The sequence below is a fragment of the Biomphalaria glabrata genome, chromosome 5 (genome assembly GCF_947242115.1).
Source record: "Biomphalaria glabrata chromosome 5, xgBioGlab47.1, whole genome shotgun sequence".
NCBI lineage: Eukaryota > Metazoa > Mollusca > Gastropoda > Planorbidae > Biomphalaria > Biomphalaria glabrata.
The window spans coordinates 7,710,515-7,853,084 of NC_074715.1; the positions used below are offsets into that span (position 1 = coordinate 7,710,515).

General features: G+C 36.0%; 8 protein-coding genes across 14 annotated transcripts; 4 read left to right on the forward strand and 4 right to left on the reverse strand.

Annotated features, from left to right (window-relative positions):
• Positions 1-12,141: 12,141 nt before the first annotated feature.
• On the reverse strand, positions 12,142-18,642 carry LOC106075698 (cystatin-A-like). The gene is made up of 3 exons (XM_056030079.1): positions 18,354-18,642; positions 14,994-15,095; positions 12,142-12,415 (listed from the first exon to the last, which is right to left on the reverse strand). Exons 1-3 carry the CDS (start codon positions 18,423-18,425, stop codon positions 12,287-12,289), a joined length of 303 nt encoding a protein of 100 aa, XP_055886054.1. The 5' UTR covers positions 18,426-18,642; the 3' UTR covers positions 12,142-12,286.
• A 13,255-nt stretch (positions 18,643-31,897) lies between these two features.
• On the forward strand, positions 31,898-57,165 carry LOC106061216 (dnaJ homolog subfamily C member 21-like). Its single transcript, XM_056028713.1, has 15 exons — positions 31,898-32,058; positions 33,505-33,633; positions 34,224-34,318; positions 34,631-34,756; positions 36,257-36,430; positions 36,539-36,589; positions 36,965-37,044; positions 37,165-37,274; positions 38,635-38,740; positions 40,587-40,766; positions 51,216-51,264; positions 52,027-52,094; positions 53,216-53,270; positions 54,305-54,586; positions 56,155-57,165. The coding sequence occupies exons 1-15, from the start codon at positions 31,950-31,952 to the stop codon at positions 56,326-56,328; spliced, it is 1,788 nt and encodes a 595-aa protein (XP_055884688.1). The 5' UTR covers positions 31,898-31,949; the 3' UTR covers positions 56,329-57,165.
• LOC106075377 (uncharacterized) lies at positions 42,615-49,187 on the reverse strand. Its single transcript, XM_056029957.1, has 3 exons — positions 48,479-49,187; positions 46,740-47,564; positions 42,615-45,347 (listed from the first exon to the last, which is right to left on the reverse strand). Exons 1-3 carry the CDS (start codon positions 48,935-48,937, stop codon positions 43,194-43,196), a joined length of 3,438 nt encoding a protein of 1,145 aa, XP_055885932.1. The 5' UTR covers positions 48,938-49,187; the 3' UTR covers positions 42,615-43,193.
• Positions 57,166-57,489: 324 nt separating the features above from the next.
• Positions 57,490-74,770, reverse strand: LOC106061193 (cystinosin-like). Of its 4 annotated transcripts, none has more exons than XM_056029960.1 (8): positions 74,100-74,542; positions 73,344-74,016; positions 72,056-72,155; positions 67,607-67,726; positions 64,051-64,221; positions 62,182-62,299; positions 61,323-61,427; positions 57,490-57,626 (listed from the first exon to the last, which is right to left on the reverse strand). In XM_056029960.1, exons 2-8 carry the CDS (start codon positions 73,538-73,540, stop codon positions 57,562-57,564), a joined length of 876 nt encoding a protein of 291 aa, XP_055885935.1. In that variant the 5' UTR covers positions 73,541-74,016; positions 74,100-74,542; the 3' UTR covers positions 57,490-57,561. The 4 variants fall into 4 exon arrangements, with proteins under 4 accessions (XP_055885935.1, XP_055885936.1, XP_055885934.1 ...); XM_056029961.1 differs by lacking the exon at positions 57,490-57,626 and adding an exon at positions 58,342-59,188 and having other exon boundaries at positions 74,100-74,543; XM_056029959.1 differs by lacking the exons at positions 57,490-57,626; positions 74,100-74,542 and adding an exon at positions 74,681-74,770 and having other exon boundaries at positions 60,095-61,427; positions 73,344-73,466.
• Positions 74,771-91,719: 16,949 nt separating this feature from the next.
• LOC106061192 (cystinosin-like) lies at positions 91,720-103,417 on the reverse strand. Of its 2 annotated transcripts, none has more exons than XM_056029874.1 (9): positions 103,324-103,417; positions 100,787-100,868; positions 100,110-100,301; positions 99,757-99,897; positions 99,187-99,286; positions 98,368-98,487; positions 96,158-96,328; positions 94,922-95,039; positions 91,720-93,332 (listed from the first exon to the last, which is right to left on the reverse strand). In XM_056029874.1, exons 1-9 carry the CDS (start codon positions 103,397-103,399, stop codon positions 93,097-93,099), a joined length of 1,236 nt encoding a protein of 411 aa, XP_055885849.1. In that variant the 5' UTR covers positions 103,400-103,417; the 3' UTR covers positions 91,720-93,096. The 2 variants fall into 2 exon arrangements, with proteins under 2 accessions (XP_055885849.1, XP_055885850.1); XM_056029875.1 differs by lacking the exon at positions 91,720-93,332 and adding an exon at positions 93,546-94,164.
• Positions 103,418-103,778: 361 nt separating this feature from the next.
• On the forward strand, positions 103,779-110,043 carry LOC106061195 (39S ribosomal protein L55, mitochondrial-like). 2 transcript variants are annotated; one of them, XM_056029882.1, is made up of 3 exons: positions 103,779-103,921; positions 107,102-107,309; positions 109,840-110,043. In XM_056029882.1, the coding sequence occupies exons 1-3, from the start codon at positions 103,818-103,820 to the stop codon at positions 109,981-109,983; spliced, it is 456 nt and encodes a 151-aa protein (XP_055885857.1). In that variant the 5' UTR covers positions 103,779-103,817; the 3' UTR covers positions 109,984-110,043. The 2 variants fall into 2 exon arrangements, with proteins under 2 accessions (XP_055885857.1, XP_055885859.1); XM_056029884.1 differs by having other exon boundaries at positions 103,816-103,912.
• Positions 110,044-123,396: 13,353 nt separating this feature from the next.
• LOC106061198 (fibrinolytic enzyme, isozyme C-like) lies at positions 123,397-134,088 on the forward strand. 2 transcript variants are annotated; one of them, XM_056029879.1, is made up of 6 exons: positions 123,397-123,498; positions 126,140-126,288; positions 129,675-129,899; positions 131,112-131,322; positions 131,543-131,653; positions 133,980-134,088. In XM_056029879.1, exons 1-6 carry the CDS (start codon positions 123,438-123,440, stop codon positions 134,042-134,044), a joined length of 822 nt encoding a protein of 273 aa, XP_055885854.1. In that variant the 5' UTR covers positions 123,397-123,437; the 3' UTR covers positions 134,045-134,088. The 2 variants fall into 2 exon arrangements, with proteins under 2 accessions (XP_055885854.1, XP_055885855.1); XM_056029880.1 differs by lacking the exon at positions 123,397-123,498 and adding an exon at positions 123,884-124,078.
• A 3,683-nt stretch (positions 134,089-137,771) lies between these two features.
• LOC129926365 (antistasin-like) lies at positions 137,772-141,349 on the forward strand. The gene is made up of 2 exons (XM_056029881.1): positions 137,772-137,932; positions 140,838-141,349. Exons 1-2 carry the CDS (start codon positions 137,866-137,868, stop codon positions 141,227-141,229), a joined length of 459 nt encoding a protein of 152 aa, XP_055885856.1. The 5' UTR covers positions 137,772-137,865; the 3' UTR covers positions 141,230-141,349.
• Positions 141,350-142,570: the final 1,221 nt, after the last annotated feature.

Below are 142,570 nucleotides of genomic sequence, written 5' to 3' on the forward strand. Positions count from 1 at the left end.
AAATGTTTGAAAACAATCTAGACTTCCCGAACTCGACAATAATGACAAACTTTGATCTCTTCCATTTCTTCTGCCGTCATATCTTCCCTGTCTGTTAACTTGATATCTCCCTCTGTAGCTATTATACTGGCCTTGTCTACTATCTATTTGGCTCCTTCCTTGTCCTCTAAACCTATTCTGTCCTTCATATCTAAATCTTCTATTGTTGCTATAACTGTCTTGTATTTCTCTAGCTCTATTAAATGCTACTATTTCTTCAATATCGCTACCTCTGTTTAACTTTTTTTCAGGATGTGCCACTTTGTAAGCCCTTATTAATTTTACAATCTCATCTATAGATTTTGGCTTTCTCTCCAGCAGGAATATTTTTAGTTCGTCCTGACTCTCATAAATGACTTTATCCAGCATAAGAAATACCTTTAGTCCATCAAACGTCTTCTCTATTTTTGATGACTCTGTCCAATTGTCAAAGTAGCTATTCATCTTGTCTAAAAATGTTTGGGGATCCTCGTTGGTTTCAATGGTGCAATTAACATATTGTTGACGATAAAACGCCTCAGTTTTTCCAAATGTTCGTAGTAATTGCTCCTTTACTATTTGGTAATTATTCTGATTCATGCAGATCTTTGACGGTACCTCCGCTGTAAATGACTTCGATAACAAAAATGTCCATTTATCTTCAGGAAAAGCCAATTCTTTCATTTCAATTTCAAACTTCTTTAAGAAAATATCTATGTCTATTATATTCTCATCAAACATTGTACCTTTATATTTTGCCAATTTATTTCCAGACACGTCATTTTTCTTTCCAGTACCTTCATCTTTAGCTTTTCCTTTTTTTATTTCCAACTTTTCTTTCTCTATGGCTAACCTTTCTTTCTCCATAGCTAGCTTCTCTTTCTCAATTTCTTTATCCGTAACTAATTTCTCTTTACTGATAGCCAACTTCTCTTTCTCTATTTCCTTTTCCATGACTAACTTCTCTTTCTCTCTTTCTTTTTCCATGGCTAACTTCTCTTTCTCTATTTCCTTTTCCATGACTAACTTCTCTTTCTCTCTTTCTTTTTCCATGGCTAACTTCTCTTTCTCTATTTCCTTGTCCATGGCTAACTTCTCTTTCTCTATTTCCTTTTCCTTGACTAGTTTCTCTCTTTCTATTAATCTTTCTTGTACATATTTTCTCAGCTCTGCCCCTTCTAATTCCAATAGTCTCCCTTCTTCTTTCAAAGCAACTATTTCAGCTTTATCCGCCATTTGTAATTTTTCTTTATCGAGTTATCTGGCCATATCCATTAAATATATTTGATTCTCCTATACTTAATGCCTGGAAACAATGTTCATATCTAAATGTAATGTAATGAACCAAACGTTTAATGTTATTCCAATACAAATATGTATCTAGTTTCCGGAATACTCTTCTTCCTGCTGGTATAACTTCCAATGCTAGTGTATATTCTCCGCCGGTGATATGAATCTTTCGTTGTTTGTCTATATGCCGTGGTCAGTGTATATCCGTTGGTCCTAAATGGGCACTGTTCTCCACCGAAGCCAAAATTCACTAGTGTTGCCCACAGCAGTGCTAATAATCGTACAAATTTCCATTAATATTGAATGTTAAAGGTTATTGTTGAGAACTATGACCCGCCAGACCAATGAAGATGTACGTTTTCACATTGGTGAATGTAGAGAATGGGCCGTCATAATAATTATAATGATATAAATCTAGATTTAAATGTTAATCCAGTTGATTAATTCAGCAATAATGTTTTTAGTTAAGTTTCAACTAAAGGTTTATGTTTACCAGTGAGTCTAGTACATAGCTTTAGAGATTTAGATGATGCTAACTCTCTCAATCCTAATAGATCTAGAGATTTTGTTACACTTTGTAGTACTAGTAATGCCTCAGTAGACAGGAATTAGATACCGTTATAACGCAGGTCTTGCCTTTTCCGTTGGGCGCCACTTGTTACGACACAAGACTCTTCGAAATAATAATAGACTCTCAGGTTATTACTCTATAAATACTTTAATTTTATAACAAGTTATGTAAATACGAACATTTCATTTCTCTTCCTGTCAATTACTCCCGGCTTCCCCTTTTCAACATCCTTTCCATTCATTACACAAATTCGCACCATTATTCATGCACACCGTGCTGCGCTACGACCGTAACAGTGAACAATGAGGTTTCACTAGGAACTGTTTTTGTAATTTAACCTATGTTAATTTTGTTTCCCCGCTGTAGTCTTGAACTAAGCTTTAATCGGCGTCTTTCTGGCATTTAAGCATGGGTACGCTGACCTGATTTGAGATAGGTACAATTTCCTCATTTTTGTAAACAATGAGGTGTCACTGGGGACGTGACACAAATAACCTTTTGAAAATTGCTTCAGCCTTTCCTGTTCGGCATGCTACCTCTTGCTAACCCCATCACTTGAGATGATTTTACCTAGTTATTAGACTTATCTAGATGTTCCATTTCCAACTGGTCAAGTTGAGCGCGTGACCCCCATTGCCTTAAATCCTACTCGCATATTTTTTTTTATCCAAGTCTATATGTAGCCGGTTTTGAAAGCTTCTGTATCTATAGGTTGCAAAAGAAGAAATTTACTCCTCCAGTCGATTGACATAAACTGTATATGCGGCGTCCTGCGGGGACAGTGCCCATGCCAAGAAACCCAGCTACAAGACCTGAACTTGACAGAAATGTGTACTTCTGCCCACATCCGTGAAAGTGACTTGAACGGTTGTGAATTAATTCCAGCGAAACCTGATGTAGCGGTGGATGAACATTACAAGGATACTTCATGGGCATACCTTACAGATGAAGCTGAAAAAGAATATGTCCTTGAGACCATGGCTAGCTGTGGGCCTACAACTGTGTCATGACACGTCCATGGAAAAGGTCCGCTGACTCAGCGTCTTAGAACAACAACCCTGCAATCTACGTTGATTGCCACAACATGCAATTGTGTTACGTGGCTGGCAACCCTGACCTCCACTAACTCTCCATGTGTCAGCTGGCTGGCATCAGAGACTATCGTCATGAGGTCGAAGCAGCGACCACGATATCGCCCGAAGCGTAGACTGGCCAACTGGAAGAAGAGGAAGCGACGACCATGGGAAACTGTGCAGATGGCTTTGTGGGCAACAGACACCTTAACGTTTGTGGTTCCCACCGATCGACCTTCACCTGAACTGTCAAAGCTCCAATGCATTGTTTCTTTTCGGGACGAAAAGCTCTAAGAAGGGGGCAATGTTATAACTCCGCCATGCGCACCGACATCTAAGCTAGAAGGTGCGCACTGTGATAAACTAGACTAAAAAGGATGCCAACATTAGGAAGAGAGGAGAACGATTTCCGCCCAAGTTGAGAGCCGAAGTGAAAAGACTGTGCCTAAGAAAGATGATGTTTTATGAACTTGTGATGTCGTGTAAATAAAGATCTATGTGCCTCGTTGAGTTTGCCTCACTTAAGTTATTACAATATATAAAATATAAATATCAAAAATATTGAGAATAAAAATAAGTGTGTTAGGGTGCTCTAAGAGAAAGAAGAAAGAAAGAGAAAGAAGAAAAAGAGAATAGAGAGAAACAGAAGAGACAAGAGATAAAGAGACTATCTGATGCCACTGGCGGATCCAGGGGGCGGGGCGGTAGGGGCGATCGCCCCCCCCCCCTTATTCGGCCGACTGGGGGGGGGCGACGAATTTTAGATTAGATTTCACACAATTTGTATACGAATTTATTACTTATGTTAATAATATACTAATTATACTTTTAAGATATTTTTAGATTATTTCGCCCCCCCCCCTCTAGTATGTTGGCCGATTTGGTGGGTTCGGGAGAGGGCGATGGCATCAATCCGCCCCCCCCCCCACTACACTTTTGAGTTGGGGGGCGGTCCAATTTATTTGTAGAAATCACAGCTTGCTAACAGAATCAATTAAATATCTTTATGATTAAAACTTGTAATTGATATTTTAACCGATCTTTATATTATGTCGTTCCCCTGTTGACCGATTGGGGGGGGGGAGCGAATACCTCTACTGCCCTTCCCACCTAAACCCTTTGAGTGTGGGGGGGGGGCGGTCCTACTTTTGTGGACAAATCATAGTTTGTGAACAAAATTAGTTGAATTAATATATACATTTTATATTATGTCGCTCCCCTTCTGGTATTTTGGCCGATTCGGTGGTGTAGGGGGGTATACGATTGCCTGTACTGCCCTCCCCACTCTAGATTGAGATGAGTTCTAAACCAAAATAATTGTTTCCTAGTCGCCTTTTCCCCAGCCTTTACTCAATCTGATATCGACTAGTTCCATACATTTGGGACTATAGCTCACAATTTACGCTTGAATTGTTATTGAATAATTTTTTTTTCGGCGGCGATTCTCAAAGCTTTATTCTAAATACGTGGGGTATCTAATCTTTACAAGGAGCAAATCGGTTTTATTTGCAATGTATTAAGGGCCTATAAATTCATATTAGAATAGTTTACAACACTATTCCAAAGGTCCTTTTTTAATAGGGAGCTTTAGGTCAGGAGAATGCGTTTCTTTATTAAAGAATGCAAGAAAACACTTATGTCGTCGGTGCTTCGCCCCGAACTCCACTGATGAGTAATGAGCTGTAGATGTCAGGGGAATGCGTTTCGGCAGTGATTAATGCAAGAAAACGCTTTTGGCGTCGGGGCTTCGCCCCAAGCTCCATTGATTGATAATGAGCTGTAGATGTCAGGAGAATATTTTTCTTCAGTGAAGAATGCAAGAAAACACTTCTGGCGTCGGGGCTTCGGCCCGAACTCCATTGATAAATAATGAGCTGTAGATGTCAAGAGAATGCGTTTATGCAGTGAAGAATGCAAGAAAACGCTTTTGGCGTCGGGGCTTCGCCCCGAACTCCATTGATTAATAATGAGCTGTAGATGTCAGGAGAATAATTTTCTTCAGTGAAGAATGCAAAAAAAAAAATACTTTTGGCGTCGGGGCTTCGCCCCGAACTCCATTGATTAATTACGTGCTACGATTTTGGCGGCGGGGCTTCGCCCCGTACCTCATTGCAAGAGAAAGGCCTCATATGACTTTTTTTTTTTCGCCGAAGGTTGAGAAACACTGCTTTTTAAAAATTCTTATATATATATATATATATATATATATATATATATATATATATATATATATATATATATATATATATATATATATATATATATATATGCTGTACGCGAGTTTATGCATAGGGTTAGGGTTTGGAAAAAAATCGCCCCCCTCACTCCAAAGTTCTGGATCCGCCAGTGTCTGATGCATAGTATTGTTTTCGTTTGTTTTTTTTAGTATTTGGTGTAATTGTCTTATTGTTTGATATGAGCCAACGGCGTTTAGATGTTTCGCTTGTTTTCTTCTAAATGTGTGTTTTTGTCATGTTGCCACGAGTGCCACGTAAAGCGCAGGCGACTAAGTACGCCAAGGAGCAGTCCGACAGAGACACCTCTTTCCAGATCTATTTTTTTTTACAAAGCTTTTATCTATTCGGTCTGTCTGTCTGTCTGTCTGGTGCAATTTTTGAACACTCGTACATCCATTCTTGGATCAAGTTGAAATTTTACACAATGGTTATACCTTTCAAAACATGAATCGATAAACTAAATTAACCAATTAGTTAATTAATAATTGTTAAATAATTAATTTTAGACAAAAGCCCATAGCTCAAGCCATCACTAAACGAAAATGGAGCTGGATAGGACACACGCTGCGAAAACCAGCTACCAATTTTACAAGACGGCACTTGACTGGAACCAGGGGCGTAACTAGGCATTTGGGGGCCCGGGGGGATTGACCTCTTTGGGGGCCCCTTGCATTTTGACATTCGACATATGACATGAGATAATGTACGCAAATATATATAAGCCCAAAATCAAATTGGTTCAGTATATCAGTAAACTTAAAAAAAAAATAATCATGAAGACTCTTTTAATGAATATTGCCGTTGTTTATTAGTTAAATAATGCACAAGTGACAACTCTCAATTGATATCGCTTCACGTAGTGCATTCTGTGCAGCAAAGAAATCTATAACAACATCTACATCGATACTTTCTAGTATTTGTGACTTCACTGACAATAAAGCCATGATAAGCCTTTCTTGCGTCATTGTGCTCCTGAGATAGTTTTTGATGAACTTGAGCTTTGAGAATGATCTCTCACATGACATAATGGAAGTGGCCTGAGTTAGCGGTATTCGGAGGAGGTTGCAAAGTTTCAGCACACGTTATTCCCATATGAAGCCTGTTTCCTCAATATGTCTATTGGTGATTGTATTACTGTTTGTTGATGAAAAGTGCTCGTGCATCAATGACATCATTGAAAAAGCGATTTTCCATTTATTTCATCATACAAACAGGAAAAGTAGCACAGTTTGTCATAAGCGTGTCTTTATCTAACAGGTGTCTTGGTTCAAGAAGAAACCCAAAGGTATCCATTTTCTTTCCAGCCTTTGGAAACTGCCCTTCATCTCCATATGAAATCTGTCCAGCACTTCTGTCGCAACACGTTTGAATTGCAGTTCTATTGACAGTCCTACATTAGAACTCAACTTCCCATCAAGTCTTTTCTTTCTTCTGGTTGTTTTTATTACAGGCAATCCATAGTATTCACTACCTTCTTTTGCTTTTTCGATGGATTGGGTTTTTGTCAATTTCACATCATTTTGCAGAAAGCATGAAAGGGTACTAATTTCTTTAGCAGCTTCCCGTATATGCAGTCCAGACTTTTGTAGTTTCTTCTGAACTATATTAATTGGGCACAGGAGCTTTGACCAGAATTCAAGATAGGCAAAAAATTCTTAATTTTCCACTGCATGAAGAAGATTCTGTGCTAATATTATATGGTATTACGTCATTGTTAGTTGTTGATGTTTTGTGCGAAAGCAAAAGGATTCAGAGCATACAAAAGTGGGAAAGATCCATATCTCGTTATGCTCGAGTATAGAAATACTCCGATAAGTGGACTGCCGTATTCACCATCACAACTGCTGACGAGTAGAAGACTCAGGGAATCATTCCAACTGATCCCAAACTATTGAAACCATCGGTAGCTGAAAATGCAGAGACATTACTCGACGAACGACAGATGAAAAGCAAAGTGAAATACGATGCAAAAGCTAGACTACCTAAAGATTATTCTGTCGGAGAGTTCGTCTAGGTCAAACATGGCAGAAAGCAGTTGTCATAAAAAAACATTCAGCACCCAGATCTTACATCATAAAGAGAAACGATGGAAAAACATACAGAAGAAATCAACACTTTTTGAATAAGAGTTTCGATGAAGACATTTCTGGGTACTATGATATTGATGAAGACAATGAACTGCAAACTGTTGGAACAAACGAAACAGACAGTTATAGACCAATGTCTAGAGAACTTGTTGTGCCAGTTAAGACAACCAGAAGTGGACGAATTGTTAAAGTTCCTAGTAGACAGGGCCGGCCTTAGGCCTCTGCAGCCTATGCGGTCGCAGTGGGACCCGCGCTTTCATAGGCCCCGCGCTAATTCTAAGTATTAAATTAAACCATTATAACGTAAATAAATTAACAGGGTTTTCGCGACCTCCTGATTTTCCAGGGCCTCCAGGAAATCTCATAAAAAGGCAAAATATGCGATAAAGTCCTGAACTTTTTTTGAATTTATTCAGATCTCCTGAAGAATAGATCAAATTGACATTTTGGGGTGCCAATAAATAAAAAGTGGCATTGCGAGCTTTCATTTGATAAAAATTTATTGCAAAGACGAAAGTAGGCCTATTTTCAAATAAAAAAAAAAAACTTTGACATTATGTTTATCCCTACCCAGACTAGGCCCCGCGCGATCCGTTTCGCATAGGGCCCCGCAAATGCTAGGGCCGGCCCTGCTAGTAGATATCACTCTTAAGAACTTTAAAAGGAAGGGTGTGCTAATATTATGTGATATTACGTCATTGTTTGTTGTTTATGTTTTGTGCGAAAGCAAAAGGATTAGATGGAAATAAAAAGGGAGTTTCCATTGAATAGAGGCAAGATAAATAGAGGGGTAATAACTCGAGTGTGAAGTTTAATTCTGAAATTATAGACGCCAAACCCGAATAATTGGACTATTTTAGCATTATTAATAATAACTTTTAGATCTGTTATACTCGATTCTGTAAATTTTGCTTCAAGGTTAATTTATGTAGCCACAAGATACTCGCCATTTAGATCTATTATTAGTAAAGGTAACAAGATACCTGGAATTCGCTGTATATCATGCAGTTTTATTCGTGGCAACAATGTTTAAAATGTAAAACTAACTTTAAAAAAACTTTGATCTCTGTGGGAAAAAATGTTTAAAATGTCAACAAAGTCAACGTACTGATAGACCTAGATCTAGGTTTAGTCTTTGTGATAAATTTAATCTATAAATGTTGAAAAAAAAGACACCTGTTGACACTATTTGTCAATCAAATATATTAATTTATGTATTTACAAATTTATTTCGGACAACCATTTGGGGGCCCCCCCTAGGTGGGGGCCCGGGGGGATTTTAAAATTCTCCCCCCCCCCATCCCCCCCCCCCCTTAGTTACGCCACTGACTGGAACCCACAAGGAAAGAGGAAAGTGGGCAGACCAAAGAAAACCTGGAAGAGGTCAGTCATTATTGAAGCTGAGGGTTACTGGAATGAAATGGGAGCAGGTGAAGAAAACTGCTTAGAAACGAGTTCGGTGGAGAGGTGTTGTTGCGGCCCTATGCTTCCCTGGGAGTGCTCAGGATTAAGTAAGTTATTATTTTATTTCATATAAAAAAGGGAAATATATGCTACTTTTTGAGAGATGTGGCTTATATGTGTAGTTATTTCTCTTATTCTTTTTGAAATCTTTTTTCTCTCACTTTCCTTTGTCGGATCGAGTTGAAATTTTGCAAAATTATGACCATACATGAATCAATAAAAAAGATAAACCAATGAGTTAATCCAGGGGTGGGCAAATTACGCCTTCGGGCCACATGCGGCCAGGTGGAGTGTTTTATGCGGCCCGCCGACACCTACAGAAATCAGGTGCGCCCACAGCATATACAGATTAAAAAGCAAATATATTAAAATAATATCTATATAAATTATTGCAACTGTCTCATTATAAAAAGTTTCAAGTAAACGAAGATTATGATTATTGGTTATACTTCAATACACTTAATTCAAGACAATCTCTTATCAGTATTTATTTAATGCTATGAAGAACTGTGTTGAATGTTGGGTATGCTTGAAACAAGATGGCGAGTGTAACAACTGATAGAGCTCTATCTTTGATAATGTAAAATACTTTGTTTTTATTTTTAATTAAAAAATATATACCAACCATAAACTCTAAACAGGAAAGTTTGCACAAAGCTGCATAAAATTTCAATATGTTATTGATGACGATGATATTGTAATGGACCTTATTAGGGTTAGAGGAGTTAACCACAGGTACTTATTTAGGAACATAATAATCCGATGTATCCGCCATCTAGCATGGGCAAGGCAAATGAGAAGAATATAAAATCTCAAGAAAGAAATTGTTATGTTACTTGAAGGACATTGACTGTGACTTTGTTACCAATATTTACAATAAAGAGTGGAAGACAAATTTCATGTGTTTCATAATTGCTATTGCGATGGGCTTTTTTGCATATGAAATATAATTACATGTTAAATCTTTTCATCAATGCTTTCTATTTCTACAAGCAAGCAAAGGAAAATAGATTTTGTCATTTTCCTTTACTGAAAGGTGAAACTATTTCTAGTGAAATGATTAAAAGTATAACACTTATTTAGATTTCTTAATTGTGCTATTTATAAAAGCAAATTTTAAGACGTCAAGAATCAGATTTCAATACCATCAGCTCACCATTTTAGCGCAGAAGCTGATTCAGCTCCAGAGGACATATCTCCAAGCAAAGAGAAGTTCCAGTCAGTACTACCACGGTGTCTTATGAATGCCAGAAGCTGTATTTCCACACTTAAAATAAAATTGCTGCTGTTCACACTATTTGTGTACACATACATCTGTTCTTCTTCGTTCTCATTTTACATGTTGGAGAGTTCAGATCAGTAATCGTATATCTGAATAGTTTTGGTTCTATAGGAGGGTTTTTGGGCCAAAGTCTTGTTCGGGTCTCTTGATTTAGAATGCACCATTGAAGGACATGGTCAGCATTCTCTGGTGATGGGCAAGCCTCTCTCGTACCGACACTCAACTTCCGGAACATATATTGTCTCATTCAGGGAACAACCCTTTTATTTGTGGAAACTAAACAAGCATTACTACTGGTCGATTTTGACTGACTGTAATTTGACAGCAGTCGCAAGGATAAAAACTAGTAAGCTAGTTCCACAGTTCCGAACATTATGCACGAGTGTAAATAGTAAAATACTGCACATTAAGTACACCTGCATATTTGTCAGGATATTTTAATTTAAAATGACAACAGCAATTTGAAAAAAAATCGTAAAATTGGTTTCAAAAATTGGTAACTCATGTTGTAATTCCTTAACGTGGAGTGTGGAAAAAAAAGAAACGTGAATATAATACAGTGTAATGATGAATTAAAAATTAAAAGACATTCTACACAGTTAGCTTAAAGTGTCTCTATAAGTTGTATATAAATATGCGGCCCGCCATTCCCATTTTTTTTTAAATGCGGCCCTCGATGCAAAAAGATTGCCCACCCCTTAATCGATTAGTGGTAATGAATTATTTTAGTGTTATATAGATAGGTGAGCTTATTCTTGCAGAAATGAGATATAAGGCAGTGATTTTGTGGCTCTTTTCCTGTGATAAGCTTTGTTTAAAAAATAAAAGTTTTTTAAAAGCATTGTAGTAGATCTTAGACAAGCTTTTAACGAAAGGAAAATAATAATAGAAGATGTGTTTATTAACAAAACACACAGTGATTTTGGCCATTAATACACAACTCTCGGTCCTTAATCCAGCTCTCTGGTTGCACGAAGGATGTCTCTTAGTTCCAGACAGCTCACACTTCTATCTCTTGTTGATTTCTATTTGTTTCTCGCTTTGAACGGTGCCCTTGTATACATCATAAGTGTCGGCACTTTTTTGCTTGTTTTAAGATCTAAGCTCTTTATAGCTGCTGAGATAGCTACACTCAGTTTCAAAAGAAATTAAGACTTAGATTAATTCGATCTTGAGTTGATTTAAATGCAATCAATCTATTTGAATCTAGGACGAGAACTCCGAATTTAGACCTAAATTAGCCATAATCTAATATACTTCATATATCAAGCTACCTTAAAAATTTGGGGAAAACAATGTTGGCTTTCATTATTGAATTAACTCTTTCTCTCCTAACTGACGATACCAGCGTTGACTCCACCCGAATGTGGTAAATAATTAGACAGAGAAAGAGTTAATAGCCATGAATGCCTTGAACTTCGACCAAGACCACGAATTAAGAAAAATGAAATTCAAGACTGAAACTTTTAAATCATGTCTAACTTTATTTTTTTTTTTACAAGTTCCGTCTGTTAGTCTGTCTGGTACAAGTTTTGTACACGTTTTTCTTCCAGTTCCTCTTCTCGGATTAAGTTGAAAATTTTGCACAATTATTCTTAGTCAATGCCAACAATAAAAATAATACTAAGGCCTGTCTTCAAGTCCGAAGATTAATGAGAAGTGCAGTATTTCCCGTGGCTAAGCAGCCTCAGCTGTGACCTACATATTTTGCCACAACAAGGGGCAATACATGAATCAATAAAGAATGATTAATTAATTGGTTAATTAATGAGTAGCAATTAGATAACGCCTATCGTTTTTAATGAAAAAAAAACTGTCATTCTACTGCGCGTGAGAGATTTAACGACAATTATCCAACAATGGCCTAGCTTGGGTATTTGATTCCCAGTGCGGTAGTTCCTCCTGATGCACTCTAAAAGGTAAACGAAATAAAATAGCGAACAGTAAATACGAAAATAAACTTCTATGCATAGTGATATTGTTAAAATTATAGCTCAATTCTTTTTTAGTTGGCAACAATATAGCTCCATTTAGTGTCCTTGACATTGTTTACTTTAAAGTGAAACTCTCCAAACGATGTACAACAAACATTCTAAACTTATCTTGAAAACCAAATAAATTATTTCAGAAATGTTTTTAATGGACGTTTCAATCCTGATGTAATTTGCAGTACATATACATTTTACACTCTTTTTTTTTTTGACCAAAAATACATAAATGAATAAACAAACATAGTTTTTAATTATCAACAAAGTTCCATTGTGCTAAAAAAAGACGATCTCATCGTCCTTGGACTTGTTGAGCTGGTACTTTACTAGTTTCGGTGCTGCATCTGCTTGAGACAAAGGGCAGAATAATCTAACATGAATGTAGATATCCACCTCAATTTTAATCTGAAAATAAAATTATTTTTTTAAATATTAAATCTAAGAAAACCAAAGAATGTCAATATTGACAATGTAAACTAATTAAACAATAGGTGTCTTTTTGGTCTCTGGGCTTGAGCACCCGCATGATTTTTTGCAGGGAGGGTGCAAGTTGAACCTACGGCTTTTTGTCGTACCTTCAACTTTCTTGTTACGAAAAATATTAAAGAAAAGAACTAGTGCCCCCTACTTCCGTCCCCCCCAACCATCCCTCTGTTATATCAAGTGCACTGTTAATGCTTGTTTCTTTAAAAACAAAACAAAAATATTGATACACTGTACGTTGTTGTCCGTACGGCCCGTGCCTCCCCACGGTCGATTAAACAAAATTGTCAAAACTGTCAAAAACTTTACTGATGAATTGCCTCTCGTCGTGATGGACAAGCTGGCGATGATTGCTTATCATGCAGAGTGCTATCTTGGTGGACAAGCTGGCGATGATCGCTTATCCTGCAGAGTGCTATCTTGGTGGACAAGCTGGCGATGATCGCTTATCCTGCAGAGTGCTATCTTGGTGGACAAGCTGGCGATGATCGCTTATCATGCAGAGTGCTATCTTGGTGGACAAGCTGGCGATGATCGCTTATCATGCAGAGTGCTATCTTGGTGGACAAGCTGGCGATGAACGCTTATCATGCAGAGTGCTATCTTGGTGGACAAGCTGGCGATGATCGCTTATCATGCAGAGTGCTGTCTTGGTGGACAAGCTGGTGATGAACGCTTATCATGCACAGTTCTGTCTTGATGGACAAGCTGGTGATGAACGCTTATCATGCACAGTTCTGTCTTGGTGGACAAGCTGGTGATGAACGCTTATCATGCACAGTTCTGTCTTGATGGACAAGCTGGCGATGAACGCTTATCATGCAGATTGCTGAGAGTCTTGATGGACAAGCTGGCGATGAACGCTTATCATGCACAGTGCTGAGAGTCGTGATGGACAAGCTGGCGATGAACGCTTCTCATGCACAGTGCTGAGAATCTTTCATCAGTCATTGCTGCCCACAACCAGGTTATAATTTATCGTACTGGGCAGAAAGATGGTTCAATGCTACAATTAGTGGCCGGGAAAGTTTGCCAGAAAGAAATCACAATGCTTCAAGAAGTAAACAATGTCCAACGTGGCGATGTCTGCAACCTGTGATTGTGAATGCCAGAAATAGAACAAGTTCATCGTCTCGTATTCAAAAAACGATCTTGTTTAACAACAGCTTCAAGACTTCTAAATTCTTCACGTTCCAGCACTTACATTGTTTTAGGATGCAGACAAAACAGAACAAAACATGATAATTGCCATGATAATTGCTCGAAAAGCGAGAGGTTAAGCTACATAGTTGGCAATACAGAAGTTTGCACTTATTTTTCGAAAAGAGGCTAAACATGGCTCAGCAGAGATGGATCATGGAAATAGCATACCGAGATCATGACATGAATAGAAAAATCTTCTATCGCAAAGGTCTTTCGCCCCTTCCCACTCTAAGGGCAATGGTGACTTAACCTTACCGTCGTAAAAGTTTTGATTTGGTGGAGGCTTTAGTGAGGCGTTATTATTTCTATTGAATAAGAGTCTGCTTACTTGAAATGATATTACTTGTAGTCGCGAGTTCTAAATATAAACGATCCACCAACAAGAGAACGAATTGAAATAGAATAAATTAATCCAGCCTTTTACAAATGCAATTTATCCTAACAATAAGGACAAAGTTCACGTCGTCAGCACAAGAAATCACGTTACTTCAAGAGGTCTGTCTGTCTCTAACCTATTTTCGTTCTAAGCTTTCAATCTTACGTCGCTTCACTAAAATTTACCCATTTAAACCCAACTTCTACGCGTCTTACTATTGAGTAAGAGACATATCCTCAGACAAGACAAACTATACATATAAAACAAGCATAACATCCATGTCGAAAGGATGAAATGGTGAATGTGTCGCAGGTTTTAAGAAGGCCTAAAATACATAGGCACTAGCTGGAAAGAAGCTGTGGATAGACTCTATTGCTTGTCACCTAGGCCACTGCAACCTATGCAGTAGGCCAAACACTTTCATAGACCCCGCGCTAATTCTAGGTGCAAAATGATTAAATTAAATCATTATAACTTATAACAGGTTTCCGTGGCCTCCTGATTTTCCAGGAGTTCATGGAAATTTCCCAAATTATAAAATATTCGAAAAAGTTCTGGAAATCTCATGAGATTATATAATCTCATGAAATTCCTAACAATATCCTTACAAATAAACAAAATTGTCATTTCTGGGTGTCATTCAATATGGTAAACGCGATAAAAATAAACGGCATTGTCAGATTTCATTAAATGAAAATATAACACAAAGTTGAATTTAATTTCTAATACGAAAACTTAATTTTCATTTATTACTTTTAGTCCTACCCAGATTTCGCATAGGGCCCAGGAAGTGTTATGACCGGCTCTGCTTGTAACTTAATCCTTGTGGAGTTTGACACCGTGTTTGCCAAACCGCGCGGGAGGATATAGATACTTGTGAGAAACAAAGAAAACCATTGTTATAACAGAACGTAACCTAACCTTGATTAAGTAATTCGCTCCAGACACTACTTGGGTCTTGAAACTGACAGCCTCGTAGATGGTAAATCTTTTTCCTACTTTTGATTCCAACTCGTCACGCACCTGAATAATTAAAATTCAAACCAATATTTCAATGAAATAAATTCGATCAATATATACTACATAAAAATATTCATCAAGGTGTGCACTGGCGGATCCAGAACTTTAGAGTGGGGGGGGGGGCGATTTTTTTCCAAACCCTAACCCTAACGCCCAGTAAACCCTAACCCTATGCATAAACGTGCGTGCAGCATGTATATATATATATATATATATATATATATATATATATTCGACATATGAGAATAAAATAAGACTGTTTCTCAATCTTCGGCGAAAAAAACAGAAAAAAAAAGTCTTTCTCTTGCAAGCTTGGGGGTCTGGAAGAGCGCTGTAAGCTTCTTAAGTGGGGTTTGACGCCCAAAAGCGTTTTCTTGCATTTTTTACGGCTGAAACGAGTTCTCCTGACATGTACAGCTCATTACTTATTAGTGATGATCGGGGCGAAGCCCCGACGCCAAAAGCGTTTTCTTGCATTTTTCACTACAGAAACGCATTCTTCTGACATCTACAGCTCATTACTTATTAGTGGGGTTCGGGGCGAAGCCCTGACGCCAAAAGCGTTTTCTTGCATTATTCACGGCTGAAACGCATTCTCCTGACATGTACAGCTCATTACTTATTAGTGGTGTTCGGGGCGAAGCCCCGACGCCAAAAGCGTTTTCTTGCATTTTTCACTGCAGAAACGCATTCTTCTGACATCTACAGCTCATTATTTATCAGTGGGGTTCGGGGCGAAGCTTCGACGCTAAAAGCGTTTTCTGGCATTCTTCACTGCAGTAACGAATTCTCCTGACCTACAGCTCATTATTCATTCTATTATAAAGTGCCCTTTGAATAATGAGAAAAATATTCTAATATGAATTTATAGTCCCTTAATACATTGCAAATACAACTGATTTGTTCTTTGAAAAGATTAGATACCCCAGATATTTATATTAAGGTTTTGAAGATCGCCGCCGAAAAAAATAAAAATTCGATTAATAATATTCAATAAAATCCTAGCATAAATTGTGAGTTATAGTCCTAAATTTATTTAACTAGAAAAATATGAGATAGAGTAAAGGTTGGAAAAAGTCGGCTAGGAAAAGATTATCTGGCTTTTGAACTATTCTCAACCGTGACTGTTATATTGAAAAATTTTGTTTGAATTATAACTTTTCCAAAGCAAAGTCTTTCTTAAAATAGTTATGATAAATTCATGTCAAATTACACAAACTCTGTCTGGAAAGGGGAAGGGCGGTAAAATGAAAACGATTAATTCTCGCTCCTTTTTATAATTTCTGCTATTGATTGCATTTTGCATTAAAGAATAGGGGTTGGGCGACTCGATATAAGAATTTACTTTATAGCATATATAAATTATATTAGTGACAGATTTTTGTAATTTTGTAATTTCTTACTATAATACAAAAAGAAAAAGTATTGATTTGTCCGATGGGGGGAAGGGGATTGCATGTATCGCACTTCCACCTGTTCATATTATATAGATATTCGACTAATTTTGTTCACATACTATGATTTCTCCATAAAAGTAGCACCGCCCCCCCCCCACTCAAAGGGTTTAAATGGGAAGGGCAGTAGAGGTATTCGCTCCTCCCCTTCCAATCGGCCAACAGGTGAATGAAATTATATAAAGACCGGTTAAAATACCAATAACAAGTTTTAATCATATAGATATTTAATTGATTCTGTTAGCAAGCTGTGATTTCTACAAATAAATTTGACCGCCCCCCCCCACTCGAAAGTTTATGGTGGGGGGGGGGGCGGATTGATGCCATCGCCCCCTCCCGACCCTACCAAATCGGCCAAAATACTAGAAAGGGGGGGGCGAAATAATCTAAAAATAGGTTGAAATATAAATAATTAGTATATATTATTAACATAAGTAATAAATTCGCATACAAATTGTGTGAATTCTATACTATAATTCGTCCGCCCCCCCTTCGGGGGGGGGGGGTCGGCCGAGTGGGGGGGGGGGGCGATCGCCCCTACCGCCCCCCCCCCTGGATCCGCCAGTGAAGGTGTGAGCTGTCGCCCGAGCAAAAGCCAGGTGCGTTACATTTCTTCAATTAGAGCTCTTTGTTAAACGAATGTTGAAAATTACCTTAATAGCCTGAATAATAAATTTGCTTGATGTAGCAAATTGCCTGGTTATAAGAGGACTAGATTTAAGAAATTACCCAGTTAACGAAATCGCTAAATACTGTGAATAAACTGGCTAATAAAAACGCTTCATGTAGCAAAGTACCTTTTTAGTCTAGCGCTAGATTAAGTAAATTACCTGGTGTCACCGGTGTGATATTTTAAGACACCTTAAATGTTACTGGGATGGTTTCAGATATAGGGGTGTTGCATTGGGTTCATATTATTGAATATTAATTTGGATTTTTGTGCGAGTGTTCTGAATCTTATAAATAACGACGGATATAGAAATTCACAGACTAACACCGTATCAGCAGACAAGACATTTATTAAGATGAAATAATATATGTATCTATAGGCAATCCAGCCGTATGGCTCAATGAATTAATAAACAATAACTTGCAAAACTATTTGTGAAATTCTGCATCAAATACATTTCATAATGAAATTCCTTAATACTTTACACCATAGAATTCTCCAAAACATAAGTCCTTCCTCTCTGAGGACACAAAAGTAACTAAATTTAAGGACTCTCTCTGACTGCTATCAAGTGAATCTATCAAGTGCCTGTCTCCAACTAACTGCTTGTATCTAACTAATCCAAGGTTCAAAGTGTTAACCGTGTTAAATCATGAGCTGTGAATCAAACTCACAACATCAAAACAGGATATTTAGTAAATATTTACACTATGGCACCAACTTTGAGGCGGTGACACCTGGTTAATCTGAGTGCTAGATATAGTAATTTACCTGGTTAATCTGAGCTATAGATATAGTAAATTACCTGGTTAATAATAGCTATAGAAATAGTAAATTACCTGGTTAATCTGAGCTATATAGTAAATAACCTGGTTAATCTGAGCTATAGATATAGTAAATTACCTGGTTAATCTGAGCTATATATATAGTAAATTACCTGGTTAATCTGAACTATATATATAGTAAATTACCTGGTTAATCTGAGCTATATAGTAAATAACCTGGTTAATCTGAGCTATAGATATAGTAAATTACCTGGTTAATCTGAGCTATTGATATAGTAAATTACCTGGTTAATCTGAGCTATTGATATAGTAAATTACCTGGTTAATCTGAGCTATTGATATAGTAAATTACCTGGTTAATGAGATTTTGAACCTCCTCGTCGGCAACTTTAAGTTCACTCAGGCCACCTGTTATTATAGACATAATTATGTTGCTTGTATTAAAGTAGAGAACTCAATGGTAAAGTAGAGAACTCAACGGTGAAGTAGTTGTGTGCCTACAGATCGTTTCTCGCTACAGTTATATAGACACGCAACCTGATACGGATCCGTGTACAGCAGCCACGCTTTACTCAATTAGATACTTCATACTAGGACAAAATAAAAACACTAACAACATAGTGTCATTTGAGTGTTGACTTCCCTGTCGCTAAGCAAAGCGGACATTTTTTATTGGATGTAACTTTTATATAGTGAATGTAAACTTTTCAGACACGAGTGTATTTTAAAATGATACAACAATTGGTTCCGGTTTTTTCCTCAGACATGATTTTAAATTGGCTTCGAAAAAGCTTGCAAACCTTTTTTTTTAAATGGTTCTTGCTATACGTTTTTGTGTAGTCTGTTCGTCCTTTCGTTTGTCACTATTAGATCTTGAAAACTTGATTTTTTCTAAAAAATTGATTTGATATTTTGCAGCTTGCTAATTTCTACTTTTTGCCTATTGATAGCAAACCGCTTTGTTTAAATATAAAGTAACTGGTGAGCCTCGTTCAATGGAATGATTTGTTTCCTGAGCTCCCAAATGTTCGTTTGGGCCTACTTATGAGAATCCAGTTAAAGTTATGAAAGAACAAAATATTGTTGTTGTTTTTTTTAGAAATTTAAAGCCAAAATTAATTCTACGATACTAAAAACATTTTAAAACCTATATAACAGTCGATATATATTTAACCCTAACTCGCGTTCAAATCCATGTGAAGACTGGCAATTTCAATTTCTGTAATTATAGGACGTCCCTGTATCCACCTTAGTCCACCCATCCCAAATGGGTAACAGACATTAGATGTAGAAACGTAAAGGCGGTTGATAGCCACGTGACACCCTCGTAACCGTTGACCACATAAACAGATGGCCTTTACGTAGATTGCAATACGTTACTTTACTTTACTGTACCTACTAATAAAAGAAAATAACAACCTATAATGCACACTTGCTGTATTTAGGCCAGCGACAAGTATTTTTTTCACAGGCCCTGTATTTGGTATTTATACCACTTGTAACCATGTTTTAAATGTACATTTTCTATGACGCTTGATAGTTTGTAATTCATAGTTCACCCAAACGTTTGCATATTTTTTAGAAAACCTTAGACTTCATTTAAAGATAAGAAAGAAGAAAAGCATTGAAATAATTTTTTGAAAACAACATCTTCCTTAATAAAAATTATATAGCGATTATTTTGCTTTTTTAAAACTAATGAATGTTAGATTAAAAAAAAAAAGATTTTTCCCCTCCACCCCACCCCCACCGCTCCGAGACAAAACATAATAGATAAGCAAATGTATAAATCTACTAGACTTTATAATATTCCTAGGAGTGGCCTTTAGATCTACATGTACAGTGAACAGTGCACAAAATGTTCATGACCATTAATTTAATAAACTCCCCAGTGAATAGTTCTCTAGCCAAATTTAAATTAACATATATTTTTATTCTTTAAAAAATTGTAATGGTAAAAAATGAGTTTTTTTTTTTCAGTGCGGCCAACGCGCTAGTAATTCTTTTTCAAAAACGACATACTGTCAAATTTCTAGAAAAACCTTTCCCCGAAGGTTACACTAAAGTTGAATAGAGGTATTGTCACAATTATGTTGAAGTAATTTAATACCCGAGCTGTAGATGAAATCGTAGTAGGTGTCAAACATTCCACTACAGCTTCCGGCATTCCACTAAAGGTAAAAACTCTAAAGTCTTGTAAGAAATATTCATCCTTGCGGGGGCTAACTCTTGCTGACTAATGAGTTTGACATAGACTACTTTAACAAACAAGGTTACAAAGACAGTTTGTGTTTGTGTGGAAACACAAATTCAAAATCGGCCCCCGAAGTGGTTCACCCAGGCAGGTAAAAAGGCCGGTATCAATATATTCAGAAAGAACATCAAAATTAAATTCTATCAAAGACAAATGACTAAGATGAATGGAGAAAGAAGGTTCACAGATCTTATGTGGTGTCCAGCAGACATAAGGATAGGTGAAAGTGAATATGAAATTAAATGCGATCCTGGCCTAACTGATGTCTTATAATGAATATCTAATTGATCTTGTAAAACGTCAATCTCTTATTCAAATCCTCAAAAAAACAACATTAGTTGGGTGTCCTTTCGCTACAATTACACATTGCAGTTCACGAGATAATATGAAATCATACTTATTAATTGTTGTTTTAAATTATGTCCAACTTATATGCATACTAAATACCTTTTTTTTTCCTCTTAAAAAAAGTAAACATTATTTTTGGTTAATCTTAGTAAACAGTATGACAGAACTTACATAAAGTAGCAATACAAATGTAAAAAAAAAAATATTTTTTTAAACAAAAAGGGTTAAACCATTTGCATAACTACTTACAAAATAGGGTAAATGATCTATTCCCCAACTAAAAAGCTACACCAATCCATTACTATTAATAGTGAATAATTGTAAAATTGGTGAATTTTTATGAAAAAACTGCTTGCATAAGTGATTTAAAAAATTAGATTTGTCGCTTTTAGGAGAGAAAAAAGTAGCCGTTGCATCAGAATGTTATTAGAATATTAGAATGTCAGATTTTCACTATCTTTTCTAGTTTACGAGATCTAAATGGGACGGACGGACAGACATTTCACAAAAAACTAATAGGGTCTTTTCCACTTTCGGGGGCCGCTAAAAACAATAAGTCAATTAATTATTAGTAATAAAGAAGAAAGAAGAACATGGCGATGCAGTGTACTTGAAGAAGCAGAGAAGACCGGGAAGAGCTGGGACACCATAAAAAAACTAGCAAGAGACCGTGGATAGTGGCGTGTTTTTGTCGAGGCCCTATATTCCATGAGGAACTCAAAGGAATGATGATGATAATGATGAATGAATTATTTTGCTTGATATTGAATAAGGGAAATAGCTTGTACATTTTATATAGTTAAAGGGTGGTGTTCTTCCCTTTCCAAAAAGCTTTTTGTTTAATCAAAATGATTTTTTTTTATTTTGCTTGTTGTACGCTCCTTCAGAAGTCCAGACCTCCTCCAGCATGTTAGATGTTTCCGGCTAGTGGGTGTCAACCGGTGCGGACCGCATCAACCACCCCCTTAAGCACGCCACTGGTTGCTGATAATATTTACTTCAAAGCGTCTGTATTGAAACTTGCCTTTTTTTAACTTTCATTGCTTACTAAACAGATAATCGATGTTTGAAATACAAACTCGCTTTATAGTCTTGTTTTCATTCACTTCTTGCTAAAGTGCAGCTAAAGTAACACTTATCTTATCTTATGTTATCTTATCTATTACAGATGTTACTTCAAAAAAAAAAAGATAATTGCGTCCTAAGCGTTTCATGTATCAATCTAGTCACGCATGTTAATCAATGACTTAAACTTTGCCAAATCGTTGTTTTTTTCTGGCTGATTCAGGCAACCCATTCCATTCTCTAATGACACTAGGGAAGAAGGAGCACTTGTACGAATTTGTTCTAGCAAATGGAATAAGAAATGTGCCTCTATCTTTCCTCCGCTAGGAGTATTTCATTAGGTTTTGTTTCCCTTATTGTAAATTGTGGTTTAGTGTTTTAAAACAATGATGTGAACGTATACATTCGCCATCATTTATCGCAGTCCTGATGTCTAGATCTGACTTTGGCACAGTTATTTGATACTATTTAAAACTCAAGAGAGACAACTACGGTGATTAGTGAGAACAATAGTAATAATTCCTGTTTCATTTGCCTTGAACGAATGGGTTAAAAAACCGCCTAGGTACTTGTATCATAGCCTGGTTACTTTGACTAAGTGGGGGAAAACGCTTACAGATGTAAAACAGATTATTCTAGATCCTGAAATATTTCTAGCGTCATGAGTGAAGTTAAATTTTATTTTCTAGCGAAAACGTTTGGGTTTCAGGAAAATAAATTAACAGTAAAATAAAAAAATAAACAAATGTAAACAGAGACGTCGTGAGAAAAACGTGCGCCCGGGGCAAGGTACATTATTGGCGCCCCCCCCCCCCCATTTCCCATTAACATCACATAGAAATATAGGCTTCGTGTGGCATCTTCCTGGGGAGGCGCCAGAGGCATTGTGCCCCCTTGACACCACCCCACTACGCCTCTTAATGTAAAAAAATCAGATAACAATAATCTTCATACATCACTTCAGTGTTTCCCAATCAATGGGGGGAGAGGGCGGCGGTCCTATTTTTATGGAGATATCATTGTTTTTGTAACAAACTTAGTTGAATATCTGTATAATATAAGCTACATATTGATGTTTTAACCCAGTGGTAAAATCATATTAGAATATTTTTCAAGTAAAACATTATTCAAAAGGTTCTATCTTAATAGGATGAATAATGAGTAGTGGATGTCAGGAGAAAGAGTTTCTGCAGTGAAGAACGCAAGAAAACGATTTTGGCGACGGGGCTTCGCCCCGATCCCCAGTGGGGGAGCTTACAGCTGTCTAGAGAAAGGCCTCAACAGAGGCTCAACATGGCTTTTTTTTTTTTTTTGCTTTTTTTTCTCCGACGGTCGAGAAACACTGATTTTTTTTTTTTACATTCTAATATATATATATATTTGCTATATGCGCGTTTATTCTTAGGGTTAGGGTTTACTGGGCGTTAGGGTTAGGGTTTGGAAAAAATCGCCCCCCCTTCCAAAGTACTGAATCTGCTAGTGAGTCCACCCAACTCTAAAATGTACCTGAGTTTAGTTGGGGAAAGTAAAGGCGGTTTGTCGTTGTGCTGGCCTTATGACACCATGCTTGTCAACCGTTGGCCAAAGAAACAGATGACCTTAACATTATCTGCCCTATAGATTGCAAGGTTTGAAATGGGAACTTTACTTTTTTATATACCCCTCGCCCCATTTAATGGATTTAGTTTAATTACTATTAAAATATTTTATGGTTCAATCATACAATAGAGTAATAATAAACGAACAATTAAATCGTTCATGATTAAATATAAGTAAAGGTTCTATAATAAATAACATTATCTCCAATTAATGAGAAGGATAACTTTGTTTGTGCTGAGATGACAGATATCATAACATGGGCGTAGTCGTGGGAAGGGGGTCAACCCACCCGCCCCCAAAATGAAATCCCCCCACCCCATTTAATGTGGGTGAATGAAATTTTGTTGTTGTTTTGCTTTTTTTAAAATTGGAACATAAATTTTAATGGTCCACCTTGCCACTGCGTTGCTAAGGAGCAGGAAGTGTTTGAGGTTAGGACCCCCTCTTCAATACAAAAAAATTAAAACCATTTAAGCAAACTACAGTCATCACATTTCATTAAGCCATAGAACTTTTGAGTTTAATATGGTGTGGGCATATCACATATTGCAAAGGCCTCTCTGTTTATGCACAATGTAGGCCTATCCATTAACACTATATACACCATTTCCTGATCTTTGTAGGATTTTTTTAAATTGTAAAATAACACTGGTTTTAAGTTGGTAGAAATATTACATGAAATAATTTTTAAAAAATGAGATTTTAAGATATCTAAAAGTATAAAATTAACGTAAGCAATGGGTATCTTTTTTTTAAACATCAGCAAAGTTCAAGATGTGCAACGCGTACCCCTTCAAACTCTACCCCAGGGGTTCTCGTTCCACAATTCAGATAGCCTTATTACTGAGTGTAGAAAAAATCAACACAGATCTTTAGTGTGGGTGAGCACTTTGAGGAATCTCGAAAAACACCAAGAAAAATATGACTATCATTTTCAAGTCTGAAGTTTCCGATGGCCAGTAGGCTACTATATCTGAGATGAACAGTGTAGTGGTTTCCAAATCAGGTATTCTCCATTGAGTTTAACTCTTCATATCTCCTACCTGGTCCGCATTTCCTCTAATGAGGTACCTATATATAAAATAGGTGAATTATCGTGTCAACAATAATAGCTTGGCTTGTCCAAATAACCTTTTGAAAGTTGCTTCAGCCTTTCCTGTTCGGCATGCTACCTCTTGCTAACCCCATCACTTGAGATGATTCTACCTAGTTATTAGACTTATCTAGATGTTCCAGTTTCAACTGGTCAAGTTGAGCGCGTGGCCCCCATTGCCTTAAATCCTACTCGCATATTTTTTTTTATCCAAGTCTATATGTAGCCGATTTTAAAAGCTTCTGTAGCTATAGGTTGTCTGTCATGATTTGTTTGCATTTAGGCTATACTTGTTGGACCCTCGGCGTCCAAGTCCAACAATCGATTCAATACACGGCGTCACAGCTTGGAATATCAAAGGCAGTCTTGTGCATGGTTTTCCTCACAATATAGCCGATGGCTAAGAGGTAGATAAAGGGAGACAACTTGCACTCACACCTGTTTGGATGTTAAAGAACTCCGTTGTGCCTTTTCAGTTTAATTTAGCAGTTGGTTTGGCTTTAACAATGTAAAATCTTTACGAATTTTCCAGGGATACCATCAAACCCTTAGCTCTATACAAATAAAAAAATATCCTCTACAAAGAGGTAAAGATCTATCTACCTATCTATCTATCCACCTTTCTTGGTAGTTTCTTCATTCAAAGTCTACTTTTCGTTTCCTGGAATTACATATTTCAATCTCACAATTATTAAACAGTCCGGCACCCTTCGCGTTGATACCAAATAAGATAAGATAATATAAGATAATTTTTATTGATCCAATCTAATGGAAATTCAGTTTGACTACAATTGACAAGCTCAGCGAAACTACTGTACAAAAACAATATTGATTAAAAATTCGAACAACATTCACACACGAAACACATAGGCCTACACAACCAGCGCTTTATGAATTTGACTTCTATATACTTCTCGATGACGACTGATCTTGTAACACTCTGACCGAAAGTGGGATAAAGGAGTTTTAAAATCTTTCAGTTTTAATCCTAATGGAAAGGAGACGATCACTTCTTTCAGATCTTATGTAACAGGGTTCCACGACAATTCGTTCACTGACATTTCGTTCACCGACAAATCGTTCACGACTTTTCGTTCACGCGACTATTCGTTCACCAGACATTTCGTTCACACGACTATTCGCTCACGCGACTATTCGTTCACGCGACATATCGCTCACGGACTATTCGCTCACAGACAACTTGTTCACCGACAACTTGTTCACCGACAGTTGGTTCACGACAAATCGTTCACGCGACAAATCGTTCACGCGACTATTCGTTCACGGCACGGACAAATTGTTCACAGACAAATCGTTCACTGGATAGTAACATATTGTTAATATTATATATTCTCGTCGCGTGTTTAATTTATTTACATTAAAACTTTACTATTATTTCCAAATGCAAAAACAATTCTATAGAGATCAGGTCAAATCCGAGTTAATTTAATTTCGTTGTTGTTGTTGTTGTTAATATTTTGTTAATGAGGACAGTATGTGATAAAAATTATACTTAAAATAAAAATAAATAAATAAATAAGAGATCTTACAAGCTAGCTGAAAAATTTAAACGGGCCCTCACTTTACTATAGGTAACATTTTTACTTTCACCTTTAATATACCTTGCATGGGCGTAGCCAAGATTTTTTTTCGGGGGGGGGTTTGGGGGGTGAATTTTTTTCTCCCCCCCCCCCGCGAAAAAAAAATTATAAGTATTTATGTGTGTGTGTGTGTGTACATAATCTTTATTACATTCTGACACTTCCTTCTTTCGGAAGACGTTTATTGTGCCCTAGAATAGGTTCTTCCATGAGTTAGTGAAAAAATTGTAGATTCCCCGACATTACTAGCAAAAGGGTCTGGGGAAGCGCTAGGAGCTCCCCCAGCGCGGGGCGAAGCCCCGCCGCCAAGCACTATTTCTGGTATTGAAAGCCAACAAAATGCATATTCTGAGGTAGTCCATTTTTAATGTTATTAAAAAGTTTTATTTTAAAAACCTAATGTGCTATTCTTACTGACTTAGACCCTCCCACGCCGTTCGGAGCATTTGACGTCAAGCAGTTTCCATAAAAATCTGTCACTGGTAATGTCTGAAGCCTCTTCCCACCTACCATGAGGACCTCCATGAATGAGTGGCGTCAAGTTGTACTAGGATATCATTGCAACTCTTCTTATGCGTAATTCATTTTGTCGGAGAACATGTCCCGCAAACCTCATGCGTCGCTCTCTCACAATCTTACTAAGGGGTCGACTCCCAGTTCGGCATAGGATTTCCTTGATTTAGATCCGATCTCTATAACTAACTCCTAAAATCTCTCTTAGCCAACTTTGTTGAGCCACATTTAGTGTTTTTCAATTTCGGCAGATGACTATTCACTGCAGTTTATTAATGGAGCCCTGCCACTGATAAAAATGTGTAACCTCTCTTGAATACGCTCTTGGAATTAATTGACTATAGTTTGCTTTAGATTTTATATCGAAAAGAGAAGTTTTATCGTCAAAATCTTCTGTTGGGGGTTTTCCACCTCAAAATGCTCTGTAGGGGGATCTTAGACTCAAAACCATCTGGAGGGGTTTTAAACTTTAAAAAAAAAGCCATCTGTAGAAGAAACTCAAAACCCCCTATTGGCTTGGATACGCTCAAATAATTTTAGTGTGTAATTTGCTTTTTTTTATATTGAAGATGTATTTTTAGCACCAAACCCCTTTGAATGGGGGTTTAAACTCAAAACCCCTTTCGGCAACGCTCATAGCATTTTGAGTTCGTAATTTGCTTTTTTTCTTACACTGAAGATGGCGGGGGGTTTAAACTCAAAACCCGTTTGACTACGCTCATAGATTTTAGAGTGAGTAATTTTCTTTTATTTATATTGAAGAGGTACTTTTTAGCTTCAAACTCCACTGGAGGGGAGTTTAAACTCAAAACCCCATAGACTACACTTATAACATTTTTAGTGTATAATTTGCTTTTTTTTTATTATTAAAGAGGTATTTTTTACCTTCAAACCCCACTGAAGTGGGGTTTAAACTCAAAACTGAGTCAAAATCCATTTAGCTACGCTCATAACATTTTGAGTGCGTAATTAGCTTTTTTTTATATTAAAGAGGGGGTTTATCGTAAATTTTAGACGGGGTTTTAAAACCAAAATCTTCCTTAACTGTGCTCTTGGAATTAGGGGATTTTCGTTTGCATTTTTTTGTATTGTTTTATAGAAGAGGGGGAGTTAACTGCAAAAACCCCAGGTAGGGGGTTTAAAACTCAAAACCCCTGGTAGGGGTTTTTAAACTCAAAACCCCTAGTAGGGGTTTTTAAACTCGAACCGCTCTGGTAGGGGTTTTAAACTCGAACCCCCATGTTAGGGTTTTTTTTAACTCGAACCCCCGGGTAGGGGTTTTTAAACTCAAAATCCCTTTGGTTGTGCTAGGGCAAGTGATGGTTTAGTATTAAAATCTCACCTAAAATAAACAAAATCAAAGCAAAAAATCAGTCACTAAATTCCGACTCCCCCCCCCCAGGGGGGGGGATTTCATTTCGGGGGGGGGTTTGAACCCCAAGAACCCCCCCCTGGCTACGCCCATGATACCTTGACACCCCCCTCTTTTTTTTCATCTACCGGGAATCTACCCATTCATCTGGATACTCTAGTTAACACCTAGTGGAGTGCTAGACAGACTGGCTCGTCTTGAAGTCATAAAACTTTATTGGACATTGCCTATACACATTTTCAATCTGTTAACATTGAAAATATCTACTAGACACTAGTATAGTACTTTCCATCAAGTTTAAAAGAAGTTTTATTTTATTTTTATTTTAGTTAACTTGTTTCTATATGTGACCACCCATTGGTAGACTAATTTGATTGCTTGGACTTCAATAACAAATTTATTGAAACAATTTTATTTTGTTCTATTAAATTGCGATAAATTTATAACTTTTTGATAGGGAACCAAAATATTTCCTAGTGTTGTAAATGTAATTAGTTTTTTTTTTCTTAGATGTCTTAATTGATAAGTATTAACCTTAGATCTGTATCTAGTATGTGACGTTCAGAGTTGAACAGTGAAACCATATATTGTACCAAATCTAGTACCATTGTTAAAAATCTAAATTATGTCTCGTATTGTGGAAAAAATACTAGTGTGTCTGAGCTAGCCAAGAAAACCAGTAACCAGAAACCAGAAATTGAGTAATTGGTTAATATGCATGACTGAATGCATGACGCGTAGGACGTAATCATCTTCTTTTTTTTTGAAGAAACGTCTGTATTATATAAGATAAGATTTGTTTTTGTTAATAAAATATCAATAAAATGGGTATGTTAATTAAACATCTGGACCGCTATTAAGAAGATAAGCAAATATGGGTAGGTCGAACAAGACTACAAGAGTGTAAAAGAAGGCCTACATGTTGAAAGTAAAAATGTTACCTATAGTAAAGTGAGGTCCCATTTAAATGTTTCAGCTTGCTTGTAAGATCTCTTTTTTCTTTTAAGTATAATTTTTTATCACATACTGTCCTCATTAACAAAATATTAATAACAAACAAACAAAAAAATTAACAAAGAATTTCGGATCAGGCCCGATCTCTGGCAATTTTTTGTTTTTTGAAATATCCAGTGAACGATTTGTCTGTGAACAATTTGTCTGTGAACGAATTGTTAGTGAACAATTAGTCGCGTGAACGATTTGTCGTGAACCAACTGTCGGTGAACAAGTTGTCGGTGAACAAGTTGTCTGTGAGCGAATAGTCCGTGAGCGATATGTCGCGTGAACGAATAGTCGCGTGAGCGAATAGTCGCGTGAACGAATAGTCGCGTGAACGAAAAGTCGTGAACGATTTGTCGGTGAACGAAATGTCAGTGAACGAATTGTCGTGTCCCCTACGATGCTTTTGTAATTAGTCTATTTAATCTAAGACTTTGTGCCAGTGAAGTATTACCACACCAGCAGGTGATGGAACAGTTAATAAGACTGCTGATGGTTGCTGTGTAGAAAAGTTTGATTATTGTACTTGTTTTATGGTTTGGTTGTTTATCTGAATTTCTGCAATATGGTCTTTGTTTTTCCTAAAATCAATAATCATTTCTTTAGTTTTCTTTCGAAAGTTATTTTCTAAATGAAGAAAATTCAAAATGATGCAGGAGAAAGGCACACTCATGATGTCAATGACACACCTCAAGACAGCAGGAGAATTTTCCAAGAATTAAAAATGTCAAATCATCTCGTTGAAAAACTTTTTTTCGTTCGGTTCGTACGGGTTAAATTTGTTTCCCATCTCTAATATTGACTGTTTGGCATAACTTAAATAATTGTAGTTCAGTGATAGCAAAAAAGAGCTCCACTTACGCTTCTTCATATGGCAAACTTTCTTAGCTTTCAAAAACAAAAGAGTAAGACTAGTTTCACAATATGTACACAATCATCACAATGTGAGGTAAAGATTGTATAGATCTATCACTATCATTCTATGCGACAATGTCTAAAGTCTAAAGATTTGATTAGGTTTTAGATTAACTCCATGAATGTGAATATACTTATATCAAGATCTACCTTACAGACTATTGTTTCTAATTCTAGTCTGTAATTAGTGTAATATTATTTCACCGGTAAAACACTAGCCTCTAGCCTGACTAGGGCAGGGTGACTGACTCAGGCCCCCAGGGGGTAAATTACTCTAAATACTCTAATTCTAATTACTAATTTAAGTAATAAGTAATTTTACTCTAAATTTAAAAATTAGTCTAAATTGACTAAATAGAATAATTATTATAATACTACGTAGATCTACTAATTTAAAAATAAAAAACTAATACTAATATAATAAATAGATCTAATTAATATTAAATATATTATATAGAGATCTAGATCTAGGTACAAAAAACAAATTACAAAGAGTGAAAGACAAAGATTAGAAACTAAAAGAAACTTTCAAACTTCGACTTTAATGTCTTTATGATTTATCATTATCATATTAATTAAATGATATTTATATTTCATAAACTTAAGTTTAAGACTTAAAGTCTTAAACTTAATTAAATTTAAAACGTAGATCTATTACTAGTCTATTAGTATTATGTTCAAATTATTGTAGAGAATTAGAGATTCATAGAGATCTAGTATAGTAAAATAGTATTCTATAGTTACACTATAGTATAACTATAAAACTTAACTTATAATTCTATTATATTATTAAATATAAATTAATTTTTTTTTTTTTATTGTTTTATGGCTCTTCCACTGTGTCAAATACAAACAGGAGGTAACGATTGTAACCTTCAACCAAATCAGGAATACAGGCAAAATGCCAAACAATCAATATATATAAGTAGTCGACACTAGTATCAAACAATAATAAACATTTTAATACTTAAGAAGGGATCCGTTCAATGTCTTTCAGTAAAGCCAAAGCGTCTTCTTTGTAGCGTAACCTAGTGGCTAGGGCTAGAGCGTTCTTATTTTTTAAAAATCTGTCATGTCACTTGTCTCTAAGTAAAACTTTCCACTTATTCCTGAAACAAATACTAAATATTCTAATCATGTCATAACAATATTAATTAGGTCTAGTTAATAAAAGCTAGTAGAGTCTAGTTTCTTAGATCTATACTTTAAATCTATACATGTAATGGTATATATATATATATATATATGTTAATATTACTATATTATATTATTGTATTATATCTAGATGTCACTTTGATTCTAGATTGCTATGGTTAGTCTTTAGAAGGCCTAAGGCTAGTCTAGAATCTAGACTAGTAGTAGACCTAGAAGAGATTATTGAAAAAATTATTCTAAATTAATCTAGATATATAATATTATATATATATCTAAATCTAGAGTTGAGTCTAGTTCTAGAGTCTAGAAATCTAATTTTAAATCGTTGAAATTATTCGCTGAGCACAATCTAGTCTAGAGTTCTAGACTCTAGTTCTAGATCTAGTTGCAACCTGCCTACTGCCACTACCCAGCACTCACACCTGGCATCTGGACTGCCATCATCCTGGATTTATTCCATTTGCATTTCATATCTGTGTCAATCTAGTCATGCATGTTAATCAATAAATTAATTTGACTCTGCTTTAGAAGTCGTTGGTTTTCCTTAATGGCACTAGGGAAGAAGGAGCACTTGTTACCCTTGTACGAATTTGTTCTAAGTAGATCTAGATCCATCATCTAATTATTCTAAATAGTCTAATCTGTCTCTAGAGACTCTATAAATGGGGACTCTGCCTTTAGCTCCCTATGAACTTGGGTGTTTGTTTTGAGAACTTTCATACCCAGTCATCAGCTTGAATAGAAACTGGTCACAACTGGTCCAGACAAGTAATAGGATCATAGTGCATTGAGTAAGCTAAAAGCTTAGAAACAAAATCAAGTGGTAAAAATATTTCTAATCGCACAGATTTATTATGCCTAGGTCAATTCAGCATAATATAATTACATATAACTGATCCAAACTAATTGACACAATTCCATTAAATATAAGCTTTGTTTTAAAGAAAAGTACTTTTTAAATTTTTTTTCTTCTTTTATTTAGTGAATCTAGTCAAAAAGACACATAAGTTACAATAGTTGTTAACAAAAAAAGTATGGCGACCAAGATCAAGTGTCACTATGAAGTCCTTGGAGTTGAAAGAAATGCTGACTTGGATGAATTGAAAAAGACATACAGAAAGCTTGCTTTAAAATACCATCCAGGTAATAAGGCTAATTTATTTCACTATTCATTTTTGAAAAGCTTTTATGTCCTTCTTTATTAAAGAATTCAGTTTAACACATCTCGCTCAAAGCCTTTATTGTAATGCAGTCTCTAGCTGTTTTATTTCATTATAAAAAGTTAAGTGTTCTGTCACATACTCGTTTTGTGACATGAAGTGATTTAGTAGTCATTTGACTATCTCGTGCTTTTTTCACAAGAAAATTATTGGTCTGTAACTGACCTCGAGGTGAAAACCTCAGTTAACTCTGGGCTCCTGAGGAGGTGTATGTATTTTCTCCGCAGTAACAGTGTATAATATATATATACCGGGTATTGAAGGGGTAAAAAATATAATATATATAATATAATATATTATTATTAATATTATAATATTATATATATTATATGTATAATATATATATATTTTGATTCAGAGATTTGATACTAATGGTGAACTTGGAATATTTCATCTGCATGTATGTGAAACATAACTTGTATTTCTTCATGGCAAGTTTTGCCAATTTTATATGTATCTTATTTTATGTGCAATAAAAGAAACGTCTGCTACTCAGAGACTTTGTGATTGATATAATTATTTGTTGTGCTGTGTTGAACAAAGTAGTCAGTCGAGGTGAAAAGTAGTACACCAGTTCAAGTGAGACTAAACATCAGCACCTACATAGTTAAATGTAACATAAGAGTAGTGACATGTTCCTATTCGAGATGCTGACCATGCATTAATATTACACATATTGCTTCATGCTTTTTTGTCTCATGTACACCTTGCAAGTTTTGATAAAATATAGTGGTTGCATACTAATGATATATAGGGTAGCTGCTTATCTGGACTGAATCCTAAAGTAGTGACATTGTTGTTACTGAAAAGAGTAAAAATGGAATCTGAACAGTTCCTGTTATGATGAAAAAATTGGTGACGTCATGTACATATGTGTGTGCATGACAACATCATGATGTCATGTGAACACTGGTGCACAAATTGCTGAAGAAAAGAGAACAGTGCTGGCAGAAGAAAAGTGCCAGAGGAGAAAAGCAAAGCTCCAGCTGGAGTAACCTGCCCAGTGAGCAGCTGAACATTCCGGGCTTACATAGGTCTCACCAGCCACATGAGAAGGCAAAAAACCCCAGTGCAAACCTCTCAGCCCCCTGGATGACAAAAGTGGTCATCATCGAACCGCTATGGACGAACTTTATGTGTGTGTATGTTATTCCTTGCTTTGATAAACATTGAATGCACCAAGATGAATGACAGGTAGTGTTTAAGTCTCAGCAGGGAAGTTCTGTAGTGCCAGCCTTTGTGACAATTAAAGTGCAACAACATTGGCATCAAGCAATATTGACATTGATATAATTTCTTACTTTCCCAATATGAGCTCATAATTTCTTTTTCTTTATCTAATGAAATAACCCAAGCCATTATTTGACAGATAAAAACCCGGACAATGTGGAGGAGGCTACTGCTCAGTTCAGGCTGGTCCAACAAGCTTATGAAGTTTTAAGTGATCCCCAAGAGAGAGCTTGGTATGACAAACACAGAGAGGCCATTTTAAGAGGAGGTATGAACTCAGACTCAGCCATGCTGACCTATAATAACATTACTATAGATCTGCTATACTATTAAACATAGTACTGCAATTACTATTTGTTCTTTTATGGGCTCTTCTCTCTCTCTTTGACTGGGATAAGACACAATTCTTAGATTTTTTTATTATATAGATTTTTAAATAAATCCTAATAGAGCATCTGAAGATAAAAAGCTTCCCAGTATAAAACTTGTATAATTACAATACTGATAACTAATAGCAGTGGTATTAATTAAAATATGTTTTATGAATAATTTAAGCAGTTGATATTGTAAAATTATTTACTTTATTTAGTTCTTTGGTATTAGACTAAATTGAAGAGAGTATTTTCAACAAAAGAAAATTTAAAAAAAAGTGTAGATATGCAATAGTTTGTTCTAAAGGGATGGGTAATTCCCTTTTTATCACTTGGGTGGGAAGAAAGCTTCTCTCTGTCCAAAACAATGCTCTCTTGGCCCAGTTCTGAATAGTGTGCCACATAATTGCCAGTACAAGGGCATAGTTATAACAATATTTAAGAGTGCCTAATTGCTAGATAACTAAATAAACATTTTTGGTCTCAGGTTTAGGTGGTGGAGACAAATATGATGATGAGAGTCTAGACTTATTCCAGTATTTTAACTCTACTTGCTATTCAGGCTTTGGTGATGATGACAAAGTAAGTATTGTTCCTAATAATGCACTTTTTCTATTTGAGATGTTTCAACCATCAAAATGTATAACATCTTGTAGGAATTTTTTAGTAACATTTTAAAACTAGTCAATGCCTGAAGTATAATTTTATTTTTTTCAATGAAATACGATGTAAACTTTCTTTACTGTAAACATTCTCCTAATTTTCATTGTCCTTTAGAGTCAAGTGTGTTCAATCAAATATTATATCAATCACAGCCTTAGATAAAATCATGTCTTACAATTTATTCATATAATGATAATGTTTTTGTTTTTTTTCAATTTGTATACATTTTAGGGTTTCTATGCTGTTTATAGAAAAGTCTTTGAGACTTTAGCTGAAGAAGACTATGTTTATATGCCAGACAGGAAAAAAGATGAAGAGTTTCCCAAGTTTGGTGACCCAGAATCTGATTATGATGAGGTATAAACTTCTTGAGCTTAATTTTTTCTACCAGTGAAATAGTTATTCAAACGTTTTAAATCTCTACAATAATAGACTAGACTGTAAATGTAATGAGACATTTTATGTATGGATGCATTTTCAAATGTGATACAATCGTTCAAACTTTATTGATAACCTGACTGGTATACTGCACTAGCCATAATTTTATTTCATTTTTTTTAAATTGTTGTTGGATTTTTTATTTTATGCTACAGCATGCTTGATGCACTCAGGTCTAACCTCTTTGTTGATATGAATGGGTTACTTGGAAGAATGTTTCTGTCACCAGGTTATTTTAAATGGTCGTTGGGTGACCCTGGGTTCCTATTATAATATTATACATAGGCATTATCAGGATGCTTTCTTGTACGTTCAAACCTCTCTCGTAAATAAGGAAATAACTCTTGATTTAGCAGACACAAATAATATGCTTAATATATACCATAATAACACCATGCAGGAAATATGATACACAATCGAAGAATAATCAGTAATAATCCGTTATAGAAATAAAGTAAGAACTTGTTAACTGGTACTAATCTCAACTGCTTTATAATAAGTCAATAGTGACTTACAATAACTTTCTCAAGTGACTACCTTCAATGACTACCCTTTACTGACTGCGATCAAGTAACTGCTTAGCTCAAGGTTAAAAGTGTTCTCCTTCCTAAACACAAGTTATGAAAAACACTCATAATATCAAATAGTGTATCTACTTTGAGGTGGTGACAGTTTCTATAGTGATTTTACTTCCTAAACACAAGTTATGAAAAACACTCATAATATCAAATAGTGTATCTACTTTGAGGTGGTGACAGTTTCTATAGTGATTTTACTTCCTAAACACAAGTTATGAAAAACACTCATAATATCAAATAGTGTATCTACTTTGAGGTGGTGACAGTTTCTATAGTGATTTTACTTCCTAAACACAAGTTATGAAAAACACTCATAATATCAAATAGTGTATCTACTTTGAGGTGGTGACAGTTTCTATAGTGATTTTATGGTCAAATTTCTAATCACGGTGCTCCCGCTGCGGGGAAGAAGAGGAAACTGTGCCTCATATTCTATTTGACTGCCCCAGACTTGCTGATCTCCATCTCGACAGGTCTGGAGAACCAAAATTCTCGACCTGTATGGCAACATTTATGCACTACGCAAGACAGCAGGGTTTCTGTCCAGGGCTTTTGCAAGAGAGGATTTGAGCCTCTCAAACCCTCACTCAAATGGAGTTTGATGATGATGATGTTAATGATTTTTTTTGATGGTCAACAAAATCACCTCTGCTAGGGTCAAATCACACCTAAAAATATTTTGTACCTGTTTAGATTTGAGCTTCAGCCCCCCTTGTAAGGTAACCGAGTGCCTTATGCTACTGAACCACACATCCCACTAGGCTTCCAATTAACGTCATCTTTTGCAGTAATTTTGGTCGCGTTTTAAATTATTACTTTTTGTATTCGTTCTTACCCTCAGGTTGTTGGTCCATTCTATGCATTCTGGTCCAGTTTCTGCACCAACAAGTCCTATGTGTGGGAGGAGAAGTACGACACTCGTGAAGCTCCTGATCGAAGGTGTAGGCGTGCCATGGAGTCAGAAAACAAGAAACTCAGGGATGCAGCAAGAAAAGAAAGAAATGAAGAAATCAGGGTACTTAGTACAAAGTTGTTGAGCATTTATTACCTCTAGATGTTTTTGTACTTACTTTTTTCTCAACTATTTATACATTACTAACATCTACATTTTCTTTTCTTTTAGAATCTAGTGGCTTATGTGAAGAAGCGAGATAAAAGAGTTCAGGCCTATAAGGTATTCCTTTGGTTAAATTTAACATTAAATAATTTTCTGGTCAACATTAATTATTTTTTTCCTCCAAGATTCTGATGTAGATATGTAAAAAAAAAAGTGAGTTAAATTTATGAGCAGCATTTTTTTAAACTGCTTTTTGTATGAAACACTTTTTTTTTTTTATATAGTATTGCGGTATCCTATCTCTTGTTGAACTTTGGGGAGAGGGTTATCTTGAAGAAAGTTTCTTGTTTTCTTTAAGAAAACAAAACTCAGCTTGATTCAAAGTTGAGGAACCCCCCCCCCCCCCCCCTTTCCCATTAGGTATATGCCACACAGCCCAATAGCGTAAAAATATCTTGGCTTACATCATAGGCATTGAAATTCATGTTTCAGAAAAAGCTAGAAGAGAGACACGCAGAGATTGAGGCCAAGACCAAACAAAAACGAGAAGAAGAACTGAGAGAGAGAAAAAAGTCAGTCTCTTTTATTCTTTAAACACTACTCTTGTTATGTTCACTCTTGTGTAAAAAATTTTTAAAGTTTTTATTTGTTATTTAAGTTATTGATTAAATAGACATGTTTGAATGTTCTAGGCAGCTAGAGAATTACAAGGAAGCTGGCTGGTCAGCTATGTCTGGGCTAGAGAAGGACCTGCAGCAGCTGGAGGCTCATCTTGATGAACACTTTGGTGAAGTGAATGATGGTGAGCTGACTAATTATAGATCTTATCTCCATAGCTCGTTACCTTTACCTATCCCTTAGACTGTTTGACCGCTGGGGCACCAAGCAAGACTCGTCGACCCTCTTTCTCCATTCCTCTCTGTCTTTACATATATATGTTGCTAGGTTTTTATTCAGAGTAAGTTTTTTGATAAATCTATAACATAAATGCTTGTGAATCTTGGATGCTGTCTGCAAAACAAGAGGACTCTAGCAATGGAATTGAGATGCTACAGAAAGATCCTAGGTATCACAAAGACCACATCACAAGTGAAGAGATTAGAAACTGGATTAATACAGCTATTGGACCCCTCGTTGGCCTGCTTACTACTTTAAAAAAAACAAATTAAAAAAGGCCATACCACAAGATCCTCAGGGCTCGCAAAGACCTTCCTTTAGGGAACAGTACCAGGAGAAAAGAAAGCAATGGGAAGACATAAAAGAGTGTACGGGTCTGTCACTGAAAGAGATTCTATCCAAGGCAAAAGAAAGAAGAAAGAGCAATGGGGGAAGACAGCCAAAAGATCCTTTGTGGTGCCCCAATAGCCTAAGATACTAACGGATAGGTGAAAGTGATAACATAAATTATCTGTAATATCAAATTATTATTATTTTTTAAAAATTTGAACAATATATGACATCTTATTTTCAGGCCTATAAAACTACCTACTTACCCATGTCAGTATCCCATTAGGGTGGAGAAAAGAAATTTTTTTTCAAAATAACCAGTGCAATAATATTATAGCTGGGTTAGGGTTAGGGTTATTTGTTTTTATTTTATGCTTTAAAAAATAATCTAATTAAGGCAACTGAATTATAAATCTTAATCAATAAAAGTTAAACTGATTCAGACATTTAAATATTCTAAAATCGTAACATAATTGATCATAAAATATCACAATGTATTTCTATTGTAAAACTAAATAGAATAAAGTACTTTTCAAGGCACAAAAGGAAACCAATAACAAAATGACTGCATTTGAATTCGTTTGTGACTAGGTTGTAAAGAATAAGGGGACATTATTTTTTTTATGTTTGGATATTGTATCTATGACACAAGTCTATGAATTAATATTTGGCAGTTGTTAGAAAAATTAAATTAGTTCATTACAAAATCATCCATTTCTGTTGTGTGCATAGTCTATGATAAGTTTGTAAGCAGCAGTAGTTAACATGTTTTTAGTGTGATTTTAAAATATGTATACAAGTTACAGTTGTCTAAATGTAGCTTTGGGTGATTAACTTCCAGCCACATACATGATGAGTATCTTCTACCCTGTTTGAGTTTTGTTTTGTATTACTTTATGAGTCATCTTTTATATGGACTCATATTTTTTGTCCAGGTCCTTTAGATGAAAATGATGAGCTATGTGAGAATGGGGAGGAGGAACTTTATTTGGATGACCTTTATTGTGTGGCTTGTAACAAGTCTTTCAAGAGTGACAAAGCGTAAGTAAAAGCTTTTAGTGTTCTTTCATTAACTTATGTCACCTAAAGGTTAGACCATAGGCTTATATATTATACTAGACTGGACATGGAGATTTTTTAACACTACAAAAAATGTTGTGAAAATTTTTTTAGAAAGTTGGATCAAGGCGTTGTTTTGTGAAGTAAATAAAAGAAGTAAAGTTGTTTTTTTCAACCCTAACCTATGTAACATATAAATTAATTTTTAGACCTAGATCTAGTAATTGAACATAAAAAATAAGAGTACTCTCGTCTCATAATTATTATTTTGCCATTTTTAGATACATAATCTAGAAAGATCTAGGTAATCAATCTATTTAAATGTACATAAGATGATTTAAATCAACATGAATTATTTCGATCTAGGATTTTTGAAACATTATCTCAATGGAAACAAACAGGACATGGCTTTGTTTCATATATTTGCGTCAATATCCGAGAAATGATTTTGCATTATTTCTAAACTTTGAAAAACTTAAGATCATTAATTTTCTAAGACAGAAAAGATTGATTGGGGCGACTCTCCTTAGAGCCTGAAAAAAGAGTTTACGTACATAAAAATCTATTTATATATAGGTCTGTGAATCGATCAGTTGCAGATAAGAATATATTTCCGGTTTCCAGTTTAGTATAATATATAAGTCTATGGGTTAGACATTTAGTTCTAGTAATATGGAAGAATGCAGTATTTCATGTTTCTGTGAAGACAGCTGCAACTTACATATTTTGTTACATGAGCTGCAGGTGAAGCTGTTGTCGTTGTGGGTCAATTTTTTTTGCTCTTTTATTTGTGTGCTCCTCTTCTGGACCATTTATTATTTTTCGGGTCAGGTTTCAGTAACTCAAGTTATGGCAACTGGAGCTGCACTCTACCCTTAGCTCTCTACCCCAGGCCAAGGAAAACTTTGAATACAATCCCTCCATTGCTTTGCAGCTCAACTCAAACAGGGGAATGACTTTGACAGTCAACCCTGAGATAAAACTGGGAAATCGTTCAGCAGCTTGCCGCACACAGTGCTACACACTCGCAGACCCTGCAGTGCTGCTGACACCAACTTGTATTGGCCTTTGCCATTACTTTTGCCCTAACAGTTGCCTGGTGAGGGGGAAACTGCTGTATGGCCATCAAATTTCAAACATAGTGCCAATGCTCTTCTTGTCTTCCATGAGCTTTGTGCTATAGCATTCCTTACGACTGAAGGAGGCCTTCAATTTATTGAGATTTGAGCTAAGTAACTAGGCTCGCTTCTGGTGATTTGAAAAAAAGGCATAAAACATTTTTTTCTCTCAATTCCTAAAGTGTATATCTAGTGTACTCTGTACAAATACTCATCATCTTTCAACAGTAGGACTATGGCTCTCATGCCTAATTAAGTGTGCTGCATTGTTATTGTATTCTCTTTAAGTTTGAATTCGAGAGAAAAAAAAAATAGTGTCTTCCTTTAGTGATCTCTTTCTGGTTAAGATCATTAACTATTTTCATTTATGGTTTAAAGCATTGTTTTGCAAACTTTTAACCTTTGTGTATCCCTTTTATAATTTTTGTAATGCTGAGTACCCCCCCCCCCCCCGCCTCCCCCACACAACACCACACTTTAATTTATTAACAGAACATAATATATGGGTATTTAAAAAAATCAGCATAGTTAATGCAACCATACCCCCTTCAAAGTCTTCACGTGCCCCTGATGTTACGCATACCCCACCTTGGGGAAACACTGGTTTAAAGGATTAAACTAAAAATGAGATATATACATTTTTTGAATGATAGATGTCTTAAAGCAATGTCTTATTGAAAAATCAAAGCTTTTTATTCCTGTTTATTTAGATTTTCTAATCACGAGAAGTCACGCAAGCATAAAGAGATGGTGGCCATTATAGCGCAGGAGATGCAAGATGAAGACCAGGATGGAGAAGCTGATGAGGGTGGTGGTGAACCCTCCGCGGATGTAGGGGAGGGTAACTCTATTTCATCATCAGAGGAGGACACAGAAGGACAAAAGCAAAAGTGAGTTTCTAGACCTTTTTCCTTTCCTGTTTGAAAATCTTTAAGATGTTTGTCTTATATCTGTCTGAGAAACTTTTCTTACTTCTTTTACATATAGTCTAGTCCAGGCGCTGTGGCCGAGTGGTAAAGTGCTTGGCTTCCGAACCGGAGGGTCCCGGGTTTGAATCCTGGTGAAGACTGGGTTTTTAATTCAGGATCCTCAGGGCGCCTCAGAGTCCAACCAACTCTAATGGGTATTTGACATAAGTTGGGGGAAAGTAAAGGCAGTTGGTCATTGTACCGGCCACATGACACCCTTGTAAACTGTGGTCTATAGCATCAGATAACCTTTCATCATATGCCTCATAGATCGAAAGGTCTGAAAGGGAACTTTACTTTTACTAGTCCAATCTTACATCAAATTCAGTTTTTGATTTTAAATAATTTTAACTGTAACAAAAAAGTGAACAAATTTTTTTTTTTTTCACATGCATTTATTTGAATTTAAACACTTTTTACATGCTCAGCAAATTGTTGCTCCTTAGAAAAAAATATATATAAATATTAAAATATGAATAACCTAATATATACACAAAAAATTGCATGCTTAAAGCCCTGTATATTTGTGTATAAATAACACTACAATACATGTAATTATTGATAGATTCATGTTGTGAATTAATAAATGAAATGTGTTTTTGAACTCTTAACTGCAATCCAATTAAAACACATGAACTATATATCTTATTTTTATGCTGTAGTGGTTCTTGCCATAGCTATTTTCCCAACTGCAAACTGTAAAAAGTTTCTAAAATTTGAATAGTTTTAGTCACAGTTGTATTTCTTAACATCTATTGAAGCTCACATTTTTTTAAATTTTAAAGCAAAGATACACACTCTTTTGTGACTAAATATCAATTGCTAAGCAAGTCTTTAAGATGATACTAATATGAACATGGTCACTGGTTGTCATTGTGATTTTTCTTTTATTAAAAAGATGGACTAACATTTCCTTAAGATTTTTTAAACCATGGCTGCATAATCCAGCTTGGAATGTTTTATATATTAAATATATTTTAAATATATTCTTTTAGAGTAGTAATATTAACAAATCATTAATGGTATTTGAGAGTTTAGTCATAGAACTTTATTTTTAATGTGTAATTATGTTTCATGTTTGGGTTGCTAGTTCTATTTTAAAAGTAGTATAGACAATAGTATCATTTTATGACCCCTTTGTCGTACTAAACACTGACTGTACTAAACACTAGCCAGTACTAAACACTGACTGTACTAAACACTAGCCAGTACTATACACTGTATGATATTTATTAAACAGCCAGACACGTGAAGTCAAAGTAGGTAGATGTATGTCAGATGTACGTCAGATGTACTGATGTGTCTAATCTGACTGATTAGATGGTGATAGAAAAAGTCTGTATAAAAGATATTATATAAAAGCTATAATGAAACTAAGGTCTCTCTTTGAGACCTAACTATCTACTGGTAGTTTCCCTGTTTCAAGGGTTAGTCTAAAAGACTTCTGTGTAGCCAAAATATAGATCACTAGCATCCTGCAAAGAGTTGCCAGTAAATCTGAGTTGTATCAAATCTTGTAAAAAGATCCAGTCTTAATCAAGGGCTCAAGGCTGGAACTGGACTCCCCGAGTTTTACAACCAAGCAGCAGAAGTACTATGCTACCCTGTAACCTTAAGTCCCTTGCACACTACACGGCTTTCGACTTGCGGAATAAAAACAACAACAAAAAAATCAAAAACACACACACACACACAAACGAAAACACACAGGAAAAAAAACGTAAAACTGAAAGAGTCAACAAGGACATAATAGTTTTCACATCATGGCCTTATGGAGCTTCAAAACAACCTTGTCTTATCACTAAACTGTCGGTCGCTGTACGGCTGCCGTAGACTCCCAACATGACTCAAAAGACGATTTCACACTACACGATTTTCCCTCCTACAGCCATAGAAGTGATTTGTTCTTAACTCTTTCTCTCCGTAATTATTTACCACATTCTGGTGGAATCAACGTTGGTATCGTCAGTTAGGAAAGAGAGTTAAACAGCTCGCTTTACAAAAGCAACACACACAAAAATTATATAAATTATAATGTGGACTAAGAAAATGCTTCACTAGATAAACAAACTCAAGTCACAGGGAAAGTGAACTCTCTCATACTCTTTTTTACATCTTCAGCTGTATGCGATTTTTTTCCCCAGTACAGCAAAGGCAAAGCCGTGTAGCTTGCAAGGGGCCTTAGTGTATGATGTGATGTCATGCAATAGAAAACATACATTTGTTATATTAATGATATTTTCCTTATATGAATTATATGTTTCAAAATATTCTCGTTAGTGTAGGAAATTATGAATGCTTAGAAATAGTCTGAAAACATATGTACACGGATAATAGTTATTTGAATTATCACTTTACAAGCGTTGTGTTTCCTCTGATATTGACACTGGCTGGCTGGCCTCTTAGAGACAAGATGTCAGTGGTGGTAATGGTAGCTGGTGACTGTGGTGTAATGTGGGTGATGTTCTCTTCCAGTTGGATGTTGGCTAGGGGTGTTGTATTCTCTCCATCGTAGTCTGGCTCCTCTGTGGTGGTGGTTAGTGCTGATCTGGAGTAAACGTCAAACAGCCTCTGCCAGTACCGCTGGAACAAGGCAGCCACCGCGTCTTCCACGTCCATGGAGCCCTGCATATCTGTTGATGGCGGCTCGTCTGGTTCTAGGGCTCGATGAATCCAGTTCGGGTGGTTGATACCCAGGTGGTTCATGTAGTTTGAGTAGCCCCAGGGGTAATTGTAATGCCTCTGAAGACGTCCCCAGGGCTCATGGGTTGAAAGTCGTCTGAGATGGTTATGAAGGTTATTCTGGTGGAGCATAGTTTGAGGACCATTGCTGTGAGGCATGCTTGTGTTTCTGGCTTGATGCTGTTGAATCTGTTGTCCTGCAGAATGAGAACCATCTTGATTAAAAATGTGACGATTGTCCATCTGGTTATTATCACTTGGTGTCTGAGGGTTGGTAAACTGTTTGAGAAGCATCCCAGAAAGTCTTTTGTGCCTACTGCGTCTTTCTCGTTTGTTTCTGAAATACTCAGCAAATGCCAATGGCTCAATTTGCTTCTGAAGTACAAACATTGGATACTCTTCAGGTTCTTTACGTTGCTGCCCCCCATGCAGCAATGTATTCATGTAACTGTTGTGGTTTCCTCTGTCTTCTTCACGGCTTAACTCTTCTGAATCCCCTTCCTCATTTTCCAGAGTGTCTTGACCCCGGGAACCTTTTTCATGGTTACTGTGTGTTGACCTGAGATGAGATTGGTCGTTGTTCAGGCTATCCTCCTGCTGCAGGAAATGTTTCAGCGCATTGATCACTTGTTGAACTGATTCGTCAATGCTGTTGCTTGGTGTATTCGACAGTTGCTCGCTGATGTCTCCAAACAAAGAGTTCGCGCTTGTATTATCTCGTATTAGGCTGCGCGTGTTCTGTCCTTCCGCATCGACATCTAGTTCCTCTTCATCTTGCAAGTCATCTGGTCCGGCTTCCGCGGATCTGTCTTCACCGTGCCTCATTGTGTTGCTGTCTAACTTCTTGTGTGTCAGATCCCAAGCTCTTCTTATGATGTCTGTCATGTCCGTGGCCAAATCCTGCCTCTGTGTCAGTATTGTCAGCGTGTCGATGAGCCACTTCAAATCTGCTTCGGGGAGTTTCATTGCGCTTGGCATATATGTCAGCCACACCCAGTCTGAACTGGAAGACTCTGAAAGATTGGCTGGGCTTACTTGTTCGTCCGCATATGCTCTTTGCAAACTTATCTTGCTATTATTTTCTGTTTCCTTCATCATTTCCTTTGTTTTAAATAATGCGCTCTTTGTCCGGGACTTGACTGTGTATGCGCGGTGTAATGCTGTTTCGTTAAGAGAGGTTGATTCATTGCCAGCGAATAGCTGCATGCCTTTGTTGACGGATTCATCCGCGGCTGAGATCATTGGTTGAGAGATAAATTGGACGCTTTCCGATCCAGTCATAACGTTGTTTCTGGGCGTGTCGCTGCTGTTCATAGCCCCGAATTCGTTTTCAAAAGTGGAGACCCAAATGAGTTTGTTAAGTTCGTAGACTGCTCGGTCGATGGCTGCATCATTAGAAGCTTGTTGACTCTGGTACTCCTGGAGCTTAGCGCTGAGGTCTTTGAGGAGGGCATCAATCAGGTGGTCGTAGTCTTGCCAGGCTGTGCCAGGAACCCCTGCAACATTGCTGTGATTGTGTACATCTGTGATGTTATAGACATTGGAAGTGTCAACGCTTGAGTCGTGGAGAAATGTCCTCTTTGAACTGTTCAACTCTTCCCTTAGGCTCTGCAACTTGGCAACGTCAGAGAACGTCATCACTGAACCGTTTGTGCTGGTGTCTGACGTACTCCAAGGCTTACTTTGTATTTCCGCCTGTCTTCTCTTCCTGACAGTCCGAGGGACGTTTTGCAGCGTGATGCTAGAAGTCAGTTTGGTCTCTTCGGAGGAGTCGTTCGTGAAGATGTCTGCTACAGACTCAGGCAACTGCAAGTTGTTGATCTGTCGTAAAATCAGACGAGAAAGACATCATTATTATCGATGCAATCTAAACTTAGTATAATATTTATCTAAAATTTAGATTTAAAAGTCCTTATTAAATGACTGGCTGATAATCACTAATTCTTCTACTTGAATAGTTTCTTTTCCAGACCTTGCGATCTATAAGGCAAATGATGTAAAAGGTCATTTGTTTCCGTGAGCCTCGGTTAACGACGGTATCATGTGGCCAGCATGACGACCAACTGCCTTTCCTTTTTTCCCCAACTAATAGAGCTGGGTGGACTCAAGAGTCGCCCACAGATCCCAAAATTAAAAATACCAGATTTCAAAAACGATTCGAACCCGTGACCCCCGGTTCGGAAGCAACTGCAAGTAGTTGATCTGTCGTAAAATCAGACGAGAAAGACATCAGTATTATTGATGCAATCTAAACTGAATATAATATTTATCTACAAAAGCGCTTGCTTTTCCACTTGAATAGTACAGAGCACGATCTCTTCACGTTGTTCTGTTGTTTCTTTCAATCATCAGTCACGCTCATGCATGCTCTCTTGTTAGGATCGAACAAAAAGACTTAATAACAAACGATTGATAGATTTAAAAAAAAAGAAAAGATAAACATTTTTTATCCCGTCCCTATCCCCCCCCCTTTTTTTTTTAAATCTTGGTTAAGCGAATGTATGAATGGTATGTGTGGCTGAGAGACTTTAACAACTTGGCTACGGCTTGGCTATCTAACAAGAAGGGTCGAGTTCAAATCCTGACTCGAGCAGTGTTGTGTTTGCCGGAAGGAGCACAGAAACCTTCTTCCAGAAACCCCCTCGCCCCCCACCTGCACTGATCATACTGTAAGCAGGAAAATGCTCTACATAGAAGCGATTTGAAAAATCAACTCAAAGTATATTGATCGTATATAGGATCTAGATATATGCTATAGAAGATTCTAGTTTGATGATAGGCTTATGGTCCAGACTTAGAAGACGGCTAGCGAAATGCTCCTGGAATTTTATTTGTTTGTTTGATTCTTTAATCAATATATGTGGGTGTACCCAACTTTTATTTTAGAAGATAATATTTCGAAAAAAATAACAACATTCAAAATAGTGTTCCCTCTGTGGCCAACCAGCTAGATCCCCCCCCCTTTCCAAAGATAAACAAAAGTGTCTAATCTTTTAATTTGAGATTTGTGTTAATCCACCTAGATTTATTTTTTCATTGATGTACAATTCGCAAGCTTTTGTGAAGAATTATAAAGATGCCTATCACTTTATCGAATTGTGCTGATAATTATATTACTTGCGCGTAAATCTTAACGAATCATTTTTTTTTTGTAAAGTCACTTTTATCTAGTTAATAGATATTTTATTTTCAAGAAAGGGGCCAAGTATTTACCATGCCAGTAGGTCGTTCTCCGGAATAATCTCTTCCTACAGTTCCGCTGAGATCCTCTAGAAATGGCGATGTGGATTTCTCGGGTCCGTCTATAGGTCCAGCATGACGTACGACTTGGGACAGGTGCCGCAGTCGCACTTGAACAGGCAGCCTTTTTTGTGAGATTGACTCCTTGTCCAGGAAGTTGTTGACATCCGTCTTAACTTCCAGCGGCTCGAAACTTCTCGGGGGTGCTTCTGCTGGCGATTCGCCGGGCACGGCGTTGATCTCGTGGTCTTCTCTCTGAAGCCTCATCTGTTGGAACTGTTGGCCGACGGATGCTGGTGATTTGTGCACGAGCCTGCCCAACGCTTCGCGGAACATGGCCAGGAAGTTGCCGCGCTCCACGCTCATTGGCTCCGCCCATTGGGGAGAACGATTGAAGCTTTCTGTTGGTGGCGAGGTCTTGGTTTCGCCTGTGAGAGATTTTGATCTCGGGGCGTTGTCGTTCTCATCGCTGGTGCTGCTTCCTTCTCTGCTGCTCGCGCCGCTCTCGTTGACGTCTGCTGAGGGCGGTGTCGAATCTGCCGTTTCTTCTTTGTCTTGGACAGCGTTTGCGTCAGCTTGTCTGGCAAGACTTCCTCCCAGTCGTCCTGAGAGAACGGAATAATCTTCGTCATTGACATAGGTCTTGGCCTCGCCATTTTCGACCGCGCGGTTGTTCCTGTCAGCATCGCCGCCAATATCATCTTCATTTGACTCTTTGGAAGTTTTGGTGTTTTGATCCCCGTAGTTCGTATCTATCTCTTTCTTGATAGCTTTAAGACTCTTGGCCTTGTTGTCTGCCTAGAAGAAGAAATCATGATATGTCATCAAGTATCCTTTAGGAAACATCAATCTTTATTGATTTCTTTTTTACCCTGACTTGTTTCAACAAAGTAAAAATAAAGACAAGGTTAAAGATAAAAATAATAATTTTAAGAGGTGAAAAATTCAATCTAGTGATAGAAATAAAATTTAGGGGAAATGTTATACCACAAATCTAGGTTTTTATTTATACTAAATTCTGTGTTATACTTAGGACACGGACATTTATAGAAAGTTATTGACAATTCTTTCTGTCGTTGTTGGCAAGTTTCTTTGTACTGCTGAAGACAATTATCTTTTCTCTTTTTTTTTTGTTCCGTTCGGAAAATTATTATTTTCTTATTAGGTGTGGAGGAGCTGGAATTTCATTTGACTTGAGCTACTGATGCATCAGACTTGAAATGATTATACGTCGTACTTTAACCAATAAAAAAAAAATTATTGGTAATTAATTAATGTTGCTTTACATAGAAAATGGGAGCTTAAACGTGCAATGTTCAGTGATATGACAGCAATTTTGAACGGTGATCTCCCTTCACTCTATATAAGCTTTGGATTTTAAAAAACTTTTGTTTGTTTATAGTTTTTCAGATTATTAACTTACTAGGAGTCATTGAACTTTTAATTGGAAATAGTCGAGTGAAGACAAATTTTACTGTTGAGTTTTGTTTTAATTTAAGCTTAGTTTATCTCAAGTGGAATCTTCAAGTTTGGAGACATTAGTGTCCCTTAACTTACAAATCTTTATAATATACTGAATCCAAGGTACATGTTTTTCCAGCAACTGCTTTTACTGCGTTGTCAGGTCGAATACTGCATTGGACTACTACCTTGGACTTGAAGATAAACTGATAAAGCCTTATTATAAGTACACAAAATTGAAAGAGACTTACCTGCTTCAGGATATCTTCCAGCAGTAAAACTAAGAGCTCCTGTAGCTGTTCCAGGTTAGACACAGACCTCTGCATTGCCAAGAAGCTTTGAATTAGGCTTCCAAGGCTTCCTTCTAGCCGAGTTAGGCTCTGGCTCACCTTGTCAAGGCTGGAGTTGGTCGACTCTTTCGCGGAGGCTAGGCTCTGGCTCACCTTGTCAAGGCTGGAGTTGGTCGACTCTTTCGCGGAGGGTAGGCTTCTGAACGTGCTGAATGTCTTATTGCCAGACACTGTTGCTTCCCGCACGTCCTCGTTTGCAGCGCGGGGGTCGGAGTTTTCTGAAGAGGGCCCCGAGCCAGGCCCAGCCCCTTCGCCCTGCTGGGATGTTTGATTGGTGGACTCTTGGAGGGAAAGCGTGACGCGGCTGAGTAGTAATATCCAGCAGACTATTCGTGTCTGCATCTGTGTTATCCATACCATTATATCAGTTTGAGACCTGCGGTGTTTGGAAACAATTCTTGTTGAATATCTCACAGAACGCTCAGCTTAAAACACCGCATCACGGTGATAGTAAATCAAAACGCGACTCAGATACGCTCAGTATCCTATCTCGAGTGTTTCAGTTAGCTAGTGCGCCAGCAGGCTATGTCCGCTTCCTCTGTTGCATTCTAAACCAATGACCAAGTGGGCTGATGGGTCATGTTCATGTGACAAGACCATCACCAACACCTCCCCCCTACCAACTGTAAAGATCAATGACGTAGTTTGAAAGTGTCAGACGACAAGTCATGTACAAGAAGCAGCCGTCAAAATGTCACCAACGGGTTCCTTCTAGTAAGCAGAAATTGAGTACTGTGTATTCATGTCTTGGTTACAACGCCCCCCCCCCCCACTCACCTTATATTTGTCAGCAGACGTTCTCGGCCTCTTTTTATCTTGCCAAAGGGACAAAACACGAGTACATCAATGATTTTGATTGGTTTAAAAACAGTATAGGATATTTTGTTACGTAAAGGCAAGTCGTAAAGAGCAAGCATTTTTGGTGTATCCGGTGTAAAGAGAGCGCGGTGGCCAAGCGGTTTGTAAAGCGCACGGCGAATGATGTAAAGGTGCTCTGTTTCTTTGGCCCACGGTTAACGAGGGTGTCATGTGGCCAGCACAACGTGAACGACCGACCGCATTTACTTTTCCCCCAACTATTGTCAGGTTAGAGCTATTAGACCTATTAGAGATGGGTGGACTCGCAGGCGCCCATAAATACCGAAATTGAGTCATGGCGTGGTGGCTGAGTGGTAAAGCACTTGGCTTCTGAATGGGGGGTCCTGGGTTCAGATCCTGGTGAAGATTGGGATTTTTAATTTTGGGATCCTTGGGTGCCTCTAAGTCCACCCAGCTCTAATGGGTACCTGAAATAAGTTGGGAAAAGTAAAAGTGGTTGGTTATTGTGCTGGCCACACCGTGGGCCAAAGAAACAGATCACCTTTATATCATTCGCCGTGTATCGCAAGGTCTGAAATGGGAACTTTCACTTACTTACTGTACAAAAGATGGAAGTATTGAAGTACTTTGTGTGCTCTTTTCATCACTATTGAATTTCTAAGATATTCGGTTGTAGCAGAAAGGACGTTATTTTTAATTAGTTGGCAACAGGGATCTGTCAGTATAGCGTCCTTGACATTGGTTAGTTTATCTTTTTATTTCAAAATCTATTCTAGTTTTGCTGGAACGTTTTACTTGTATGTTCCATTATATTGCCAACACATTCTTCTTATTCTTCCTTACTGAATTTTATTGGTTTAAGAACGGAAATAGAGAGATTTTAAAGACTGCTATGGTTAGCTTACAGTGTAAAAGTCCCTAATAGAGAAAGCATTAAAATTTAATTTGATTCAACTTGAAAAGAGTCAAAATGTTAGTATTTATTTAAACTTTAAATGAATAGAAATATCGACTAAGCCTGCACTGAAGTTTTGATTCATATACATACAATTGTAAAGACAAAAATGAGCGAAATACGAAGATCTTGGAAGTGATGTTGGCCCAAGGAACAGAAGGGTTAATATTTTGTCTTATCAGTCCAACATGAGACATCAAATCTGTAACACTTTTACTATGTTGACTAGAACTTCACTTCATGAGGTGGACTAATAGAAATCTTCTCCTATAAGTTTTTTTTTTTCTGTTTCTGACATGGTCTTTGATTGACTGGGTCACAGACGACATTAGCGAATGTCTTTTTTTTTTTGTTTGTTCTTCACAGAAATCTGATCTGCTGTTGTCTTGGTCTACCTTGTTAGGCTGGTCATTTGGTGTCAGATGTTTGTGTGTGTAGGGGGGATTGGGACTGTTGTGGGAAGTGAAATATTAGGTCAAGGTGATGGGGGGGGGGTCTCAGAAATAGGAGGACTGTTGTTTCACTTTCTAATGTTGTCTTACAAGCACAATGCTGGTGGGAAGCGTGGTCGAGAGGCTAAGTGCGCTTGAACTTGGCTTGTCTACAAGGGGGCTCGAGGTTCGACACTGTTGCGTTTACTGAGCGCCTAAAGGCAGCACGGAAAACAAACTCCTAGATACCCCCCCCCCCCCCCACTGGTCAACAAATGAGATTGGACCAAAGCGCTCTGAGCATGCTATAAGCATGAAAGTAGCGCTATATAAAAGCTATAATAATTAATGCTATCAAGTTATGATTACGTTGTAAACACATTTCAAAACTTTTTTCTAATCCAATCCAATTTTATTTTATTTTATTTTTAAGGTTGTCAAAAAAACAGAAGAAAAAACGTAGACAGAAGGTTGCTGTGAATGTAAGTGTTCTTAGACTCTCTTACATAGTAGAAACTATAATGGACGTAAGTGTAATAGGTTTAACTATATCTTCACTGTAACTTGTTTCACTATATTTAAAATATTTAATTATAACTTGCTTCACTACTAAATATTTTGCTAAAAAAAAAACTGTTATTGTAGATATCTCAATATATTTCACCGAAGCGTACCAAATTCACTAAAGATTCAGACATGATTATATAAATGCCATCCTAAATTTCATAACATTTTAACAAAACACACATTCTCAGTTAAAATGTTATTTTTAGCGTTGGATGTAGCTTAGTCCAGATCACCTTCTTTTCATAATACATATCAATAAATTTATGGACTGGCTGTAGTTATACTAAACATTATTACTATTTTTATAGAACTAAATTTCTCTCTCTCATGGCATGGTGGCTGAGTGGTAAAGCACTTGGCTTCTGAATGGGGGGTCCTGGGTGCAAATCCTGGTGAAGATTGGGATTTTTAATTTTGGGATCTTTGGGTGCATCTAAGTCCACCCAGCTCTAATGGGTACCTGAAATAAGTTGGGGAAAAGTAAAGGTGGTTGGTCGCTGTGCTGGCTGCATGACACCCTCATTAACTGTGGGCCACAGAAACAGATGACCTTAACATCATCTGCCCTATAGACCAGAAGGTCTGAAAGGGGAACATTTATTGTATGGCTTTAGTTATATTGTACAAATTGTTATGGATACTTTGGTTTATAAGCCAAGTGAGTTTGTTGTTTTCAGTCAGATGAAGATCAGTTGTCTGAGCAAGTGGAAGCACTCAAAGTTACAGATGAAACTCCAGAAAAAAGGTTTCTATTTTATTCTATTTATAGCAAAATTATTACAATAGCATAACTATTTTTCCTTGACACAGTCTGCAAAAGAGCTCACAGCTCAGCGGCAAAAAGCTGACTAGAAGAAGAAGAATAGCTAAATTATCAATTTAGTTCAAGATCATTAAACTCCTGACTGGGGATACTGTGATGGCATCTGAAACCAAGCTATCTACTCATTCTTCTCATATGCTGTTTTTTGTTTGTGGATCCCGAGACTTGCTGGCCTTCTCTGACACATTGTCTGACTTTGATGTCCCTCTTCTCTTCATTCTTTTCAAAGCTTGTCAGAGTGTGGACTGTAGCACTTCACTACCTGCAGGATGCTTCCAATGGCATGCCTCTCAGTCCAACTCCTGGCTTTCACATGTGACACAGATATTGCATGTGTCCGAACTATTATCACTAGAAAGGGCAAGGATGAGCAACTGGTACCTAAACCAGTGGATTTTGGGCAGGAGTTTCTCGTTACACTTGGCAGGCTATCCACCTAATGGAAGGAAAACTGATTCCGAACCGTTGCTGCCTTGCTGCTATACCCAAACATGGGAAAGGCTTTAGGATTCAACCCTGCCACAGCCTTAGTAATAAAACCTAGCTGTCTCAATCAGAAAAACCACCTGCTGCCAGGTGCTCTCTTTGATGTCAGTTAAAGTTGGCACCTACATTGGTTTTTAAAAAGATTGCCTTTTGGCATATACAGGATAGGTTCCAAGCCCTTTATAGCTGTGTAACTATAAGAAGTCTCTCTATACTGTCCATACTGGCATTTGCAAGAACATCACTATTTGAAGTGCAGTCTTGCCATAGTATGGTCATGATGGACCAAAGACATCTTTGGTGAAGGTGTTCAAAATGTCCTAGTTGCTCTCTGGATAGCCCCCATGACTCAGATCCATATCGAAGGGTTGAGAGAAACACAGCTTGGTAAACACTGAGTTTTGTTAAATACAAGATGAAAAAATAGCAGCCTGATTTCAGTTCAAGCCTGATTATAATTCATTTAGCATTTATGTTGGGATTTATATTTTACAGTTACTTTATTTGTTTAGTTTTTTTTTTATCCTTTTCTTAACATATGAAATCAAACTTTTCAGTTCAACAAAATCTAAGAAGGCCAGAAGGAAAATTGCAAAACTTGCTGAGTCATCTGTAAGTGATATCTTTTATTGTTTTATCATAAAACATTCATGATAACTTTAGTGAGAAGAAATTAAGTTTTGTTTTTTTTTAAGGTTCATGTGGATTTTGTTTATATTTTTAAACATTTGTTTAAATTGTTCTTTTTAATCTACTGTTTATTTTATACCCATGAAAGTCTAAGAGAATATCTTATTAAATCATAAATAATTTTTTTCTCCTGAAATTCATGATAAATTCAAAATTGAAGTACAGCTAACCTGTCATTCAAACTCTTCCCCCAACAACCATTGAACTATCTAGAGTCAACAGTAGTGTAAAAAAAAATCCTGCACAATTTTTGATGGGCACTTCACACACACACACTTTGCCATAATCTGAAGGCTCAGTCTTTTGGATTAAATTAAATTTAGCTTAGAACTTTTTGAGACAGGTGATGTAGAACAACCTGCTGTTGTATTCAACAGCTGTAGTGTGATAATCTCTCATTGTCACCAAATCCCATGCATAATGTAAGCTTTATCTCCTAAATGGTGGGTCTTGTGAGTGAGATCTAGCTAAGTTTGTGATGTGTTTGTGTGTCAGTGAAACCCATACATTGAACTTGTTTTGATTAAACGGTTCACACTGATGCTAATGCTCTCAAGAATGATGTGATAATGTGAATGTAGGATAACATTAGAGATAGAGAGAAAAAAAAAGCTGACAGAAGACATCTGGTTGACTGTTTTTATGTGGCTTTTAGTTTTCTTAATCACTTTTGGGTTTAATTTATATGATGACATTGGATCCTCTCTAGTAGTTGTTTTAATTGAAAAAGTATAGTATGAAAAGTAGCCCTTCTAGACATTGCAATCTATAGGAGTGATGATGTAAAGGTCAAATAGGATGTAATAATTTTATCAGGTATCATTTAGTGGGTACGACATGGCCTAAATTGTGCAGATGTGCCAAAAACTCAAAAGTCAAACTCATCTTTTTAGTGACATTCTTCTGCTTTTTAATTTTTTTTTATTATTATTATTTAATTTTTTTTTGCTTTTAAGCTGAATTATTCAAAGTTTGTTACATCTGATCAATCTATCTTTCCACAGAAGACTACAACAGTTACTGAGGAGAATGTCAAGGTCAATGGAGTATCACATTCTAGTGATGACAAACAGGAAGCTGTGGTTTCCAATGACTCAGGGGTAGTTGAGAATGGGTCGGACGAAGTCAGTGATAACACTGTCTCCTTGGCAACCGAGTCCAAGAAAATGAATGAAACAAACCCAGCTCAGCCCCAGAAGGATGACAGCAGTGCTAAAAATAAAACCAAGCCCCAAAAGGTAGGACTGAAGACAAGGCAAATAATTTTCACAATTCTTCGTGATATAGACTTGCCTAGTTGAACGTTTTTTTACAGTCTTAAATTATATTTTAAAAAGTGTTAATAAAACTTTGTGTTACAAAAAAAAATTTACTTATTAGACTTAGATTTAAATCCTCCCCCGCATGGGTGACAAGCTGTCTCCACAAAGATCTGCCACTGGTATTGTCTTAAGCTTCTTCCCACCTTGTGTCCACTGTTCTAAGGTCCTTCATAAAAGTGTGGCACTAAGTTATACGAGGATATCCCTGTTTGTGCTTTCCTTGTATTCGCCTCCATGGCATTGCAACTCTTGGTATGCATATTTCATTTTGCTGGGGAACATGTCCCACAAACCTCATGCGATGCTCTGTCTCAACCTCACTAAGGGGTCAACTCCCAATTTGGCATAGGGTTTCCTTGTTTGAGACCCGATCTCATAACTGACTCCTAAAATCTGTCTAAGCAATATATTACATGTAACAAAATAAACAGTATTTCTTGCAAACAGTGGCTCCACTATTAAGTTGTACTTTGATGGACTAATGGTATTGTTAGTAGTTTTTTGTTTTAATGTTATCTTGTCACTCTCTGCACTGGATGTAGGGAACTATGTAGGTCAGAGGTAGGTCTGTTTGGCCACGTGAAATACTGCACTCCTCCTTAATCTTTAGTCTGAAACAAGCTTGATTATTTTTAGGTCTGGGTGAAACTGGGTGACTTCTAATTTGATTATTTTATAAAAGGACATTACAGTTTTTTTTGTTGTTGTTGTTTTGTTATAATTATTATTAAGTCCGGCCCTGCTATTTAGTGTTTGTAAAATGTTTGCTTGTAAAATGTTTAATATGTTTCGGATGTTCCTTCGCAGTTGACGATAGTTTACTTCCTAGTCCAAACCTCCCGCAGGACAAAGGGGGATGTGAGCGGGCAGGGTTTGACAGTCCAGCTCGCAGCCATCTGTTTCGACGTGTGAATACCCACTTGTTCCCCCCCACCTTTCTTGTTTTTTCGTGGGTTGACTATCCCCAGAAATAAGAGAGTGATCTTTCCTTTACTTCTTCTCATCCAAACTCTTGAGTGAAGAGGAGAATTATATATATACAAGATTATGCTGTGAACTATTGTAAAGAATGTATGCTAGTTAAAAAAAAAACACCATTTGGATAGTAGCATGCTTTTACAAATGTCCTTTATGATAGAGTAGTAAGTTTTTTTTTTAATTTGTAAAATTTAGTAAACAAAAATTACTGCTTTCTGAACTTGCAATCTATTGGGCAGATGATCTAAAGGTCATCTGCTTCTGTAGCCTACAGTCAGCACAGGGTCAACTGCCTTTACTTTCCACAATTAATATTAGGTATTCGTTAGAGATGGGTGGACTCAGGTGTCCTAAAAATCTAGAAATTCAAAATCCCTGAGAGCCCTTGGTTCTTAGGTCAGGCACTTAGCCTTTCAGCCATCATACCCACTTATTTAATATGTGTGTATATGTATTGTGTATCTTATTGTATTCTAATAGCAGTGACATTAAATCTTCTTACACAGGTCAAGGAATCTTTAAAATGTAATGTCTGTCATCGAGGCTACCAGTCTCGGAACAAACTGTTTGAACACATCAAGCAGACGGGTCACGCCATGAGAGTGGAGCCAGGGGAGGAAGAGGAAGATGTGGTGGAAGAGGAAAGAGGCAAGAAAGGAAAGAAAAAATCCAGAAGATGATGACAGTTTTTTTTAAAAATATGTAATGAATTTAGGATTTTGTTTTAGTTAATTTCAATCTTAAACCTATTCAAGGCATTTGCACATTACCCATGTAATAACATCAGATGTTAGTTGTTTTTTTTTTTTTACCATTCTGTCTAATTGTAAAATTTTAGGAATTTTGATGGACCACAAAGTTTGTTTTTAAACTGTTCACTTAGAGCTATTTGATTCATTTCTTTGTGTTTTTAAATTTGTCAATTACAATAAGGAATTGTTTAACTTTTTTTTATAAAATTTATGATACATTTAATCATTAACTTCTGTTAGTGGTTATATTAAACTAGGTCAGGTTATCCATGTTTTGTTTTTTGCTGTTGCTGAGCTAGATCAGAAGAGAAAAAAAAACCCAGGTTTATTGTTTTGTTTTTCTTTAAATTAAAGCCTTAATTAACAACTCGAATTTGTAAATTCTAGCAAAGCATCTCCATCCATGGGTTCTTTGTTAGATAGTATTAGGACATTTAACTTTACTTATAGTAACTGATTTAAAGTCCATCTCTCTCTCTATATATATATACTCCACATTTTACTCCACATTTTAATCGATGAAATTTAGATTACACTTTTATGGTTCCCTTCTCTCTTTTTAACTATTAGCTCAAACAGCTGGACAACTTCCTGTAGCCATCACCACATTAGACTTAGCAATGGACTACTTAACATATCTGTAATAGAAGCATTGCATCCATGAATAAATGTAAGAACAATGGTCAAATCAGTTGTATTAAATATAATTTATTGAGAAGATATAAGAGGTAATGATAGTTATGACATGGCTATACAAAGACCAGGGGGGGGGGGGGGAGGCTCTACTGTAAATAAAAGATGAGGAAAAACACATTATTGTGTCTGTATTTTTTTTTTTCAACATTTTGTGATGCCGTGAAATGTGTTTTAAAACTTTAACCTACAGCTATTGCTGTTTTATGAACATGGTTAGAAGTCTATCAAATAAATATTGGCTTCCCTGGTTTTGCTCTGTCAGAGGTGTATTAATGATTAGTATAAACAAAAAAAGGGGGTGGGGAGTTAACTTTTTAATTGGCATGCTAAGTTAAATTGTGTGCAAGTGTTTAAATTGTCTAGCTGTGTTAAAGTGTGTACTCATGTGTTCAAAACTTAGCTAGCTGAGGTAAACTGTGTGTGTTTTTAACTTGTCTAGCTGTGTTAAAGTGTGTGTACCTGTGTTCAACTAGGTTTGCTGTGTTGCTGGCTTAAAACAAATGAGTAGCTGTACTTGCCAGAATGACCTCCTAAACATAAGCAGCATGAAAAGTAATTCAATAATGTGTTACATATTCAGACCTTCTTCAACAATCAAATAAATATTTATGCACATCAAATTCATACACATGGAACAATTAGGAAATTTGATTTGCACTACATTTTTTAACAATAATAACTTGGCTTGGAGTTTAGTGAATTTATAAACAGCATTTTTGAAACATACAATGCTGAAACAAAGTTGATGAGATTAACATGCAACGGAATAGCAATATATGTGTAGTTCTTATAGATACAGTACAAATAAAACGTTTGATTTGTTGCTCCGGATAATTTTCTTGAAGAAAGGCAAAAGTGAAACTTTTTGAGAAAAGTTGTAAAATTTTAATAGAATTAGTTTTAGAATAAATAAAAAGTTAACATCAGAAACAGAGTTAGAAATATAGATTCAGCTTCTAATCTACTTTAGAATAGATCTAAATTTTGAAGGTCTATTTACACACTATGACGGACCTAGATTAGATTTAGTATCAAAATGTTATGTCGTGATGATGTAGATCTAGAGTCTACTAACTATCTATCAACCGGCCCGCAATGTGGTTCTGTCATGCCCGCCGAGACGTCGGCACACACACACACACACACACAAAGAAATTAAACATGCAAGTTGTTTGATTACACTTATTGTAGAGATGAGAATATTTTATTAAAATATAAAATAAAAATGGTTTACTAATACCCTCGTTTTTTTTTTGTGTTGATGTGGCCGTCAACACGAGTGTCGGAATTTAAAATGGCTCGCCTGCCTATTAAAGTTGAGCATCTCTGATCTAGCTGATGGGAGACCTATAGACAAGATGGTGCAGGGCAATCCCATTCTTGGTCTCTGTGTAAAATCTTTCCCTTGGGTCAAGGCCATAACAGGGTGCTAATTATACAATCCGAATCTAGTCATTGATGATTCAATAATACATTTCCTTTCAAAGCCTGGTAGTAGGGTTAAGATCCTTCGAAGCAGAAAGCATATAGGCTAATCTGCAGAATAATCATTCCACCACTTCCGAAACACGCAAAAGAACACCAGAAGAAGTTGATAACTTCAAGATTTGATTATACCGGTATCAGTGGTACATCAGTTCTTCATTTATTAATCGTTCCAGAAATTTGGTCGAGAACAAGCTTGTTCGAACATCGACATTATTTCCCCTTAATATATAAAGTGATAATGGAACTCATCCACCAATCGTAAACAAGCAACATTTAGTCACGTGATAATATTGATAAAACAACGAAAAAAACTGTCACGTGGTAGGTGCTGTACATTAAAATTAGATCGTAATTTGTACAGAAGAGATAGAGAACCACGTGGCTAAATGTTGTTTGTTTACGATTTGGTGAATGATGTCCATTAATTTTTTCTTACAGGCCAGATACAGTGTAAATATGTTTTAAAACTAAGCACACTGCATACGGCGAAGAAAGGTCCGAAGCCGTGCGCACGCCGTGGTCATAGCTAGCGATTATTTCCATTTTCAGTTCAATAGTCATTGTCTCTGTCTTCTTCGTCTCCTTCTGTTCTGTGTTGAGTTTTCTTGGACCCACGAGGAAAGATAAACAAAAAAAAAAAAAAAAAAAAGATATACGTTAAGGCAAACGATCAAAGCCTCAGCAGACGACATTCAAGTCATTCTTCACTGACTGATATATCCTCCACCCACGACCCCAACCTCTTTACAAAGCTTATAGCAACTCTGTCTGTCTGTCTGTCCGTCTGTAAAAAGTTTTGTACTCCTTATTTCCCCTGCACCCATTCTCGGATCAAACTGAAACTTTTCACAATTATTTGTTAGCAAAGACAATACATGAATCTTTTTTTTTTTAAGTTAGTCAATTAATTACTGGTAATTAGTTATTTTGCTTGATACCAACAAGGAAAATTAATCCTTTGGTATTTACATATTCGGCTAAATATGTAGGGTTTTGTCCTCTTATATTTTTTTATATGTTTGTGGTAAAAAAACGGGTTAATAAATGTTGTTGGTATTTATAGGTTATTGCTATTGTCTTGGTTACTAAAGGTTAAAGCAACTGTAGGCTATCACTCGTTCGGAGTTCATGGAACGAAACAAATAGAAAATATAGGGCCTATATGTAGATCTATATAGAAAGATTAATTATTGTTTTATATTAATAGTTTTAATATGATTTGGTCTTCTAGTTCCGATATTTATGTTTCATGTTACCAATCATTTTCCTTTTACTGATAAGTAAAAAAAAAAAAGGTTAAGAATTAATAATATTACATAATGTTTTAAAAAATGTTTAAATTATTTATAGAGCTCGATTGAACACATCCACCTCGTCTATTGTTTCTAGAAAGGCTAACTGGGGTGGTGTGAAGAATGTGTGGCCAGCAAAATAAATATTTGCATTGGCTGTCACTAACCTAGATCTATGTCATGGAACCATGAGAGATGAGGTAGGCTTATACAAGTCCCAATTTTATACAATAGCTTTGGAATGTCACTTTCATATTTCATATTCATATCTCTGAATCATTCGTCCACTAAATCCTTTTTTTTTTAAATAACTACAATGTTCACTAATAAGGACATTAAAGACTTATCACATCAGCTGCGCGGAGAGAGGGGGAACTGCTGTGTGGGCAACATCGTTCCGACCATAAACAACGCCCAGGCTTTCGTCTCACTTGTGCGAGATGAACCACAGTCGTTCTACGACTGAAGGAGGCCAACAAAGACATAATTAATTAATTATCATGTAAATAGCAGACCTTCCTTTAAAAAAGATAATTATGTCCATGTAGGCTTACCTAAATATTCAGGCAGCCTTTTACATGCTAGAATAGGGAAGAAGGAATTGGTCATAGTTTTACATGGAATAGTTTTGGATGCCAGACTTTTGTTTTCCATTTAATCAAATGTGACTCGAAGTACCGACGTTTAGAGGGCCGGCCTGATGTATGAATATGCTAAGGCTATGCAAACTATAATTAAAACAAAAAATTTAAAAAATGGGAAAGTGGTTCGAGTACTGGGACAAGTCCCAAAAAGCCCATGGAGTCTGGGAGCGCATGAGGCGCCCTGACCTCACTTCCCCGTGGTGCAGACTATCAAGGCCTGAGCAAGCTATTATAGCACAGTGCAGGATAGGGCACTGTCCTGTTGGCTCATATTTCTCACGGCTATGGCCAAATTTCGATTCACGGTGCCCCCGCTGTGGGGAAGAAGAGAAAACCGTGCCTCATATTCTGTTTGACTGCCCCAGACTTGCTGAACTCCGTCCGACAGGTCTGGGAAACCAGAAATTCTCAACCTGTATGGTGACATGAATGCACTACACAAGACAGCAGGGTTTCTGTCCAGGGCTTTAGCAAGAGAGGATTTGAGCCTCGTCAAGCCCTCACTCTAATAGAGTTGGATGATGATGATGAAGAATAAGCAAAAGAAAATAGTTGAAAATGGACGGGAATGTAGGTTGATACAAACAGTATACATGATGACTGTAATAACAAATGGCAGATGTCGATGGATGCAAGTACAATCAATGACCACTTTGAACTGTTTTGTCCAGCCACGGCGAGCTTATTTTTAGATCTTCCTTTTTTAGCAATGGCGCTGTGTATGGTGAAGAGCCTCTTCCGGTTGGGTGCTCCGAGGTCACGGCTATTTCATAATCTTTAAGAACACTGTAGGTGCCCTTACCTCTGTATAGGACGTAATGCTGAAAGATGAAGAGGGAGTCGAAAACTATCGTCACAAGACCCAGACCAAATTTGGTCACGTTACCAAATATGGAGTCCCAGTCATCTGCAATGATGAAAGGAAATGCATTACAGTATATAGTTCAGATATCAACATTTACAAAGTAAATTTAAACAAGAATTGATAATTAAGTTTTTCTTTTTTTTCTGTCCTCAGCTTCAAAAGCTCAGGGAGAGGCGGTGTAACTGCAGTGTTATAGAGCTATGAGGTACTACGCCGAACAGAAGAGTTTCTTGCCAGGGGCGGATCTGTTCTAAGCCGGTTTGAGCTTTTCAGCCTCAATGTTAAAATCTATACAATCCGGCCCATACATTGTATATCATATGGTGGACATCCAATTCTAGGTCTACCTGTCCTCAAAGTCATTATGTAAGGCTTGATAATGTATCGATAACTGTACGCAAGCATACAGTGGACTCTGTATTTTTAAATGTTAATTTTTAATCGCTAAGTTTGTAGACCCTAAAAGGATGAAGCCTGCAAGTAGCGCTGTATAGTCTACAGAAGTAGGCTATTACATTAATAAGTCGGAAAATGTGTTCAGAATAAATTAGCATTACACTGTCGAGTCTGTGAAAGTTTTTTTTTTAAAAAACACGTCACACAAAGGGACACTTCATAAAAGAATATTATACTAACTTTTAAACAATTTCATACTTGTTATATTGATGGTTTCGGAGGCCCATTTGAGTACAGGTCCGAATGCCTATATATCCAGTCCCCCACTGGTTTTCATATTATCCCCCTTCCTAACCCCCCCCCCTTCTAGAAGCATAAGTACGTGATGTGGGTGTATTACCTCCATTGTAAGCCAGTAGAAACATCTGTATTATACTGAGCCATCCTCCAATGAAGTCCAGCAACACATTGCCAATACTCCACCCTAGAGTGCTCTTTCGTTTGAAGTTTAGATAAGCCTGTTGAAATAGATGTTATAAAGAATTAGAATCCACATGCATCATACCATAGTGGCCTTAATATCATACTAAAAAAAACACGTATATTAACAGAATCTATGATAAATGACTATAAACCATTTCTCTGGTGCATGTTAGCTAGATAGATGTATGATGTTATGCTTAAAGAAACATTAGATGGTAACATATTGATGCAAACTAAAGTTACTGTTAATTTGGTTTGATGTTGATATTCTTGGACTGATACTATATTAACAAATTAAAAGGTTTAATTGAATTCCTGCGATGCTTAATTGCTACATAGGCCCGTATGCACTGACTTCTTTATTAACGGATTGGTTTTATTAAAGACGAAGGAAACAATGAAGGAAGTAGTAATTTTAGCAAGCATAATTTAAACAAAAAAAGGTAATCAAAGGGAAATAACTCTTCATTGACAACAAAATATCTCAATAATGGGAAAGTTATTTCCCTTTTTCTATATCAAACAAAATAATTAATTACATTTATTAATTGACTGATTCATATTTTTTTTTAAAAAGTGATTCGTGCTTTGTTACCGACAATAATTATTTGCTTAAAGTTTCAACTTGATCCCAGAATGGGTGAGGGTAAAATGAGGAGCACAACTATCTAAGGGGACACAACCCTACATATTTAGCCATATCTGTGAATACTGAAGGATTAATTTCTATTGTTGTTATCAAACAAAATAATTTATTATCACTAATTAATGGACTATCTGTTCATATTTTTTTTTCATTGATTAATGTATTGAATAATTGTTCAAAGTTTCAACTAGAACTTCATCCGAGAACTGGTGTGGGAGAAATAAAGTGCTCAACCTTTTACCAGACAGAGATCATTAATATAAGCTTTGTAAAAATAAAATTAGTTTCTTTGCCCTTATGCACAGAGGATTACTGAACTGTTAGCTATGATACCCAAATTCTGACTCTACCAGACATGATTGTCACCTTGGCGATAAGGAAATAGTGTCCCCTGTCTCAAGGGAGACGATAAAAAATTGTCAAGAAAGGGAGAGTTTATAATTTTATAACATTAACCTTGTTGTTTCCTAAGAACGCTTGCTGCAGTTGTATTCCATAAACGTGTAAATGGTATATATATGTCGGTGACGTATCACTTGTTATTCATTTTTTTCTAGATACATTCATCTAGATTTTCATTTTTAAAAAAAGCTATGATATCCACACAATGCTAAATTAACACTGAAATGGGGTAGGTTCTTCCGACAGAAACAATGACGATTAGATTTATGTAGTCTGTCTATAGAATGCTGGTGTATCACCAAAAGGGATAAAGTGATACTTTAAAACGATGTAATACTAAGGTACTTTGGCGAAAGTCTTTGGAAGAGAAGAAACATGTCGAGAAAAGGGAAGAGCAGTGCTTTTAGTACTTGACATTTCGTGGTAACTTTCTTAAACACTATGTATTCCTGCTACTGACATATGGGGTGTACTACTAGCCTGTTATGTGTATTACTGATCTAAGGTATGTACCTATGGTGTGTACTACTGACTTGTTGTGTGTATTACTTACCCGTGGTGTATACTACTGACTACTGACAATAAGAGTGTAATACTGACCTGCTGTATGTATTACTGACCTATTGTGTGTACTGTTGACCATTCGTGTAGTGCTGACCTGTTATTTGTTCTATTGACCTTTGGCGTGCACTAGTGACCTGTGGTGTATACTAGTGACCTGTGGTGTGTACTACTGACCTGTGGTGTGTACTTCAGACACGTGACCACCAGTTTGATGTAAGAGAAGTTGTAGAGAAAGTCCAGCCAGATCATCTCTCCAGACAGGGTCAGGATGAGCGTAATGATCACATATAAAAAGATGAAGCCGACCAGAACTTTACTCCAGACGGATATCTTCTGAGTTCCTCTCTGTCGGTCAGTGAAGAACATTTACATTTCAAACAGTTTAATTAAGTTTGCTCTTTTATATAAACACACATTAAATCACGATGCTAAAGATATTTACAGACTTAATAATATAGCCTACGTGTGTGTAACATTTAAGTAATTAGTTGGTCTATGTAGATTTCCATTAGCAACAGAACGAGACTAGAACTAGAAAGTAAAGACTATAGGTCCTCGTGCTTATCCTTTGACACCACAGAAAACAGATTTTACAACTTTCAACAAAAATAATCAAAATAAAAAACAAATACTTAAAAAAACAACAACAACAAAGCTTATATTAAGTGTTTCAGTTAGTTTGGATCAGTCATGTAATTAAATTTGTAATAAGCCTCAGACGACAATCTATAAAGGGGACTTATTCAACGTATACCACCACTTCAGTCAAGTACTATTTCTTTCCCTAGTTTGAGATACCAAACAAAATAATCTATTAGCAATAGTTAATAAACTAATTGGTTATTTAAAAAAAATAATTCTTGTGTTGTCAGGTAAAACAAATAATTGTGCAAAATTTCAGCTTGATCCGAGAATGTGTGTCGGAAATAACGTGTACAAACTTTTGGCCAGACAGACAGACATAAAGAGTTGATATAAGCTTTGTAAAAAAATTATTTGGCAGCAGTAATCCAGAAATACAGCGTCCCTGACATTGTTAAGAATTGAAAATTTATCATGAGTATCCCTACTATTACTATATTCTATTTTTTGCCTGGGTGTACGGTAGAGGCCAAGTAAAGAAAACTTAACACAATTTTACTGAACACAATTTTACTGAACACAATTTTACTGAACACAATTTTACTTAACACAATTTTACTTTGCTTTTGACCACTGTCTTCTTTAAATTTCAATTCAATATTCTACAGTTTAACAAACAGCCCTGTATAATGTCAAGTCTACTAGGTCAAGATAAGTTTGAATTATAAACTTGAGTCTCTGGTTATACCTACAATACAATACGGAGTATTCTTAGACTTTCGAGATTTTTTAAAGATACTACCATTACAAATGGTTGACGAGTAAGTGCAAGGCTTCTTCTTTAAAAAAACTATGATTAATTAATGATTTTAAGGATTGAAAATAAGAGAAGTTTGAGAGAAAAAAGAGTAAGAAAGAGCTAGAGAGAGAGAGAGAGAGAGAGGTAGATAGAGAGGGAGGGAGATAGAGATAGATAAAGAGATGGGGAGCTTATAGATGGGGAAGGAGATATATATATATAGTGAGAGGGAGGTAGAGACAGAATGAGGGAGATAAAGAGAGAGAGGTAGAGACAGAATGAGAGATAGAGAGAGGTATGTAGAAACAAATTGAGGGAGAGAGAGGGAGGTAGAGACAGAATGGGGGAGATAAAGAGAGGTGGGTAGAGACAGAATGAGGGAGATAGAGAGAGGGAAGTAGAGACAGAATGAGGGAGATAAAGAGAGGTGGGTAGAGACAGAATGAGGGAGATAGAGAGAGGGAAGTAGAGACAGAATGAGGGAGATAGAGAGGGAGGTAGAGACAGAATGAGGGAGATAAAGAGAGGTGGGTAGAGAAAGAATGGGGGAGATAAAGAGAGGTGGGTAGAGAAAGAATGAGGGAGATAAAGAGAGGGAGGTAGAGACAGAATGATGGAGATAGAGAAAGGGAGGTAGAGAAAGAATGAGGGAGATAGAGAGGGAGGTAGAGACAGAATGAGGGAGATAAAGAGAGGTGGGTAGAGACAGAATGAGGGAGATAGAGAAAGGGAGGTAGAGACAGAATGAGGGAGATAGAGAGAGGGAGGTGGAGACAGAATGAGGGAGATAGAGAGAGGGAGGTAGAGACAGAATGAGGGAGATAAAGAGAGGTGGGTAGAGACAGAATGAGGGAGATAGAGAGAGGGAAGTAGAGACAGAATGAGGGAGATAAAGAGAGGTGGGTAGAGACAGAATGAGGGAGATAGAGAGAGGGAAGTAGAGACAGAATGAGGGAGATAGAGAGGGAGGTAGAGACAGAATGAGGGAGATAAAGAGAGGTGGGTAGAGAAAGAATGGGGGAGATAAAGAGAGGTGGGTAGAGAAAGAATGAGGGAGATAAAGAGAGGGAGGTAGAGAAAGAATGAGGGAGATAGAGAGAGGTAGAGACAGAATGAGGGAGATAAAGAGAGGTGGGAAGAGACAGAATGAGGGAGATAGAGAAAGGGAGGTAGAGACAGAATGAGGGAGATAGAGAGAGGGAGGTAGAGACAGAATGAGGGAGATAAAGAGAGGGAGGTGGAGACAGAATGAGGGAGATAGAGAGAGGGAGGTAGAGATAGAATGAGGGTGATAAAGAGAGGGAGGTGGAGACAGAATGAGGGAGATAGAGAGAGGGAGGTAGAGACAGAATGAGGGAGATAGAGGGAGAGAGAGACAGAATGAGGGAGATAAAAAGAGGTGGTAGAGATAGAATGAGGGTGATAGAGAGGGAGGTAGAGACAGAAAGAGGGAGATAAAGACAGGTGGGTACAGAAAGAATGAGGAAGATAGAGAAAGGGAGGTAGAGACAGAATGAGGGAGATAGAGAGAGGGAGGTAGAGACAGAATGAGGGAGATAGAGGGAGAGAGAGACAGAATGAGGGAGATAAAAAGAGGTGGTAGAGATAGAATGAGGGTGATAGAGAGGGAGGTAGAGACAGAAAGAGGGAGATAAAGACAGGTGGGTAGAGAAAGAATGAGGAAGATAGAGAAAGGGAGGTAGAGACAGAATGAGGGAGATAGAGAGAGGGAGGTAGAGACAGAATGAGGGAGATAGAGGGAGGGAGAGACAGAATGAGGGAGATAAAGAGAGGTGGTAGAGAAAGAATGAGGGAGATAGAGAGAGGGAGGTAGAGACAGAATGAGGGAGATAGAGAGAGGGAGGTAGAGAAAGAATGAGGGAGATAAAGAGAGGGAGGTGGAGACAGAATGAGGGAGATAGAGAGAGGGAGGTAGAGATAGAATGAGGGAGATAGAGAGGGAGGTAGAGACAGAAAGAGGGAGATAAAGACAGGTACAGGTGGGTACAGAAAGAATGAGGAAGATAGAGAAAGGGAGGTAGAGACAGAATGAGGGAGATAGAGAGAGGGAGGTAGAGACAGAATGAGGGAGATAGAGGGAGAGAGAGACAGAATGAGGGAGATAAAGAGAGGTGGTAGAGAAAGAATGAGGGAGATAGAGAAAGGGAGGTAGAGACAGAAATAGGGAGATAGAGAGAGGGAGGGGGAGAGGGAGGGAGAGGGAGTTTGAAGAGAGAGATAGTGGGTGTGAGTAGAATAAAAAAAACAAGGTGAACACATAAATAATACAAAACAATAAAACTATAAGACAACTGGTCACCTTAAGTTGTGGCAGGACACCCAACTGACCTCGTATATAAAACATTGAATGATCACAACCAGTGTAATGGCGACAGCATGAATGGCAAAGAACACGTCATTGATCTGGACCGGACTGACCCCATCCTTGTGTTCTTTGAAATACTCAGCCTGGACACAATGAAACAAAGTTTTGTGTCAAGATTTAAAATATGTAAAGTATAGTTCAGACACTGGCACTGCTTATAAATGGAGTTTGAAGGGTTATATTTATAGCTTTCTTAAGTCACGAAACCACTGAGAGACGATTGGATATTACTTGTGGTCGAAACCACTGTGAGATGATTAGCTATTACTTATGGTCGAAACCACTGTGAGATGATTGGCTATTACTTGTGGTCGAAACCACTGTGAGATGATTGGCTATTACTTATGGTCGAAACCACTGTGAGATGATTAGCTATTACTTATGGTCGAAACCACTGTGAGATGATTAGCTATTACTTATGGTCGAAACCACTGTGAGATGATTAGCTATTACTTATGGTCGAAACCACTGTGAGATGATTAGCTATTACTTATGGTCGAAACCACTGTGAGATGATTAGCTATTACTTATGGTCGAAACCACTGTGAGATGATTAGCTATTACTTATGGTCGAAACCACTGTGAGATGATTGGCTATTACTTATGGTCGAAACCACTGTGAGATGATTAGCTATTACTTATGGTCGAAACCACTGTGAGATGATTAGCTATTACTTATGGTCGAAACCACTGTGAGATGATTAGCTATTACTTATGGTCGAAACCACTGTGAGATGATTAGCTATTACTTATGGTCGAAACCACTGTGAGATGATTAGCTATTACTTATGGTCGAAACCACTGTGAGATGATTAGCTATTACTTATGGTCGAAACCACTGTGAGATGATTAGCTATTACTTATGGTCGAAACCACTGTGAGATGATCAGCTATTACTTATGGTCGAAACCACTGTGAGATGATTAGCTATTACTTATGGTAGAAACCACTGTGAGATGATTAGCTATTACTTATGGTCGAAACTACTGTGAGATGATTAGCTATTACTTATGGTAGAAACCACTGTGAGATGATGAGCTATTACTTATGGTCGAAACCACTGTGAGATGATTGGCTATTACTTATGGTCGAAACCACTGTGAGATGATTAGCTATTACTTATGGTCGAAACCACTGTGAGATGATTGGCTATTACTTATGGTCGAAACCACTGTGAGATGATTAGCTATTACTTATGGTCGAAACCACTGTGAGATGATTAGCTATTACTTATGGTCGAAACCACTGTGAGATGATTGGCTATTACTTATGGTCGAAACCACTGTGAGATGATTAGCTATTACTTATGGTCGAAACCACTGTGAGATGATTGGCTATTACTTATGGTCGAAACCACTGTGAGATGATTAGCTATTTCTTATGGTCGAAACCACTGTGAGAAGATTAGCTGTTACTTATGGTCGAATCAACTGGGAGATGATTAGCTATTACTTATGGTCGAAACCACTGTGAGATGATTAGCTATTACTTATGGTCGAAACCACTGTGAGATGATTGGCTATTACTTATGGTCGAAACCACTGTGAGATGATTAGCTATTACTTATGGTCGAAACCACTGTGAGATGATTGGCTATTACTTATGGTCGAAACCACTGTGAGATGATTAGCTATTACTTATGGTCGAAACCACTGTGAGATGATTAGCTATTACTTATGGTCGAAACCACTGTGAGATGATTAGCTATTTCTTTCGGTCGAAACCACTGTGAGATGATTAGCTATTACTTATGGTCGAAACCACTGTGAGATGATTGGCTATTACTTATGGTCGAAACCACTGTGAGATGATTAGCTATTACTTATGGTCGAAACCACTGTGAGATGATTGGCTATTACTTATGGTCGAAACCACTGTGAGATGATTAGCTATTACTTATGGTCGAAACCACTTTGAGATGATTAGCTATTACTTATGGTCGAAACCACTGTGAGATGATTAGCTATTACTTATGGTCGAAACCACTGTGAGATGATTAGCTATTACTTATGGTCGAAACCACTGTGAGATGATTGGCTATTACTTATGGTCGAAACCACTGTGAGATGATTAGCTATTTCTTATGGTCGAAACCACTGTGAGAAGATTAGCTGTTACTTATGGTCGAATCAACTGGGAGATGATTAGCTATTACTTATGGTCGAAACCACTGTGAGATGATTAGCTATTACTTATGGTCGAAACCACTGTGAGATGATTGGCTATTACTTATGGTCGAAACCACTGTGAGATGATTAGCTATTACTTATGGTCGAAACCACTGTGAGATGATTGGCTATTACTTATGGTCGAAACCACTGTGAGATGATTAGCTATTACTTATGGTCGAAACCACTGTGAGATGATTAGCTATTACTTATGGTCGAAACCACTGTGAGATGATTAGCTATTTCTTTCGGTCGAAACCACTGTGAGATGATTAGCTATTACTTATGGTCGAAACCACTGTGAGATGATTGGCTATTACTTATGGTCGAAACCACTGTGAGATGATTAGCTATTACTTATGGTCGAAACCACTGTGAGATGATTAGCTATTACTTATGGTCGAAACCACTGTGAGATGATTAGCTATTTCTTTCGGTCGAAACCACTGTGAGATGATTAGCTATTACTTATGGTCGAAACCACTGTGAGATGATTGGCTATTACTTATGGTCGAAACCACTGTGAGATGATTAGCTATTACTTATGGTCGAAACCACTGTGAGATGATTAGCTATTTCTTTCGGTCGAAATCACTGTGAGATGATTAGCTATTACTTATGGTCGAAACCACTGTGAGATGATTAGCTATTACTTATGGTCGAAACCACTGTGAGATGATTAGCTATTACTTATGGTCGAAACCACTGTGAGATGATTAGCTATTACTTAAAGTCGAAACCACTGTGAGATGATTAGCTATTACTTATGGTCAAAACCACTGTGAGATGATTAGCTATTACTTATGGTCGAAACCACTGTGAGATGATTAGCTATTACTTATGGTCGAAACCACTGTGAGATGATGAGCTATTACTTATGGTCGAAACCACTGTGAGATGATTGGCTATTACTTATGGTCGAAACCACTGTGAGATGATGAGCTATTACTTATGGTCGAAACCACTGTGAGATGATTAGCTATTACTTAAGGTCGAAACCACTGTGTGATGATTAGCTATTACTTAAGGTCGAAACCACTGTGTGATGATTAGCTATTACTTAAGGTCGAAACCACTGTGTGATGATTAGCTATTACTTAAGGTTGAAACCACTGTGTGATGATTAGCTATTACTTAAGGTCGAAACCACTGTGTGATGATAAGCTATTACTTAAGGTCGAAACCACTGTGTGATGATTAGCTATTACTTATGGTTGGACGATGTCATCTACATAGCAGTTCCCAGTCTTTCCTAGCAGCTGATGTATCCAAAAGGAATGGCAAGTGCCGATATAGTTCCGCCGGAACAATATCCGAGCCACACGTGAAGGCCAGGAGTTGGACTGGTTGTCAGGGGATATTTGTGACGCAAGCTATTGGAAGAATGTTATGGGTAGTGGAGTGTTTATTTCCATGACCACTTCCGGCAACGAAAACCTTGAAGGTTTAGTGTTGAAACAAAGGGCGAACAAGTGTGACATGTAATGTGGCAGTACGATAATCATTAAGAAAGAAGAACATTGCGTACAATGCTACATAGATTAACTCTAAGTGTTGTTTTTTTTTTTTTTGGTGTTTATAGGTAGTGCATGTGAAATTTAAAATAAAAGAACCTCTGATTTAAAAGGTTCCTATTTGGGGACTCCATCATGTCGAGTTGTTAGCATTGTACAAGGGTGCCGCCATGTCCGATTTGGAGGACCGTGTTTAAGTCCTCGTCGGAGGTTATCTACGTTTAACCTTTTACAATTAATAACTATGGTACCATAGTGTTGGTATATCCAATGTTACATTTCATGATTAGTCATTATTTTTATAGGAATTAGTTCACGTAATGAGGATCTGTATGTAAAAAGAGTTGTAGGTAGGCCTATTTTGTTTAACTCTTTCAGTGCGAAATATTTTGATCAAAACAATTGAGTTTCCCTAAACTAGTAAAAGTCTTCTGGGTGGTTAGAGTTACTAAAACTATCAGTAACTTTTTGATGTTATAATATAACTTAACATTTGATTTTATTTTACATGAAAATTGGTCTCCACCAGCGCTAGTGAAGTTACTCCTTGAAAGTAACCCAGCACTGAAAGAGTTAATGAGATTATGATTTTATTATATGCATATAAATGACTTTATCACCACCAGCTTGAGTGTCAGTGCTGGTTAACCAGGGCGGAGAGAGTTAAAAAGCCCAGTGACGGACGAATGTGGCTGGATTGCAGAAAGTTGTCTGTACTTGAGAAACATACCTTGACTGACGGGATCCAGTAGAGACCAACATTGAAACAGCAGTAGGCAATGAATCCAATCATGTTGAACAGCACAAAGTCGAAACTCAAGCCAACAACGCTGAAAATACATTACACGAGAATATTGGGTTGTCCCACTGTGTGGTAAGCCATTTTAGCAGTAAGAAAAAAAAAACTTAAGGCTAGGGTATATGTTTTTCTTTCTTTGGGAAAATTGCCTTAGAAAACATGACGACAACTAGAGAGAGTATTTTTTTTAAGTTTTAAGATGTGATATTAGAGGTCAAAAACCTATTGACTACCTGTTAAATGGGTTTTAGTTCGTGCCCCGACTGGGGCTGTGTTGTGTTTACTGAACGCTGGATGGCAGCACGAAACCTCCCATATACCTTTGACCCACTAAGCCACAAAAGCATAAAAATTGCGCTACACAAAAGCAATTTAACAAACAAAAGCCACGTGATACCCCATTACATTTACGCCAACGTAGGCATGTCAACCTGCCCTATGACTGCATTGGACATCCTGTACAACGAGAAAAGGAGAAAGCTGCCGGCTGAATTAATTGAATTTATGTTAATTTTAGGGGCCTATTTGAAACCTATTCAAATCAAAGTTGCACTATCAGATGCAAGAGTATTAAGGCGATACAGAACAACATTACGTATTGTGAGCAGAAAGAGAAATTGTTCAAAGATAAGGTTTTTATTTTATTTTAATCCTAGTATAATATAAATTTGGACTCTTTACTATGTTTAGAAAGCATTGGTCTCTGTACAATTAAAATTGGACAATATACAACGAAGCTTTGTGCAATATCAATTAATCTCTGAACAATGAATAAGGGTCTTTGTACAGTAGGCCTATACAATAAAAATTGTTTTCCCCTACTACGTGCAGCGAAAATTAGTCTATATATAACGAACATTGGTCACTGTACAATAAAAATTGGCCTCTGTAAAATGAAAATTGATCTCTGTACACTGAAAAATAGTCTCTGTACAATGAAAACTACTCCCTATATAGTGAAAATTAGTCTTGCTGAGTTTAGCCAGCTCAAATGAGTACCTGGGAAAATGTAAATGCGGTTTGCCGCTGTACTAGCCACACGAAACCCTCGTTAACCTAAGGCTTTAGAAACAAATGACCGTCATATCATCTGCCCCAAGGTAACTTCACTTTTTACTTACATTAACCTTATATAAACCTTATATAAACATTATATAAACCTTATATAAACCTTATACAAACCATATATAGACCATAAAAAAATGTACAAACTACAAACCTCTTCCTTTTCCAGTTGCTGAAAACTTGAGGATAGAAGGACAATGTCCAGGCTGTGAAATAAATCCACCCGATGACCGAGGCAATGTCGTCAATCACAGCACTATGCATGACTTTGTCGTGACTGGAATTGGACAAATGTTGACTTTGATTGTCTAGGTCATAGTTTAAGTCATGTTCTGATATAACTACATCCATTTTCTTTTCTCTTGCGCCTTCCTTTGTAGCCTAAATTTATCCCGTTTCACTCACTATGAAAGAAACTTGTTTTCCATAAGAAAGTATTGGCTAGTCTAATTTGAACTACATCCCAGCTTTGTAATATGTAGTAATACAATATAAGTACAATATTAATTTGCAATAATTTGCATTTGCCTTTTTCAATTGCAACTAATTCGAGCGTAGAACAATATTCCTTAAGTCAAGAAGATGGTCTCGACCATATGCGAACATAGTCTCTGAATCTTCTTGAATATAACAAAAAACTAGAGTATCTCAATCAGTTGATACTGTTTATACCTTATAAACTTTGATTAAAATATAATTAAAGACTTCCACTTAAGAGAACACTATATTTGGCATCACTGAGCGACACATATAGTGTGTCGTTTTTTTTTATCGCTAGTTCTTTTCTTAGATATTCGTTCACTTTGGAAAAAACTTAATCCTAAAAGCTTATCCAAGAAAGGAAATAAAATATATCCATAGCTTGAACTAAAAAAAAAGTTACAAGTTATCGCATAAGTTCTAATAAAACACTACGCTATAATATTTCTTTCTGTATATGTCAAATAGAAACACATCAATACACGCCACTGATGAACGTATCAACGTATCAACATCAATACACGCCACTAATGAACGTATCAACGTATCAACATCTATACACGCCACTGATGAACGTATCAACGTATCAACATCAATACACGCCACTAATGAACGTATCAACGTATCAACATCTATACACGCCACTGATGAACGTATCAACGTATCAACAACAATACACGCCACTAATGAACGTATCAACGTATCAACATCAATACACGCCACTAATGAACGTCTCAACGCTTGAAGTCGAGACACACATTTGCATTGCTACAGCAAACATGACATAGAGTCTAGAAGCAAAGTTTACACAGGTCAACATATTGACATTATGTTATCTTTAATTGCACAAAGGTGTCTACACTTTAAAACCAATGCGTCAACAAGGTAGCCATGGACTGAGCAAATATGACGTCATTTTGCCTGATTATTCATAAATGTTAAATCGATAGAGATAAACAAAAAAATATAATAAAAGTGGTTCTCAAAACGTTTGATTTAAACGTTACTTACAAAGTAAATAAAATGGAATACACAGCGTCAGTGGCGTCGCTAGCGGTGGGTGGTGTGCGGGCTGAAGCGGGCTCCACCAATATGGGGGGGGGGGGGTGACCAGATGTCTGAAACAAAAAATAAAGATTTGGAGCTCATTTTATAGTTGTGTAACAATCAATGAAAGCACGTTAGTAACTCTTTGAAGTCTTTGTAATATGATTTAACATAAGACTAAAGACAGATGTATTTTGTAATTAAGTTTAGAGACACTATCTTCGATAAAGTTCAGTAGGGAATCGGCGACAAAGGCGTTACTATCCCGTTGTTGGAGAGGCTTTTATCCAAAGAAAAGGCCTGGACCGGGAGCTCTTTACCCCAAGTCGTGTCTGAGTGCTCCCATCGGTAACGGCCATGGACTGAGTAGAGGACCCTACCGCGCACAGAGCGCACGGCGCCTCGTTCCTGGTTCCCGATCGTTATAAGTGGGAACCATAGGAAGTTTGCCTCATATTCTTATACTGTTCAGCACTGTTCTGTGCAGGGGCCGCCACTCCAGCTAACTGGACACTGATGTCGGCCCCCTTTGCGGAACGGTGTGGCGGACTTTTTTGGATGCTTACTGGCTTTTTTTCATCCTCACCCCGAGATAAAAAGAAAAACTAACCCAGGGTCTCCTGCCGGGGTCTTGTTCGCTTCCCGTTCTTAGCCTATCTAGTTTGACTACTAGACGTTTCCATGAAGGCGCCACGCTGAGGCGACGCGGGCTGACACTATCAGCTTATCGCACCGAGTGACACCTAACCTTGCGACGCCTCTGCACCATAGCAGCATGTTTAGGGAGACACATACAAGAAAGAAAGTTTGTGTTGTAGATTTAATTGAATAGATCAGGTCCGGAGCGCAAACTGTTTGACCTCAAAGGGCCGTGTGGCTGAAGAAGCCTTACTGCATAGGGCCGTGAGGTTGAAGAAGCCTTACTGCATAGGGCTGTGAGGTTGAAGAAGCCTTACTACATAGGGCCGTGAGGTTCAAGAAGCCTTACTACATAGGGCCGTCAGGTTGAAGAAGCCTTACTACATAGGGCCGTGAGGTTGAAGAAGCCTTACTGCATAGGGCCGTCAGGTTGAAGAAGCCTTACTACTTTCAAAATACATGATTGCAGTTCAGAATACCACTGGACCCCAACCAGAGGCGCTCTTAACGATCCCCAACATTTTATAGTTGGAAGGAAGGGAACCTTACGAGCCCCTCTCAATAGTGGACCCTGATTACCGATTAGCTCAATGCCCCAACTGCCTCCAACATTACGAAGTCCGGTCGTGTTAGAATGATCAGTTACAGAGTGAAGGATCTTACAATGACACATAGTGAGAAAACGATTATGCAGACGTACTAGTGCATTCAATGAATTGATTTTATAGCCCCGAAGATCTTGCATGCGCTGGTTAATAGACCTGTAGATAAAACTGCCTTACACTAGAGTTTATTACAAGAGTGCTTCAATTAAATGCTTTTAAATTTCCAACTATTAAAGAAATGACGCCCACCTGGATCTAGAAATGTTAGAAACTCTTTTGTCAAAAGGCTTTGGCTATAAATCATTAGCCTATGTTTAAAGAGCTGAAAGCTAATCGTGCTAGTAGACACATCTGCACGCGTAGCCAATTTGAAGACAGTATGTTGTGTAAACAATATATGGCATTCTAATTACAATCAATGCATGACTTATAATATGGTTCTGTGTGTGTAGATGTAGAAAATTATGGGGGAAATATAAATATCTCATTCGCAAACGACGCACCAGCGCCACTGGAAGAACACAAAACTTTTGAATTCGAATATAGTTTTTCCCGCACTCTTGTGTTTCAAATTCTATTTATACTAGATCTAAGTTGACCATCAGTCTATTTTTTTAAACTGAATTAAAGAAGATCTTTTTTTGTTGTTGTCTTTTCTCTGATAATTCTGTGCGAGGCACAGTACACATTTCTTTTATTCAAACTCAAGCATAGATCTAGCCAGGGCCGGTCTTAGCAGTTGCGGGGCCCTATGCGAAACTGATTGCGCGGGGCCTAGTCTGGGTGGGAATAAGGATAATAAGTGAAAATTAAGATTTTGTGTAAGAAAAAAAAATCGACTTTACTAAGTTAAAAATTGCGATCTGTACTTTACGAACCTTTTAACCAATGGCATATTTATAAAAGTATAAATAAAGTATTGGAACTTCCGATTAAGGTATAAATTGGCATGAAAGCTGACAATGCCTTTTTTCCTTTTATCACGCCTAGGATTGGCGTTTTCCATAATTTATGTCACCCATAAAGGACAATTTTGTCTATTTTCCTGGAGATTTTAAAAAGTTTTCAGGAGATTTTAATAAATTCAGGTGATTTCCAGGAGTTTTTCGTATATATTTTGCCATTTAATAATTACACCCTGAATTAGCGCGGGGCCTATGAAAGTGCGGGGCCCACTGCGACCGCATTGGTTGCAGTGGCCTAAGACCGGCCCTGGATCTAGCAACTCAACAATTGAATACCACCTAATTGTGATAGAGTCATTATTATTTTGTGTATGTAGGCCTACCAAAAAAATTATTGTTATTATTTTTTTTAATCCTTTTTTTTTGGGGTGGGGGGATGGGGGGGGGGTGGGGGAGGGGTACTCAGTGTTACACATTTCTAAAAGGGGTATGCATGAGTTAAAAGCTTGAGAAACACTGCTCTATAGCTCAGAAGATAAGAAGAAGTTCGGATAACTCTTCCTTGGAAGAACGAAAAAAAAGAAGATTTTGATTTTGAAACCCCTTCCAAAATTTACCATAAACCCCCTCTTCAATATCAAAAAGAGCAAATTATACACTCAAAATTCTATGAGCGTAGCCAAAGGGGTTTTGAGTTTACCCCCCCCCCCCCCTCTCTCTCTCTTCCGTAGGGTTTGAAGCTAAAAAATACCTCTTCAATATAAAAAAAAAGCTAATTACGCACTCAAAATGTTATGAGCGTAGCTAAATGGGTTTTCACTCAGTTTTGAGTTTAAGTTTAACCCCCCCCCCTTCAGCGGGGTTTGAAGGTAAAAAATACCTCTTTAATAATAAAAACAAAGCAAATTATGCACTCAAAATGCTATGAGCGTTGCTAAAACTGGTTTTCAGTTTAAACCCCCTCCAGCGGGGTTTAACTCAATGAGTGCGGAGCGTCTATCCCATAGACGGTCTGTCTGCCCTAAACGCACGGAACGTCTATCCCATAGACGTTCTTACCCTACCTTTGTTTCGTTGCATTTTTAAATTAAAAATTTTAACTAACAACAGTGGAACTATTTTTAATTTATAAAAGAGTTCTTCATCCTTTGTTTACATAGAAATTAGAAGCTTTTGGCTTTATTTAGACATTTATTTATTACTTTTTTTACAATGTAAAAAAACGTCGCCATGACTACGCTAGTCCAAGACACACCCACAATGTTGACTACTGAAGAAACTTTATAATTATTCTAAAAATTATCACAAATAAATAGTAATAATGAAGAATTTGATCTAGATTAGATTCAGGTAGGTCTAAATTGAGCGTATTTATATGATTATATCTATATTATTAGTATTTAGATCTAAATCTATTATTGTCAGTAGGCTAGGTGTAGACTAGTCTGTAGATCGAGATTGACTAGATCTAAGCTTTTATCTCTAGACTTGGACTCTAGATCTGGATATATCTTTAGATCTAGGCTTCTGGTAAATAAAAAGAAAGGAAATGGTATTTCTACATCCAATAATCATCCACTGTGGGCATTTTTTCCCCATTTTCTTTTTTTTTTTTAGTATTGTTTATCTGTAAAAATCTACAACATCATGGCTATGCTTGTCCAAGACACACCCACAATGTTTACTACTGAAGAAGCTTTATTATTGTTTTATTTATACTTCTATGAATTGTAATAATGAAGATCTTGATCAAGATTTAGCATAGGATGAAGCAGACTTGGACATTATTAGCATTTAGATTTAGATCTAGATCTAGTATTGCCTTATATGCTTAGGCTTAGGCCTTAGCCTTAGACTAGGGCTAGGTCTTGAATGTAGATCAAGGTTGACTAGATCTATGCTTTTATCTTTACACCTTTGTAGATTCCTATAGATCTAACCCTTAGATAAATGAAAACAACAGAAATGGCAGATCTAAATCCAATATTCATCCACCATGCTGGGCCTTTTCTTGGTATATTTTCTAGCAATTTTTTTTAGTATTGTTTTTTGGTAAAAATCATCACCATCACTATACTGGTTCAAGTTGCACTCCAAAAGGTTTACTACTAAATAAAAGTAAAATATAAAACTATTCTAAATCCATAATTTATCACAAAGGAACAGTAATAATGATCTATTCGATGTCTAAATCTTAGGTAAAATGAATTAGGATTTTTATTGTCCTTCATCTAGTTAGAGATTTAGGCTTTGATCTCTCGCTAGCCTATGTCTTGCACTGGTCTAGTATTAGAATGAAAGATGTTCTATGCAAATAAAAAGAAGACAAATCTAGATCTATATCCCATTGATTCAAATGTACATAATATTTGAGTGCATTTGGTTGATAGATTTAGTGCTGGTATCTAATGTTATTGATAGTAATGAAAAGCGCAATAATTTTCACTTTTTTTTCTGACTAAAAAACCAGGTAAAAATAATAATATAATCAATGATTCATCATCTTTTATTGACTATTTTATCACATTTCTTTTTGAAAATATCACAAAGGAACAGTAATAATGATCTATTTGATGTCTAAATCTTAGGTAAAATGAATTAGGATTTTTATTGTCCTTCATCTAGTTAGAGATTTAGGCTTTGATCTCTCGCTAGCCTATGTCTTGCACTGGTCTAGTATTAGAATGAAAGATGTTCTATGCAAATAAAAAGAAGACAAATCTAGATCTATATCCCATTGATTCAAATGTACACAATATTTGAGTGCATTTGGTTGATAGATTTAGTACTGGTATCTATTGTTATTGGTAGTAATGAAAAGCGCAATAATTTTCACTTTTTTTCTGACTAAAAAACAAGGTAAAAATAATAATATAATCAATGATTCATCATCTTTTATTGACTGTTTTATCACATTTCTTTTTGAAAATGCTGTAAATAGTCTAAATATGCTGTTTCAACAGTAATACAAAGAACAAAATCTAAATTTAGGTCTCAAAAGTTCTAAAGTTGGCATCCATTTTTTTTTCTGAGTGTCATATTATTTAGATTATAATTTGTATCTTATATTTAAATAGAAAGATGTTTACATTTTCACATTCTCCATTCATTTACCTTTACTTTGATACCAAATTTGTTACTATAGCATCATTGGTACTTAAACAATAAATTTTTGTTTTAGCCATGTTTGGAACATTTTCTTATTTTTAAAAAAAAAGTAGCATTTTTTTGAAAACAAAACACAGCAGTCAAAGAGTTAAAGCTAAAAAATACATCTTCAGTGTAATAAAAAAACAAATTACGCACTCAAAATGCTATGAGCGTTGCTAAAAGGGGTTTTGAGTTTAAACCTCCCTTCAGAGGGGTTTGATGCTAAAAAAATACCTCTTCAATATAAAAAAAAAGCAACGTACACACCAAATTTATTTGAGCGTAGCCAATCCTATTGGGGTTTTTGAGTTTAAACCCCTCTTATACAGATGGCTTTTTTAAAACTTTAAAACCCCTCCAGATGGTTTTGAGTTTAAAATTCCCCTACAGAGCGTTTTGAGGTGGAAAAAAAACCTCTATCTTCAATATTATTCTAAAGCAAACTACAGTTGTTAAGTTCTATTACCGTAGCTAAATGGCGTTTTGAATTTAAAAAAAAACAAAAAACTCCAGAGATTTTTTAGTTTAAATTCCCCAACAGATGATTTTGACGATAAACCTTCCCTTTTCGATATAAAATCTAAAGCAAACTACAGTCACTTAATTCCAAGAGCGTATTCAAGATAGGTTACACATTTCTACCAGTGGCGGGGCTCCATTAATAAAGTGAAGTGAATAGTCATCTGCCGAAATTGAAAAACACTAAATGTGTCTCAACAAACATGGCTAAGACAGATTTTAGGAGTCAGTTATAGAGATCGGGTCTAAATCAAGGAAATCCTATGCCGGACTGGGAGTCGACCCCTTAGTAAGATTGTGACAGAGCGTCGCAAGAGGTTTGCGGGGCATGTTGTCCGTTAAAATGAATCACGCATAAGAAGAGTTGCGATGACATCCTAGTACAACTTGTCGCCACACATTCATGGAGGTCCTCAGAGCATGTGTGAAGAAGCTTCAGACATTGCCAGTGACAGATTTTTATGGAAACAGCTTGCCAGCAAATGCGCCGAACGGCGCAGGAGGGTCTAAGTCAGTAAGAATAGCACATTAGTTTTTGAAAATAAACTTGTTAATAGCAGAAAAATGCACTGTAGATACCTCAGAAAAAAATCCCCCCCCCCCCCGAAAAAAAATCCTGGCTACGCCCATGAGTGGAGTGGATACTTGTTGAGGCCACACCGGCCACCCCGATATCCACGTAACTTTCCCCGCGCTTAAATATGCAAAACAACATGGACAGTGTGTCCATTCTACCGGCATCTCTTGTCACTGTAGTGACTACGTTACTGGACCTTATTCGTCTCCACTCCCTTTTCGTGCCTAGTTCTACACCATGTGTTTTCATATGGCTGCAGGTAAACACATTTCTACTGTTTCTTATATTGGATTATAATTTTATTTAGTAGTTTATGTAGAATATCGCTATCCCCGATTTTCGTTCGTGTTATAATATTTCCATTTTTAGAAAACCAGCATGTAAATGATTTCGTTTATTGAATTGTGTAACTTTACTATACTAGACGAAATAGAATGTTAACTGTCCATCTTGTAAATGCATTTTAAGAATTAGTGTATAGATTTGTTCTATGTAGTCCTCATTGTTATCTTAGTCTTTTTGTATGGAAAGGAAACAAGCGAAACTATTAAAACAATGTCTGTGTTTGTTTTATGAGGAATAACTAATTGATTTGTTTTTAGAGAACTACGTTGTTATTTAGTTTTATAATGTTTCGGGTGTTTCATATCTCTCTTGTGTTCGTATAAGAGATGATTTTTTTACACTATACGATTTTATTTTTTGTTAGATTTTGTATTTAGACTTCGATGTTGTGTGTACAACTTGGTCTAACCATTTAGATTTATTAATTATGTTTAGTTTATGCTCATGTGTAATTATGTTTATTATTTGCCTTTATTGGCAGGTCTTTAGTGTATGATAAAGAGATTGAAATCGGCCTACGAGTTGCCTTCGTCATTTATTTAGTCTTTCTGTGCCAAACCCAACACATATATATGTGTGGAGTGGAGTTACACTATTTAGTTAATGCTTAAGTTACTCTGGTGTGAACGCCCACTTGGCTCACGCTTAAAGACGGCACTAGACGAATGTACCTGTATTTTATCGTGCTCTAGTTTTTAAAAGCTTTTGAGCATTCGTAGCGTTAGGTTAAAATGGACAGCCTTTGATTGTCAACGCTATCGCGTCTTTATCAGGTTTATTTTTAGCTTATGTTTGTAAACAAACGTGATATTACAATTTAAATGCTGAATCATTATGATGGAACAAGGCACAGAAGATAACAGCAGTGTGTAGTAGACTAGATAAAGTATTGTAATATAATAGAGCTATGCAACTTTATGTCACCTTTTTTGTAACGAATCCTTGATACATAGATATTTTAAATGCGTCAATATACTTGGTTATTCAAAAAACAAGAAATACTGAAAACCCGAAATGCGGTATTCAATTATCCTTCAATCTATTCTATATCTTCATTACCAAAGAAGAGTACTTGCAGCCTTTACCTTTAAAGGCAATGAGATAACATGAACAAAATACCTTACCACATCTTTAAAACAACATTACAAAGACAAAATATGAAATGTTTCCTGATATTAAAAAAGTGAAACATTCTTAAAGACAGAAAAAAAGCTTAAAGATTATGTCTACATTAGATTAGGTTTAAGCAGGTTTCCACATTTCTGACGAAAGAGGTGCAGTCATGCAGACCCCATTTCACAAATTAAACTCTGCTTCTTCTTTGTAATTGTCCAGAGTTAAATCGAAGACTTCGAAATTCTAAGTCTAGCCAGGAAATTTTCTCGGGGGGGGGGGAAGTTTTGTGGGGGATTTGTTTTCCTTCTTTACTTACACACATAAACACACATACACGCACATAGAGCAGTGAGATCCATAACAAACAAATATTCACATTTGATCAGACTTAATTATTAAATTTAGAAAGCCTTCAGGATAGAAGACTTTTAGTAAAGTAGAGATTACATATAAAACACTGAACCATAATCTTCAAATGCAAAAACAAAACGCTACGAATGCTCAAAAGCTTTTTAAAACTGGAGCACGAAAGACACACACACACACACACACACACACACAAAGACACATTCATTGTTCCATATGCTAGGACAATGTGTACAAATGCTCCTTCTTTCCTAGTGCTATTAGAGCATGGAATGGTTAGCTTAAGTCGGCCAGGAAAACCAATGTTTAAGTCATTGATTAACATGCATGACTTGATTGACCTAGGGTCACGCGTAGGACGTAATCATCTTTTTGAAGTAGCGTCTGTGTTTCATAAGATGAGAAGAATGCAAAACAACAAGGTAGTTCTACTTTCAAATGATTGAGAATCCTTGACGTTAAAACTTTGACGTAGTCGTACTGTGTGATCTAATCCTCGTCTGTTGTGGTGTTGTTTGTGATAGGAGTTAATGCTCTTGTAATGAGATGTCTTCATTGTGATCGATTATCTCACAGTAATAATCAAAGTAGACCTCTTCGTCACAGAGTTCAATAATGGCAGCTATAGTATTTCGCTGGTTATCACGACATGACCCGTGATAATTTTTTTTGAATGGATTCATTTTAGGCCCAAAGAAAAATCCATTGAAGAAGGCAGGCGCAAGAGACGAAAATTAAATAGACCCGCGTCTTTGTCTGCATTAGATGTGACAAAATATGCAGGTCAAAACCGGGTATGCAAAAATAGTCATGTAAAGTACAGTAAAACACTGCACGAATCCTTAATCTTTATGGTAATATTATTAGACCCACATCCTACATCAAGAGGTCAACAGGTCCGGAGGAGAGGACAAGGATTTGAGAGAGAGGCTGTCCTTGTACGAGGGCAAGGCGACCTTAAATCTCACTGCCCGCTTCCTCTTCCGTGCTCTATGGGAGTAATTCTCAGCATGATTAGTTAACAATGAGATTTCTGATTCGGATTAGAGGCAAGGGAGACAATGCTATAATTCGAAGAATTATTTTGTCTTATCAATGCTTTCTGCTAGTGACCTCCCCTTTCATTATTCTTTTTTTTTTAACCCACGTGACTCGGAATAAAAAAAACCTATGCATGTGACACAATAATTTGCAATCACGGAGTTGAATGAATGCATGAATATCTTACTTCTAGTGCAGGCCAGTTTGTGACCTGTGACCTTTCACTTCGCTTCTTATTTTGATGAAAGTAATACCCTGACCCATCAGAAGATAATTAGTTTTAGGTGGTCAGAGATGGGCTACCAACATTATCGATGGTGTTACTATAATGATAATCAATTCATTTAATGTCTTTAGTCTGTCGGTATTTAAGAATATATGTAAGACCTATCTACTCAAAACGTTTTAGATAGTCATTTTAGCTCTCGTGTTTATTTTTTAAATGGTATTTATTTTTCAAACGTTTCACGTTGAGCCGACATTATAAGTTTCATAACAGTAGGACCTACTCTATAAATTAAATTATTATTATTATCAGGGCCAGATTTAAGGAAATGCTAGCTGGGCTACAGCCCGGGTCTTCCACGTAAAAGGGACTCCAAAAAGAAAAAGAAATTTTTTTTTTCCTAACTTTTTTTTTTCGAATTTTTATGGCTGGCAAAAAAATCTCGTAATTAACAAGTGTACTCTTATAGCATTTTATTAATAAATAAATATAGCTCCAAGTTTACGACAGTGTGTCTACCAAAGGATTTACCCTCGGCAAACTCCAAAATGTAAAATTTTCAGACTAAAATCTGTATATCAAATATTTAAAAAAAAATGAAAATGAGATTTAAATGTTCAAGAACTCCATTTTATTCTTCTAAAATACCGCCTACTTTTAGATATCAGTATTTCCATAAATGGGTCTTTATTAAAGCTTGTGAAAAGTTGTAGTTGCCTCCACCAAAATTTTTATTCCGGGCTCCACACACTTAAATCTGGCCCCGATTTGTATCATTCGAGAAACAGTCAAATTATAACAGGATAATGTCTGTATAGGTTTTGGAAAATAGGTCTATGTAGTTTGCAACAGGGTTTGCGTGGCCATGTGAAATACTGTATTAATCTTCGGACAGTCAAATAAAAAACGGTTCAACTCACCAGCTAGTGACGTGTCATAGAAGACAGAGCAGACGCAAGGCAAGAACGACTGGTTAACATGGTACATACATCTAAACCTACAACATATGTCACAGGGCTGCTAAGTATAGTCATTGCCTGTTTGTGTATCCGCTGTGTTGATTTGTTAAGACTTCTCTTGTTAAGACGTTGCCTAATATTTCCACTGTGTCTTAAGTTACGTGTTAATTCCAGCGAGCATTGTGTGTGTGTGTGGGTCTGTGTGTCGAGAAATTGATTAACGTCCCTTTTATGTGTAAGAAAAAAAAAAACGTTTCAATCAATACCAGCTGTGCACTGACTAGATGTGTATAAAGGCTAAAAATAACTTGATTTGAATAGTTCATTTTTTTTTAATTTTATTTTTAATTCAGTGGGTGGCAATGGAGAAGCTCCATTGTTCATTATTGTGTCGTGTAGATCGAGGGCCGGATTTCAGTATTTGGAGGCCCCGGGGTAGAAATTTTATGGAGGTATCTACAATTTTTCGAAAGCTTTAATAAAGATCAACTTATGAGTGAAAATATGTATATCTAAAAGCATGCTATGTTCTAGAAAGAAAAAAAAATAGAGTTCTTTTAAATGTAATCTCGCTTTCTTTTATTCTTTTAAATTTAATATGTACAATTTTTTTTTTTCTTTTTAGTTGTGTGGAAAGTAAGGCCTTTTGTAGATGCACTGTCGTAAACCAGGAGCTTTATTCACTTATTCCAAGCATGATACAATTACCTACACTTCTTAATCACGGCATGTTTTGATTGCTGTATAAATTTAAAAAAAAACTAAAAGTTTCTGACCTGTTGAAATTTGGATATTTTTATCTCTATTCTGGAGGACCCTTTATTGTGGAGTCCTCTATGCCTGCTCTCCATTATTTTTCTATTTTGCTCGTTTTCATCCTGCAAACAAAAAAGAACAACTGTTTTGGTCCGCCTTTGCCCTCTTGAAGTTACCCAAAACAAACGCCCCCCCCCCCCCTTTTTTTTCAAACCACTTCGTCTTTCTGGCTCGTCAGTTGACGCCGATACAAATATCGTCACCCTTCCTTATAAAAACACAATAGTCCCTCGACACTTTTTTTGCTCGTCAGTTTTCAAGCCCTTCTAAAATACCTTTGGTTTCTATTCTTCTATAGGACAGACATTCCCCTTCACGCTTCTTTAAGTCCATACATACATGCGTTCACATGTGGTATTGTTTATTTCAACCAAGTGCGATTGAGTCTTTATGAAACGATACGTTGAGAGGCGGCTCCTCCTTAGTTTCATGACAAAGAAATAAAGCCCAGCGAGAAATGAACATATTTTGTATACAAATGAAAATCTTATTACAAAAACTTTATCAACTCTGTCTGGTAAAAAGTTTGTACAAGTTATTTCTCCCATACCCGTTCTCAAGAGCAAGTTGAATTTGTGCACAATTATTTATTGGCATAGAGAAGACATGAATTAAAAAAAAAAGAAATTAACCAATAGGTGAATTAATTACTGGTAATTAATTATTTTGTTTAATACCAACAAGGGAAACTAATCCTTCAGTATTCACAGTTATGGCTAAATTTGTAAGTATTTTTTCCCTAAGATAATTGTTAACGCTATTTATTTAACACACATTCTCTGATAAAGTCGATACTTTAAACAACTATTTACTGCACCTAACAAAACATGAATCAATAAACAAATTAACCAATTAGTCAATTAATTGTTTTGTTAGATATCAAATAAGTGAAATAACTTCTACGTGATTGAGAGATACAGTTGTAAGTGCACAGTTTTCCCTTGTAGAAAAGCTTGGTTTTTCTTTTTTATTTAAATGATTTGTAAGAAAATATGTTGCTTGTTTTTATATTTAAAGTTTATTTTTGGCTTGAATATTAATTGACTAAAATGAATACCTGGAAGTTTGATCTAAAAACATTTATTAAACTCTTTACTTTGGAATGCCGCAAATATTCAGCAAATGTTTCACAGCAATTACCAGTTACACAAATGCAAATTTTTTTTTTTTTAAACTATGACAATACTGTTGCATGGTGACATAAAAAGATACTTAGGCAAACATTGACCTAACTATAAAAAGTCTGTCACCAATTAATATATGTAGTACATTTAATAACAAATGTTAATAACTCATGAATTAACGAGTAACCAATGAAAATAATGTAACTGGTTTGAATTCATAAATTACTAGTAGTTGTTTGTAATGAAGTCTATTAAAAAAATCAGCTGTAAATAGTTGGGAGCAAATATTAAGAGTCAACCCTGAGGAAAAATGAGGAGCCGATGGCCCATGGCCAGCTTACAGCTAATAATGCTTCACCCTGGCAGAGCCTGAGACGCTGCTGATAATACCAAACTGCATCGGCAACTGCTGTTTCCCTGGACATATCAGCTGCATGGAGAGGGGGAGACTGCTGCTTGGGGGGCATCATTGCAACCATAACAAATGCCCAGCATTTATTTCCTTATTTGTACGAGATGATTTTTAGTTGCTTAGTGAATGCAAGGAGCCATTGTCAAAACTGTAAGACTTAAGAGTGAAATGAATATGGTCAGCTTATTGACCCATCATAATAATTCCATTTTTTCCAGCTTATTGACCCATCATATTTATAGTTCTAGTTCTATCCCTTAGTCTGTTGGACCGTTGGGGCACCAGGCAAGATTTGTCGACCGTCTTTCTCCATTCCTCCCTTTTTTTTGCCTTGATCAGAACCTCTCTCAATGGCAGGCCTGTCCATTCTTTAATGTTGTCCTCCCATCGCTTTTTCTGTCTGCCTCTTCTTCTTTTTCCTGGCACTGTTCCCTGAAGAAAGGTCTTTGCGAGCCCCGTAGATCTTGTAATGTGGCCAAAGGTTTTAAGCTTTCGTTTTTTCACAATAGTAAGCAGGTCGTCATGAGCTCCGATCGCTACAGTAACCCTGTCTCTGATTTCTTGGTTTGTGATGCGGTCTTTGAATGTGATGCCTAGGATCCTTCTGTAGCATCTCAATTCCATTGCTAGGATCCTCCTCTCAAGCTCTGCATTCAACGTCCACGACTCGCAAGCATATAAAAATGTGGCCATGACCAGAGAGCGCATCAGTCTAATTTTGGTGCCGAGGGCTAAGCCCTTATCTTTCCATATTATTTTAAGTTTTGAAAGGGCTGCTGTGGACTGTGCTATTCGAGCCAATAATTCGGGTTTTGTTCCCTCATCTGAGACAATAGCTCCGAGGTATTTGAAGCTGTTAACACTAGTTAGCTTTTCACCTCCAATACTGATGCCTCTTTTAAAGCCCTGATGGCTATTGGTCATAATTTGAGTTTTTTCGGCATTTATTTGCATGCCATATGCTGCAGAAGTCTTGTCAATGCGCATCACCAGGTCAGCTAGTTCTTCTTCTGTCCCTGCTAGGCCGTCAATGTCATCTGCGAAGCGCAAGTTAGTAATTCTTCTTCCTCCAATGCTAACAGTACCTTCATAGCCCTCGAGGGCATCTTCCATTATCCTTTCAAGGAAGATATTGAAGAGTGTTGGTGACAGTAGGCAGCCTTGTCTTACTCCAACTGTGGTTTTGAACCAGTCCCCAATATTATTGTTGAAGTACACCGCACTGGTGGCCTCCTTGTAGAGGTTCTGGATAACTTTGATTATGTTTTTATTAATGTTGTACTTTTCCATTGTCGCCCAGAGTGCTCCGTGCCATACTCGATCGAAAGCTTTCTTGAAATCAATAAAGACATGGAAAAGATTCTCTTGGTGTTGGAGATATTTCTCACAGAGTATTCTGAGGTTTAGGATTTGCTCTGTTGTGCTGCGACCTTGTCTAAAACCTGCTTGTTCTTCTGATATGATGTTGTCTGCTATCGGTTTTAGCCGGTTTAATATGATTTTTAACAAAACTTTGCTGGGGTGACTTATGAGGCTGATGGTGCGATAGTTTTGACAGAGTTGTAAGTTGCCTTTCTTTGGAAGGGTTATTATGAGTGATTGGGTCCAGGGTTTGGGCCAATCTCCTGATTGCCAGATCTTGTTGCAAATCATATAGAGTGCGTTTATCATAGTTTCTCCTCCCGCCTGAAGAAGTTCGCCAGGAATGTTGTCAACTCCGGCCGATTTTCCCTTTTTCAGGGCTTTTACTGCTGCTGCTACTTCCGAGCGAAGAATCGGATAGTCGTCAATGTTGGAAACTGTCGGGACATTTAGTATCTCTGGATCTCCTGAGATTTCAAAGTTATACAACTCTGAACAGTATTCCGTCCATCTTTTCAACACATCTTTGTCTTCGGTTAAGCATTTGTTGTTTTTGTCTTGTATTGTGTTGGTTCTTCCATGCTTTGAAGTAGTGAGGTCCTTTACTAATTGGTACGCTTTTTTGCTGTTGTTTCTATTAAGTCCCTGTTCAATTTCTTGACACTTATTCTCTATCCACTTTTTCTTCGCTTCTTTCATTCCCTTTCTAATCCGTTTGTTGACGCTTTTGTATTCTTGGACATATTTTGGGTCGGACAGCTTTTTCCCTTTAAGCTCCCGTCGCTTGTCACAGAGTTGGAGTATATCCTCTGTTACCCAGGGTTTTTTGGGCGGGCGGAGCTTCCCTAATATTTCCAGGGCTGTATCTGTGACTGCTGTGTTTAGCATATTGACTTGCGTATCGATATCCTGGTCATTGGAGTCCAAGATGTTGAGGGCTGCAAAGCGTCCTCCTACTTGTGCCTCGAATATGGCAGCCATATTCGAGGCCCATCATATTAATTCCATTTTTTCCATCTAAAAAAACACATGGTCATAATAGGTGGAACTGTGGAAGGACTCAACTCTCAATAAGATTCCATTATATCAGATGGGTATTTAAACACACAGTTTGCATCTCAGCAGCAAATAAGATAATACAAATATCTCAGCAATGAAAACCTTTTTTTTTTTTACAGCTCTAATGTTTAGGTCAAGACAATAAACATTTCAAATTGTAAGGTTGAGTTGATTATAAGAGTCTCATTAATGCTAATGAACAGTTTCTTTTTCTCTTTCTAAATACAAAATATCAAATCTCCCCTCTCAGCATGTATTCAACAAAGGTACCAGACCTACATTGCAGCTAGTAGGCTACATTAACATGCTCTTGATTTCTGGGGCAATCCTATGGGTTCATGATTGGAGTTACATGATCCTTTATTCATCCCATAGAGGATGACCCTTTTTTTTAATCCTTGTTTAATGCGTTTGTAAAAAATTGTGCTTAAGCCTTTCAGTAAGCTTTTAAATATAAACTATGTTGCAACAAGGCATAAATTAAATAATGATTCCATCAGAAAAGTATTTGAGTGTATCTAACAAGCTACTTTACAAGTAAAATGTAAATCTATACAACACTATTAAAATGTACATATATATCATGCATTTAAATTAATATAGAAACATAGATTCACATTGGGCTAGGAAGAGACAATATCACAAAAGAAACTCCATAAACTCACAAGATCTGTAACAGAAATCCTATCAAATTTTTATTTTATTTATAAATTATCAGTTGTCCTTTAGTATCTGTTTAAGTGAAAAACAGTTTCCCTTTCAGAACCTTGCAATCTAAAGGCAGGTGATGCACAGGTCATCTGATTCTTTGGCCAATGGTTAACCAGCAGGGTGTCATGTAGCCAGCACAACGACCGACCACCTTTACTTTCCCCAACAAAAGTCAGATACTCATTAGAGTTGGGTGGATTCAGGTGCACCCTAAAAATCCAAATCTTCAGAGTTTTGAACCCAGGACCCATAGGTTCAGAAGCCAAACACTTAACCACTTAGCCACTCAAGCCCCAGTATCTATTTACACATACAAAAAAATAATCATGTGAACTTTATTGCACTAATTATTGCAACGTGGAAGGGAATGTTAGGGGTAGGTGGAATGTTCATATCACTAAGTACTCAATGTCCCTCAATGGAATTAAATAATGGTGTGAAAGTCCTGTTTAGATACTTTGATTTAGTTATAACTTTGTTTTAGTTTACATAGTTTGGATATTCCTTCAGAATTGAGATTATTACACCCCAGCCCAAACCTCCTGTAGGACAGTGAGGAATAGCCAAGGGCAGGACCAACAAGAGAACAGCCGAGGGTTGTTTAAAAGTTTTAGTATAAAAAAGGACAAAGAAATAGACAAAATATTTTTTTTCTCGTAAGTCTAGTCAACTAATTTGAATAGACCAGCAAAACAAAACAAAACAAATAGCAGCTGGAGAAAGTCAACTTTTAAAAAGCTTTTTTGTTATTGTTTGCTTATAGCCAAGTTTCTCAAACTGTGTTCCGCAGAACCTTATAGATTGTGTTCCCCGAGGCTTGAATAGGTGTTCCATGAACTACAGGAATAATTAACTATTAGGCCACCATGTGAATTAATCTCTCTAAAAAAAAAAACAAACAAAAGTGTTCCAGTAAATACTCAGATTGTGCGAAGTGTTCCGTTACAGAAAAAGGTTTGGGAAACACTGGCTAATAGAATTTATTATTTTTTCTGATACTATTTCATGAAACTTAAAATCATATAGAGCTTATATCTATCTCATACACATATTATTAAATGTTTCCTTCAAAAAAAAAAAAAATCGAGCATGTGATATACGGTTCATCAATAACATTGATAAATGTTTAATCATTTTTATTTTAAATGTTTTAGGGGTTCTTTAAGCAGTGACAAATACTAATTACCTGTCCATAACCTACTTCAGAATTACGGGTTGACAGTGGGCAGGGTTTGAATGCAGAACTATTGTAATGACAGTCCAAAGTGCACACATCACCCGGCAGCCATTTATAATATCACAAATACCTAATATATAATATTTAAGTTACGTAACAATACATGTTTTATTTTTACAAATAAGCATAAAAATGTACACATTTTCAGCTTAAAAATATATTACAATAAGCTTTCAATTATGCTTGTTCACAGCAAGACATTGTGAAAGACAAGGAATTGTAGTTTATGTGGAGGGAAGGAAATACTTTGTTCCAACAGATACTTGTACATTTGAAATGTTCACAGATGTTATGTTTCAATGTCTGCCAATGTGTAACAATCAATTCACACTTATTCAATTACATTTCATATGTTTTAAATAGAATGCCATGATAACTATGCACAATAAGGAACTTTGACAACAGACATAAATATTTCTTGTAATTATACTCATTGTTGCAAATCACAAATTTCATACTACGATTTAAAAAATAAAAAGAAAAAAAAATAAATCAAACAAACATTGCAGATTCATAAGTGTAGATAAATTTTGATATTGTTAGCATGTTAAAATAATTTCTTATAAAACATTACATATCTTAATACATAATGAAGATAATAACACAAAAAAAAAAAGAAAAAGAAATGCAGACAAAATTATATACATTTTGTGTACCGTAATTACAATAAGAAAAAAAAAACAAAAAAAAAACAACTGACTACTCACATGAAGATGGTTAATAAATAGCATTTGATGCCATTTTGTTTTGATCTATATAATAAAAATGAAGCTAATTGCGTTTTTTTTTTTTTACTAAATTAAAAATACCTAGACAATTTTAACTTTCATACACACGCTTCTATATCAACAATACTCTATTACTGCTCTAGTTTTTATTCTTTTTTACAGGGCCATATTAAATTTCCATTTGTAGTTTACATAAACATATGCAAAAGGTTAAGTTCTTCATATAAAAACTAAAGCTTAGATATAAAACCATTTGTGTAATCCTAATACTGATACACACAGTTTGTAGATAATCCAATAATCTGGACTTGTAGTTGACTTTCCTTATAGAAAAGGTTACAAGCAGTTCATTTCCTTAAGGAATATAAGTCTCTGAGATTTTGAAGCTATTTATAGGATCAAGGGAGGCTATAGGTACAACTCACACTTTATACATTTCAGTTATATACATGGTATAAACAAAGAACACAATCAAGCAACTTTTTAGTAGATATACTGCGATTGTTGGTCATTTTCTAGATTGACATTTCTCTGACCTCTACGAGTGGAATCATAGGAGGTGTATGGTGCTGGAGTGTCTATAGTCTCCCCTAACAGCTCATATGTGCCCCTGCCTTTATACAGGCAGTAATGTTGGACCATGAACAGGATATCAAACAGGATGGAGAAAAGTCCCAGACCAAATTTGGTTGGATCACCAAATATAGAGCCCCAGTCATCTGGTGGAAAGAAAATAAAATGTCTGACCTTCAGTCAAGTTTCCAAAAAGTTAAAAAAAAAGTAACAATAATAAAATAATAGAACACAAAATGAACTCTCAATGACATTTACAAATATTTAGTTATATATATATATGTAATATATATATATATATAATATACATATAAATATATATATATATAATTATTTAATTTAATAATTACTTATTAAAAATAGTTATGCAAGTGTGATTAAAATAGCTTATTATTATTATAACATCTTTTCATTGTTAGATGATTCTACTTTATCATTGCAGCTGAAAGAAAGCTTCTTTGTATTCATTTTTATTTTATATATAGTTAATAAAAGTGTTTTTTTGTTTGTTTTCAGCAAACCCCTGTCACCCCTATTCTAAAAGGCAACTATGTCCACTGTTAAAGTTTAAAAAACAAAATAGCTTTATCCTATTCCAGATTTAATTGTATAAACAAACAGATAAAAATAAAATTTCAAAAAAAGAACATGTCTGTGTATATTATTTATTACAAAAAAATTATATGATTTAAAATATGGCAAGTAGAGAACATTTTAAAAAGTATTGCACAAATAGTAGGATATTGCACTAAGCAAGAAGATGATGATGATGATTATACTAGATAAAAGTAAGGGTTTAAAGCTTAATGCTGCTCAGTTCACTAGTGCTGATTTGTATCCTATAATCTTCTATTCTCTCATAGTAGCCTTGAGTCTTGTACAGGCAATAGTGTTGAGCAATAAATAAGATATCAAACAAGACTGAGAAAACTCCTAGGCCAAATTTGGTCGGGTCACCAAAAATTGAGCCCCAATCATCTAGTTAAGACAAACAAAAAAAAAAAAAGGTAGAAACTAGCAAATCTTCATCAAACAAAGCTACATTATAGATAGAAAATACACAATCTCACAAGAGCACCAACTTGAGAGAACATCTTGCTCATTTAACTATTAATGCATAATAATGAAGTTGGGTCATCACATTTATTTATCCCTTTTGGAACAGAAATGTCTCAGCTAATTGGAAAAACCTTGGAAGACAACAGCGTTCAGCAACACAAGACACGTAGGTATTAGACTCCAGCTCCGGCCGAATATCATTTTTACTATTCGACTATATTCGGCTCCGGACGAATATCAAAAAGTACTATCTGGTGCACCCCTAGTAGTAACCTAGTTAAACCTTTGCAGACAAAGAGGCCTTAGGCCTTGGCCACTAGAAGGAGATAAATCTAGCTGTACAATGAAGCAGCTGTATCTAGGTTATCACTATAGGCTGACTAGTGTAAGCCTGGTACATACATTGTACAACATCAATCACTTGGACACTTTACAAGATCAATCAACCTTTCAAATACAAAACAACTGAACAAGATAACATCAATAGTGTATGGGTGTGGGAAAAACATTCATGGATCAAAACAACAGATAATACAAAGTTGGTTTTTTTTTTAAGGAAAATAACCTAACTTTTATATTTCTTGCCATATTTTAAATCTTTATACTTCTTTTTTTTTTTTCATAATATTTTAATTTTGTTAAGACTTGATATCTGTTAAGTTATAATGGCACTTACCACTGTTATAAGACAAAAGGAACATTTGCAGTAGACTCAGTGATCCACCAGTAAAATCCAAAAGGACATTGCCAATGCTCCAGCCATCAGTACTCTTGCGTCGAAAATTCATATAAGCCTAAAAATTTTTAAATAAAAATGTGTAAATATTTAATTAAAATATTCAACAAAAATTATTGGAAAAAAAAAAGATTTATAACATAAGATCAACCCAAACAAAAGCACTGTGTTAAAGAAAAATAATTATTTACGCTACACTGTTAATGGAATGTGTCCATAAATCTAGTTGTACAGTGAAGCAGCAGTAACTAGGTTATCACCATAACTCAGGCTGACTAGTGTAAGAATAGTATTGTCAATCTAATGTCAGTGTCTACAATGCCTCAATATCATTCATCACAACCACTCAGCATAAGCAACACTCTGTATGCAAAAGAGCTTACAGCTCAGAAGTAAAAAGTTGGCCCAATGAAGAAGAATGTGTTCGGTCTTCATTAAACAAATATGACTGACACCATGACGCGTAGGACGTAATCATCTTCTTTTTTGAAGTAACGTCTGTATTATATAAGACATCAAGATTCTCATCAGTACTAGTGTTAACGCTGCCAACAAAAGATAACAGTAGAAAATAAAGCCTTGAAAAAAAAAGGTCTGAAAGAAAAAAGAAAAGAACTTAGATGATGCTCTAACACTTAACAAAATGTATGGCCCAATAACGAATAAATCCATTTGTCAACTTGCCTTACACAACATGAAACTTAGAATATAGGATATGAATAAACTCAGAAAAACAACAAGACTGTGTATCAGAAAAAACTGCAGGGCCAATATCTTTTTCTTGATCAAGATTGCATATTTTATTTTCCCAGGATGTAGCTTTCTGTTTTTGATGGACTCATAGCCCCGAACTTAACCACAGTAGGTGAATTATATTCTAACATATAAAACTTTAAAGTAACTTCTTTGTGAACCAATTTAAACATAACTTTTATTACCAAGTAGAAAAATTTAAGTTGAGATGAAATTAATGTAGTAGACTCATGTAATACCTAATAAAATAGTATTTTGAACAAAAAACAATTCTCTACATAACTAACCCCCCACCCCAATAGAAAGCAAAAAAAAAAATGGATCAAATTTCAATAATTAAGGATAGTTCTAGACAGCAGCGTCAAAAGCCTTGAAACTAATTTCCCACAAGGAAATATCCCTGTCTACTGAAGACACTCTTACCTGTGGTATATATTTAATAAGTGTCACTCCCAGCTTGATATAAGAGAAGTAATACAAGTAGGTCAACCAGGTGATGGTATGTGTCAAGGTGACTACGAGAGAGGCCAAAGCAAAAAGCCATGCGCCTGTAACCAAGGCGATACAAATTTTGGACACTTTTTGCCCTCCTTTCTGCAAGATAAAAAAAAAAAAAATTTCACAATAATAATCTAAAAATTATTAACTAACGATACAATTAATCTTGGCAGAAAGGTCAGAGATGTAGGGTTAACAAAAACTGATGTATACAGGCCGATCAATATTTTAAAAGTACAGTATAGGTATTACATGCTGGCACTTATAATCTGTACTCATTTTTATATTTTATTAGTAATGGAGGACAAGTAGACAAATTTTGGTGTAAATTTAAAACAAATCATTTTAAATAACATTAATTTTTAACCGTCAGCCAGAACTTAATAAAAGTCCTTAAGGGAATGGGAACGCTGTACACTCACAGTATCCCCCTGAACACTGACAACGATTTCTCTCAGGGGATAAATGTGGACTGGAAGCTAGGACAATACTGGAACGCCTAAAAGATGCCCTAGACAAAAGACTAAGACCAGTACAGGCTGGATTTGGCAAAGAGAAATCATGCACTGACCCCATTGCTACACTATGTTTTATCATAGAACAATCTATCGAGTGGCGATCTCCCCTGTACATGACCTTTGTCGATTTTGAGAAAGCCTTCGACAGTATTGACAGAGACACAATCTGAAGACTGATGAATCACTATGGAATTCCAGCAAAATTCATCAATATCATTAAACAGTTATACGATGACTCATCATGTCAAGTAATACACAATGGTAAGCTGACCAACCCTTTTCAAGTAAAAACAGGAGTAAGACAGGGATGTATGCTTTCGCCCTTGATATTTTTGCTGGTGATTGATTGGGTCATGAGACAGACAGTCTTAGATAATAAAAGCGGCATACAATGGAAACTAACATAAAATTTAGAGGACCTGGATTTCGCTGATGACATCTGCCTCCTCTCCCATAAACAACAAAATGCTCAGACCAAACTGACCAGACTCTCAGAAATAGTGAAAAAGACTGGACTTCTAATCAACAAAAAGAACAGATGTTATGAGGATCAACAACAGACAAGAGAACCCAATCGTGCTACAGGGAGAAAATATCCTTGATACAGACCACTTCACTTATCTTGGAAGTAGAGTTAGTAAAGATGGCGGAGCGGATTATGATATACTAATTCGGATCAATAAAGCTAGGTCTGCCTTTTCAACTCTTCAAACAATCTGGCACTCTAAGGCACTACATAACAAAATACGAATCTATAATACAAACGTTAAGTCTGTCCTTCTATACGGTTCGGAAACTTGGAGAGTCACTAAAACAAATATGGAAGAGCTCCAGACTTTTGTTAACAGATGCCTATGCCGGATATTAGGAATTAGGTGGCCAGAAAAGATAACTACTATCGATTTGTGGGAGAGAACTAGACAAAAGCCCATAGCCCAAGACATCACAAAACAAAAATGGAGCTGGATAGGACACACCCTGCGAAACCAGCTACCAATGTTGCAAGGCAGGCACTTGACTGGAACCCACAAGGAAAGAGGAAAGTGGGCAGACCCAAGCAAACCTGGAAGAGGTCAGTCATCAGTGAAGCTGAGGGTACTAGAATGACATGGGAGCAGATGAAGAAAGGTGCTCAGAACCGAGTTCGGTGGAGAGGTGTGGTTGCGGCCCTATGCTCCCCTTGGAGTACACAGGATTTTAAGTAATTAGGAAGCTCTTCAACCCTATCTCTGTTCATCAATGAATGTGAACACAACTTGATCGGATTACACCACATACACACAGTGTGAATTGCCAAGTTTTTACCAAGCTATATGTAAGGGATGGGGCACATGAACCACTGAGAATTTGATCTTTTTCTTATTCTGTGGAAGGACTGCCACTCCAGCCAATGGGACACTGATGATGGCACCCTCATGGAATGTTATATGAGAATTTTTGGACTGGGCTACGGGGTCTTAGATGAATTAGCACCCCAGGACTTGGATATTAACACACTGCATGAGTTAGTAACTACATAGGGACCAGTTTCACAATTAGTTGTTTTCCTATCAGCTTAACACTAAATGGGCCCCAAGGAGCTGGAATCCTTGGACCAGTTATACCAGATTGGCTTACCTCATAGACTATACACTGAATGATTGTCAAGATCGTTACAAAAACTGCATGTAGTGTGAAGATGACATCGTTAAGTTGTACAGGATTTATGCCCCTCGGATGCTCTTTAAAATACTGATTCTGCAAAAGTCAAATAACATTTTCAAATGAGTATACCGGTACTCATTTCCCAATAACATTAAAAGAACAAAAGATATTCCATAATTAGATTCATTATTACTATTATAATATTTTATTCACTTTGTATTATGTGTCACCCATGCTCCAACAGCATGCTCAGTGTGCTCTTGTTAAATCTCTTTAGTAGACATGTGAGGTGGAGGCTTACTTAAAAGAAAGTTTCTGTGCTGCCTTTGGGTTCTCCACCAACACAATTTAGCCCTATTCAAATCACAAATAAATATGCCTCGACTACATCAGGTTTCAAGACCCATCATTATATAGCTAAGCAGTTTATGACACCCAGCCACACATCCGGTCAATGATGTATCAAAAACATCACTTATAAATATTAGGGATAGCGTCTAATTTTTTTAATTTAATAAGTAACTAATGTTCATTGCAATACCAAGTGTCCCATGCAATGCATGATTGAATCACGTTAATTTTTTTCTGGAAACAGCTGCTTTTACTTTCCACATTAACAAATCATGTACCACATATGGTTAACTGAGGGATGTACCCTAAACCTAAATTTAAAAAAAATACCAGCCTCCTCGTACTTCAAATGTATATAAAACCTTTTAAAGTGTCAGCTAAAGGTTTTATCATTCATGTATTCAGTACATGGTTTTAAATTTCACTTTAATCTTAACTTACTTGAACTTCATCCACCCAGTACATGCCAACGTTGAAAAATCCATAGGCTAAGAATCCAGTAATATTGTAGCAAAGAAAATCAAAATTCAGGCCTACAACACTGTGGTAAATCAAAAAAATCTACAAGTTAGCAGATTAAATCTTTTTTTTTTTTTAAAGAATTGTATATGAATGAATAAGCTATTACCTAAAATCTAATTACATCTTTTTGAAGGAGCGTGTATGTACTTTATTAGTAAGAATTCTTATTCAATATACAAATTACAATGTAAACAGTAGGTATATAAATGTATGTCCTTTATTGCAATCAAAACCATTAGACCAATCTTAATGAAACTTGACATGAAAAATCCTAAGATAATAGAGGTGATCTAAGAATAGGTAAAGTTGCCCTACAACAAGATTTAGGTCAATGAAGAATCCTGATATAGATTTTAACTACTAAAAAAACATATATAATATGCCTTTAATTATATAACAAAACAAAACAAAAAAAATTAAGACCATAAAAACTCGAGCAAAGTCAGGTAAAAACATAGCTAGTAAATGGGTAAAAATAAAATTGCTAACCTTTTTCTTTTCCAATTGATGTAGACTTGTGGATAGAATGAAACAGACCAGGCCACAAAGTAAATCCAACCTATGACTGCATTGACTATCACCAACACAGAGTTGTGGACAATATCAATGCGTATAAATGTTTTCTCTATGCTAGAGACAAACAAAATTTTACAACATTAATAAATTTTAAATATTGATAAGAAATTATAATTTATCTACATGTACTACAGAAAAATAACTGACAAGCACCAGCCTAAAATTTCCACAAAAGTTATAGCAATATTTTGGTTGAAAAAAAAAAAAAAAAAAAAGGCAGCTAGGTCGTTAATTTTAATATTTCATTGTTTAAAAAATCCACTAACTCTCTAATCTCAGGAGAGGAAGAATTCACTCCAAGTATTGTGTGTCCAGCTTGCTTTCCTTTAATGACCACTGTCCATTTTATATGTTCCCCAGACACCACAATACCCTCCAGTGGCTCAATATACTCAGTACTCCCTTCTTGCTTGTCATCGTAAGTAAAATTCAAGACTGCACTTCCATTCAATTTGTCACTAAAAACAGAGATATGATAGAGCTTTTATTGAAAACATTTTAGGAGGATGATTACAAAAAGCTGCATAAAAAAAACAGACATTGTCAAAATGTATTTAACTTAATCTTCAATCTTAATAACAGAAGAATGTGACTTATTTTTTTTTTTACACTGCAATAAAAAAAGCACAGGAAACGTAGTCGTGAGGCTAAGTATGCTTGAACTAGCTATCTATGAAGGGGGCTCGAGGTGCAACACCCAACTCAAGCAGAGTTGTGTTTGCTGAGCGCCTAAAGGCAGCACGGAAAAACCTTCTCCCAGATATCCCCCCTCCCACGGGTTCACAAATGATATTGGACCATAGTGCTCTGAGCGTGCTGTAAGCATGAAAGTAGCGAGCGTCATATATCTATATAAAAAAAAGGTAAAATATAAAAAAACTTAAAGAATTAAACTGAGTGTTATACATATCAGATGGTTATAAAATTAAGCATACATTTTTACCTTAATGACAATGTAACATTGACACTTTCACCTATTTCAATGTCAAGGCTATCTGTAGAAAATTTTGCTGTAACATTATGACCTAGACACAAAGAAAAAAAAAGACAACTTATATTTCAGCAATGAGTGTGTTTAATTTGAAAGATTAATTCAATGTTGTCAAAAGTATAGATTCTACTTTGCTTGATAATAGTGATTCAACTTTGTATCTTATTTTTTGTCAGAACTATTCACATTTTTGACATGCAAAGATCCAAATAATTAAAATTTATGCAAATGTGTAAGAATAAGTAAAGTAACAAAAAAAAAAAAGGTTTTAAAAGTCAATTCCTCCTTTATGAATCTGATGGTGACCCGCAATTCCTCATTCTATTTATCTCTTATAATGCTTCACTATTGCTAGGAATCTTTCCAATGAGATTTGCGCAATCTTCTATTAACCGTCGAGCTAATGATTTTACAAGGGCATGTGGATGGGTACTTCTACATAAGATGGTGTATAAAATGTTTATGTACATCTATTGATCTACTTAACCCTTTACTGAATACTAATCAAAAGTTAATTAGATAACTTCCAAAAACAGTGGTTTGTGTATTCAAGACTGTTTCAAGGTGACCAATAAGGGTGGGCTTTTGTTAACTCTTTATCTTTTTAATTATTTTTCATGTTCAGATATAATTTTTTATTTTTCATATTTGTGTATATACTATCCTGTTATGATTAAACTTCAATAGCATTTTTGTTGGTAATCATAAAACATTATTTTTGGTATAGAATTATAGGAGAAAGCATACTTTATTTATATAAATTATAACACAAATTCAAGTTTATGAAGTTTATCCTTGATAAGGTGATGCAGAACTTTGTCTAGTAATCAAGCTATTAATAAAGATTAATTCTCAAACATTATTTTATATCCAAATATAATAGACCTAGACTAGAATATCTAAAAATATTGATATCTTATAGATTTAGATCTAGTATCATCTAGATCCATATAGTTTAGATAATGTTCAGTAATGTCTCTCTAAATTAACTAAATATATATTGATAATCTATTATTTTATGGTCTTATTATCTATATATTATATTAAATAAAATAATCACTAAAACAGGAGGAGGGTCTATAGACCATACTATTAGATACTTAAAAATTATAGATCTACAACTCGGACTCTAGATGATCTATAGTCATTTTCATTTAACAAACACCCCTATTTTCTGATATTAACAAACATCCCACAAGCTTTGTTAAAAAAGAGCCTTTATTTTGATAGCTATGGCAAAACTAGTCTACTGTTATTGTTTATACTCCATTTCTTTATAGTTCAGACACATTAGGTTTCGTTTACTCCAAAAAACAAAGAGCACTGGTAGGACGATGTCATTTTTTTCTTCTAGGACAGGAGGGTAGGTCCGGGGTTAAGAAGATTTTTTTTTTAGAAAATTCAGGTATCAGCTAAACATGAACTATCCAAAATTCTTCAAATAGGCCCTAAAACACATACATGTCAGAGCTTTTGTGTAAATAGTATTCATTTATTACTATGAATGACATTAACGAACACTATTTTAAGCTATTGTAGACTTCTAAGACAACTCTAAATCTAATTTTTTAAACAATTTTATATTACAATTTAGCTACAAGTCACTAATCAAGACAAAGGCAATCTAAATTAATAGGCTACTAAGACTAAAGCAAAAAATATGCTACGACAATTAACAAATAAACAAACACAGTGACAGGCACAACCCTGCTCTCCCTCTCTTATTCTGTCTTCTTGGTGCCCTAATTATTGATAAACCAAGTAGGTACTAACTATGGTATCATCAGCATAGTATCAGAAAAAAAACTTAGCATAAGGGATAATTATTAATCAATCAGGTACCAAATTAGGTCACAGTCACTGACCAGAGTGAAGCAAGCAGTCACGCAGTTTTTTAGTTTGGGTCAACTGTAGCTATCTAATAGATAAAACTTGTGTCTTATGGCCTAGTTGTGGCATCCGTTATAAACAGAGAAGAAAGCCATTGAGAGTGGGAAATGTAACACATATAAAAAAAGAAAATTAAAGATAATAACATTTTTTTAATACAATAACTATGAGGTGTTTTTTAGCACACTGAGAGTGTTGACTAAGTTACAAAGCAGGGAATTGGTGTTTGTTAATGTTAGCACTGAGCACTGTAACTATGCATAGTATAACAAAACAACATATCTAATTACATCTATTTACTGGATGATGAGTTTAAAGATGTTTGCTGTTTTTTCCTAAAGCCTTAACAGACCTATAAAAATTCAAATGTAAAAATTGCAGTTGCAGAACTTAAGTAAGTGTTGGTTAAAATATATTAATAGATCTATATTATATACAGATCTAGATCAAGAAGGAATTAAGATCTAGAATCTATAAACATAAAGCCTAAATAAAATGTAGATTGTCAAATTAAATTTAATGTAGATCTATATAATATTAAAAAACTATATATATTAAGTATATTAAATTATATATAATTATATATTTCCTTAATTTACCTTGAGCATGAGATAAAGCAGGTGTTGTCACAAATCCAACAAGCAGAAATACCAGAAAATGAATGTTTTTCAACATGTTCAATGATGTTCAGATCTAGATCTAAATCTAGATTCTATTAATTTATGATTAAATTTGTTGATAGATTTAGCTTTCTCTAGACTCCTAGACTCTAGTCAGTCTAGTTAGTAACACTCTTACTAGAGTCTAGTTACTCTTAGAGTCTTACAGTCTTAGTCTTAGACTTACACTTACAGTATTTTATTTTAGAAATTGTGTAGCAGGGTATTGTATAGATCTAGACTCTAGTGTGTGTATAGACTCTAGATGTAGATACTAGATAGATCTACATTTCCCTTCTACTTTCAACATTGTGTTAATAAGCACGTAGATCTAGATCTAGTCTAAATACAAAGTAAATTGAAGACCTCGAAGAATTTCAGCGTGTAAGACTCTCTATGTAAGAGTGTAGGTGTTGTTGTTGATTGCAAGTCACATGAAGGCAAGTCATGTGACCACTTATGGGAGACTACTCTATTGTCTGTTTAGAATAAAAATGGCAGCCTCCATTAGCAGACTAAAAAGTCAAAGGTCGATAAGGTTTGAGACTTTTTAAGTTATTTAAAAGTTTTTTCTTTTATTTTGTTAGCCGGACATAGAGATCTACGTTTTGGACTTTAGACTTAATTCAGAATTGAAGATAATTTGATCTACACTCTGTATTGTACTATAGATCTTACTCGAGTTACTGAAACTCACATCCCGCAGCCTCAGCCTCAGGCAGGGGCAGGCTTCAGACTCAGAGGACCTGAGAGGAGGCTCAAACTCAAGTACACAGACGTGACAGAGTCAAGTGAACTCATGAAAACATTAATAATATTAAATATAGACTAGACCTAGACCTAATACGTCAACTAAGTCTATAAGTATTTATTAAGTTGATTAAGCCTTAAGGCTAAGGTTGTGATTTAAGTTGAAGAAACTGGAACAGACTTAACTTGACTTAAGTTTAAGTTGACAGAGTTTAAAGTGACTGTAAAGCCTAGTAATAGATCTAGTAGTAAAGGTTACAGTTACGTCAGACACAAAATAGGTTAGGGGCTTCTAAGAGCAGTGAGATTCAATTATTCATAGATTTCTAGATATAACATATGAATATTCACATTTGACTAGTGACCAGAGAAACAATGAAACTATTAATTAGAAAAATCACTAAATTTTCTCATGGCTGTGATGGCCAAAGTTCAATTCACTGTTCCCCCGCTGCGGGGAAGAAGAGGAAACTGGGCCTCATATTCTGACTGCCTTAGACTCGCTGATCTCCATCTCAACAGGTCTGGGAAACCAAAAATTCTCGACCTGTATGGTGACATGTATGCACTACACAATACAGCAGGGTTTCTGTCCAGGGCTTTAGCAAGAGAGGATTTGAGCTTCTCAAGCCCTCACTTAAATGGAGTTTGATGATGATGATGACTAAATTTAGAAAACCTTCAGGATAGGAGACTTAAAAAGTAAAGTAACAATTATACAGAAAACACAGAACCATAATTTTCAAATACACAACCTAAGAAAATACTCAGAAGAGAAAGACATAAAGATAAATCATAAAGGCACATTCCTCGATCCATATCTATATCTAGGAGGACAATTTTGTAGAAATGCTCCTTCTTCCCTAACTAGTGCTATTAGAGCATGGAATAAGTTGCCTGAGCCAGCCAGGAAAACCAGTGACTTGGCAGAATTTAAGTTTAAGTCATTGGTTAACATGCATGACTAGATGCAAGACTGGTAGGACGTAACCATCTTCTTTTTTGAAGTAACAGAATGTATTTTATAAAAGTAACTTACAATAAAACGGAACCAAAAAAGTCAGCAGACAGCTGCAAAGTGAATACATTAATAAAGTAATATCTGAAGGTAACAATACAAATGAATAGTCATACATTGAAATCTAAAAAAATTGAATTAACCCCATTAAAAAGTGAAGATAACTTTTACACATTATGATAAAAAAATTAAAACTAACATTCTTTTAATTTAATTTTCCATCAGCATTCTCAGCACCAGGGACAAAGACATATTAATAAATTTAAACCAAGTAGAAAACATCTAGAGATATAAATTTACAAGAAAAAGGAATCCAAAAACTTTTAGCTAGCATAAAATCCAATAAATCTTCTGGACCTGGTATTCCAGCTAGATTGCTCAAAAAACTAAGCAAAAAGCTAGCGCCAGTATTCAAAATACTTTTTCAGGCACCAATAAATCAGGACAGGTAACAGAGGGACTGGGGAAAAGCTAATGTCGTCCCCCTTTTTAAAATAGGAGAAAAATTTGATCTGGGAAGCTACATGCCAGTAACACTCACCAGCATCACATGTAAAATACTAGAACACATTAATTGTAGCAACATCATAAATCATTTCTAAAGATAAACATAATGTCCTCACTCCATACCAACATGGCTTTAGGAAATATAGAGATCATGAATGTGAAACTTAACTAATAGAATTAATTCATGATTTTTCAAAAGGATTAGATAATAGTAAGAAAATAGATCAATTTTATTTGACTTTTTAAAGCATTTGACAAAGTTCATCACCATAGCTTGCCTAAAAAACTAAAATGCTAAATAAATAGCATTAATGGTTAATTACATCAATGAATTCTGGATTTCCTAATAGGAAGAGAACAAAAAACTGTAATAATAAATGGCTCCTAATCAACACCAATAATAGTAAACTCAGAAGTACCTCAAAGAACAGTCTTAGGCCCACTACAGTGTCTAATTTACATAAATAACCTACCTAATTACATTAGTTCAGGAACAAAAGTCAGAGTATTTGCTGATGATTGCATAATAAAAACAGCAAAAGATAATGAAAGAATTTTTTAAAACGAATGACAGAAATGAGAATCAAAATGTCTTTCCACCCAGAAAAATGCCGTTAAGAGTAACAATAAATACTAAAACAAATAAAAACTACATATTTTATTCATGATAAACCTGTTACACAGACTAAAACTCAAAATATATAGGTGTAATAATAAATAGTATGGTGCCGTATTAATATTAATTGTCTCCATATAATAAATGAAAAACTGTCATGGAATACCCATTTTGATGAAATTATTTTAAAAAATCAAGCAAAACATTAGGGTTTATTAAAAGAAATTTGTACAAATCAAACAACAACAAACATTTTTTATTTAACATTAGTTAGGCCAATATTAGAATATATGCATCCTCTGTTAGGTATCCTTCAACTCAAGAAAACATGAAGAAACTAGACAAAATACAAAATAGAACAGTAAGATTTATATCATACAAATATTCAAATTGATTAGAACAACACCATTAGTAAAATCACTAAACTTAGAGACACTTCATGACAGAAGAATAAAAAGTAAAGTAGCAATAATAGATAAAACACTAAACCATAATTTACAAAAAGAAAAACAAAACCTAATGAAATACTCAAAAAGACACAAAGTTAGAGGCTTATTTTTTATTTCATTTGCTAAAACAAATTTGTACAAGTGCTCCTTCTTCCCTAGTGCCATTAGAAAATGTAATGGGTTACCTGAAAAACCAACGACTTAGCAGAGTTAAAAGTCATTGATTAACATGCATAACTAAATTGACACATGATCTTCTTTTTAAAGTAACATCTGTAAGATAAAAAGATATTGGTTCAAACGTTATTGAGATTTTAAGTCGTTATTGAGATTTTAAGTCGTAAGCAGTCTAAATAGTTCAGCATCATTTGTTTTCAGTTTGTTGCAAAGATTAAAATGTATTACTACCACCTGTGCACAAGAGAAACAAACCTCAATGATAAATATTATCAGAGATAATTCCAATGCAACCAGTATTACAAGACCTCACAGATTTGCATATCCAAGAACATACCCAACGATATTGGTGTTTCCAGATGGCAGTACCATTAACATCAGATACCACGAACCTCGAAGTATCATAAAGGTATGTTAGTAGCAATATTATTTATTTAAACCATTTTCTCTTGTCTATTAACCCATCATTCAGGAAGCAACTATGGATCATGTCAGAGAAAGAAAATGAAAGCCTGGGCATTAGTAATGGTCAAAATGTCTCTTCCTCTCATTAAAGCTGAAGAAAGGTCAGGTGCCAATACAGTTTAGGATTAGTGGCATCACTGATAGTCCAAGGGTGTAGCACTGTGTGCTGCAAATTGCCTGAGGCTTCACATTTTTTTTAAAGCCTTTCCCATGTCCGGGTATTGCAGTAAGGCAGAAGTTCACTATAAATTAAAAATAAATATCTATCTACTTTTTAGTTACAAAGCTCATTTTGCTTCACTTCACCACTAGTTTCCTAATGCATATTTATTATCTTATTATCAATATCAACTTTTGAGAATAAACACAATGCCAATATAATTGTATTTAATTTAAATATTGGAGGGTGGGTTAAGCTTTTATTTATATGCACACCGTAAGAAATTTAAGGAAGCAGTAGAAAGGGTCTAGGACGTCTCTCTGCATCATTTATTTAGGAATGTAAGTACGGTTGGGAGTTTAGTGCAAATGTGGATTATCAGCCTTGTAAGGGAATTAATCTTGGAGAGAAGTACTCGGATTTTAAACCTTTGATGGCATGAGGTGACAAGGCTGTAATCGAAAACCTTGGGGTAACTCAGGACTGGCATCCCTTTGTTTTTTTCTATCAACTATGGTATTCCCTCTTAGAGCTCCTATAAATAAGTTTGTTGTACCAATAAGTATAGAACATAATTCCTTTCTACCATTAAAGAAAGGTAAAAGATGGGCCATGATGCATGGGCAACCCATAATCTTTTTATCTAAGGCTTGGGAATGTACTCTTAATGGAAATATTGTTGCTGCTTAGAGTAGCAGGGTTAGTTGTTGGTCTTGATGTATTCATTGTCTCTTTGAGTTAGAATAAGCCATAATGATGGCACTTACTTTGACTGTCAAAGAACATTTGAATGAAACATTAATTGCCTTTTGGATGTTTCATTTTCACATATCCCCTAGTCTGTTGAACTATTGCGGCACAATTTGTCAACTGTCTTTCTCCATTCCTCTCTGTCTTTTGCCTTGGATAGAGTTTCATTCAGTGACATTCCTTTATGTTGTCTTCCCATCAGTTTCTATCTCTGCCTCTTCTTCTTGGATGTTTACATTTCCTTTTAGTTTGTTTTGTTTAAATCTTCAGTTATCTAGGTTTTTAAACTCTTCCTGTTATTATGAATAGTTACCTGAATTTTTTAATATTTTTTTTTTTTTGAGGACTGTACCTGTTTCCCATCAGTTAATTTTCATTGAAGGTATGGCAAATAGAAAAGATATCCATTCTAATAGCTATCTGTCTCAAAAACAGGGGATTAAGGAGTGTGTGTGTGCATATGATGTGATAATGAGGAAAGTAAGGTGGATGTTTTGGTTGTGTAGGCTGAAGACATTCTGATGAAATCACAAGCTGGTCTGTCGAAGTTCAGATTAATAAATACTGGTGTGAAAGTTGAAGAGGAAACTAGCAAGAGATGTGAGAAAGAAATGACATGTATTGAGTTTGATCTTGTTTAAATTATATTTCACTTGCAGTTCTACATACATCTACTTTTAAGTTATATTCATTTAAAAAGAAGCTTATTTGTGTTTATTGCAAGTTCTACATTAAGAATTTAATACAACTACATCAGTTTGGTTATACAACCTGAATGGACTCGGGGCTACAACTGATGAATGAGTATTAACAAGAGGGAATTTTAATTTATATGGTTTGTTTTTAGAAAGCTTATGTCAGCTCAATCTGTCTGTCTGTGTGGTAAAAAGTTTGTAGACATGATTTCTCCCACACCCAATCTTGGATCAAGCTGAAATTTCACACAATTATTTCTTTTGCCTGACAAAATAACAACAACAAAAAATTAACCAAATTAGTTAATTAACTATCTATAATTAATTATTTTGTTTAGTATCCTGAACAAGGGAAAAGAATTATACTTGAAAGATATGATATGATAAGTTGAATTAGTGCCCTTGAGGAATCTTGAGCCCTGAGGGAACATTTTTTTTTATACATTCAGAAAAGGATCATGAAAACATTCACCAACATACCCCCTTCTTCCCAACTGTTTCCCAACTGGTCCCACCAAGTGATATGATCATAGCGCATTGACAAAGTTAAAAGCTAACAAAAACAAGTGGTAAAAATATTTCTATCACACAGAGTAATATGTCTAGGTCAATTACACATATAATTACATGACTGGTCCAAACTGATTGATAAATTAGAAACGTTTTTCTTGTTTAACAATCCGCATTCTCTTGGTAACATGAAAATTCTTCTGCAGCTTTCTCGCTACATATCTAATTTCGCACAACATCTTCTCTTCCATTGTATACTGTTGTTCTCCATTGAAAAAACCCCCACATTCTCAATACTAAAGAATCTTCCAATTTTGTCATGTTATAATTATTTATCTTACTCTTATTTAATCCAACAGCTTCCAGTTGATATGAGTGCTCTGACAGAGGCTGAGAAGAAAAGAATTTTAGCACTAAGGAAACCCAAACAGAAGTTGGAAGTGATTGAAGATTTGAGTGTTGATGTCAATTTCAATGAATACAGCAAATTCTTTAAAAAATGATCTGTTTTGCAAATTGTATATTTTTTTTATAGAATAAATATTATTATTTTTTTTTTTGAATATTTATTCTTGTGTTATTTTGATTTTAAAATAGTTTCCTTTGTTTTTTATTTAATTTATTTAATTCTACAGTTTGATAATGACATAACTTTTAAATATACACATTATTAATAATTGTAATAATTATGTTGAATGATTCTTTCTTAATTTCAAACTAGGAGTCACAATAATTATAAATGAAATAAATCATTGCATCTAAATACAGCAAATTGTTTGTTAAACATGCAATAGAAAAAATAATATTAAAAAAAACAAAGCTTATCATAGGGAAAGAACTGCTAATTACTGTCATTTAATGAAAATTATCTCTTTCTGATATATTAAACAAAATTAATTAATTAGCATTAAATGATTAACTGATTGTTATAAACTGCGAATAATTATGTAAAATTTCAACTTGATCTGTGAATGGGAAGTGGAAGAAAAAACCTGTAGAAATGTGATAAGTGGACTAAATCCATATATATATATATATACATCCACATCTCTCATAAAGTACCATTTATTCCCCTTATTTTAAAATCAAACAAGATAATTAATCACTGACAATGAATTAACTGTTTATTTTATTTATATTGATTCGTGTCTTGTCAGGTTTAAGGAATAATTGTGTAAAGTTTTAACATGATTCGAGAAGAGAAAAAAACATGTTCAAACTTTTTACCAGACAGAAAGATGGACAGACAGACACATTGAGTCGATATAAGCTTTGTAAAGAGATTTTTTTTTTTAGAAACCTCAGTATGTCAAGAGCTATAGGAATTAGAGTACCATCGTTTGCAATTTCAAACTGGGAGTCAAAAATCAATGAATTCATTTTAAAACAGGTTTGTGTTGAGGAATGTTATAGGCCTGAAACAAACGATGTATTAACGGGAATGTAACTCATAAAAGCAAAACAACAACATAAAAAACAAAGGTAAGAACTGCACAATTGCAGCCATTATATCTCAATACTTTAAGATTTATTTTCATATATATATATATATATATATCAAAGAAGATTTATTAGATAACACTAATTTGTTAATTAATTGGTTAATTTTTTTGATGATGTTTTGTTAGGGACAATGAATAATTATGCAAAATTTTAACTTGATCCCAAAGTAGAAAGTGGTAGAAATAAAAAGAATTTGTACCAAATAGACCTTTCAAGTCAGTAACGTTAGACCCTCACCCAGGGTTGTGGTTGTTTTTAGTTGAAAAAAAAAAGAAGTATTTGTAATCACAACATTTCTGTTCAGGATCAATAAAGTCTTCAGTTCTTCTGAGACCCGCTTTTAGCCTGAACATATTATTTTTTTTGTCCACAATCGCTTGTCCAAACAGTTATACATTAGGATCAACAAACATTAAAGCCCACGGTTCCTTCTATTGACAAGTAAAGATATAATCGCTTTGCGTGTGTTCGCCTACATGAGTTATACGTTTTGTTTTTGTCTCTTGTCAAAGGGCGGATACATAAACATGCTTATATAACATTTTGTTCTCCCACTGAAGCTTTAAACTCTATTTATGTTTAATGACTACTTTGCAGAAGTTATCTATATGCAGTGCTTTTTTTGTGTGCGTCGGTACGCACCTACCGGCACCTTTTTCAATGTGGGGGAAAAAATATTAATTTTCTTGTATTTTAACGTTTATTATTAATTTATTAGTTCTTAAAAGTTAGGCAATCCATCACTGAGTACCGGCACCTATTTCTGTACAAAAAAGCACTGTCTTTTTGTATTTATGTCGTCAGTGGCGTAGCTAAGAAAATTGGGGCCTGGAGGGAGGGGCCTTACCTCTTTTTAAGGTGTCTCTGCATTTTGATATTCAACATCATGATATGAGATGATGGCGTAATATTTGATGTAAAAACAAATTTCAGACTCTCATTTAGGGGGATTTTCTCATTTTGACCTCCTATGCCACCACCGTAGCTACGCTACGTATGTCGTCCTGTTCTACTGATAGAGAAATAAATATAGTTGAAATTATGGCCATTGCTTGAAAATACGAAACTTCATGCGAATCTCTTTGCTTCTTTAAGACATCTCTTGATCTGTCAATCATATTTTACACATATAATAAAGATTAGTTAATGATTTGTTAGCTTGGGGTTTTCCAAGACTGTTTATTTAATCTTCAGTGGAAAAGAAAATATAAATAGTTTATAAGTAAATCAAACAAACTAATCTTTAGCTTGATAAACCCAGCAGCCGAGACGATGTGAATGTTACATCTTGCTGTCAGGTTATCTGTGATTCAGCCTATAACTATAACTACAGTTTGAAATGTAAAGAATGTAGTTAATAAAGGTTCGTAGAATAATTAAGAACAAGTGCCAACAAAAAAAAAACTATAGGCGTTTCATTTAAAAGTAGTGTGTATGTGTTGAAAGATCAGAAACGAACAATTTTACGCCTTCAAAATCTGGCTACGCCCATGGGACTTCAAACAGCTTTTAAAGTTAAGTCCATTTTTTCTCAATTATTTATTGCCTTTTTTTTTAAGGGGGGGGGGGGGTCGGGGAGAGGGGGGGGGGTAAAAATCTATAGTTTAAATTGAGAAATACATTTGATAACTAAACTAATTTCTTAATATGTCTTACAGATGTCGACTTAGTATCAGAACTGTATTACTACAAGTAATTGAACTCAAATGTTGTCTACGTTGATGTTTGGCAGTCACACGGAGAGAAGGATTTAATATGTTTTATACTGTAACGTTTCTCACTAACCAGGCACTCTGCAAACTGCACCACACGACACAACTAATTCAAAGAACTCAGTGCTCCAAAGTAACGTAACAGTTTAATACTGTACCATTGGCAACAACATAGCACCGACTGTAAAAAAAAACTTCGCCTCTTCCTGGACTTGTACTCAATTCTCTGTTCCGAACCGACTTCTTTTCGCGCTGGTTCTGACTTCGACTCGTACTTATGACATTGCTAGGTGTTACGACACAAGACTCTTTGAAATAATAATAGACTCTCAGGTTATTACTCTATAAATACTTTAATATTACAACAAGTTATGTAAATACGAACATTTCATTTCTCTTCCTGTCAATCTCTCCCGGCTTCCCCTTTTCAACATCACTTCCATTCATTACACAAATTCGCACCATTATTCATGCACACCGTGCTGCGCTACGACCGTAACACCCCCCTTGTTTGCCAAGTTCGATGTACATCGAACGTCTTTTAAATATCAAATAAAATTATAAATCACTGTTCAATATACTTATATTATCTTCATTAATTCTCATTCTTTTAAACCAGGTAAAAGCCAACAACAACAAAAAAAAAAAACAACCTCCAACATCAATATTAAATATCACCATTCTTTACATTATTATTTTAGGTTCAAAATTACTTACATCCATCCCAATGTATAATGTCCAGGCTTCCCCAACGAACCAATCAGAATAAATCTCATAATTCACAATTATAAACTATAAGTAACTATGTAACTGTAATACTATATTTTACATTTCTAACAATGGTTTCATCAAATTCTCAATATAACACCATATATTAATATCTCGACACCTCACACATGTAACAAAGCTTCGTCAGTCCATACAGTCTTCGATTACATATACATGTAATATGTGTATATTTACAAAATGTTCCAATCTGTTAAAGATGTCTATTCATTACACTGCTATTCATTGTGTTCTCACCAAAATGATTTTACTGACATTATTCTTTTAACCAACCAATAGAAACAAAATTGACGTGGCCTAGCTCCTTTCCTTACTTCCATTTCTTTTCCTCCTTAGGTACACCGTGATAATGTGTCAGCTATCACATTGTCTTTCCCTGGTATTGTCCTGACCTCAAAGTTATAATCCATAAGTTGCAATGCCCACCTGGCTATTCTGTTGTTCCCTAGTTTATTTGTATTAATGAAGGCCAAGGGAGCGTGATCCGTCCATAGTTCAAATTTAGCTCCCATTAGATAGAACCCTAATTTTGTTATACACCATACAATGGCTAGTCCTTCCTTTTCAATGGTGGCATATTTCAACTCAGATGCTGTCAGTTTTCTACTCACATATAAAACAGGATGTGGGACACCATTCCATTTTTGCATTAGACAGCCTCCTATTGCAATGGCTGATGCATCTGTAGCCAAAATAAATTCCTTAGTATTGTCAGGTAATTTCAAAATCGGTGCCCCAGAAAAGAAAGTTTTAATTATGTCCAGTGCTTCTTGACATTCCTCCGTCCACACTATATTGTTAGGTTTTCCTTTCTTTGTTATATTTGTTAGTGGTTCAATTATTTCTGAAAAATTTGAGATAAATTTTCTATAAAAGTTGCATAGACCCAAAAGGCTTCTAATTTGCTTCTTTGTCTTTGGTACCTTAATGTCCAATATTTTTGATACAGTTTCTTCCAATGGTGTAATGTACTCATTTTTAATCTTATACCCCAAAAATGAAATTTCACCTAGGCCAATTTTTATTTTTGTTGGTTTCAATGTTAAATTGTTTTCTTTGATAATTTTAAAAACCTCTCCAAGGCTTTGTATATGCTCATCCCATTGCTCACTAAAAATGCATATATCATCTAAATAACAAATTGTGTCTCTTCTATGGCTGAATAATTTGGCCATCATTCTGTTAAACGTGGCTGGAGCATTTACCAAGCCAAAGCTCATCACATTCCATTGATATATGCCCGAAGGTGTCTTAAATGCCGATAATGGTTTAGCTTCTTGTTTTAGAGGTACTTGCCAGTATCCTCTTGACAGATCCAACGTGCTAAAAATCTTTGCATTTTTTAGCTTAGTAAACATTTCTTCTGCTTGTGGCATTGGAAATGGGTCAAATTCTGTGACTTTATTCAACTGTCGATAATCCACACACAATCTTAAGTTGCCACACTTTTTTTTAACAAGCACGACTGGTGCAGCCCATGGTGAACTAGATGGTTCTATCACTCCAAGTGTTAGTAGCTCATCAATTTCCTTCTGTAATGTTTCTCTATGGTGTAATGGGATCGTATATTGTGGCAGTTTATTCGGTACTTTGCCGATTAACTTGATATCATGTTCTATAATACTTGTTTTTCCAGGTAAATCCGTAAAAATATTCTTATAATCCTCAATTAGTGCCTTGATTTCTTTAGCTCTATCAAGAGAAACTCCATCCACCATGACATCCTTCCATGTTTGCCTACTTTCTGTTGCCACTGTCTCTATTGGTCTAAACCTTTCCTCTGTCTCCATTTCTTCCGTCACACAGGCACTCATTGTCATTGACTCATCTTTACTCCTTTCTTCACTTCTTTGTCTTGGTGTAAATTCTTTTAACAAATCCACATGAAATATTTTTAACATCGAATCAATGTCTATTTCATAATCCATATCGCTAATTTTCCTTGCTACTTTGTATGGTCCCAGCCAATTTGTGCCCGAAGCATTATTGTTATCCTTATGTAAGACCAAAACATCTTGTCCAACCTCTAATTCCGTCATTATTCTATGTTCATTCACTCTGGAATGTGTTAATTCATTTCTCTCTAGCATCTGTCTATCCGCTTCTTCACATGCCTTTATAATCTGATTTCTAGTTTCTGTCACAATATCATAACTGTCATTAGTTACTACATGATCATGTGGGATTATCAAATCTTTCAATATTGTCATTGGACCTCGTGGATTTCCTCCATAAATCATTTGAAATGGTGAAAACCCTGTTATTTCATTACGACTCTCCCTGTATGCAAATAGTATTGACGGTATTGCCATATCCCACTCTTTGGGTTTATCATCCATTACTTTATATAATGATTTCTTTAGATTGACATTAAAACGTTCACAAGTGCTCTGTGGATAATACGAGGTTGTAAACCTTTGCTGGATCCCAAACATGTTCAAGAATGTTGTAGCCAATTGACAGTTGAATTGAGTCCCCCTATCTGACAATATTTCTTTAGGAAATCCAAATCTTGTACACAACGTATATAATGCTTGTACTATATCTCTGGCTTCAATTTGTTTGAGTGGGATAGCTTCCGGCCATCTGGAGCACACGTCTATCACAGTTAGGATATAACGGTGACCCCTATTTGATACCACTGGCATTGGACCGATTAAATCAATCGCTATTTTACTAAATGGTCTATCTGGTACATCCACCCTTTTTAATGGTGCTTTTATGTTTCTTGCTCCTTTTCTAGAACATAATTGGCACGAAGTCACATAACTTTTTATGTCCTTACTAATTGATGGCCAATAAAAATTCTGAAATATTCTTTGTTTCGTTTTGTGTAGTCCCAGATGTCCTGTGTGTGCTATATCGTGTCCATTTTCCATTACAAGTTGCCTGAATTCTCTGGGTACCACAAACTGGATTACTTTTTTTCCATGCCATTCAATCTCTCTAACAAGAGTTCCTCTTTCTACATAGAATCTTCCTCCTCTACCTCCTTTCTTTGCTAGTTGGCGTAACTCTGGATCATTTTTTTGTTTTGTGATAAATTTTTCTTTGTTAAATCCTATGTCTTTGATTTCAATTGTTTCTGTGTTTTCATGTTGTTCTTCATCTTGCTCTTTTTCCTTAGTTGATAACTCGAACAACTTTGCCAAATCTCCTTCATCCACATCTTTACTACAGGATCGAGTAGTGGCCATTCCACAACAATTTTTCCAAACTGCTATCTCATTTTCCGTGCACTTCTTTATGTTTGGTATATTGCCAATAATCAAATCAATTTGATCATGGTCTATAACACATGCCTCTACGATCCCGGTATAATACGGTGTTTTAATGTTCACTCGGGCCACGGGTAATCGAACTGTTTTACCATCAAACATAATACATGCTTTGTTTTTTCCAGTATATTCATGATCTTCAACCAATTTTCGGTTTATTCCAACAATAGTGCTCCCAGTGTCCCTTATCGTTCTTGCAGCCTTATTTCCTACAAATGTTTGAAAACAATCTAGACTTCCCGAACTCGACAATAACGACAAACTTTGATCTCTTCCATTTCTTCTGCCGTCATATCTTCCCTGTCTGTTTCCTTGATATCTTCCTTGATATCTGTAGCTATTATACTGGCCTTGTCTACTATCTATTTGGCTCCTTCCTTGTCCTCTAAACCTATTCTGTCCTTCATATCTAAATCTTCTATTATTGCTATAACTGTCTTGTGTTTCTCTAGCTCTATTAAATGCTACTATTTCTTCAATATCGCTACCTCTGTTTAACTTTTTTTCAGGATGTGCCACTTTGTAAGCCCTTATTAATTTTACAATCTCATCTACAGATTTTGGCTTTCTCTCCAGCAGGAATATTTTTAGTTCGTCCTGACTCTCATAAATGACTTTATCCAGCATAAGAAATACCTTTAGTCCATCAAACGTCTTCTCTATTTTTGATGACTCTGTCCAATTGTCAAAGTAGCTATTCATCTTGTCTAAAAATGTTTGGGGATCCTCGTTGGTTTCAATGGTGCAATTAACATATTGTTGACGATAAAACGCCTCAGTTTTTCCAAATGTTCGTAGTAATTGCTCCTTTACTATTTGGTAATTATTCTGATTCATGCAGATCTTTGACGGTACCTCCGCTGCAAATGACTTCGATAACAAAAATGTCCATTTATCTTCAGGAAAAGCCAATTCTTTCATTTCAATTTCAAACTTCTTTAAGAAAATATCTATGTCTATTTTATTCTCATCAAACATTGTACCTTTATATTTTGCCAATTTATTTCCAGACACGTCATTTTTCTTTCCAGTACCTTCATCTTTAGCTTTTCCTTTTTTTATTTCCAACTTTTCTTTCTCTATGGCTAACCTTTCTTTCTCCATAGCTAGCTTCTCTTTCTCAATTTCTTTATCCGTAACTAATTTCTCTTTACTGATAGCCAACTTCTCTTTCTCTATTTCTTTATCCATTGCTAATTTATCTTTATCAATAGTTAACTTCTCTTTCTCTCTTTCTTTTTCCATGGCTAACTTCTCTTTCTCTATTTCCTTTTCCATGACTAACTTCTCTTTCACTATTTCCTTTTCCATGGCTAACTTCTCTTTCTCTATTTCCTTTTCCTTGACTAGTTTCTCTCTTTCTATTAATCTTTCTTGTACATATTTTCTCAGCTCTGCTCCTTCTAATTCCAATAGTCTCCCTTCTTCTTTCAAAGCAACTATTTCAGCTTTATCCGCCATTTTTAATTTTTCTTTATCGAGTTATCTGGCCATATCCATTAAATATATTTGATTCTCATATACTTAATGCCTGGACCCAACAATGTTCATATCTAAATGTAATGTAATGAACCAAACGTTTAATGTTATTCGAATACAAATATGTATCTACTTCCCGGAATACTCTTCTTCCTGCTGGTATAACTGCCAATGCTAGTGTATATTCTCCGCCGGTGATATGAATCTTTCGTTGGTTGTTTATATGCCGTGGTCAGTGTATATCCGTTGGTCCTAAATGGGCACTGTTCTCCACCGTAGTCAAAATTCACTAGTGTTGCCCACGGCAGTGCTAATAATCGTACAAATTTCCATTAATATTGAATGTTAAAGGTTATTGTTGAGAACTATGACCCGCCAGACCAATGAAGATGTACGTTTTCACATTGGTGAATGTAGAGAATGGGCCGTCATAATAATTATAATGATATAAATCTAGATTTAAATGTAAATCCAATTGTTTAATTCAGCAATAATGTTTTTAGTTAAGTTTCAACTAAAGGTTTATGTTTACCAGTGAGTCTAGTACATAGCTTTAGAGATTTAGATGACGCTAACTTTCTCAATCTTAATAGATCTAGAGATCTAGAGATTTTGTTACACTTTGTAGTACTAGTAATACCTCAGTAGACAGGAATTAGATACCGTTATAACGCAGGTCTTGCCTTTTCCGTTGGGCGCCACTTGTTACGACACAAGACTCTTTGAAATAATAATAGACTCTCAGGTTATTACTCTATAAATACTTTAATATTACAACAAGTTATGTAAATACGAACATTTCATTTCTCTTCCTGTCAATCTCTCCCGGCTTCCCCTTTTCAACATCACTTCCATTCATTACACAAATTCGCACCATTATTCATGCACACCGTGCTGCGCTACGACCGTAACACTAGGTAACGTGAAGTCACTTAACCCTGACACACTCGCTCTTATGTAGGGTTCCAATAGGCCTTCTACAAACTGGAAGGAAGGTCGCTCGGCCATTCTGGTTGATCACATGACTACATTCGACGTGACTTGCCTCAGCAGGGGCGGACTGGGTGTCAAAACCGGCCCGGGCATTTCTATACAATCCGGCCCACAAATTGTATGCCACATTATGGGCGTCCAATCATACCTGTCACCAAAAACATTGTGTAAATTTTAATAATGTATGGAAAGTAGTTAGTGTATGAATAATGTATTAGATGATTTTGAAACTATCAGATAAGCGCTATTACTAAATGAATAAAGTATACACTCGGAATGGGGAATCTCTTAATGTGAAAAGTTATTGCTACCATATACATTAGCATTCACATTCAAGACACCTGAAGATTCCCCATTAATTAACATATTGTTTATGATTCACTTTCACTCCTAGCCTTTTTCTCAGACATTTGAACTTCAATTTACAAATACAACTCTTCATCCTCCATTATTTTAACTGTCCATCTCACGAGGTCATGGGGGCGCGGTGGCTTCCGAACCTGGGGTCCTAGGTTCGCATCTCGGTGAAGACTAGGATTTTGCATTTTGGGATTTTTAGTGCTCCCCTGGGTCCACCCAACTTTAACGGGTACCTGACTTTAGTTGACAAAGTTAAGGCTGCTGGTCATTGTGCTGGCCACATGACACCCTGCTCGTTAACCATTGGCAAAAAAACAGATGACCTTAATATCATCTGTCCTATAGATTGCAAGGTCTGAAAGAGAAATTTACTCTTATATACTGCTTTCTGAATAACTTGGAAACCTAGTTTGATTGCATTTTAAAGCTGGCTACACACATACACAACAGAACATATCCACTTGTTTTTATAATATCCTTACGTTCAGTAAAACAAATGCTGTCAAGATAATCTGATGTTCTAGCAAAGCCTCTTTGTATTTAGACTTAAGTCAATAACTTTGTCGTCTTGGCATTAGTGTTCCTTATGGCGTTAAGCCTGTTCATTCGTAAATGCTGTCGTCATAAAGTTGGTGAATGACACCGATCTAAATTAGACTAAATAGAGGCCAGACGTAGATTTAGATTTAAATGTATTAAATAATTTGAACGAAATTCAAATCTATAAATTATTAAGATATAGCTTATCTTCTTACTGCTTAGGGGGTGCAGATTTATTTATTATGTAAACAGTAAATCACATTAAGAAGTAAATCTGATGCGAAAAGCATAGTACACAATTACCCAGTAGTAAAGTAAGTAAAGTTCCCCTTTCAGATCTTGTGGTCTATAGGGCAGATGATGTAAAGGTCATCTGTTTCTGTGGCTTACGGTTTACGAGGGTGTAATGTGGTCAGCACAAAGACCAACCGCTTTTCCCCATCTAATGTCAGGTACCCATTAGAGCTGGGTGGACCCAGAGGCGCCCAAAGATCCCGAAATTAAAAAAAAAAAGTTCTTAGGTGATCGGTTAACGTTACTCAACTTATTCCAGAAGAGTTAGAAGAGTCTTATCAAAGACGACGTGTCGTCCTGTTTGCTTTTATGTGAAATATAACGCCAAATGATTTTTTAAAAATTATTACTTTAAACGATCAAAACAAGACTATGGTTTGAATATTCCTGGTCCATTTGTGAATTCGATGGGGGGCAGCCCCTGAGTTTGTGTGATAACATAAACTCTCTTTGTAATATTGTTTTGCACAGCATTCCAGCAATAGTTATTATTACTTATTTTCTGCTCCTTCTTTTAAAAATCTTTTGCATTTTGATTCCAATAAACACATTTCAACACGTTTCAGAATAACAATTGTGATTTGTGAAGGACTTCGTAGCGGGCCAACTCCATCAAACAAACAAAAAAAAAGAATCCGTATGGGACTGGACATGTCCTCTATAGGACTTGGAACGTTGTTGGTGGTCCCTTTATAGATTCACACTAACGTCGATTTCTATAAGAAATAAATGCCTTAAGTTTCTTGCTTATCGTTAAGGGACGTCTACTAGAAGCACTATAGATAGACGGATGAAGGATATCTACTACCATGCTTTAGATTAGTATTAGACTTGGAAAGTGTAAACAGTATTTTTGTTCAATCATGACGCTCTAAGTTTAAAGAGAATAATATAAATCTTGAAACAATTTACTGGCATTCATGCGGCCCTTTCGTTGGCCCTGCGGCCCAAATGGGTACCGGCCCACCGGGCATTTGCCCGAATGCCCATATAGCAGTCCGCCCCTGCTTGCCTGAGTACTATCCACAACACAAATCCTTCCCGAACTGGCGTGCACTGTCACTTGTCACGGTTGACCTCTCGTCTAGCGCTAGTCTTGGGCGATTTGCGTAGGCTAAAAACACACAGAGCACTACCCCAACCTGTCACCACCAGGTTTATTACAATATTATAACTTACCAGCTTAGGCCCCAAGTTGCATTAACTGACATAGAAGAGAGAAACTGGTTACAGGTGTCTTCAAAACGAGACAGCTGGAGGTCACTAAGAGGCTGCGGGATACACATTTGAGACCAAAAGAAAATCCGATGCGGAGGACAGACGTAGACGGCGAAAAGAAAATTTAAATCGATCACAGGCGGACAGTGGCTATGCCTGCGCTAGATGTGGCAAGATATGTTGGTCACAGATGGGGCTGCATGGCCACTGCATTCCTCATTAATCTTTTCTTCTTATTATTATTATTATAGAACTTACTATCAGTCCGCTAATATGATACAGGGACGCACTGACTATAGGCCTATGTGCATTCGAGGAAATGCCCATGGGCAGATACCCAATTGGCCGATAGGGCCAGTGAAAGGGCCGCGTAATGCTGCTAAGACTTTTATAAATTGTAAAAAGAATTTATTATATTTGAATTAGCCTCCTTTATACTGTGTAGGTCGCCGCAATAATGCTGAAGCTAACTATAAAAACTTCTATTTTCATAAGCGATTCGCTGGCACAGTGGTTAATGTGTAAGTTTGAGTAGACTTGAGCCCTCGAGTTTGAATTCAGTTCTGTCAACTTTTTTATTTTTAAAAAATAAATGCACTGAGAAAGCAACCACTCCTCTCCCCTTGTTCCCAACTGGTCCGAACTGGTGAAAGAATCATAGCGTAATGAGAAAGTTAAAAGCAGGGAATAGAGCTAAACAAAAACAATTGTTAAAAAAATATTTCTAATCGAACAGATTTGTTATTGTTAGTCTAGATCTATTAAAAATTTAATGACATGACTGATCCTAACTAACATTTTTTTTTTCTTTTCTTTTGTATTTTCTTGTTTAAATTATAATTGCTTTTTAAAAGGCAGAACTTAAACCTTTTCTTAGATACCCCCTACAATCCCCCCCCCCCCCGAACCCCTTCCCCCCCCCCCCCCCCACTGGCCTTCAAAAGCGATTGAACTCTTACACACGAGTATGCTGTATGTATGAAAGTTGTACTAAAGAGAAACAATTGATAAAGATTTTTCCAATTACTAAATTTAGAAAACCTTCAGGACAGAAGACTCAAAAGTAAAGTGGCAACTATACATAAAACACTGAACCATAATCTTCAAATACAAAAACAAAATTTAATAAAATACTCTGAAAGACACAAAGATAAAGGCACATTCCTCGTCCCATAGGCTAGGACAACTGTGTACAAATACTCCTTCTTCCCTAGTGCTATTAGAGCATGGAATGGGTTGCCTGAGCTAGCCAGGAAAACCAGTGACTTGGCAGAATTTAAGTCATTGGTTAATATGCATGACTGAATGCATGACGCGTAGGACGTAATCATCTTCTTTTTTGAAGTAACTTCTGTATTATATAAGATAAGATAAGAATCGCGCACATTTATTATTGTTAGCATAGATGTATTAAAAAATAATTACATGAATGATTCAAAATAATTGATGCTATTTCACCTAATATAAAGTGAGGTTAAGGAAAAAAAAAAAAGAAGGTATTTATTTTTTCTAATCTAGAGAAGTTTTGAAGTTTAATTTAGAGATACGTATATTGAATCCATAGAAAAATCTCCTATTAATATGTCAGCTTATGATCAGAAATATACTATTGTCATTTAATTGAACTTTCCGGATTAAATCAAGTAACTAGATTACATTTAATAACAAAAGGATTTTGTATTCTATTTAAAAAAAAGCGAACGGTTAACTAAACTGTATATAAAACATCCTCAATTTTCCCAAAACTGGGAGCTAAGAAAAAAAAAATAGGGGGCTTAATAAAAATACTATACAATGTTGATTTTGACCAGTTTGTTTATTTCACTGCTTGTTGTGAAAGTGAGTTACGTACTAGGTAAGAATTTCTTTTTGAAATATATCGAAAAAAAATCGCATAATAGCTGCTAGACTTTAAAGCTGTTGGTCTAGGTTTTCATTGTCTTTTATATTTACCAGTATATGTGGGATTTTCTTTCGCCCAAAATCAAGTGTTGAGGTTGTAACCACTGGACTTAAACCAATAAAACTCCAGTAATTATATTAAATCAAGATTACTGTCACGTCATTGTTTGGTGGCTGCTGTGACATATATTGGTTGTGGAGCACGAGATGCACTTGTTTATGGAGAGTAGGATGTTGCACGTGGGAATCAAGGGGTCACGGTTGCATTGTGGGTAAAAAAAAATCTCGTTTTGAGAGCTTACCACATGGTCAAGAGGCATTCGACGCCATGAGTAACAAGAAGACAGACGTGTCTTATATCTTTAAGTTGAGAGTATTGCTAGCTGAGTGTTTAATGAAATTCTATTTGGATTATGTTGTATAATTATGTGAATTAGTTCACGTGATCTCACTGACGGCTGGATTTGCCAATGAACTGTTATTTTATTCTATGGTAAAATAAAAATATCGTCTGCTGATCAAGGTTTTAATTGGTGAATTTCAATATCTGTTGTTCTGTACTAACTAAAGTAGACATGCGCGATATCAAGTAGCTCAACAATGTAAAGAGAAACAAGGCATCTTGAATTACTTTAATAAATGTCATTTAATAAGTAGGGACATAATTTTGGTGGCCAGTATGGGGATCGAACCCACGACATTTGCGTTATCACACAAAATCAGAGATGGCTCCCACCAGATACTCACAAAGACAATGATAATTCAAGCCATGGACTTGTTTTGATTCGATAAAATAATGAGTGCAGTAAGAGCTGGGCAACTTACAAAAGTGAAGAACACAGATTATTATGGACCTAAACAGATAAAACTCCAGTAATTAAATACAAACAAGATTACCAAGAGAGTTTATGTTATCACACAATATCAGAGACGGCTCTCACCAGATTCGCCCAAAGACAAGGAATATAATATATAATGTGCATCTCCTGGAGGGATCATGTCTCCAACCAGGACGTTCTGAAACGGGCCAATATGCACAGCATCTATGGTCTTATTACTCAGAGAAGACTACGCTGGCTCGGTCATGTCACTCGCATGCCAGATGGAAGAATCACTAAAGACATTCTATACGCTGAGCTTGCAGAGGGAGTCAGACCCAAGGGACGCCCAAGACTAACCTATAGAGATGTTTGCAAGATAGACATGAGAACCACGGGCATGGAACAAAGTATGTGGGAGTAGATAGGGCAAGACCGGACAGCATGTAGAACTTCGCCGAGTGCAAACGAAACGAAACTACATCAGTAAAGAGAAAGAAGAAGAAAGCTGCCCTGTCAGCTATCCCTAGGACAGATGCATATACATGCACGAACTGTGGCAAACTCTGCCGCTCCAAAATTGGCTTGATCAGTCACACCAGATTATGTCCCATCTCAAGACGAAACCAAAGCCAGTGACTCATCTGGGCATATCCATTGTCTTCCGAGACATGAGGAGCCAAATGAATAAAATAATACAATTTTCAATAATCACCTGGCGTTGTTGATCGCTTGAAAACAAAATGAACAACAGATAAATACAAAAAGGGATTTCAAACAATTTTTTGTTTTTCCATTACAAACAAGTTTAACAACCTATTCTTGATTATGAGATTTGTGATTTTTCCAAAACAAAGAAATTAACTTTTTAATAGCTTTTCTAGTTTTTCATTGTAAATAGGACACACTGACAGATTAAAAAAAAACTAATTGAGGCTTTTTATCTTACGGTGGTCGCTTAAACAAAATACAGACTATTTAATACTTTTGTGGACTAGCCTAGCCCACTGCGTACAAGTTCGACTATACCAGATACTGAAATCTTACAGTTGTCCAACATGAACAGTATCAATGCCACAGTAAAAAGGTCCCAATTTCGATGGGCGGGACATGTAGTCCTCATGCCAGACTAATGCTTTTTGAAACAACTTCTGTACGGGGAGCTGTGTGCAGGAAAGCGCTCCCAGGGGTCCAATACAAAAAGTGCGATATCGACATACACAGCTGGGAAGCACTATCTCTCGATCGCTCCTCATGGCGTGCAGATGTGAGTGTCGGAGTCTCAAGATTTGAAGCAAAAGTAATCTGAAAAAATGTATAAAATATTTTTGTTTAAGTCGTGATTCGATTTTACCTGTCTTTGTTAAATAGTAGCCTTTTATAACAGCTTAACTCCCTCGAAATTTTTCATTGAAAAAGTGGTAGATTTTTTATAAAAAAAAACTATTTGCATTTTTAATAAAAAAACAAACAACTTTTTCATTTCAGAAAACAATAAAGGAATCGGTGCACCAGAACTAAAATATCATATAAATCGATTTTCAATATATTTTCTAGTTTCTGTGATCTAAATGGGACGGGCAGACAAACAGACGGATAGATCACACAAAACTTTAAGCAGCTTTTCCCTTTTCAAAGAATCAAACAATCAAATCAAAGAATCGTCTCACATGATAACTGTATCATTTTTTTTTGTTTCTTTAAAATTGCGATATATTTTGTCATTTGTTAAAGAAACTATTAAAATCACTCTTTAATGTGTTTTTTTTTCTTCAGCCATTAGTTCTGTTGGTAAGTCACTAAAACGTATTGTTAATGGCCAGACTGCTACCATGTTTGAGATCCCTTGCCAAGCTGAGCTTCAAATAAAACTTGACGGCACTTGGAGTCATTGGTGCGGAGGAGTTCTGGTCACTCCCAATAAAGTAAAATGCTTGAACTATAATTTTTATTTGATTGTTAGTTTAATAAATTGTTTCTCACAACTGAAGGCTTACACTATTTCTATAGAACATTATGATCAATATTAAAACAAATTCTTTTATCAGAGCACTACGCAAGACAGCAGGGTTTCTGTCCAGGGCTTTTGCAAGAGATGATTTGAGCCTCTCAAGCCCTCACTCAAATAGAGTTTGATGATGATGATGATGATGATGATCAGAGTGAAGGCGCAGTGGCAGAGTGATAAAGCACATGGCTTCCGAACCGGGGGTTCCGGGTACGAATCCTGTTGAAAATTGGGATTTTTACTTTCGGGATCTTCAGGACGCCTCTGAGTCTATCCAGCTTTAATAGGTACCTGACATAAGTTGGAGAATAGTAAAGGCGGATGATCGTTGTGCTGGCCACATGACACTCTCATTAACCGTGGGCCACAGAAACAGATGACCTTTACATCATCTGCCCCATATAAAGTAGAACTTAACTTTTTTTTTTTTTTTTTTTTTGGGGGGGGGGGGGGTCAAAGTAAGTGGAGGAATCACGAAGAAAAAGTAGTCCAAAGAAAAGCTGTGGGCCAACCAAGTCAAAACAAATGGACTGGCCTCTCTCTCTCTTGAAACCTGCTAAGAACAGCTGCTGTCCTCTGCAGTGGAAAAATTTGGTTACTCGAGCTGTCAAAGTAGGCCCGATCCCTACAACGAAAGTCAATGATGTATGATAATGATATGATGATGAGGATAATTGAGTGCCTTTAGTGTAGTATTAAACAAATTTACAAGATTCAGCTGTTGCATTGAGCGATAATAATAATAACAATAATGTCCGTCTTTATGTTTGTCAGTAGCAACCGCAAATCTCAACGAGCACCAATTTCTATTTTCTTTAAATTTGTGATAAGGCTCATTATGACAAATGAATCCACGTTGTACCAAATAAAACGTCGGAAAAGCAGTCAATAACTTCTTTACAATAGCCCATATTGCAGAATATGGAATTTGAATCCGTTTTTGTAACCTTGTTCAAACTTTGGCCTTTAAGTTTCTTGTTGTTTTTTTTTGTGCATATTTCAATATGCTGCTCCTGTATTAGTATGGATTTATCTCTGATTGACATTTGAGTTGGCGCTAAAATGATCAATACCAAGTCTGGAATCTCCATGTGAAGTATGTGTCTCCAAATGTTTCAGTTAATTTTACTAAAATTACCCGATCGGATAAACTGGCTTTTAGCTAAAAAAAAAAAGGTTTTGTAATTGTACACAATTTTCATCTTTCTGAGTAGCCCCCTACTGTCGTCTTGCGGACCGCTGAGGGTCCTCGTACCCGAAGCAGGACGTTTTGGCGCCGCCGTTTTGGCGACGCCGTTTTGGCCCCGCCGTTTTGGCGCGAAGGTCGTTTTGGCGCCAGCCGTTTTGGCGACGGGACGTTTTGGCGCGATATACATTATGTACGTTTATTGTATTATTTCTTTTAAAAGAATTATTCATATCTAGATCTATGTTTTGCATGAGTGTTTGTGTTAAGACATATTTTTCACGTATTAAATGTAAATGTGTGTTTGTGTTTCACATTTTATTTAATAAACATTTTGGCTTGTGTATGTGTGTTTATTAAGAGGCACACTTTTATTTTCAAAAAGTTTTTTTAAGATATTACTTTAAAATTTTAAAAAAAAATTTAAAAAAAATGAAACGATGATAGACTAAAAATTGATGCAATTATTTGTTTACATTAACATTGGTTTATTTAATGACTGTTTGGTATGTAGACTTTGGGCCGCTCTCGGAATTAAAGATTAAGGATTATAAATTCGCACCTAGGGATGTCAAGTGGAGTGCTAGAAACAGATTATCGTCTTACGCGTGAGAGAGGGGAGGGGTGGAGGAAAGAGTATATACAAGGAGTGAAATGTGAGCAGAAGAGAGGGGCGGGATAGGTGTCACATGTAATGACCATTCCCAAGGAGATGATCGCCAGACGCATGACGCCAACGACCAGTGCTCGGTGCTGGTCTTGTCTTCATTTGTTTAACTCTACCTGCGTCAATGCGAGATGTGTCACCCAAATCACCCCTACCCAATTTCTCAAAATATATCTTTTCAAAGTATCTTAGTGTCGTGAATTTGTTTCTATCTATTGTCGCCCATAGTGTTTGTTTATATTGGTGGATTCACGTTAGAGTTTGTACTGACCACATTCCGAGTCTTGATCTTTACTATGTGTGGAGTTATTGTCGTCATTCAGCGTAATAGAGCGTTAGATGTTTTGTTATATTACAGTGTGAGACTTAGCTAATTCGTATATTACACTAATGTCAAATAAAAAACTAAATCTTTTGGAAAGAAATCCAAAAATGTCATCCAGTGCGATTAGCAGAACTCATATATAGCATGTCATAACCATTCAGGAATCTGACTTATTATAGGCCTATATTCATGAAATAAGCAAAACCTTTATAATTAAAAAAAACAAACAATTCGCTGAACGGTGTTAGAATTCATACTATACATACAATATTATGGTAGAGTGAAATAAACATTATTATAAAAGTTACGTGCTTATTAAATTATCGTCAAATGATATCTCGCGCCAAAACGTCCCGTCGCCAAAACGGCTCGCGCCAAAACGTCCCGTCGCCAAAACGGCGGGGCCAAAACGGCGTCGCCAAAACGGCGGCGCCAAAACGTCACGTACCGCTCGTACCACAGTTTGAGAATCACTGTCTTAATGAAGAGGCGCTATCTAAAAGTTATTTAAAGTCCTCGTACCACAGTTTGAGAATCACTGTCTTAATGAAGATGCGCTATCTAAAAGTTATTTAAAGTCCTCGTACCACAGTTTGAGAATCACTGTCTTAATGAAGATGCGCTATCTAAAAGTTATTTAAAGTCCTCGTACAACATTTGAGAATCACTGTCTTAATGAAGATGCGCTACCTAAAAGTTATTTAAAGTCCTCGTACAACATTTTGAGAATCACTGTCTTAATGAAGATGCGCTATCTAAAAGTTATTTAAAGTCCTCGTACAACATTTTGAGAATCACTGTCTTAACTCTTTCTCTCGTAACTAATGATACCAACGTTGATTCCACCAGAATGTGGTAAATAATTACGGACAGAGAGAGTTAATGAAGATGCGCTATCTAAAAGTTATTTAAACACAAAAATGGATGGAAATAAATCGGTGAAAGGAAATAAAAGTTGGTTTGAATTTTTAAAATACCTGAATAATTTAATTAACTCTTTCTCTCCTTAATTATTTACCACATCCTGGTGAAATCAACGCTGGTATCGTCGCTTAGGAGGAAAAGAGTTAAGGTACTTTTTTTTACGAAAAGACATTTTTTTTTGTGTAAACTTAATACGAAAAGGTTCTTACTGCTGCCCATTGCATGGATGATTCAGCGGTGAGTAATTATCGTGTGGTTGTTGGGATGCTGAACTTGTATGGACCATCGAGCAAGTACCAACAAACTCTCAAGGTCTCTCACATCCACAAACATGAAAGTATCAAAGACAAATATGATTATTCCAACCCTCATGACATTGCTGTGATAACACTGGCCACCTCCGCTACACTTAACAGGAATGTACAGGTAACGGATATACATTGTTCTTATTTCAAGTAAAACAAATTTATAGTATAGGCTACATAGAGTTTTGAACAGTAATTTTTAGTTCATAAAATGTAAAATTAAACAAAAAATTTACATTCTCGAAAATATACATAATTTACTTTCGTTTTATATATTTAAATACTAGTTCTTAAAAAAAACTGTATATATAAATTTAACAGTAGGTTACAATAGTTAGTTTTAGTATCTAATTAGCAAACTTTACAATATCGATACGCGTAGGACATAATTATCTTCTGTTTTGAATGAATGCCTGTAATTTATTTGGTATGAACACTTTAGTTAACATTTTGCTTCTAGTTTGGATAATGTCCATGGGATCTAAATAATACACGGTGGCCCAAAAGTAGATTTACAGTACCTTTTATATGGTTGAAAGTGCTTGAAAGTAATACCATTATAAATCATTCCTCACAGTATAAACCTTACATACACAGCTTTTTATTGTATTATATAATGCTAACTTAGCAAACCCTCTCTTCTAGTATCGAATTTGCAATAAATATCTCATCTCATCCATGACTGTGGTTCCTTCTGGGGCATAGTTCACCAACCAACTTCCTCATGGCGTCTCTGTTCTGAGCGAGTCTCTCAAATTGTCCCCACGTCTTGGAGTCTGCTTCCAAATCCTCTTTCCTTGGGGGTCCTAGGTTAGGGCTTTACTTGTTATGGTGAATTAATCGTCTCTGAAGGATATCTACTTCGATTTTCTGCTGCTTTGTTCTTTGCCACAGTTCCTTATTCGGGATCTTGTCTGGTCAGCGGATCAGAAGAATCCTCCTCAGGTAGGTATTACAGCGTGGTCTAGAGGCATAATGGCTTGGCTACCTAGAAGGGGACTCGAGGTTCGACACCCGACTCGGGCAGAGTTGTGTTTACTGAGCGCCTAAAGGCAGCACGGAAAGCTAACTCCTAGATACCCCCTCCCCCCCCCCCCCACTAGTCGACAAATGAGATTGGACCAAAGCGCTCTGAGCATGCTATAAGCATGAAAGTAGCGCTATATAAAAGCTATAAATATATATATACCATGCAACTAATTTGTCACGTGCAATCGTGTTTAGTTATAGGACTAATGAACATAAAATAGCGTTCCTAAAACCTATTGTAGCTTATATAATTAGAACTTTCTCTTAGAGTATCTGACTTTTATACAAATATTTCTTTTATTAGCCTGCCAGATTAGCAAAAAATGTGAATCAATATTTCTTAACGGACTGCTTGATAAGTGGATGGGGTTACACCAGCGGAACTAAACCAAAGCCCAACACACTCCAGAAAGCCATAACTAAGATTGTGCCTAATTTTGAGTGTGTCAACTATTGGCCTACGATGAGTGTGGCGTTAAATGGAGGACTGTACCTTTGTGTCTATGACGACGAAGGTAAAACTCAAACACACACACACACTCTCTGTCTCTGACACGCGCACACACTCTCTCTCTCTCTCTCTCTCTTTCTCACACACACACACACACACATATATATATATATATATATATATATATATACACGAATACATATATATATAATAAATACTTTTCTGTTTAAACATATATTGGCTGCAATATATTCCATTATGCCGAAACCAATATATTTTCTAAGGTTCCCCACGCACTGGTACATGTGTTGGAGATAGTGGCGGCCCTTTACTGTGTGGACCAAACAAAGACACGCTTGTTGGAATACTCAGTGGTGGAGATGCTGAATGCGATGGTAAAAAAAAATTAAATATTATAATAATAAACTGGAGACGAGTTGGCTGAGTGGTAAAGCGTTTGGCTTCCGTTTTAGGGGTCACGGGTTCGAATTCTGGTGAAGAATGGGATTTTTACTTTCGGGATCGTTAGAGTGTCTCTTAGTCTAGCCAGCTCTAATGGGTACCTGACATTAGTTGGAGAAAAGTAAAGGCGGTCGTTGTGCTGGTCACCTGAAACTGCCATTAACCGTGGATCACAAAAACATCATCTCTTGTATAGATCACAAGGTCTGAAAGGGGAATTTTATTATTTTTTTTTTACCGACCTAATAAACTTCGATAGAGATTTTATGACTTTGTTATTATTTTTTCTTTCTGATTTTTTTATTTTTTTCTAACCATACGGTTAACCCGCGGGTTATGCAAGTTCCTTGTGTGGGGTATACAAAGGTGCGGGTTTTGCATAACTTCTTTCACTTATAAACATAGTATAACGGAAACTATGGACATACCAGTGGGTCTTCATACCTGTGTGGTTGTGAAACGTACATTGAAAGGCTTTATGAAGATCTCATTACAAACCTCAAGAACACAAATAGTACCAACGCGGCGGACACGTAAGTAAGCAACTAGACTAATTTGCAGATTAGGTAATATTGATGTGTTTATATTTCAATAATGTAACGTTGCGGTTAGTCCGATTTTGTATTTACTTATTTTGGAACTTGTGTGGGGTTTACACGTGTGCGGGTTATACACGTATGCGAGGTATATGCACGAAGATACGGTAGTTTCCAGATCTGTAGAAATAGTAATTTGTATTAAGAATATTTATTTAAATGTTTTTTTAAAACATGTTTCTATTTTAAAAGTATTTATTCTCCTTTCATAATGTTTAATGAATCAAATAAATTCCATATTTAGTATTTTTTTAGTTAATGAAATTGACAATCGTCGTTTCGCATTGGTGTTTGTTATGAGGAAGGGGGTAGCTGGTTATGAAAAGAAATCAAGTTGTGAAAAAAAAACCTTCTTAATTCTTTCTCTCCGCAATTATTTTTCCACGTTTTGAAGGAATTCTTCATTTCGCTCATTACTATTTCATTACCCTGTTATGATTGGGCTTCAATAGCTTTGTTGTTTGTTATCAGAAAATGTTGTATTTTGTATATAATTAAAGAGGAATTGATGCTCTTTTTATATAATTCAAAGTCAAGTTAAAAAAATTAAACATTAATTTAATTTAGTGAGGTCAAAATCAACGATGGTATCGTCGATTAGGAGATAAAGAGTTAATAATGAAAGGGTTGATCCTCAGAAAGCCTAGACGATACGCTCAATGTAGTAACTGTAGTTTAATTTACGTTTTTTTTTTTTACAAATCTTAAATCACTTCACTCTGTCTGTCTGTCTGTCTGTTTGTCTGGTGAAAAATGTGTACACGTTATTTCTCCCACACCCATTCTCGGATCAAGTTGAAAGTTCACAAAATTATTCATTGGCTTAAGAGTCGGCTTAGACAAAACACGAGTCAATAAAAAAAAAAGTAACCAATTGGTCAATTAATTACTGGTAATTAATTATTTTGTTTGATACCCAGAAGGGAAACTAATCCTTCAGTATCGCATATGGAGCTAAATTTATTGGGTTTAGTCCCAATATATAATTGTTAGAGCTCTTTCCCTTCACGCATTCTCCGATCAAGTTGATACTTGGTAGGACCAGAGCGCTCAGAGCATGAAAGCAGTGCTATATAAAAGCAATAATTTACTTTAAACAATTATTTATTGTAGCTAACAAAACAGGAATCAGTTTTAAAAATACCCAATTAGTCAATGAATTATTGGTAATTAATTATTTTGTTTGATTTCAAACAAGGGAAAAAACATATACATTATTGATATGGTTTTAAGGGCGGAGTTCTTTCCCTTTAGATATAAAAAAAAAAGTAAAGTCCCCCTTCTCGGTCTTTCGATCCCTTTAGATGAGAAAAAGAATTTTCAAAAATATTTTGCTGGTTTTAAAATTGGTTTCTAGGTTTTGAGCAATGTAAAAAAAAAAGCCCATTTAATGACGTTCATGCATTTGTACTCTTGCTTTAGTCTATTAACTTTTATTTTGGGCGCTTGAGACTCACTCTCTCCCCTTCTTTTTTGTAACTGTAGTTATATTTGGCCTGTGTCACGTGAAGCTCATACTTACATAAGTGCCATTATTGAAGCACAGAAACTGGAAGTAAAACAGGTCATTGCGAAGTAAAGCATATTATATTTTATTGTGGGTGTAATGTTCTATATAAATCTAAAATAATAACACTTCAAAAAATGTATTTTTATATTTCAGCTGATTACCCCGCCTTGTACGTCAATCTCTCTGCATACGGAGACTGGTTGTCTGGTAAACTGTAAACTCTTCGCTTGGAGACAATTCAATATAAAAATTATTAAATATTTTTCAATAGTCTTCATTCTTGCGTCTTTAATTTCATTTGCTGCTTTTAAATTAGAGTTTGTTTAACATGGTATGGAGAAGAATGACGTCAAACTACTTGGTTGTTCAGGCTTAAGTTTATGAAATTATTAGACTTCAGTGGTGTAGCTAGGGTGTGGGAGGGGGGTTTGAAAATCCCCAGGGACCCACTTGAGGTGGGGTGCTTCCAAATAAATGTAATAAATTAAAGCTTTTATAGAGCGCTTTCATGCTTTTAGCATGCTCAGAGCGCTATGTTCCAATCTCTTTTGTGGACCGGTGGGGGGAAGGGGTATCTGGGAGAAGGTTTTTCCGTGCTGCCTTCAGGCTCAGTAATCACAACTCTGCTCGAGTCTGGTGTCGAACCTCGAGCTCCCTTCATATGTAGCCAAGTCAAGCCAAGTTCAAGCGTACTTAGCCTCTCGACGACGCATCCCAAATGAGTGTTCGAAATTTTATTATACATCAAATATTAACTATTACGCAAAATGCAGTGGCCCTCAAAGAGGTCAAGCCTTCCCACGGGCCTTTCTGGTGTTTCCGGTGTATAAAATAAAAATAGGGGGATATAAAATAACATGTTTTTTTTTTTAAAAAGGTGTGTGATAAATTATTTTGCAATTCGTTAGCTACGCAGTCTAAAATGTACTAACCTCTTCCAAGCACAAAATAATTTCAATATGAAGGAAGTTTTAGACTTTTATCTAGAAATGCAACTATGCAGTCTTAATTCTTGGAAATATATCTAGTGTAGATCTGACTGGAAGTAACGCTGAACTCAACTACTTCAGTAACACCGGCGAAAGGCCTAAACAATCAAAATATGTAGTCGACGCTGATGTTGTTCTACAAATATATTTAATAATCAAGAAGGAATCGTCCGATGTCAGCTATGTCCGTAAATCCGTATCTATTCTACTGTTCTACAAGAAGCGTCTTCTTTGTAGCGTCACTTAGAGCGTTCTTGTTTTTTAACCAACTTTACGTCATCGTCGCTAAGTAAAACTTTACCCTATTCCCGAAACAAATAACTAATTCCTAATCATGTCATAACATATTCTAGGATCTATGCACCTATTGATAACAAAATTGACAACTAACTAGATGTAATAAGAGAAAGTGGATACAAAGATCAACTGCTAGCGAGGAACAAAAGTCAACACTAGAAGCTTTTTGGATTCTATCGCAGAAGTAGTTCTGGAACATCCCTACCAACGTGGTGAACATCTCCTGGTCCCGAGTTGTTGAAACGAATGAACAGATCCTCTAAGTATGACCCTTTTACAGAAGAGGTAGAACTTGTGAACAGTAATCGTCAATACGCTCTTATCAGAACACCTACGGACCGAGAAGAAACAGTTTCTTATAGATTGGTGGCGCCCAAAGAAGAAGACTTTTTCACAGAAAATGTGAGACCCCTGGTGCTGAGAGACAGTTCTTTCGGGAATGCGACACCCTCACTTCTATGCGAAACAGAAAACAACGCAGAGAACTCGGAATCCTCCTTCTTTTTAATCAAACAACCGAGTCAATCTTATTGGGGGGAAGTGGACTCGGTTGAAGCCCCGACCATCGAGTCGCCAAGTTAACTTTGTTGATGCAGATAATCCAAATCTAACCTGCTAATACAACCCAAGAGAAAGAAACTCAAAACCCAACTACAGGGTTTAACTGACAAGTGTATTGGATAAACAGTTTGCTGTCAACCTGTGTTACAGATGTTTGTAGATGTTTTTTTTTTCTTTTCTAAAAGCGAAGAACTAATTTTTAAAATCACTTATGCAAGCAGTTTTTTCATAAAAATACACCACTTTTACAACTATTAACTATTAATAGTAACAAACACGGAGACTCTTTAGCAGGGAAGGTAAACATGTACCAAATTTTTAACACATTTATGCAAATGCTTTTAGATTTTGTCAATTGTTTTTTTTTTTACATTTTTATTGCTACGTTATATACATTCTGTTATACTAATTACTACATTTACCCAAAATAATTTTTACTTTTTGTTTTAACAGAAAAAAAATCTACTTAGTATGCATAATTTAAAACAACAATTAATAAGTAGAATTTAATATAATCGGTGAACTGCAGTGAGCTGCTGCAGCCGTATATTGAAGTATACATGCCCTCCTAACTGCCTGGGTGGACCACTTTGGAGGCCGATTTTGAGTTTGTGTTGCCACACAAACTATCTTTGTAACCTTGTTTTTTTTTTTTATTTAAGTAAAACAGTCCTGAAATTACAAGAAAAATAAAAAACGTCCTGGAAATCTCCTTAAATTTTTGAAAATCTCCCGAAAACTCATAAAAATATCCTGAAGAAATTCACCAAATCGTCAATTTCGGGGTGTCTATCCATATGAACAACGCCAATCCTACCAGCGATGAAAACGGCATGTCAGCGTTCATTTAATCAAAAAGTTAATTCAAAGAACAATTTATTTTCTAATATAAAATCTTAATTTTCACTTTGTACCCTTATCCCTACCCAGACAGGGCCCTGCGTAATATCAGTTCGCATAGGGCTCGCAATTGTTAGTGCCGGCCCTGCATACCAGAAAGAGTTACGGAGGGACATGTATTATTTCTTGGACTGGAAATAAGCACTTAATTTGAGCCACTTCTTGATGTGACTCCTAAATAAGAATGTTTGTCGCCTTCTCAACTTGTGAATCCTCGGATTATTTCGAGAGCGTTCCCAGCGACATTGACTAAAATTAATTGGGTCTGGACAGAGACGTTAACGGTTTCTCGTAGATTCTTCAGAACTCTCCAAACTAGAGAAAATATAAACTTCCCCTTTCAGACATGGCGATCTATAGGGCAGATGGTGTTAAGGTCAACTGTTGCTGTGGCCAACGGTTAATAAGCCAGCACAACGACCAACCGCCATTACTTTCCCCAAATTAAGTCAGGTACTCAGGAGTGACAAAAAAATCCAGAAATTTTAAATCCTAGTCTTCACCAAGATTCGAACTCAGGACTCCAAGTTCGGAAGCCAAGCGCTTAACCACTCAGCCATCGCACCCGCGGTTCAGCTCGTGAAATTTATATTTTGAAAAAATATCGGCTAGATGGTTCAGTCCCGAATATCTTCGTTTTTATTTGCATATTTCTGTCGATTGCGATAAGTTTAGTTAAATGCTAGCGAAGTTTTTCCAAAATAAATTTATGCAAGAATTTTTGGCGATCAACGTTGACAAATATACGACTCAATAATTTGTCTTTTGAACAAGAACTGGTGGGAAAAAATTGATTTTGATAAAATAATTGATGGCTTTACCAAAAAAAAATAGAACGTAACATTGTATCTTGTATCTATTTGTAAAATTTTCTTACCAAAAGCAATACCTTCATATTGAGCATACATTTTTATGCGGGAAAAAAAAACGTGTTTTCGCAGTTTTATTTTTATTTTTTAGGGCGTCATGAGGATTAGCCAGGTGTCAAATACCCTAGCTACGCTACTGTCAAATGTAGAATGTCTAGCCATCTCCTAGTTGAACAGTTTACGTTTACAAAATACATAAATAAGTAAATAAACAACTTAAACACTGCCCATAAAAAATTTGTTTCGTTGACTGTACACATTGATTGTGTCCACTTAGTCTAATCTTTCATGTTGGGGAGATAATCAAATGATCAATACTATATAAGAGGTTGTCCCTCCTGATAGGGATAAAGTTTCTACAATTGTCTTAACCCATTCATTCTATGAGACATTTTTGAAACTTGTAAAATTCGGTTTAAAAAAATGGAATCCAAAGAAGCTAGAATTGTGATATTGATTGCTTTTAGCGTTTTGTTTGTTAGCATTGCAGGTATGTTGATCCGTCTGTCTGTCTGTCTTGTCCTTCTAGTCTGTCTGTCTGTCTGTCTGTCTGTCTATCTATTTTTCTATCTATCTATCTATCTATCTATCTATCTATCTATCTATCTATCTATCTACCTATCTATCTATCTATCTATCTATCTATCTATCTATCTATCTGTCTGTCTGTCTATCTGTCTGTCTATCTATCTATCTATCTATCTATCTATCTATCTATCTATCTATCTATCTATCTATCTATCTATCTATCTATCTATCTATCTATCTATTTATCTATCTATTTATCTATTTATCTATCTATCTATTTCTAATATATATAGTAGAGTCACTATTGCGGAGCAGGCATGTTTGCGGAACAGCTCGTCGAAATTAGTTAAAACCTACTTTATTTTGAGATTTTCTGCTAAACTACTGTAACGGTGCTGCGCATGGTCCATTTCTCTACATTTCCAATATAAGGGTTTTCCTTTCACAGCAGAAAATTAATTTTGACTCCAGGTTAAAGTTGACAGGTGTGGAATCGTCCATTATTTTTCACGTACCAGGAGAACCGCATAGGTCAGGGCTTAAGGCTTTTTAAAAATGATAATGACACATCACCTGCATGATACACCTATTTTTAGGTTTATAAATGGATGTGGAAAAACTTCATGTCGTAGCCATCCACCAGGAATTTAATTTTTAAAAAATTGGGAGGTGTTAACCCAGTTTTTACCTTTTTAAAGATAGTCACAATTGTGGAACACTATAGATGTCATTTATTTGACCTGCACATTTAGCTTAATATTTAAATAGTGATATAGATTATCGGAATTTAAATATGAAATTGTATTAGTACACATAAATTTAAAAACATTTAGACAATAATATTACTTATAATATATAATTTATGATTACCAGACGTCCAGCAAAAAGAGGACAAATCATAATATCAAATAATATCATATAGGCCTATATAATATTAATGTAACAAAAAAAGAATTACGGAATAGTGGAAAATAAAATCTTGTAAGGAAAATCAGGGTAGTGTGACGTCAATTAAATTAAAGAGGTAAAGGATTAAAAAGTGACAATGTGTTGTCTTAAGCTTTGGTAAAACAAAATTAATGTAAAGGATAAGGAGTTCAAGTATTAGAGTAATAAAATATATGCTTTGTTCCGACATTTTTACCGTGTTCCGCAATTGTGACTTCTTAAAAAATCCTGTTCCGTAATTGTGACTGGCCATATCTCAGTCGATTTGAATGTAAAATTTAAATATCTGTTGAAAAACTAAACAATGCGTCTATTTTTATCGGAAAATGGATGGGCAATGCCTAGATACTTTTAGTTTTTCCATAGGTCTAACCATTACGGAGCAAAAAATTGAAAACTAAAAGTAGCTGCAAACTGTTCCGCAATAGTGACTCTACTCTATATATATCCTCCTTCTTGGTCGAAGATGAGCGCATTTCTTATTTCCTATGGACTCGAAGATGACTGTAAAGTCCAATCCTCACTTTAAAAAGCCGGCCGCATATGTGGCATGGGTGGGTTAGGTCAGTTGCAGATGGGCCTGCTTCTTCTCTCACCTTTTTGTTGATTCTGCGCTCTTTCACCCTGGCCACTCTTCTTGTTTCAAATCTCGAGACTCCGAGACTCACAGCTTCAAGCCATGAGTAGCGATCGAGAGCTAGTGCTTCCCAGCCGTTAATGTCGATAGTGCATTGCTTGAAAGAGCTCTTGAGAGTGTCTTTGTAGCGCTTGTATTGGTCTCCCTGGGAGCGCTTTCCTGCACACAAATATATATGTATTTATGTCTGTCTGTCTGTCTTTCTCTACATACACACACCAAAATATGTTTTTTTTTTTCTCAAAGTGCAATGATCCCATCTCTTGTCTGGACCACTTGGGAAAGGGAGGGGGGTAGGAGAAAGACGTACATCTGTGTGAAGGTTACCGTGATCGCTTTTAAATGAAATGCATAAAAAAAGTTTAAACAACTTGAATACGAAATGGAGGCTTCAAGCCTTCCTAAGTCTATACGCTAACCACTGTGTCCATGAAGTGCTTATGAAAATGGAAGGTTTAACATTTATTGTTAGTTGAGCACCTGAATTTCTACACAAAGTATTAAGGGGACTTATTAAACTTGTAAACTTGTTCAATACAATATATTTGCACTGTTTGATACCAAACAAAATAATTAATTACCAATAGTTAATTTGTTTTTTAAAATTAATTAATTACCAATAGCTAATTTGTTTTTTAAAATTGATTCTTGTTTTGTAAGGTACATGAAAAAAAATGAGCGAAATTTCAAATTAATTCGAGATTGGGTGTGGGTGAAATAACATGTAAAAATATATTTTTTTAACCAGACAGACAAAGTGAGTTGGTGTAAGCTTTATAATGTTATGACATGATTAGGAATTAGTTATTTGTTTCGGGAATAAGGGGAAAGTTTTACTTAGCGACAAGTGACGTGACAGATCTTTAAAAAAGAAGAACGCTCTAAGTGACGCAAAAAGGAAGACGCTTCTTGTAGAGTAGTAGACTTGAGTACGACATAATTGACATCGGACGATTCCCTTCTTGAGTATTAAACATATTTGTAGAACAACATATCAGCGTCGACTACATATTTGATTGTTTCGGCCTTTCGCCGGTGTTACTGAAGTAGTTGAGTTCAGCGTTACTTCCAGTCAAAGCTACACTAGACAGATTGCCAAGAATCAACACCGCGCGTAGGCCTTAACAATAATTAATATTGCTTACAGAATCATATAATTAGTAAAGCCTACCCCATTAAGGTCTAGGGAAATCGCGTCATTATTATTTTTATCATCTGTGTTTTCAAATATCTAATGGAACTATTTGAGTACTTTATGTCTCAAACCTTTATTTTGAATCAGTTTCAGCCCCAGGTCATTGCCCAAAAGACAACTGCGAAGATTTAACTTGTAGCGGCGCCAAGGGAAGATTCAGAGACGTAGACGATTGTCCCTACTGCAAGTGTCTCCGCAACTGTCCGCCCTTCCAATGCACTCTGAACTGCGATAAAGGCTACTTGTCCGACGAAAACGGCTGTCAGCTCTGCAGCTGCAAGAAGTGGTGCCCCAGTGTCTCCTGCGCTCTGATCTGCCCGAGCGGAATGAAGAGGACCAAGGACGGATGCCCCTACTGCAGCTGCTGCAATGATCTACCGTGTTTAAAGACGCTGTCTTGTGAAGAGTTTGAGGTCGACTCCAGTGGCTGTGCTACGTGCTCGTGCAAACAGTCACGCTTCAGTGACTTAATAATATAAGTGGCTCTGATTATCTCTTATAACGTTACGTGAAATAAAAATTGTTGTGATACAAACACTAACATGTATCACTGTGTAACTTTAAATGAATCATTAAATAAACTTTTTTTTTTTATTTAAAAAAATAAATTCACGGTGAGATCAAGTTTATTTATGTGTCTTTATTTTTTTTAAATTCTAATTACTTATTCCACTAGAATGAGCCACTCGCTTAAAATTAAAAAGTTTGCACACGTTAATAAGCAATTTGTCAATTAATTGCTGGAAATTGATTATTTTGTTTGACTCCAACAAAGAAAATTAATCTTTCAGTAGTGTAACGTAGTATTAGGATAGGTCATAAGACCAGTGACCTCTGCTGTACTGGCAAGTTAGTCCAGTGGTACTTTGTGGTCCCAAATTATATTATCTAGGCTATTAACTATAGACTCTAGATATACAAAATTACTGAGACAGACAAGTAATAATACTGAGATTTCAGTTGCAATAACAAAAAAAAAAGAGTTTATTTAGAAACAAAAGAAAAGATCATGGAATGTATAAATGGAAATAAAGGCTTACAAGAGAAAATGAAATAATGAAACAAATCAAAATAGTAGGACAGGTTCAGTTCAAAATAATCAAAGAACCAGCATTACAGAGGCACAATAGTGTCTCATCTCAAAAACCAAAACGATGGTTTACACTAACAATGAAAGGACATCATCCATGAGACACACTACAGTCTCGTATCTAAACAAAAGATGTCTTAAAAAAAACATACAAGAGAGGATAAGAGACTAAGTAGACTATACTATTAACATAAACCAACTTATTACTAAAAATAAATAAAGTCTACTTAGCTCATTACCGAAACAGTCTTCCCATAACAGTGGTACACTCCTCTTGAGTAATACAGTTAGAGCACAACAACACAAGTATTAGTTAAACATTGTGGAGACTTAGTTCAAACTACACTGGTCAGCTCAAGGACTCAAGAGAGAGTGGCAATTGTAAACAGACTTAAATCAAGTACTAAAGGGGACTAACTCTTATTGAAAAAAAAGTAGGTACCCTTATTGTCCCTCTTGTCACAAGTATTCAAATATGTAGGATTTTGTAACTTTAGATACATGAAACATGTTCTTTCTGACACACCTATAGCTGGATCAAGTCGAAACTTTAAACCAGTGATGCCCAACCTAATTCGACCAGCGGGCCATTTTAATTTCCAACCCCTGTGTCGAGGGCCACATCAACGAATAGGTACCGTTTGATCGTCTTAAGAGCTGAGCCGAAGGCTCTTTGAGCTCTAAGTTTGAAAAAAAAAAACCTGTTTGGACGCCAAACAGTAAAAAAAAA

Excerpts from the sequence above, each read along its gene's own strand:
- LOC106075698 (XM_056030079.1), bottom strand. The coding sequence starts at position 18,425 with ATGTCTATAATAACAGGTGGCCTGAGTGAACTTAAAGTTGCCGACGAG. Across the intron at positions 15,096-18,353 it reads TTCAAAATCTCATTAACCAG|GTGCGTGACGAGTTGGAATC; the intron begins GTAATTTACTAT and ends TTAATTATTCAG. Across the intron at positions 12,416-14,993 it reads GAGCGAATTACTTAATCAAG|ATTAAAATTGAGGTGGATAT; the intron begins GTTAGGTTACGT and ends TTTTATTTTCAG.
- LOC106061216 (XM_056028713.1), top strand. The coding sequence starts at position 31,950 with ATGGCGACCAAGATCAAGTGTCACTATGAAGTCCTTGGAGTTGAAAGA. Across the intron at positions 33,634-34,223 it reads AGAGGCCATTTTAAGAGGAG|GTTTAGGTGGTGGAGACAAA; the intron begins GTATGAACTCAG and ends TTTTGGTCTCAG. Across the intron at positions 54,587-56,154 it reads ATAAAACCAAGCCCCAAAAG|GTCAAGGAATCTTTAAAATG; the intron begins GTAGGACTGAAG and ends CTTCTTACACAG.
- LOC106075377 (XM_056029957.1), bottom strand. The coding sequence starts at position 48,937 with ATGGTATGGATAACACAGATGCAGACACGAATAGTCTGCTGGATATTA. Across the intron at positions 47,565-48,478 it reads TGGAAGATATCCTGAAGCAG|GCAGACAACAAGGCCAAGAG; the intron begins GTAAGTCTCTTT and ends TTCTTCTTCTAG. Across the intron at positions 45,348-46,739 it reads GAGAACGACCTACTGGCATG|ATCAACAACTTGCAGTTGCC; the intron begins GTAAATACTTGG and ends ATTTTACGACAG.
- LOC106061193 (XM_056029958.1), bottom strand. The coding sequence starts at position 73,540 with ATGGATGTAGTTATATCAGAACATGACTTAAACTATGACCTAGACAAT. Across the intron at positions 72,156-73,343 it reads AGCAACTGGAAAAGGAAGAG|CGTTGTTGGCTTGAGTTTCG; the intron begins GTTTGTAGTTTG and ends ATGTATTTTCAG. Across the intron at positions 67,727-72,055 it reads ACTGGATCCCGTCAGTCAAG|GCTGAGTATTTCAAAGAACA; the intron begins GTATGTTTCTCA and ends CATTGTGTCCAG.
- LOC106061192 (XM_056029874.1), bottom strand. The coding sequence starts at position 103,399 with ATGTTGAAAAACATTCATTTTCTGGTATTTCTGCTTGTTGGATTTGTG. Across the intron at positions 99,898-100,109 it reads TCCTCTCCTGAGATTAGAGA|CATAGAGAAAACATTTATAC; the intron begins GTTAGTGGATTT and ends GTTTGTCTCTAG. Across the intron at positions 96,329-98,367 it reads TTCAGTGTATAGTCTATGAG|AAAGGAGGGCAAAAAGTGTC; the intron begins GTAAGCCAATCT and ends TTTATCTTGCAG.
- LOC106061195 (XM_056029882.1), top strand. The coding sequence starts at position 103,818 with ATGAAGGCAAGTCATGTGACCACTTATGGGAGACTACTCTATTGTCTG. Across the intron at positions 103,922-107,101 it reads AAAAGTCAAAGGTCGATAAG|TTTGTTGCAAAGATTAAAAT; the intron begins GTTTGAGACTTT and ends ATTTGTTTTCAG. Across the intron at positions 107,310-109,839 it reads AACCTCGAAGTATCATAAAG|CTTCCAGTTGATATGAGTGC; the intron begins GTATGTTAGTAG and ends TTAATCCAACAG.
- LOC106061198 (XM_056029879.1), top strand. The coding sequence starts at position 123,438 with ATGTTGATTTTGACCAGTTTGTTTATTTCACTGCTTGTTGTGAAAGTG. Across the intron at positions 123,499-126,139 it reads GAAAGTGAGTTACGTACTAG|CCATTAGTTCTGTTGGTAAG; the intron begins GTAAGAATTTCT and ends TTTTTTCTTCAG. Across the intron at positions 129,900-131,111 it reads CACTTAACAGGAATGTACAG|CCTGCCAGATTAGCAAAAAA; the intron begins GTAACGGATATA and ends TTCTTTTATTAG.
- LOC129926365 (XM_056029881.1), top strand. The coding sequence starts at position 137,866 with ATGGAATCCAAAGAAGCTAGAATTGTGATATTGATTGCTTTTAGCGTT. Across the intron at positions 137,933-140,837 it reads TTTGTTTGTTAGCATTGCAG|TTTCAGCCCCAGGTCATTGC; the intron begins GTATGTTGATCC and ends ATTTTGAATCAG.